Here is a 131,114-nt window from a genome sequence, read left to right as displayed (position 1 = left end):
AAGGTTAGAAAATAAACAAGGGAGTTTGACAGAGCTAAATAATATATCCTTCAATACAAGTTGAGGAAATAAGGCTGATGAGCTGAGAGCACAGATTGACACATGGCAGTATGATATTATAGCTATTACTGAGACATGGCTGAAAGAAGGGCAGGAATGGCAGCTCAACATTCCTAGTTACAGGGTTTTCAGACGAGACAGAGATGGGGATATCTCAGGAGGGGGTGAGTTGCAATATTGATTAAAGAAACAATTATAGCTGTGAGAAGAGAAGATATGGTCGGAGGATAATCAAATGTTGCCATATGGGTTGAACTGAAGAACAAAACAGGGGCAATCACACTACTGGGAGTGTGCTATAGACCCTGAAACTGTGAGGAGAGAGAAGAGCAAATATGTAGACAAATTTCAGAATTGCAAAAACAATTAAACAGTAATAGTAGGGGATTTCAACTGCCCCAATATTAACTGGGGTAGAGTTTATGTGAAAGACTCAGTGGTCACAGAATTCTTCAAATGCATTGAGGAGAACATTGTTATCCAGTATGTATCAAGTCCAACAAGAGGGATTGTGAGACTGGACAAAATTTTAGGGAATGAAGCTGGGCAGGTGGAAGGGGGATCGGACGGGGTGCACTTTGATGGAAGTGATCATAATTCAGTTTGATTTAGAATAGTTATGGAAAAGGACAAAGACAGACCAGGAATAAAAGTTCTCAACTGGGGAAAAGCTAATTTTACTAAGCTGAAATGTGATTTAGCTAAATGGGATTGGAAACAGTTACTTGAAAGTAAATCAGTGCTGGATGAGTGGGAGGCATTCAAGGAAGAGATCGTAAGGATTCAGAGCAAGTATGTTCCCTTAAAGAAAAAGGGTGGGACTAACAAATCCAGAGTCTTGTGGATGTCAAGGGGCTGAAAGGAGAGGATAAAGTAAAACAGGAAGATTAATGACAGATACCAAGGCAGAAAATCGAGAGGAGTATAAAAAGTGTATGGGTGAAATTAAAAAGGAAATTAGGAAAGCAAAGAGAGGGCATGAAAAAAATTGGCAAGTCAAATAAAATCAAGAAAACTGAAGGTTTTTTTAGAAATACAGAAAGGCAAGATTATAATGAAAGAAAGAGTAGAGCCTATTTGGGTCCACCAGGGTAACCTGTGGATGAAGGAGGAGGATTCGCATTTGTTTTCACTAAAGAGAGGGATGATACAGAAATTGCAATCAGGGAGGAGGAGTGTGCAATGTTAGATAAAACTAATATAATGAGATGAGATATTAAGGGATTTAACATGTTTGAAAGTGGTTAAATCACCAGGCCCAGATGAAATGCATCCTAGGCTGTTAAATGAAGCAAGAGAAGAAACAGCAGAGGCTCTGACCATCATTTTCCAATATTCTCTGTCTACAGGTGTGGTGCCAGAGGACTGGAGGACAGTTCACATTGTCCCATTGTTTAAAACGGGAGAAAGGAATAGATCGAGTAATTACAGCCTACCTCCGGTGGTGGGAAAAATATTGGAAAAAGCTCTGAGGGACAGGATAAATCTTCATTTAGACAGACATGGATTAGTCACAGACAGTCAGCATGGATTTGTTGAGGGAAGGTTGTGTCTGACTACAGTGATTGAATTTCTTGAAGAGGAAACAAGGAGAGTCAATGAGGGTAGTGCGTTTGATGTAGTCTATATGGATTATACCTAGGTTTATGATAAAGTCCCACATGGCAGACTGGTCATGAAAGTAAAAGCCCAGGGGACCAAGGCAAAGTGACAAGATAGATTCAAAATTGGCTCAGAGGCAGGAAACAAAGGATAATGGTTGATGGGTGCTTTTGTGACTGGAAGACTGTTTCCAAATGGGTTCTGCAGGATTCAGTACCAGGTCTCTTGCTTTTTGCAGGATATATCAATGATTTGGACTTCAATGTAAAGGCCTGTGACCCGACCGGGACCCGACGGGACCCGACGACATGTGTTGGTTCAGGTCGGGTTGGGCCCCTCTTCCAGGTCCAGTTTTCGGGCTCAGATCGGGCCGGGTTCGGGTCCGTGTCCGGGTCAGGCTGGACACAGACGGTTATTGCTCTTCTGGTCAGTATTAAAATTAAATAAAACTTACCTGAGCTGGGAGTCCGGGACGTCAAGCAAGGAAACTGAGTGTGTGCACTTAGTGAGTGACGTCTCTATGATGCCATCACACACATGCTGCAGCTTCCTGGACGTTCCGAGTCGGAAGGTAAGGAAAGGGATGGTCGAGTCGGGCTCGGGTCGGGTCGGGCTTGGGGCAAAATCGGAGGGACTCGGGCCAGGTCGGGCTCGGGTCCACTGTGGTTCGGTCTGGTTTGGGTTGGGTTCTTTTTCCCCGACCTGAGCAGGCCTTTACTTCAATGTAGTGGGTATAAATAAGAAATTTGCAGGCGATACAAACATTGTCCGTGTGGTTGTTAATAAATAAGAAAGCTGTAGACTGCAGGAAAATATCAATGGACTAGTCAGGTGGGCAGAGCAGTGGCAAATGGAGTTCAATCCGGAGAAGTGTGAGGTAATGCATTTGGGGAAGGCTGACAAGGCAAAGGAATACACAATAAATTGTAGGTTACTGAGAAATGTAGAGGAACAGAGGGACCTTGGAGTGCACGTTCACAGATCCCTGAAAGTGGCTGGACAGGTAGATATGGTGGTCAAGAAGGCACATGGGATACGTGTCTTCATTAACTGAGTCATGAAATATAAGAACTGGGAGGTTATACTGGAACTGTATAAAACACTAGTTAGTCCACAGCTGGAGTACTGTGTGCAGTTCTGGTCACCGCACACCGCAGGAAAGATGGGATTGCACTGGAGAGGATACAAAGGAGATTTACAAGGATGTTGCTGGGACCGGAGAATTTTAGTTATGAGGAAAGATTGGATCGGCTAGGGTTGTTTTCTTTGGAACAGAGAGGGCTGAGGAGAGACCTAAGTGAAGTGTATAAAATTATGAGGGGTCTCGACAGAGTGGATAGGAAGGATCTATTCCCCTTGCTTGAAGGGTCCATAACCAGAGGCATAGATTTAGGGTAAGGTGTAGGAGGTTTAGAGGGAATTCAGGGGGACTTTTTAACCCAGAGGGTGGTGGGGATCTGGAACTCACTGCCTGAAAGGATGGTAGAGGCAGAAACCCTCGTAACATTTAAAAAGTTCTTGGATATGTACTTGAAGTGATAAAGACTATGGACCAAGAGCTGGAAAGTGGGATTAGGCTGGATGGCTCCTTGTTAGATAGTGTGGACACAATGGGCTGAATGGCCTCCTTCTGTGCTGTAACTTGTATGATTTCTGTAACTCTGTGCTCCAGCAGATTACTAGGATTGTGGAGGTGTCACCCGGGGTAGTGGCAGTGGCTCCGTGGAGCACAAACCTGCTGTCCTCTCTCAGGATGAAAGTGTTTATATTCCCATCACTGTCACTCTCCAGTACCCCTGCTGTTGCCTGTTAGTCAGCCAGCTAAATACTGCCACCCATGCTGAAGTGCTGCAGTCTGAAGCCAGGCCTCCTCGGCCTAGAGCAGATTGAGTACTCCCTGCAAGGCTATCTGCAGTCTCCCCCAGTGAAAGTCAGTAACCTTCCACCAGCCATGCTGTATCCACTGGGGTAGCACTGTGTAGGAGCACTAGAACAGGCAAAGGACCCACAAGACAGGTCTAATGCAGGTGGGAGGTATACAGTAAATGGCAGAACCCTTAGGAGTATTGACAGGCAGAGAGATCTGGGCGTACAGGTCTACAGGTCACTGAAAGTGGCAACGCAGTTGGATAAGGTAGTCAAGAAGGCATACGGCATGCTTGCCTTCATCGGTCGGGGCATAGAGTATAAAAATTGGCAAGTCATGCTGCAGCTGTACAGAACCTTAGTTAGGCCACACTTAGAATATTGCGTGCAATTCTGGTCGCCACTCAACAGCGTAGATATCTGACTAGAGACTGCATCAGTGTTGATAAAGTGGCTTATCCAGCTATTTACACAGAATTACAACAGTCTTTAGTGACCTTAATGTGTTGTCATCACCTCACCGAAAGTGAGTAGTACTTTTATACCCCTTAACCTTGCATCGATTCTCACTACTTAGTGAAATCAAGGTAACATTTTAACAAATCTATTCTACATCCTGTCAAAGAGCAAATAATATCTAGCACAGCACAAGGAAGGGAAAACCTGAGTAATTACAGGCCAGTCAGCCTAACTGCAGTGGTGGGAAAATTATTGGAAACATTCTGATAGACCATATAAATCATCATTTAGAGAGGCACAGATTGATCCAGGACAGTGATCTTGGATTTGTTAAGGGAAGGTCATGTCTGATTAAGTTGATTGAATTTTTTGAGGAGGTTACAAGGAGCGTCAATGAGGGCAGCATGTTTGATGCAGTCTACATGGAGTTTAGCAAGGCTTTTGATAACGTTCCACATGGCAGACTGTTCAGAAAATTAAAAGCCCATGGGATCCGAGGGAAAGTGGGAAATTGGATCAGTGACAGGAAGCAAAGGATTCTGGTTGGCAGGTGTTTTAGTGACTGGAAGTTTCTTTCCAGTGGGTTCCACAGGTCTCAGTACTGGGTCCCTCACTATTTGTGTATATATCAATGATTTAAACTTCAATGTAGGGGCATGATTAAAAAGATTGCAGATGATGCAAAGATTGTCCGTGTGGTGGATAGTGAGGAAGAAAGCTGTAGACTGCAGGAAGATATCAATGGACTGGTCAGGTAAGCAGAAAAATGGCAAATGGAACTTAATCCAGAGAAGTGAGAGGGAATGAATTTGGGCAGGACAAACCAGGCAAATGAATATACAATAAATGGTGGATTCTGAGAAGTGTAGAGGAATAGAGGGAACTTGGAGTTTATCTGTACAGCTCCCTGAAAGTAGCAGGACAGGTAGAAAAGGTGGTCAAAAAGGCATATGGAATACTTTCCATTATTAGCTGAGGCCTAGACTATAAGAGCAAAGCGGTTATTCTGGAACTGTATAAAACACTAGTTAGAACCATAGAAAGGTTACGGCACAGAAAGAGACCATTCAGCCCATCGTGGCTGCGCTGGCTGAACAAACAAGCTGCCCATTCTAATCCCACCTTCCAGCACCTGGTCCATAGCCTGGCAGGTTACAGCACTTCAGGTGCAGGTCCAGGTACCTTTGAAATGAGTTGAGGGTTTCTGCCTTCACCACTGATCCAGGCAGTGAATTCCAGATACCCACCACCCTCTGGGTGAAAATGTGTTTCCTCATGTCCTCTCTAATCCTTCCACCAATCACCTTAAATCAGTGGATCGTCAGACCACAGCTAGAGTACTGTGTACAGTTCTGGTCACCACATTACAGGAAGAATGTGATCACACAAGAGAGGGTACAGAGGAGATTTACAAGGATGTTACCAGGAATGGAGAATTTCAGCTATGAGGAAAGATTGGATTGGCTGGGGTTGTAATCTTTGAAACAGAGGAGGCTGAGGGGAGGTTTAATTGAGGTGTATAAAATTATGAGGGGCCAAGATAGAGTGAATAGGAAGGACCTATTTCCCTCAGCAGAGAGGTCAATAACCAGGAGGCATAGACTTAAAGTAATTGGTGGAAGGATTAGAGGTGAGTTGAGGAGTAATTCTTTCACCCAGAGGGTGGTGGGGGTCTGGAACTCACTGCCTGAAAGGGTGGTGGAGGCAGAAACATTTCAGTGCTGAAATGGTTAATAGTAAGAGTAATTAAAGAGACCGTGTCCCTTTAAGACACAGTTAACCTGGCAGAAACTCTAACTATAAATCAGTCTATCTGGATCCCTCCTCTATCTTAGCCTCTAAAATACTGGTGGCTGTAAGTGTAAGATTGAGTGACGGTGTCTCTTTATCTTCCTTGTTTTCTGCCTCTTCCTCCCTGACTGGGAAGCTCCCAGTTTTCGGGTACCTGAAATGAATATGGACAAGGATTGGGTTGTGGTGAGGGGAGAGGAGAAAGTAAGAAGTGCATGTTTACACCGTCTGCAGCTTGAGAGTCTGAAGAGATTGTGTGATGAGAGAAGGAGGATTAGGTATACAGACAACCTTATCATCGATCTCTCCAGCCCCACCAGTGTCCATGGCCTCAGCGATGCCCCTTCCCATATTGACCAGCACTGTCTCCTCCGTGAGGGTTAAAATCTGCAGACCTGCTTGTCCGCCTCCAGTTCCTTCTTGTTGCCTCTATTATGAACCACCTTCTCCTATAAGAAAGAGAGAAGTGTGAGAGTGAGTGTCCTGTAATATGTTTGATGTGGCTGTCATGGTTGAATAGCTGTGTGCTAGCTGTGAGTTGTTGGTACAAGGTTGGCAGTAATGCTAAGTGTGTGAGGGTGAGGTAAATCCTATGAATTGAAGGGTTGAATACTGATTTATAGAGTTTGTTGGTGGCTGGGTGATGTGGGTTTGGTGAATTGAGCAATGGATGAGGTTAGTGATGCAGTTGGTAGGATCTGCCATTTGAAGATGCACTCAGTCACCTTGACAACTCGTGTCAGATCATTAAACTTCTTCCTGCATTCTTGTTCTTGGAGCAACACTCCTGACATTGAGCTCTGCTATTACTTCTTCACACTGTCTCTTGAACATCTATCTGGAGGAGTTCCTACCTCTCTGTGGATACTGGATGTCTCTCCTTCTTTCCACATCTTCCACCAAGACCTGTAACACATCATCAGAAAAGCTTGGTGCACGCTCTCTCACACGTTCAGCCATTCCTCAAAGTATCACAGTGCCATTCCACCTCCACTTTTCCTCCTGTGGTGAGTTCCTCATTTCTACTGGATTGTCTGGTGGCCCAAAGTGCAGGCCAGACCTCAGAAAGAGAAACCTGTTGCTGTCCACAACTCACCAGCCCAATGGAAATGAGATCAGTGACCCAGTGTTGGTGGTGCCGTGGACTTCACCATTCAGGTACTGGGATCATTGTTCACATTCCCAAAAATAGGTGCACCTGAATTCCTAGGCCCAGGTTTATCACTGTAGCTATTCTGACAGAGGGCAGGAAAGCATGTTTCTAGTCTCTGTTTGAAGCCAGTGTTTTGAAACATCACACACATTAAGATCTTCCTCAGAGAACTGGTTCATCACAGCAGTCTTTGTGAAGATAATGAATCACTTTTAAAAGGATTTCCTGATGTTCTGAAATAATGGTTATATTTCACTTTAAATTTCTGTACCCAGTGCCACACTCGGACAGATTTCCTCAGCATATTGAGGTCTCGGTAAATTGCTGAGAAAAATCTCATTGTAGGTGTCACTGATCCTGTCTCTGAAACAAAGAGTGTGAACACTTCAGTTTCAACAAGTCACTAATCCTCAATATCCAGTTCTTTCATTTACGATGACAGACATTGCCCCTTTCCTCTATATATTACAAGATATTAATGGAAGAGGAAGGCCATTCGGCCCACCTTAGCTCCTCCATTGATGATGACTCTAAAGTCTCCCCAATGCAGCATCCAGCTGGTTCTTCCATGACTTTCATTTCCATTACTTTATCTGGGAATCCATTCCATGATTAGTTACTCTGATGTGAAGAAAGACTCCTTGATATTAGTCCTGAAGCTGCCTTTTACTAGTTTGAATGTGTGGCCTCTCGCTCTTGTCATAATTTAATTGGAAGTAATTGTTGGGATTTACTTTTTCCAGAATAAATACCAAGGACTTATTTCTGTTACCTGATGATTCAATATCCAACATCAGACCAAGAATATTCTTTAGACACAGGTGAATGTGAGTGTGACCCAATTTTTATTCTGTAAAATTGCTGTATGTGTCCGCCCAGTGTTTAGTGACCCAGTGTTTCCTGTCAATGGCACCATGGTCTGGGAAAGGGAGCAGATTTGGACAGTCGGGAATAATGTCGTATTCCCACCCTGAGCAAAATTTAGCCCCCCTGCTGCAACCACGGTTAAGCACCTATTCCCCACCCCCCACATGTGGAGGAGAGCGGGGGAGGGTGGGGACTTGTCCGTCTCCCTCTTATCGATACTCCTCAGGAGCAGCTGGTGGAAATTGGAAGTCGCTCCAAGGTTACGACTGTAATGACCCTAATGTGCTGCAGTTTGAACTGGCAGCGAAAATCAACTTTCATCTGTAGCTGAAGATGCTGCTTCTGACTCAATTTGTGAAGTTGTGTTTTGTGTTTAGTATCTCGGGAAGTAAACACAGAAGCAGAAACCCAGCAAAGAACAAAGCCCCAGATATGAGCCTCCAAATGAGCACTTAACTGTTACTCTGCTATGTAGAATATAGGAACAGGGGTAGGCCATTCAGCCCCTTCAAGACTGTTCCATCATTCAGTTCAATCATGGCTGATCTGTACTCCATTTACCTGCCTTTGATCCATATTCCTTGTTATCCTTATCTAATAAATATCAGTCAATCTCTGCCTTTCAAATGTCAATTGACCAACATCTCCAATGTTTTAGAGGAGAGAATTCCAATTTCCACCACCCTTTGTGTGAAGAAGTGCTTCCTGATTTCGAATCTTCTAATTTTAGGATTATGTCACCTTGTTGTGGATTCCTGAACTTGATAAAATAACTTCTCTACATCAAACCTATCAAATCCTTTTATTACTTTAAGCACCTTAATTAAATCATCTGTTCAACTTTCTAAACTCAGAGGAATACAAGACAATATTTGGTAACTTCACAAATGCATTTTAACAGGAGTTTGTGAGTTTTATATAAAAACTTGAATTAAATTAAAGTGTCAGTTTCCAATCACTGTACATGTTACTCACTAGAAAGTCTGTATGTCGGGATGTCAGATTATTACAGAATCAGGTTTCCTGTGATGCCCCCATGATTGAATAGCCTGTTGCCACCCACTGTCAACCTGTTTAACCTTGGAGCAATTGAGGTGATTAATTTGATGCTATTGTTAATTTGATTTGTGAAGAATTATTTCCACAGAACACACACACATTCTCGGAGTGAAAATTAGTTCCAATTAAACCATTGATCCAGGATGGTACATTTTGTACAACCATATCAGTTTGAGATAATGAGGTCTGTTAACATATTCCAAAGAGGAAATTGATCCCTCGAGGAGAGCAATCCAGGGGTGAAAATGGGAAGATGAATTACTATTCTCTAATTTTGTTTGATTATGTTTGGCAATCAAAGTGTATTTACACAGAAACTTCTCTTCTGAGATTCAGTGGGAATATAATCGAGAACAGGGAAGATTTGTACCTTGTTAGTGAAAGGAGCAGGCTTGATGAGCAGAATGGCCTTTTCTTGTTATATGCTTTCCTATATCCTTGTGTGTATCTCCCACATCCAACATTCCAGAGCAACAGACCAAGAGACACCTCGAAGCAAATGTCTGCTCAGGGCCCTGGTGGATTATAAACTCCTGTCGACTATACTTGAGTTTGACTAATGGTTCAGTGTATTCTGTGTATGTGACAGTGATGACAGTCAATAGAGGGCACCCTTTACTAAGTAGTTAAACTATCCTGGGCCTAATGCAGTTCACTGCTTTGCTGCTTTATAAACAGTAACATTCTTTGTACAGCTTGCTGGGCATTCGTACTTGAATTTAAATTGTGTTTCGAGAAAATAATTTCCGAGCTGGTTCCTGTGATGTTGATTATTACTGATTTCACTGAGAAACAAAGTTCGTGCATCATTTAATTGGATAGGGATGTGGTTCGGGTCTGTCTGAATGTGCTGTGTAGTTCACTCACTGTCAGTGTGGGCAGATTCTGTCATTTGTGATCACATTGGAAGCATTGTGAATTGTGAGGAGGATAGTGTAGAACTTCCAAAGCACATAGACAGGTTGGTGGAATGGGCAGACAAGTGGCAGATGAAATTTAATGTAGAAATGTGTGAAGTGATTTATTTTGGTAGAAAGAATGTGGAGAAACAATATAAAATAAAGGGTAAAATTCTAAAGTGGGTGCAGTAACAGAGGGACCTGGGTGTATATGTGTGTAAATGATTGCAGTGGCAGGACAGGTTGTGAGGGTGGTTAATAAAGCATACATCATCCTAAGTTTTATCAGTAAGGGCACAGAGTACAAAAGCAAGGAAGTTATGTTAAACATGTATAAAACACCGGTTCATCGTCAACTGGAGCATTGCATCCAGTTCTGAGCACCACACGAAAGGAAGGATGTGAAGGCATAAGAGAGGGTGCAGAAAAGATTCACAAGAATAGTTCCAGGAACGAGGAACTTCAGTTATGTAGATAGATTGGAGAAGCTGGGGCTGAGAGGGGATTTGATCGAGGTATTCAAAATCATGAGGGGTCTGGACAGAGCAGATAGAGAGAAACTGCTCCCACTGAAGGAAGGATCGAGAACCAGAGGGCACAGATTTAAGATAATCGGCAAAAGAAGCAATGGAGACATGAAGAAAACCTTTTCACACAGCGAGTGGTTAGAATCTGAAATGCACTGTCTGAGAGTGTGGTGGAAGCAGATACAAGCATCCGAACATAGGAATTAGGAGCAGGAGGAGGCCACTCGGCCCCTCGAGCCTGCTGCACTATTCAATAAGATCATGGCTGATCTGATTGTAACCACGACTCCACATTCCCACCTCCCTCTGAGAACCTTTCTCCCTCTTCCTTATCAAGAATCTATCTCCCTCTGCCTTAAAAATATTTAAGGACTCTGCTTCCACTGCCTTTTTATTATTGTCTGAAAAGGAAGAATGTGCAGGGCTACGGGGAGAAGGCGGGAGTGTGGCACACTCTGAATTGCTCATTCTGAGAACCAGCACAAAGAAACATAGAAAATAGGAGCAGGAATAGGCCATTCGGCCCTTCAGGCCTGCTCCGCCATTCAAAAAAGATCATGGCTGATAGTTTAATTCAGTTTCCTGTTCCTGCTTTCTCTCCATATCCCTTGATCCCTTTGGCATTCAGAAATATATTTTTCTCCTTCTTGAATATATTTTAATGACTTGGCCTCCATTGCCTTCTGCGGTAGAGAATTCCACAGGTTCACCACCCTCTGAGTGAAGAAATTTCTCCTCATCTCGGTTCTAAATGGCATACCCCATATCCTGAGACTGTGACCCCTGGTTCTGGACTCCCCAGCCATCAGGAACATCCACCCTGCATCGAGCCTGTCTAGTCCTGTTAGAATTTTATAGGTTTCTATGAGATCCCCTCTCATTCTTCTAAACTCTAGTGAATATAGGCCTAGTCGATCCATTCTCTCATCATACGTCAATCCTGCCATTCCAGGAATCAGCCTAGTAAATCTTCTTTGCACTCCCTCCATGGCAAGAACATCTTCCTCAGATAAGGAGACCAAAACTGCACAATATACTCCAGACGTGGTCTCACCAAGGCCCTGTATAAAGAACAAAGAACAAAGAAAATTACAGCACAGGAACAGGCCCTTCGGCCCTCCAAGCCTACGCCGATCCAAATCCTCTATCTAAAACTGTCGCCTATTTTCTAAGGGTCTGTATCTCTTTACTTCCTGCCCATTCATGTATCTGTCTAGATACATCTTAAAAGACGCTATCGTGCCCGCGTCTACCACCTCCGCTGGTAATGCATTCCATGCACCCACCACCCTCTGCGTAAAGAACTTTCCACGCATATCCCCCCTAAACTTTTCCCCTTTCACTTTGAACTCGTGTCCCCTTGTAATTGAATCCCCCACTCTGGGAAAAAGCTTCTTGCTATCCACCCTGTCTATACCTCTCATGATTTTGTACACCTCAATCAGGTCCCCCCTCAACCTCCGTCTTTCTAATGAAAATAATCCTAATCTACTCAACCTCTCTTCATAGCTAGCGCCCTCCATACCAGGCAACATCCTGGTGAATCTCCTCTGCACCCTCTCCAAAGCATCCACATCCTTTTGGTAATGTGGCGACCAGAACTGCACGCAGTATTCCAAATGTGGCCGAACCAAAGTCCTATACAACTGTAACATGACCTGCCAACTCTTGTACTCAATACCCCGTCCGATGAAGGAAAGCATGCCGTATGCCTTCTTGACCACTCTATTGACCTGCGTTGCCACCTTCAGGGAACAATGGACCTGAACACCCAAATCTCTCTGTACATCAATTTTCCCCAGGACTTTTCCATTTACTGTATAGTTCACTCTTGAATTGGATCTTCCAAAATGCATCACCTCGCATTTGCCCTGATTGAACTCCATCTGCCATTTCTCTGCCCAACTCTCCAGTCTATCTATATTCTGCTGTATTCTCTGACAGTCCCCTTCAGTATCTGCTACTCCACCAATCTTAGTGTCATCTGCAAACTTGCTAATCAGACCACCTATACTTTCCTCCAAATCATTTATGTATATCACAAACAACAGTGGTCCCAGCACGGATCCCTGTGGAACACCACTGGTCACACGTCTCCATTTTGAGAAACTCCCTTCTACTGCTACTCTCTGTCTCCTGTTGCCCAGCCAGTTCTTTATCCATCTAGCTAGTACACCTTGGACCCCATGCGCCTTCACTTTCTCCATCAGCCTACCATGGGGAACCTTATCAAACGCCTTACTGAAGTCCATGTATATGACATCTACAGCCCTTCCCTCATCAATCAACTTTGTCACTTCCTCAAAGAATTCTATTAAGTTGGTAAGACATGACCTTCCCTGCACAAAACCATGTTGCCTATCACTGATAAGCCCATTTTCTTCCAGATGGGAAATCCTATCCCTCAGTATCTTCTCCAGTAGCTTCCCTACCACTGACATCAGGCTCACCGGTCTATAATTACCTGGATTTTCCCTGCTACCCTTCTTAAGCAAGGGGACAACATTAGCAATTCTCCAGTCCTCCGGGACCTCACCCGTGTTTAAGGATGTTGCAAAGATATCTGTTAAGGCCCCAACTATTTCCTCTCTCGCTTCCCACAGTTACCTGGGATAGATCCCATCCGGACCTGGGGACTTGTCCACCTTAATGCCTTTTTGAATACCCAACACTTCCTCCCTCCTTATGCCGACTTGACCTAGAGTAATCAAACATCTGTCCCTAACCTCAACATCCGTCATGTCCCTCTCCTCGGTGAATACCGATGCAAAGTACTCGTTTAGAATCTCACCCATTTTCTCTGACTCCACGCATAACTTTCCTCCTTTGTCCTTGAGTGGGCCAATCCTTTCTCTAGTTACCCTCTTGCTCCTTATATATGAATAAAAGGCTTTGGGATTTTCCTTAACCCTGTTTGCTAAAGATATTTCATGACCCCTTTTAGCCCTATTAATTCCTCGTTTCAGATTGCGCCTACAATCCCGATATTCTTTCAAAGCTTCGTCTTTCTTCAGCCGCCTAGACCTTATGTGTGCTTCCTTTTTCCTCTTAGCTAGTCTCACAATTTCACCTGTCATCCATGGTTCCCTAATCTTGCCATTTCTGCCCCTCATTTTCACAGGAACATGTCTCTCCTGTACGCTAATCAACCTCTCTTTAAAAGCCTCCCACATATCAAAAGTGGATTTACCTTCAAACAGCTGCTCCCAATCTACATTCCCCAGCTCCTGCCGAATTTTGGTATAGTTGGCCTTCCCCCAATTTAGCACCCTTCCTTTAGGACCACTCTCGTCTGCAGTAAGACATCCTTACTCCGGTACTCAAATCCTCTTGCAATGAAGGCCAACATCCCATTTGCCTTCCTAACTGCTTGCAGCACCTGAATGCTTGCTTTCAGTGACTGGTGTACAAGGACACCCAGGTCTCGTTGCACCTTCCCCTTACCCAATCTATCACCATACAGATAATCTGCCTTTCTATTATTACAACCAAAGTGGATTACTTCACATTTATCCACATTATACTGCATCTACCATGCATTTGCCCATTCACCCAACTTGTGCAAATCACATTGAAGCCTCTTTGCATCCTTCTCACAGATCACTCGCACCCCACCACCACCTCCCCCCCCACCCCCCCTCCAGCTTTGTGTCGTCTGCAAACTTGGAAATGTTACATTTAGTTCCCTCACCCAAGTCATTAATATATATTGTGAATAGCTGGGGCCCAAGCACTGATCCCTGCCATACCCCACTCGTCACTGCCTGCCACTCGGAAAAGACCCATTTATTCCTACTCTGTTTCCTGTCTGTAAACCAATTCTCATTCCATGCCAATATATTACCCCCAATCCCATGTGCTTTAATTTTGCCCACGAGCCTCTTACGTGGGACCTTATCAAAAGCCTTCTGAAAATCCAAATACACCACATCCACTGGTTATCTATTATCTATTATCCTTATCATCCTTATCTATTCTACTAGTTACAGCCTCAAAAAACTCCAGTAGATTTGATAAGCATGATCTCCCTTCCGTAAACCCATGCTGACTTTGTCCAATCCCATTTATGCTTTCCAGGTGTTCACAGAAATGACGGGCCAAATGGGTTTTATTCATGTGCTCTACAATTACTGAGGACTGTGGATTATGATTTATGTGCTATTTCCCTTCAATATCCAGCAGTTTCAAAGTCACTGGCATTCCCTTTCCAGTAAAGTGTCTTTCCTGATCTGATCCCATGATCCGTGGTAGTCACCTTCTGGAGAATATCTCCTTCACCAGGATTTTCGAGATAGTTCAGACGGTAGCTGCGTTACATGGAACTGCCTCAACCCATTTGGTGAAGTTATCAACCAGAATAAACAGTATTTATTCCCACTGCTGGAAGTTGGAAGAGATTCTATAAAATCTATATGCACACTGCCAAGGTCCTTCTAATCTTTGGGTGTGCCCCAAAGGTGCCTTTCTCCTCTGTAGGTCTGGATTATTGGCTGCACAAATCAACAATTATAAAAAAATCCTCCACATCCTCTGTCTGATGAGGCCACCATCCCACCACATTCACTCTTTTCCATGTTCCCTCTGCACTAGGATGTCCTGCTCCTGGTCCCTCCATGTACTAATCAGAGAAAATCTTCCCTCTGGGTTGTAGGCACCACCCACTTGTCATTTTTAAATAACATCCCTTCTTTAATTCCCATTTCAGCTCTTCCACAGGGTCTCTCAACAGTCTCCTCCTTTTCTAGTTTGTTTAACACCTCCCTGAGTGCTGGATCCAACTTTTTCACTTCTATAAGATCACTCACTCTCACTGGCTCAACCACTGCCATCATTGCTATTTCTCCCACTTCTTCCATGGGATCCCAAGACTCTCCTCCTATAGCGCCTTTCTTTGCTAGTATGTCTTCTTTCTCGTTTCCTCCCCATCTCACCTCTGTCTTAGCATGAGCCTTCATTTTGTGTATATAATAGTCATATTTCCCCTCATTGTTCCTGATCACCTGCAGCACCGTCTTCAGCGTAGTGTAACAAGAATTTTACTTTTTGTACTCAGAACTTAGAATTCTTTGTGTTTTAAAAACTGAGAAAAGGACTTTCACTCAGTGGACATTGACCTGCAAATAGCTGAATTTTTTGGATGTTGACTCTGTACAAAAGAACTGGGAAGCAGACAGTTTCAAGGAAACAGCAAGGGGTTTTGACCTGCTCAGAGCAACACTTTGAATGACTGGAGAGACTGTCTTGTCATGTGATTGGTTCAGGAAGGTTTGCTTTCACTTTTGACACTTTTTAAAACCAATGAGTTGGACAAAGAGCAAGCATTTTTGGAATTTGGCTGTGACCTGCCTGGAGAGAGAGAAAGACCCGCTGTGTAGAGGAATAGGACACCAATTTAAGGAGGTTGGTAAAGGAACCAATGATGACATGAGGAAAAACTGTTTTACCCAGAGAGTGGTCAGGATCTGGAATGAACTGTCTGAGAGTATGGTGGAGGCTGATTCAAACGGGGCTTTCAGAAGGGGATTGGATAAACACCTGAAGAGAAACGATTTGCAGGGCTATGGGGAAAAGGCAGGGGAGTGGGATGAGTTGAGTTGCTTTTATTTCATTCGTTCATGGGATGTGGGTGCCGCTGGCCAGGCCAGCATTTATTGATCATCTCTAATTGCCCTTGAGAAGGTGGTGGTGAGCTGCCTTCTTGAACCACTGCAGTCCATTTGGGGTAGGTACACCCACAGTGGTGTTAGGAAGGGAGTTCCAGGTTTTTGACCCTCCATCAGTGAAGGAACGGCGATACAGTTCCAAATCAGGATGGTGTGTGACTTGGAGGGGAACTTGCAGGTGGTGGTATTCCCATGGATTTGCTGCCCTTGTCCTTCCAGTTGGTAGAGGTCGCGGATTTGGAAGGTGCTGTCTAAGGAGCCTTGGTGCATTGCTGCAGTGCATCTTGTAGATGGTACACACTGCTGTCACTGTGCTTCAGTGATGGAGGGCATGAATGTTTGTGGATGAGGTGCCAATCAAGAAGCTGCGTTGTCCTGGATGGTGTCGAGCTTCTTGAGTGTTGTTGGAACTGCACCCATTCAGGCAAGTGGAGGGTATTCCATCACACTCCTGCCTTGTGCCTTATGGGCAGGCTTTGGGGAGTCAGGAGGTGCGTTACTCACTGCAGGATTCCTAGCCTCTGACCTGCTCTTGTAGCCACGGTATTTATATGGCTACTTCAGTTAAGTTTCTGGTCAATGGTAACTCCCAGGATGTTGATAGTGAGGGATTCAGCGATTGTAATGCCATTGAATGTTGGTTGGATTCTTCTTGTTGGAGATGGTCATTGCCTGGCACTTGTGTGGCGCGAATGTTACTTGCCACTGATCAGCCCAAGCCTGGATATTGTCCAGGTCTTGCTGCATTTCTACATGGACTGCTTCAGTATCTGAGGAGTTATGAATGAAACTGAACATTGTGCAATTATCAATGAACATCCCCACTTCTGATCTTATGATTGAAGGAAGCTCTTTGATGAAGCAGCTGAAGATGGATGAACCTGGGACACTACCCTGAGGAACTCCTGCAGCGATGTCCTGGAGATGAGATGACTGACCACCAACAACAACAGCCATCTTCTGTTATGCTCGGTATGACTCCAACCAGCGGAGAGATTTCCCCGATTCCCCTTGACTCCAGTTTTACTGGGGCTCCTTGATGCCGTACCCAGTCAAATGCTGTCTTTATGCCTTTTGGAAAAAGCTGGCACAGATATGACAGGCCGAATGGCCTCCTTCTGTGTTGCAACCATTCAATGAGCCTATGATTCTCACAGCCATTGTGGGATTTGAACTCCCACACTTTGGATTATTAGTCCACTGGATTCCTAGTTGAGTATCATATCCACTTCAACACCGTACCCATAACAAAGATCAAATTACAGAATGAGAGACAGGTTTAGTTTTAAATGAACAAAACATGAGACTGCAATGCATTCTGTGTATAACTGGGGACTGAACAAAAAAGTGGTGTATGGGCTGTTCCTGGTTTGAGGAAGAAACTTGTAAATTTTCCAAGTTTCTATCCCAGTTTTCCCTGTCCCCTGTGGACTGTAAGCACTGGGAGGTTGTGTTCTGTCAGTGAGAGTACTGTAGACATGGAACTTGCTTTTTGTCTGCACCTTTCTGTGACTTTTCAGCTCATTGCTAAGTCTGAGACCTGGAATCTTGTCCTGTTACACTATTGTGGAATTTATACAGAGTTCCAGTGGCCGACAATTGTGCCTTAAAACTGGAAAGTAATTCCATCGCTGAACCTCCTAACATTGAATGTGACTGATGCTGGTTCTGATGTACAATCAGACTCACCAATTCCAACTCTCAGAAGACACAACAATAAGAGAAAGGTCTCGGTCACAACTTCCAAACTCACTGCTCTCCAGTAAACAGAGCTCCTTTCCTTAATGGACATTGTGAATGCTCAATGGCCAACAAGGACATGGGAGCAACCAACATACCAGGATGTATTGTTACCCAGTGGTGCAGTGTACTTCACATGGGAGAACAGCACAGAGTCAAAGAGCTGGACATTTCACCATGAATCTTCTAGAGACAGACAACACTGTAATTTGTGTGGAATACTATATGAAGTTTAACTTTGGGAGAAAGTCCAGATGGAGCTGCCCTGGGACAGAACACAATGTCCAGATGGAGCTGCCCTGGGGGAGAACACAATGTCAAGATGAAGCTGCCCTGGGGGAGAACACAATGTCCAGATGGAGCTGCCCTGGGATGGAACACAAAGTCCAGATGGAGCTGCTATGGGACAGAACACAATGTCCAGATGGAGCTGCCCTGGGACAGAACACAATGTCCAGATGGAGCTGCCCTGGGACAGAACACAATGTTAAGATGAAGCTGCCCTGGGGGAGAACACAATGTCCAGATGGAAATGCCCTGGGGGAGAACACAATGTCCAGATGGAGCTGTCCTGGGACAGAACACAATGTCCAGATGGAGCTGCCCTGGGACAGAACACAATGTCCAGATGGAGCTGCCCTGGGGGAGAACAAAATGTCCAGATGGAGCTGCCCTGGGACAGAACACAATGTCCAGATGGAGCTGCCCTGGGGGAGAACACAATGTCCAAATGGAGCTGCACTGGGGGAGAACACAATGTCAAGATGAAGCTGCCCTGGGGGAGAACACAATGTCCAGATGGAGCTGCCCTGGGACGGAACACAATGTCCAGATGGAGCTGCTATGGGACAGAACACAATGTCCAGATGGAGCTGCCCTCGGACAGAACACAATGTCCAGATGGAGCTGCCCTGGGACAGAACACAATGTCCAGATGGAGCTGCCCTGGGGGAGAACACAATGTCCAGATGGAAATGCCCTGGGACAGAACACAATGTCCAGATGGAGCTGCCCTGGGACAGAACACAATGTCCAGATGGAGCTGTCCTGGGGAAGAACACAATGTCCAGATGGAGCTGCCCTGGGACAGAACACAATGTCCAGATGGAGCTGCCCTGGGACAGAACACAATGTCTAGATGGAGCTGCCCTGGGGAAGAACACAATGTCCAGTTGGAGCTGCCCTGGGGGTGAACACAATGTCCAGATGGAGCTGCCCTGGGGGTGAACACAATGTCCAGATGGAGCTGCCCTGGGACAGAACACAATGTCCAGATGGAGCTGCCCTGGGACAGAACACAATGTCCAGATGGAGCTGTCCTGGGGAAGAACACAATGTCCAGATGGAGCTGCCCTGGGACAGAACACAATGTCCAGATGGAGCTGCCCTGGGACAGAACACAATGTCTAGATGGAGCTGCCCTGGGGAAGAACACAATGTCCAGTTGGAGCTGCCCTGGGGGTGAACACAATGTCCAGATGGAGCTGCCCTGGGGGTGAACACAATGTCCAGATGGAGCTGCCCTGGGACAGAACACAATGTCCAGATGGAGCTGCCCTGGGACAGAACACAATGTCCAGATGGAGCTCCCCTGGGACAGAACACAATGTCCAGATGGAGCTGCCCTGGGGGTGAACACAATGTCCAGATGGAGCTGCGCTGGGACAGAACACAATGTCCAGATGGAGCTGCCCTGGGACGGAACACAATGTCCAGATGGAGCTGCCCTGGGGAAGAACACAATGTCCAGATGGAGCTGCGCTGGGACAGAACACAATGTCCAGATGGAGCTGCCCTGGGACGGAACACAATGTCCAGATGGAGCTGCCCTGGGGGTGAACACAATGTCCAGATGGAGCTGCGCTGGGACAGAACACAATGTCCAGATGGAGCTGCCCTGGGACGGAACACAATGTCCAGATGGAGCTGCCCTGGGGGTGAACACAATGTCCAGATGGAGCTGCCCTGGGACGGAACACAATGTCCAGATGGAGCTGCCCTGGGACGGAACACAATGTCCAGATGGAGCTGCCCTGGGACGGAACACAATGTCCAGATGGAGCTGCTCTGGGACAGAACACAATGTCCAGATGGAGCTGCCCTGGGACGGAACACAATGTCCAGATGGAGCTGCGCTGGGACAGAACACAATGTCCAGATGGAGCTGCCCTGGGACGGAACACAATGTCCAGATGGAGCTGCCCTGGGGGAGAACACAATGTCCAGATGGAGCTGCCCTGGGGGAGAACACAATGTCCAGATGGAGCTGCCCTGGGGGAGAACACAATGTCCAGATGGAGCTGCCCTGGGGAAGAACACAATGTCCAGATGGAGCTGTCCTGGGACAGAACACAATGTCCAGATGGAGCTGCCCTGGGGGAGAACACAATGTCCAGATGGAGCTGTCCTGGGGGAGAACACAATGTCCAGATGGAGCTGCCCTGGGGGAGAACACAATGTCTAGATGGAGCTGCCCTGGGGGAGAACACAATGTCCAGATGGAGCTGTCCTGGGGGAGAACACAATGTCCAGATGGAGCTGCCCTGGGACAGAACACAATGTCCAGATTGAGCTGCCCTGGGACAGAACACAATGTCCAGATGGAGCTGCCCTGGGGGAGAACACAATGTCCAGATGGAGCTGCCCTGGGGAAGAACACAATGTCCAGATGGAGCTGCCCTGGGACAGAACACAATGTCCAGATGGAGCTGCCCTGGGGGAGAACACAATGTCCAGATGGAGCTGCCCTGGGACAGAACACAATGTCCAGATGGAGCTGCCCTGGGGGAGAACACAATGTCCAGATGGAGCTGCCCTGGGACAGAACACAATGTCCAGATGGAGCTGCCCTGGGACAGAACACAATGTCCAGATGGAGCTGCCCTGGGACAGAACACAATGTCCAGATGGAGCTGCCCTGGGACAGAACACAATGTCCAGATGGAGCTGCCCTGGGACAGAACACAATGTCCAGATGGAGCTGCCCTGGGACAGAACACAATGTCCAGATGGAGCTGCCCTGGGACAGAACACAATGTCCAGATGGAGCTGCCCTGGGGGAGAACACAATGTCCAGATGGAGCTGCCCTGGGACAGAACACAATGTCCAGATGGAGCTGCCCTGGGACAGAACACAATGTCCAGATGGAGCTGCCCTGGGACAGAACACAATGTCCAGATGGAGCTGCCCTGGGGGAGAACACAATGTCCAGATGGAGCTGTCCTGGGACAGAACACAATGTCCAGATGGAGCTGCCCTGGGACAGAACACAATGTCCAGATGGAGCTGCCCTGGGACAGAACACAATGTCCAGATGGAGCTGCCCTGGGACAGAACACAATGTCCAGATGGAGCTGCCCTGGGACAGAACACAATGTCCAGATGGAGCTGCCCTGGGACAGAACACAATGTCCAGATGGAGCTGCCCTGGGACAGAACACAATGTCCAGATGGAGCTGCCCTGGGACAGAACACAATGTCCAGATGGAGCTGCCCTGGGACAGAACACAATGTCCAGATGGAGCTGCCCTGGGACAGAACACAATGTCCAGATGGAGCTGCCCTGGGGGAGAACACAATGTCCAGATGGAGCTGTCCTGGGGGAGAACACAATGTCCAGATGGACCCGGCCCAGTGGCAGGTGTACAAAGAGAAGAAGGGCGCGCTGAGGGACCTGCAGCTCGTAGAGTCCGAGGCGTGTACATGAGGTCGTGGATCCAGATACTGGAAGATTTGGACCACGCATGACCCTTCTTCTACTCGCTGGAAAAATGGCAGGGCGTCATTAAGCAGCTTGTTGAGCTGCTGTCTGATGACGGATCTTCCATCACGAATCCGGAGGGAATGGGCCTCCTGGTCCGCCCCTATTACAGTGTGTTATTCTCTCCGGATCCATCCAACGACGATGCAAGCAGAGTTTTGTGGGAGGACCTGCCGCAGGTCAGCCCGGACGGTGCCAAAGGATTGGAGACCCCTCTCACGTTGGTGCCCTGCACCAGCTCGCGAAGGGCAACTCCCTGGGGCTGGATGGGCTGACCGTGGAGTTCCTCAGGATGTTCTGGGACATCCTGGGGGACGATTATGCATGGGTTCTGGGGGACGATTACGTGTGGGTGTTGGTGGAAATGCAGGCGACCGGCGAGATGCCCCTCTCGTGGTGCAGGTCGGTCATCGTCCTGCTGCTGAAGAGGCGCAATCTCCACTTGCTTAAAGTCCGGTCTCCGTCCTCAGTACCAGCCTGGGCTCTGTGCTGGCCCATATGATCCACCCCGACCAGTTCTACAATATTCCGGGCCGGTCCATCCAGGACAACATCCTCCTCGTCCGAGACCTGATCCAGCTTTTCCAGAGGATTGCTCTGTTGATCGCCTTTCTCTCCCTTGATCAGGAGAAGGCGTTCGACAGGGTGGATCAAGAATACCTTTTCAGGACTCTGCACGCATTCAGATTTGGGCCGCATTTTGTGGCCCGGGTACGACTTTTATACGTCGCTGCAGAGTGTCTAGTCAAAGTTAACTGGTCCTTGACGGCGCCCCTTCGCTTTGGGAGAGGAGTGCGCCAGGGATGCCTCATTTCCAGCCAATTGTACACCATCTGTGTGGAGCCATTCCTTTGCTTGCTTCACAGGAGGTTGAAGGGCTGGCCATGCGGGTTGTCCTCTTGGCTTACGCCGATGACGTGCTCCTCACGATCATAGGTCCCATTGACTTGCGGAGGATGCGTGACTGCCGGCAGACCTTTCCCACGTCCTCCCCAAGGATCAGTTGGGAGAAATATTCCAGATTCCTGGTGGGTCAGTGGCAGGTCGACTCACTGCCGGAGGAGTTGACACCTTTTGCGTGGAGCACCATGCACCTCCTCTATCTGGGACTCCAACTTAGCCCCGCTGAGGAAGCCTGGCCGGCAAAGTGGCAGGAATTGGAGGCGAAAGTCACCAGTTGGCTGGGGCGCTGGACAGGACTGCTCCGAGTGCTTTCCGACAGGGGCCGTGCGCTGGTCATAAACCAACTGGTGGCCTTGATGCTGTGGTATGGTTGGCCATTTTGGCTCCGCCCCCTGCATTTGCCACCAAGATCCAGAAGAAGCTTGTCGATTTCTTCTGGGGCAAGAGGAAACACTGGGTCTCTGCTGCGGTCCTGAGTCTCCCAATTGAGGAGGGCGGCCAGTCGCTGGCGTGCGTCCGGACCCAGGCTGTGAAGCTCCACCTTCAAACCCTGTACGCGGAGCTGCCTCCCAGATGGGGTGTGCTGCCAAGGGCACTGCCTTCAAGACAACACGCAGCTCCCAGTGGAGAACGTTAGCTGTGCCTCTCTGAGGGAGTTGCCTGTCTTTTACCGGGATCTATTCAGAGTCTGGAACATGGTCGCCTCCAGTCAGCGCGTTCCCTCGTTGGCGGAGGGGAACGCCTCGGCTGTCCTGGTGGCCAGCTCCGGCGACGGACCAATGGGTGAAGGAATAGCTGAAGCCTCTGGGACGCCCCTCATTGCAGGTTGCGAGGGGACACGGGAGAGCGAAGCGTTCCCAGCAGAACTGAGCCCCATTCGGCGGAACTGCTCATCGGACCCAGGCCCCAAAACCATCCTCGGGAGCCGGTCGCGCACAAACCAAGCCGCTTCTTGGAAATGCCCTCTGTGTCATTCCAATCGGCATGGAGGTGTTTCCTGTACAGGCTATTCCTGCACACTCTCTACTTCCTTGCCCTCGTCAGCGGGCCGGACACGGCCTGGCAGTCCGTGTTGACATCTGGCAGCGAGGGGAAACCACAGTGGGGGTCTCTCTAAGCAGGAGTCTTCCCCATTTACATTAGGGACCTGGGGTGGAGGGTGCTGCACAGGGCAGTCCCATGCACTAGTCTTTTAAGTAGGTTCACGGACCCCCAGGCCGCCTGTAATTTCTGCAGCCTGGACAAGTTTGTGTTCCATGTTTATATGGAATGTGCGAGGTTGCTGCCCCTCTTTGAGTATTTGAAGGGGCTGCTCCTCAAGTTTTGGCTGCACTTCAGTCCCACGCTCCTGATCTTTGGCCACCCGGGGCGGAGGGGCGTGGGCCGGGGGAAGGATCTCCTCATCGGTCTGCTCCTGGGCCTGGCCAAGGTGGCAATTCACAGGTCCAGGCTGCGGACCGTCAGGGGGTCCATCCGCCCTGATTGCCTGCTCCTCTTCCCAGGTTATGTTCTCGCTTGGGTGGCCCTGCAGAAGGAGCATGCGGTGTCCGCGGGTTCGATCGAGGCCTTCTGCGACCGGTGGTCATCGCAGGGGCTGGAGTGCATCATCAATGCTGAGAATGGCATTTTAATCAGATTTTTGTTCTATTTATCTGTTTTTAATAAAGTTATTTTATAAAATGCATTTTAAAGGGGACCTGAGGAATAAAGGCCCCCTCAGCAAAATAAAAGGGGCCTGGGGTATAAAGGCTTCCTTCCAAATAAACAAGATGCACTGCAGCAACGCACCAAGTCTCCTTAGACAGAACCTTCCAAACCCACGACCTCTACCACCAAGAAGGACAAGGGCAGCAAATACATGGGAACAGCACCACCTGTAATTTCCCCTCCAATCCACACACCATCCTGACCTGGAAGTATATTGCTGTTCCTTCACTGTCACTGGGTCAAAATCCTGGAACTCCCTTCCTAACAGCTCTGTGGGTTCACCTGCACCACACGGACTGCAGCAGTTCAAGAAGGCAGCTCACCACCACCTTCTCACGGGCAATTAGGGATGGGCAATAAATGCTGGCCTGGCCAGCGGCACCCACATCCCAAGAAAGAATTTAAAAAATGTAGATCAAAGCAGATTCCAACAACAGGCCCGAGGGGCTGAATGGCCTCCTTCAGTGTTGTGTGATTCTCGGATTCGATGGTAAAAGCTGATGACATTAATGGAAAGTAGTGACAGAAAAATTACAACATCGATCAGGTAAATATTCCTGACTCAGAGGGGAATATGTTTGGAATAATAAGGAAAACAAGGAAACAGAGGGAAAACCGTTGGAATTATTCAGATTACAGTTTGGAGCCATGATGAGAGAGATAAAGTAGCCAAGGGAAAGCTTCACTGGGAGAGTTCAGGTATCAGAGGTTCGGGCTTTCCACAGGTAATGACCCCCTCGCTCTCAAAATCATCATCATCACCATCTCCTCAAAAAATCCACACTCAACCAATGTGTCCTTGTAAACTACCCCATCACTAATCTCCCTTTCCTCTCCAAAGTGTGAATGTATTTTTGCCTCATTACTCTGTGCCCATTTTCCCCAGACTTCCCTCTTTGAATCTGTCCAATCAGGTGGATGGGGCTGGATTTTCATATCGGGGGCAGGAAATGGACGTCGGGACTGTTTCCGGGTCCCAAACCCGTCCCTGGGGGGGAAACAGAAATGAGTTCCGGGTTTCACAGTGGTGACCAGTTAATTAATGCAGGAACGGGGGTTTTGGGGGGCAGCTCAAGTGTGAGTCCAATTTAAACTCACCACGGCAGCCATTCCTGTGGCCGCTGTTTGAGTGCTCATACTGCAGAGTGGGAGAACACAGAGCACTTGATTTACATAATGGTCCAGCAAAGCCAGAGGCCTGGCTGCCTTCCCGCTGGTCACATGGCCACCCAATTGTCTGTGGCAGCCTCGCCCCCTGTTCTTCTGCCCTCACGATGCCAAGAGGGTGACGATCCTCTCCACTGCCCAATCACTCACAGCCCACTCCAGCCCAATGGAGAGTGATGTCCTCGGGACTTAGTGAGGTTTAGCCGAGTTTAGGATGAGATATGTGAGACTGAGACTGCAGGCTGTTAAACACAAAGGCTTCTTCTTTATTCTGTTTTAATTCCACTTTCCCTTTGCTAGCCTGTGTGTTCTACAGTGGCTTCAAGTTAACAAAATGTACAATGCAATTTCAAAACACTGCAACACGACATTCCTCCCCTTCTCAGTAAATGAGAGATGTAGTATGTGTCAATGGTTTGTTTCCAAAAATGTAAAGTATAAACTTACACATAAATAGTTCACTTCGTTATTTAGTCACCGATGTATGATGGGCATTTTCTCTCACAAGTAGGATATTGTCTGACATCAGGTGAAGTCTCATTTAACTCATGTTCTTCATCGGAGGTGTTGATGCTGAAATCGGATTCAATGTTTACGAGAGGTGTTTTCAGTGTTTGAAGAATGACACGTTTCTTGTGATAATTTGTGAATCGTGCTCAGCAGTGATCATTGATCCTTTTGTGTTGGTCACAACAAATGGTTGGATGTTATAAGGGGTTGTTTGTTTTCCAACATGACCATCACGTTTCACAAGTACTTTATCTCCTGGCTTTAATGGTGTAGCCTCGAAGTTTCATGTTTCGTTCTGCATTTACCTTCAATCTATCCTTCTGATATCGATCGTGTTGATGTATATGTTGATCATTATCTCCGTAGGGTAATTGAGGAAGACGTGTGCACAGAGGATGTGTAAAGATGAGAGTGACTGGAGGTTTTCCAGTAGTTGAGTTTGGAGTCACTCTGTAATTATGAAGAAAGTGATATAACTCTTGCTCCCATGACTTGTTCACAGCTGTAGCTGTACGTATCACTATTTTCAAGGTTCACATAAATGTCTCGACTTCTCCATTAGCTCTTGGCCAATGGGGTGTGATTTCCCTATGAGTGAACACTAGGTAGTTTGTGAATTTACTGAACTCATTGCTGTTGAATGGGGGTTCATTGTCACTTCTTACTGTTTGAGGGATTCCAAACAAGGTAAAGATCTGGTCAAGCTTTGGAATCACTGCTTTTGTTGGAGTTGACTTAACTAATTCCACGATTGGGAATCTGCTGTAGTCGTCAGTGACAACAAGCAGGTGTTCACCTGTGGGTAAATCTGTGAAATCAACACTGACACAATCCCTGGTCCTGGAGGTAGTTCAGACATCACGAGAGGATCATGAAGATTTGACATTGTGGGTAGTTGACATGGTAAACACTGATTGATTTTATCTCCACCATGCAGTTCATTCCTGGAACCCAAACCATTTGCCTAAGGAGTTGTTTGCTATTGACTATTCCCTGGTGTCCTTTATCAACAACACATTCTCTTAATGAGTGTGGAATGACCATACAGTTGTTGTGTAATATGAGATCAGATGTAGTTGTAACAGTGAGCTCATTTCGAACATTGGTGTGAAGATCTTGTAGTGTGTCAGAATTAATCTGTAGACATTTCTCGATCACGTCTTTTCACTTTCGTGATTTGATAGCAGGGATGTCCAACCTTTTCGTGTCAGGGGCCAGATTACAATTTTTACCCTCCAGTAGGGGGCCAGTGAGAACATTTCGGACGATAAAGGCATTAAAAATGTATCCTTGTATGAAAACTATAACAAATGTGCATTTTTATGAAGAAGCTTTAAATGAGAAGTAATTTATTGACTTACTTTCTCATTACTATGTTGAACATTGATTTAGTGACCTACCTGACATTGTTTTTGCTTGCATTAATACTCAATCTCTGCCCACACACTTGACGTAGCGATGCAGTGTATTCCAGAATGATGTCCATGTGTCAGAGAGATATTGATCTTTCTTCCTCTCTCCTCTTGCTCTCTGTATCTCTCTGTCTCTCTTTCCCCCCTCCATCTCTCTCTCCCCCTCTCAGTCCCACCCTCTCCCCTACCTCTGTCTCCCCACTCTCTCTATCAGTCTCCCTCTGTCTGTCCCACTATCCCCTCTCTCTGTCTCTCTCTCTCCCTCTCTCGCTGCCCCTTCTTTCTCTTACTCCCTGCTCTCTTTCTCTGTTTGTCTCTCACTCCCTCCTCCTCACTGCCTGCTCCCCAGTCCCTGATCCCTGCTCCCCACCCTCCACTTCCCACTCTCCACTGCCCACTCTCCACTGCCCACTCTCCTCTCCCCACTACCCACACTCCACTCCCCACTCCACGCTCTCCACTCCCCACTGTCCGTTCTCCACTCCCCACTCCACGCCTCTACTCCCCACTGTCCGTTCTCCATTCCCACTCCACGCTCTCCACTCCCCACTGTCCTTTCTCCACTCCCCATTCCACGCTCTCCACTCCCCACTGTCCGTTCTCCACTCCACGCTCCCCACTCCCCACTGTCCGTTCTCCACTCCACGCTCTCCACTCCCCACTGTCCGTTCTCCACTCCCCACTCCACGCTCTCCACTCCCCACTGTCCGTTCTCCACTCCCCACTCCACGCTCCACTCCACGCTTTCCACTCCCCGCTCTCCAATCCCGGTTCCCCTGTCTCTGCTGCCCATTCCCCATCTGTTCATTCTCCATCAATGTGGATTCCAGAGACAGGATGTGAATGACACTCTCCCGCTGGGCACAGCCACGTTGTGTGGGTCGGGGATCCTCACAAAAATAGAGCTGCCCACCGAAGTGCTTTGCAGGGCTGAAGTCTGGCCCATGGGCCGTATGCTGGAAAACCATATTCTAATTCTTCACCTCCAAGTGTCAAAGTAAGGCCTTTTTCCTTGTGACGTCTGTGATAGTGAAACGTGCCATTGCATCTTCAAAACGTAGCAGCCACACCTACAGACAGTACTGGGTAACACACTCAAACTCAGAGACACACACCTACAGACAGTACTGGGTAACACACTCACACTCAGAGACACACACCTACAGACAGTACTGGGTAACACACTCACACTCAGAGACACACATCTACAGACAGTACTGGGTAACACACTCAAACTCAGAGACACACACCTACAGACAGTACTGGGTAACACACTCAAACTCAGAGACACACACCTACAGACAGTACTGGGTAACACACTCAAACTCAGAGACACACACCGACAGACAGTACTGGGTAACACACTCAAACTCAGAGACACACACCTACAGACAGTACTGGGTAACACACTCAAACTCAGAGACACACACCTACAGACAGTACTGGGTAACACACTCAAACTCAGAGATACACACCTACAGACAGTACTGGGTAACACACTCAAACTCAGAGACACACACCGACAGACAGTTCTGGGTAACACACTCAAACTCAGAGACACACACCTACAGACAGTACTGGGTAACACACTCAAACTCAGAGACACACACCTACAGACAGTACTGGGTAACACACTCAAACTCAGAGACACACACCTACAGACAGTACTGGGTAACACACTCAAACTCAGAGATACACACCTACAGACAGTACTGGGTAACACACTCAAACTCAGAGACACACACCGACAGACAGTTCTGGGTAACACACTCAAACTCAGAGACACACACCTACAGACAGTACTGGGTAACACACTCAAACTCAGAGACACACACCTACAGACAGTACTGGGTAACACACTCAAACTCAGAGATACACACCTACAGACAGTACTGGGTAACACACTCAAACTCAGAGACACACACCTACAGACAGTACTGGGTAACACACTCAAACTCAGAGACACACATCTACAGACAGTACTGGGTAACACACCCACACTCAGAGATACACACCTACAGACAGTACTGGGTAACACACTCAAACTCAGAGACACACACCTACAGACAGTACTGGGTAACACACTCAAACTCAGAGACACACACCTACAGACAGTACTGGGTAACAGACTCAAACTCAGAGACACACACCTACAGACAGTACTGGGTAACACACTCAAACTCAGAGACACACACCTACAGACAGTGCTGGGTAACACACTCACACTCAGAGACACACACCTACAGACAGTACTGGGTAACACACTCAAACTCAGAGACACACACCTACAGACAGTACTGGGTAACACACTCACACTCAGAGACACACACCTACAGACAGTACTGGGTAACACACTCACACTCAGAGACACACACCTGCAGACAGTACTGGGTAACACACTCACACTCAGAGACACACACCTACAGACAGTACAGGGTAACACACTCACACTCAGAGACACACACCTACAGACAGTACTGGGTAACACACTCAAACTCAGAGACACACACCTACAGACAGTACTGGGTAACACACCCACACTCAGAGATACACACCGACAGACAGTACTGGGTAACACACCCACACTCAGAGATACACACCTACAGACAGAACTGGGTAACACACCCACACTCAGAGATACACACCTAAGGACAGTACTGGGTAACACACCCACACTCAGAGATACACACCTCCAGACAGAACTGGGTAACACACCCACACTCAGAGATACACACCTACCGACAGAACTGGGTAACTCACCCACAATCAGAGATACACACCTATAGACAGTACTGGGTAACACACTCAAACTCAGAGACACACACCTACAGACAGTACTGGGTAACACACCCACACTCAGAAACACACACCTACAGACAGTACAGGCTAACACACCCAAACTCAGAGATACACATCTCCAGACAGAACTGGGTAGCACACCCACACTCAGAGATACACACCTACCGACAGAACTGGGTAACTCACCCACAATCAGAGATACACACCTGCAGACAGTACTGGGTAACACACTCAAACTCAGAGACACACACCTACAGACAGTACTGGGTAACACACTCAAACTCAGAGACACACACCTACAGACAGTACTGGGTAACAGACCCATACTCAGAGACACACACCTGCAGACAGTACTGTTTAACACACCCACACTCAGAGACACACACCTGCAGACAGTACTGTTTAACACACCCACACTCAGAGACACACACCTACAGACAGTACTGGGTAACACACCCACACTCAGAGACACACACCTGCAGACAGTACTGTTTAACACACCCACACTCAGAGACACACACCTGCAGACAGTACTGGGTAAGACACATACTCAGAGACACGCACCTACAGACAGTACTGGGTAACACACCCACACTCAGAGACACACACCTGCAGACAGTACTGTTTAACACACCCACACTCAGAGACACACACCTGCAGACAGTACTGGGTAAGACACATACTCAGAGACACGCACCTACAGACAGTACAGGGTAACACACCCACACTCAGAGACACACACCTGCAGACAGTACTGGGTAAGACACACACTCAGAGACACACACCTACAGACAGTACTGGGTAACAGACCCATTCTCAGAGGAACCCACCAAATGACTGCACTGTGTAATACACACATACTTAGACGTACACACCTACTGAGAGTACTGGATAGCTATGAAGAGAGACTGGATAGGCTAGGGTTCTTTTCCTTAGAGCAGAGAAGGCTGATGGATGACCTGATTGAGGTATATAAAATTATGAGGTGCATTGATAGGATAGATAGGAAGAAACCTTTTGCCTTAGTGGAGGGGTCAATAACCAGTGTGCATAGATTGAAGCTAAGAGGCAGGAGGCTTAGAGGAAAAGAATTTTCACCCAGAGGGTGGTGCGAATCTGGAACGCACTGCCTGAAGACTTGGTAGAGGCAGGAACCCTCACAACATTTAAGATGTATTTAGATGAGCACTTGAAATGCCACAGCATACAAGGCTACGGGCCAAGTGCCAGAAAATGTGATTAGAATAAATCGGTGCTTGATGGTTGGCAAAGACACGATGGGCTGAAGGGCCTGGTTCTGTGCTGTATAACTCTATGATTCTATAACACACCCACACTCAGAATCACACACCTACAGACAGTACTGGGTAACCCACACACACTCAGAGACACACACCTACAGACAGGGCAGGGTAACCCACACACACTCAGACACACACACCTACAGACAGGACAGGGTAACCCACACACACTCAGACACACACACCTACAGACAGTACAGGGTAACCCACACACACACAGACACACACACCTACAGACAGTACTGGGTAACCCACACACACTCAGAGACACACACCTACAGACAGGACAGGGTAACCCACACACACTCAGACACACACACCTACAGACAGTACTGGGTAACCCACACACACTCAGAGACACACACCTACAGACAGGACAGGGTAACCCACACACACTCAGAGACACACACCTACAGACAGTACTGGGTAACCCACACACACTCAGACACACACACCTACAGACAGTACTGGGTAACCCACACACACTCAGAGACACACACCTACAGACAGGACAGGGTAACCCACACACACTTAGACACACACACCTACAGACAGGACAGGGTAACCCACACACACTCAGACACGCACACTTACAGACAGTATAGGGTAACCCACACACACTCAGACACACACACCTACAGACAGTACTGGGTTACCCACACACACTCAGACACACACATCTACAGACAGTACAGGGTAACCCACACACACTCAGATACACACACCTACAGACAGTACAGGGTAACCCACACACACTCAGACACACATACCTACAGACAGTACTGGGTAACCCACACACACTCAGACACACACACTGACATACAGTACTGGGTAACCCACACACACTCAGACACACACACCTCCAGACAATACAGGGTAACCCACACACACTCAGACACACACACCTACAGACAGTACAGGGTAACCCACACACACTCAGACACACACACCTACAGACAGTACAGGGTAACCCACACACACACAGACACACACACCTCCAGACAATACAGGGTAACCCACACACACTCAGACACACACACCTACAGACAGTACTGGGTAACCCACACACACTCAGACACACACACCTACAGACAGTACAGGGTAACCCACACACACACAGACACACACACCTACAGACAGTACTGTGTAACCCACACACACTCAGACACACACACCGACAGACAGTACAGGGTAACCCACACACACACAGACACACACACCTACAGACAGTACTGTGTAACCCACACACACTCAGACACACACACCAACATACAGTACTGGGTAACCCACACATACTCAGACACACACACCTACAGACAGTACAGGGTAACCCACACACACTCAGACACACACACCTACAGACAGTACAGGGTAACCCACACATACGCAGACACACACACCTACAGACAGTATTGGGTAACCCACACACACTCCGAAACACACACCTACAGGATGTAAATGTGTTGGAATCAGTTCAGAGAAGGTTTATTAGACTAATACTTGGAATGTGCAGGTTTTCCTCTGAGGAAAGGTTGGACAGGTTAGGTTTATATCCACTGGAGTTTAGAAGAGTAAGAGGTGACTTGATGGAGACATATAAGATTCCTGAGGGGTTTTGACAGGGTGGATGTGGAAAGGTTGTTTCTTCTTGTTGAAGAAACTAGAACTTGGGGTCACTATTTAAAAATAAGGTGTCACCCATTTAATACAGAGTTGAGAATTCTTTTATTTCCAAGGGTCGTGACTCTTTGGAACTCTCTTTCTCAAAAGGCGATGGAAGCAGAGTCTATAAATATTTTTAAGGCAGAGGTGGATAGATTCTTGATAAGCAAGGGGGTGAAAGGTTATCATGGGTAGGAGGGAATGTGGTGTTGAGATTACAATCAGATCAGCCATGATCTTATTGAATGGTGGAGGAGGTTCGAGGGGCCGAGTGGCCTACTCCTGTTCCTAATTCATATGTTTGTATTTATGTTTGTAATCAAATCTTATGCTAATGTGCTATTGATTGAGAGTTCAACCAGCCAATCATTAGAATCACTTGCTGAAATACAGCCAATCAACTGACAGGAATGTGGGACATTTCCAAAGTACTCCCGAGACATTTACTGAATATTCTTAATGTTTATTACCTTTTACAGATTTACATTTACAGTAAAAAGACTTGAATAAACAGCTCAGTGAGAGGAAGCTGGAGAAATTCACAGGGAGAATGAAGGTTTATTAAAACAGTTGTGGAGATTTTCTCAATAACATGAGAATCCTGTCGCTTTAAACAGAGACTAAACTTTAAATTGTAACTGCAGGGTGAGCAGGAAGGAGGTCTGGTTTACTGAAGCAGCGACTTCTGAGGTTCACATTATTTTAGCTCAGCTGACAGTCTTCAGCATCTTAGAGAGGTTTTACTTGGCATCACGAGTCTACATTGTCCAATCAAACACTCCCAGGGCAGGTACAGTACGGGTTAGATACAGAGTAAAGCTCCCTCTACACTGTCCAATCAAACACTCCCAGGGCAGGTACAGTACGGGTTAGATACAGAGAAAAGCCCCCTCTACACTGTCCCAATTTAGTGCCTTAACCCCTGATCCTCAGAGGTGTCTCAGACCCAGTCACGAGAAGGAAGAGAGTTGAAATTCCGTGCTGACAATGACCTTTATCCTCCCAGCTCACCCCTGTTATATTTAAAGTTGTGTCTCCTCTGCGGACTGTCTCTAACATTCTACACACATTCTGATCTGCTCACACTCTTACTGAGGGGAGAGGACAGGGTCTCGTGGGTGAGGGCACAGGAGAAGCGGGCGTTGGACTCCCAGTCAGAGCCAGAGAGGGTCAGCAGGCTGCTGACACTGTAGGTGCTGTCCGAAGCTCGCAGGTAATTGCTGGTCTGAACTCCGGCCGAAATGGCTGCACCGTCCTTCTTCCACTCCACCCCCACTTCATCGGGATAGAAGTGATCGGCAAGGCACACCAGGGTGGCAGTGCCCTTGGCCTTGACCTCCTCCGGCGAGGGGGGCATCAGGGTCAGTGTGGGTTGAGACTTCTCTCGGCCTGAAAGAGAAGAGAAAAACTGTTAATCACTGCATGTTTGTGTATTTCTGTGTTCTATTTGTATATTTTTTGCTCTCTGTATATATTTGTGTGTTTTATGTATATATTTGTGTCTTTTGTCGGTATATTTGTGTGTCCTCTGTATATATTTGTGTGTTTTATGTATTTATTTGTGTGTTCTGTCTGTACATTTGTGTATTCTCTGTGTATATTTGTGTGTTCTATGTGTATATTTATGTGTATGTTTCTGTGGGTGTTTCTGTGTTTGGAATTGTCACATCAGATAACAGACAGCTGAGTTAATGAACTACGGCTGGTGTTGAATCGTTAGAAATGAGCACCATCACTTCTTAATTTGCCTCGCTTGCTAGGTTTAGTCTAAAATACAAAGACAGTGGATGGTTTGATGTTCAACTGGTTAAATTGTGTTCGACTGCTCTTGGAAGTATGATATGGTAGTTTTTTTTATTCATTCATGGGATGTGGGCGTCGCTGGCCAGGCCAGCATTTATTGCCCATCACTAATAGCCCTTGAGAAGGTGGTGGTGAGCTGCCTTCTTGAACTGCTGCAGTCCATGTGGGGTAGGTACACCCACAGTGCTGTTAGGCAGGGAGTTCCAGGATTTTGACCCAGTGACAGTGAAGGAACGGCGATATAGTTCCAAGTCAGGATGGTGTGTGGCTTGGAGGAGAACTTGCAGGTGGTGGTGTTCCCATGCAACTGCTGGCCTTTCCTCCTAGGTGGCCAGCCTTTGACCTGCTCTTGTAGCCACAGTATTTACAGGGCTACTGCAGTTCAGGTTCTGGTCAATGGTAACCCTCAGGATGTTGATAGTGGGGGATTCAGCGATCGTAATGCCATTGAATGTCAAGGGGAGATGGTTAGATTCTTTCTTATTTGAGATAGTCATTGCCTTTCACTTGTGTGACGCGAATGTTACTTGTTACTTATCAGCCCAAGCGTGGACAGTGTCCAGGTTTTGCTGCATTTCTAGATAGTCTGTTTCCGTTTCTGTGGATTCGCGAATGGTGCTGAAGGTTGTGCAATCATCAGCGAACATCCGCTCTTCTGACCTTATGGTGGAGGGAAGGTCATTGATGAAGCAACTGAAGATGGTTGGGCCTAGGACACTATGCTGAGGAACTCCTGCAGTGACGTCCTGGAGCTGAGATGATTGACCTCCAACAACCACAGCTATCTTCCTTTGTGCTAGGTATGACTCCAAACAGTCGAGAGATTTCCCCCTGATTCACACTGACTCTAGTTTTGCTCGGGCTTCTTGATTCCAGACTCAAATGCTGCCTTGATGACAGTTATTACTGAAATGAGTCTGAAAGAAGGGCAGGAATGGCAGCTCAATATTCCTGATACTGAGTTTCCCAACGGGATAGAGAGGGAGAGAAAAAAGGAGAAGGGTTTCACAATATTAGTCAAAAGAAAAAATCGCAGCTGTGAGGAGGGATGATATTCAAGCAGGATCATCGAATGAGGACATTTGAATGAACGTAGGAACAAAAAAGGGGCAATCACATTGCTGCACTATATATAGACCAGGGGTCGGTAACCTTTATTACCTGAAGAGACTGTTTTCAAAAATATTACCTAAAATAAAAACTACTGGCAGCGTCAAGACCAAAATTCAGCATTTCTAAACCAAATACCTTCTAAATTGCCAAGTGTCTCTGGTAGAATGCACACTTTGTATATATAATAAATAAAATACATGTATTGAATTTATGTATCAATAGAAAAAAAGTCAAAATCAGAATAGGTTTCACTCTGAATTATTGCATTTTTTTGACTTGTTTTTGTATAATTTTGTCAGTAAAGTCAAAATTTAAAAAAAAAATTTAAATTCAGACGTGCAGAATTAAGACAATTTTTTCAGCTATTGATTCTCGTAATAAAAAAGAAGTTTCTAATAGCAGAATAATTTATCATCTCAGTGATATTAGAAACAATAATGGTCACAAACATAAAAGCTGTTCCTCCAATGGAAGCTGTACCACTCAAACAAGTTCATTTAGACAATGATGATGCTTTTCATTTAAATAATCATTTGAAACTATAAAGTACAACATAATGATTAGTCTTTTATCCCCACAATAAAAACACAGTTTACTTTCCTTGACTGAATTTTTTCGGCCTTTTTCATGTTAATGTGATCCAACTGGAAAAGGTTGGCAGCTGTAAATGAGCTGTTAAAGAGTCACATGTGGCTCCGGAGCCGCAGGTTCCAGACTCCTGCTATAGACCCTCAAACAGTCAGAGGGAGAGAGAAGAGAAAATGTGTCGGCAAATTACTGAAAAGTGCAGAAACAACAGGCCAGTAATAGGAGGGGATTTCAACTTTCCAAATATTAACTGGGATAAATTCAGTATAAAAGGTACAGAGGGCGCAGAATTCCTAAAATACATTCGGGAGAACTTTTCTCATCAGTAGAAAGACCAACAAGAGAAGATACAGTTCTGGACTTAGTTTTCAGGAATGAATCTGGGCAGGTGGAAGGGGATCAATGTGAGAGTGTTTTAGTGGCAGTGATTATAATTCAGTTAGATTTAGAGCAGTTATAGAAAAGGATAAAGATGGACCAAGAGTAAATGTTTTAAACTGGGAAAAGGCCAATTTTACTAAGCTGAGATGTGATTTGTCAGAATTAGACTGGAAACAGCTACTTGAAGGTAAATCAGTGTCAGAGCAGTGGGAGGCATTCAAGGAGGAGATAGTGAGGGCTCAGAACAAACATGTTCCCACAAAAGAAAAAGGGTGAGACTCCCAAATCTCCATTTACCACAGATGGCAAAGAGCATACACAGTAGGATAAGGTACAAAAGGGAAACTTATATTGGATACTGAGATCTTGATACTGCAGAAAACCTGGAGAAGTGTAGAGAGTTCAGGGGTGAAATTGAAAAGGAAATTAGGGAAACAAAGAGAGGACATGAAAAAATATTAGCTAGTAAAATCAAGGAAAACCCAAAGATGTTTAATAAATACATATAGAGCCGGAGAATCACTAAGAAAAGAGCGGGGTAAATTGGAGTCCAAAAACCTAACCTGTGTGTGGAGGCGGAGGATGTGGACATGTTTCTGAATGAATACTTTGTGCCTTTTTTCACAGAGAGTGACAAAGCAGACATTGTAGTTAAGGAGGAGGAGTGTGAAATCTTGGATGGGATAAACTTAGTGAGGGAGGAAATATTAAGGTGTTTCACATCCTTGAAAATGGATAAATCACCAGGCCCAGGTGAAATGTATCCCAGGCTGCAAAGGAAGCAATGGGAGAAATAGCGGAGGCTCTGATCCTCATTTTCCAATTCTCTCTGGTTAAAGGCATGGTCCCTGAGGACTGGAGGACTGCTAATGTTGTACTGTTGTTTAAAAAGGAAAGAATGGATGGACCAAGTAATTACAGATCAGTCAGCATAACCTCGGCAGTGGGAGAATTATTGGAAAAAGTTCTGAGAGACAGTAAAAACCATCATTTAGAGAAACACGGGATTAATTCAGGACAGTCAGCATGGATTTGTTAAGGGAAGTTTGTGTCTGACTAACGATTACATTTCATGAGGAGGTTACAAGGAGTGTCAAAGTGGGCGTCATGTTTGATATAGTCTACATGGATTTTAGCAAGGCCTTTGATAAGATCCCACATGGCAGACTGGTCAGAAAATTAAAAGCCCATGGGATCCAAGGAAAAGTGGGAAATTGGATCAAAAATTGAGTCAGTGACAGGAAGCAAAGTTTTATTGTCAACGGGTGTTTTTGTGAGTGGAAAGCTGTTTTCAGTGGGGTTCTGCAGGGCTCAGTACTGGGTCCACTGCTGATTATAGTATCTTTCAATGATTTAGATTTAAATGGAAGGGGTATTAAGAAGTTTGTAGATGATACAAAAATAGGCCTTGCGGTTGATAATGAGGAAAAAAGCTGTAGACTGCAGGAAGATATCAATGGACTGGTCAGGTGGGCAGAAAAATAGCAAATGGAATTCAGTCCAGAGAAATGTGAGGTAATGCATTTGGGGAGGACAAACGAGGCAAAGGAATATCCAATAAATGGGATGATACTGAGAAGTGTAGAGGAACTGAGGGACCTTGGAGTTCATGTCCACAGATCCCTGAAGGTCGCAGGACAGCTAGATAAGGTGGTTAAGAAGGCTTACGGGATGCTTGCCCTTATTCGCTGAGGCCTGGAGTATAAGGGTAAGGAGGTTATGCCAGAACTGTAGAAAACACTAGTTAGACCACAGCTAGAAAACTGTGTACAGTTCTGGTCACCACATTACAGGAAGGATGTGATCAAACAAGAGGGGGTACAGAGGAGATTTACGAGGATGTTACCAGGAATGGAGAATTTTACCTATGAGGAAAGATAGGATCGGCTGGGATTGTTATCTCTGGAACAGAGGAGACTGAGGGGAGATTTAATTGAGGTGTATAAAATTATGAGGGGCCTAGATAGAGTGGATAGGAAGGACCTACTTCCCGCAGCAGAGAGGTCAATAACCCAGCGGCATAGATTTAAATTAATTGGTGGAAGGGTGAGAGGTGAATTGAGGAGTAATATTTTCACCCAGAGGGTGTTGGGGGTCTGGAACTCACTGCCTGAAAGGGTGGTAGAGGCAGAAACTCTCATCACATTGAAAAAACACTTGGATATGCACTTGAGGTGCCGAAACCTACAGGGATATGGGAATAAGAGCTGGAAAGTGGGATTAGGTTTGTTAACTCATTTTCAGCTGGCATGGAAACCATGGGCCGAATGGCCTCATCTGCATTGTAAATCTTTCTATGTTTCTCTGTATAAATGTCTCTAATGAAGGTTTATCACCAATTCAGCACTGAAATGGTTAATAGTAAGAGTGTTTAAAGACTCAGTGTCCCTTTAAGACACTGTTAACCTGACAGGAAGCTCGAACTGTAGATCAGTCTATCTGGAGGAAACAGGCTCAGTGTTAACAAATCTCAGATCACACACACATCCTGAGAACTTTCTCCGAGAACACTGGAGCAGACTTGTATCAACACATGTCAGAAAGGATTCATGTTGGGTGTCGGTGCAGAAGGTTTTCGATTTCATTTAAAACCTTCTTGTCCAACACTGGGGTGAGGTCAAGGGTGAGGTTATAATCAGTCTCAGTGTACTGGGGTCAGGCAGGGTCACTGCTCCAAATGATCCCATGACCCCTGGAAGGTGAGAGTGTGCGCGAGGGTCAGGATCAGGAGCCTCCAAACTCAAAGAAAGACTTGCATTTCTATAGTGCCTGTCACTACCTCAGGATGTCCCAAAGTGTTTTACGGCCAATTGTGCACAGCAAGATCCCAGACAGCTGAGTGATAATGAGCAGATAATCTGATTTTCAGTGCTGTTGGTTGAGTGATAAACATTGTCCAGAACACCGAGGAGAACTCCCCTGCTCTTCTAATAGTGCAGTGGGATCCTTTACATTCACCTGAGAGGGCAGACGTCAGTTTGTCTCATCTGAAAGACAGCACCTCTGACAATGCAGCACTCCCTCAATACTGCACTGTAGTGTCAGCCTGGATTATGTGCTCCAGTCTCTGGAGTGGGACTTGAAGCCACGACATTCTGACTCAGAAGTGAGAGTGCGACCCACTGAGGCAACACTAAAACCTCACAGTCGAATAGCCTGCCATTCTCAACCTCCCGGCTCACACTTGGAGGAATGAGGCCACTTGGGGAGGGTGGAGCTGTGCCCCAGCCAGAGATAGTGCCTTCAGGAGAGAGATGGAGAGCAGATTACGGGAGACCTGTAGTCTAGAGGGGTGACATTTAACCAGTCGATGGCAGGTGCTGAGCCCTTTCCCCGTAAGTATTATGTAAGTCGATGGGGAAAGTGGGAGGGGCACTAGAGTAACACCTTTGTTGCTGCTGAAACTCTTGCTATCTGCTCAGTCATGTCTAATAAACACACAGACAAATCAGACAAACATTAGTCGGTTTTCTGTGGATTTTCTGCTGGGTTCAGCTTTAATCAACAGGGTATTGTGGGAGCTCCCGGTTAATAAAAAGAAAAGAAAGACTTGTATTTATATCGAGTATTTCACACCTCAGGACCTCCCAAAGTCATTTACAGACAATGAAGGACTTGTTTAAAGAGCAGTCACTGTTTGAATGCAGGAAATGTGGCAGACAATTTGTGCACAGCAAGATCCCACAAACAGCAATGAGGTAAATGAACATTTTCAGTGACATCGGTTCAGAGATAAATATCAGTGTCATGCAGGCCCCCACCTGCCAAGAATGAGGCACATTAATTTCACCATATGAACACTGCTTTTTAATCTGTTGCTGGAGTAAAGAAAGAACTTGTTTTTAAAAAACAACACCAGGCCCTTGACTGGAAAGACATTGGCATAATAACAGACAGAACTTGGAAGGGACAAAAGACCATTTCCTGACAAATTCAATCCACAATGGACTTTTGAATACCAGACATTGAGGATGGAGGAGCTCCCATTCCAGCTTGACTGCTAAGATGGCCGACTACACCATCGGACATGGCCAGACCAGTTTAGTCACATGACTAACTGGCTGTTGTAGTTTTTTGAATTTGAACTTGCCACAGAGAATTTGAACTCAGAAAGCTGTTTGCTCCTGGACTGAAAAGACTTTTCATGGCTGGCTTGCCACTGTCTCTCTCCCATTGGCTTTCATCTCTCTGACCAGCTTCAGGAATCATTGAAGACATATGAACCGCAAGAGGGAAAAGTCTCCCACAGTGAACAAGGTTTAAGAAGAATACTGGGCCCCAATGAAAAGCAACACCTACCGACAAGCAAGGACTACAGTGAGCTCGAAGCACAGTAACAAAAACTCTCTTCAGAGATTGCCTCAAACCTCTGCACTTTATTTTTCTTCTGCTCTTTTCTGTCTCTATTTGCATGTGTGTATCGCATATGCATGCTAGCATGGGGCATGGCGTGTATCCGTACGCGTTAACTGAATTAGAGTTTTAGTTTAAGTTTTAATAAATTTCACCTTTCTTCTTTAAACCTAAGAAAACCTGTTTGTGCTCATTTCTTTGCCTCACACAGTGTGTTTCAAATTAAATCTTGTTACAGTAAGACCAGGTGAAGGCTGTGAAAGACCCCTAGAGACTTTCATCACCTGGTCAGAACAATCGACCTGAACTTGACCCAAAGACAAAGCAACTGAGAGTCTCCCCAAAACCCTGGAACACTGAAGCCACTGGATTGGGAGCCCTGCTGTCGCTGTTTGTCATCAGAACTTTGACAAGAGATAAGCAGGGAGTGGACAGAGCAGAGTTAAAGCTGGGGGAGGTGGGACCTTGGTGTCTCACTGTGCTGGTGCTGAGATCAGTTCTATCAGAGACTGTGACAGAGACCCAGAGCTCACACTGAGACTGGCAGGAGTCTAGTGAGGGATTTCACTCCATGGAGCAGGAATGTGACCACAGTCTGCAAACGTCCAGATCTCCTCTACACACTCGGTAAAAGTTGGTTACTTATATCTTGCTGGTTAAAGGGGGAATGTAACTAAAGAAATACAGCTGGGCACCCTGTTATACACAGTGCTCTTCAATGAACCATTTCATTGACTGCAGCTCCTTACTAACACCTTCCACTATTCAGCATTTGTGTTTTCAAAAGTTTCAGTATTTAAAGGATTAATAACGGAGGATTGAGGTTTACTTACTCAGTCTGAGCTTGGTTCCTTTACCGAACGTAAACCACACTGACAGCTTCCAGTGCAGGGGCTGTACAATATCCTCTGCTCTCTGTTTCACTCACTCACTCTCACCCTCTCTCTGTCTTTCACTGTCACTGTGTCTCTCTCTCTGTCACTCTTTGCCTGTGTGTATGTGTGTCTCTGTCTCTCACACTCTCTCTATATATATCTATTTGTCTCTGTCTCTATGTGTGCTTCTGTCTGTCTCTGTCTGTGTGTGTCGTTCACAGTGTGTCACACTCTGTCTCTGCTACTTTGGGTTTCTCTCACATTCTGTCTCTCTCTCATTGTTTTCTCTCACTCTGTCTCTTTCACTCTCTCATTATGTCCCTCTCTCTCACTCCCTGTTACTCTGTCTCTGTCACACGCTCTCTCTCTCTCACACTCTCTCTCAATCTGTCTCTCTCTTTCTCTCACTCACTCTGTCTCTCTTTCTCACTCTCTCTCACTCCCTCACTCTGTCTCTCTTTTTCTCCCTCTCACTGTCTCTCTCTTTCTTTCTCTCTCACTCTCTCTCTCTTTCTCACTCTCACTCTCTCATTCTGCCTCACTCTGTCTCTCTTTTTCTCCCTCTCACTATCTCTCTCTTTCTCTCTCTCTCACTCTCTCACTCTGTCTCTCTCTCACTCTGTCTCTATTTCTCACTCTCTCTCACTCTCTCACTCTGTCTCTCTTTTTCTCCCTCTCACTGTCTCTCTCTTTCTCTCTCTCTCACTCACTCTCTTTCTCACTCTCACTCTCTCTCATTCAGTCTCACTCTGTCTCTCTTTTTCTCCCTCTCACTATCTCTCTCTTTCTCTCTCTCTCACTCTCTCACTTTGTCTCTCTTTCTCACTCTGTCTCTCTTTTTCTCCCTCTCACTCTCTCTCTCTTTCTCTCTCTCTCACTTTCTCTCTCTCTGTCTCTAACAGACTGGGATGAATTCTCCCGGTGCCATGGAGACGGGGTTCTCATTTGGAGGTTGGGCAGGACTGGGAAAAATACGACGAGCCGTGTCAACATGGCTCCCTGACACATTCCCGCCTCCGGGTTACTTTCCCATGGGTGTACTGGGAACCGGTCATCTGCTGCCTCCATGGAGATGGGCAGACAATTAGAGCAATGAAGTTCACATTTAGGGGCCATTTTTGAGCCGGTGCTGGTATTTTACCAACGTCGGAGCGGCCTCCCCACCCCCGAGTGCGGAGGCCACCAGCTCAATGGAGGAGGCCTCCCGGCAGCAGGCCAGGGGACCATCGGAGACGGAGACTCTATGTCCCAATGACAGAGCTACAGGGATGAAAAGCTGCAGTCCCGCCTGTTAATAATCCTGTGGAGGAGTTTCCTAACCCTAACCCTCTTCAACCTGATGGCCCAACTGGCTTCAGCCCTTTTTATTTTACTATTCCTCTGCAGGCAGCCAAGGGCGTCTCCATGTTGAGGGGCCCTCACTCTCGCCTGCCTGTTTCAGCAGGGCCCACCTCTCCCGGTGGAGCTGCCAGCCTGACATCACTGTGGGCCCTCTGATTGGGCCTGCAGGCTCGGGAGCCTGACTGCCATCATTAATAGGACAGTGAGTGTGGAGGTGACCAATTAAGAGGCTGCCTCCCAGAAAGTTGCTCCGGCGAGTGCTGATGACATGGGCAGGCTCGGGACCCTCATATAGGCCAGAAGTCAGAGTCCCAATGTCCACTGGGCCAACCAGCCATCTCTCTCTCTCACGCTGTCCCTCTTGTGCTCTTTCCCTCTGTCTATCTCACTATCTCCCTCTCTCTCTTTCTCTCATTCTCTTTCTCTCACTCTTTCTCTCTCTCTATCTGTCTCTCTCTAGCACTTTCTCTCTCTCTCCTACTGTCTCTCTTTATCTCTCTCTCTCTCTCTCACTGTCTCTCTTTCTGTCATTCTCTCTCTCCCACTGTCTCTGTTTCTCTCTCTCTCCTGCTGTCTCAGCTTCACTCTCTCTCTCTGTTTGAATTCCATGCTGCCATGCTTGGGAAAGTTGGGAATTCTACTTGTCGATGATAAATCTTCCAGCTGCTCTTCCCACCACATCAGATGGAAAAACCTGGAGCCACTCAATTCCTGGAAAATGAAAATCTCCCAGCTAACCGAGCTCACCTGCCTGTGCCCTGGAGAAAAGGGGAGGAGTGTTTCTGTAAATGTGATGTTTCTGTTGCTGACTCTGGTCTTCCTCATGGACCATTTGAAAACAGTGAGTTTCAGAGTCGGTGGATCATGTCTACATGGAGTGGGAGAGGTTGTGGCCCCTGTTCCATTATTTGAAGGGGCTGCTCCTCATCCTCTGGTTCTAATTCAGGCCCACACTCCTGATCTTTGGCCACCCAGTGCAGAGGGGACTGGGCAGGTTGGAGGCCCCTCCTCGTGGGTCTGCTCCTGGGCCTGGCCAAGGTGTCCATCCACAGGCCCGAGTTGGATGGGACCCATGGGGGTGGTGGCACTGGCTGCCAGTCTCTCTACCATGGCATTGTCCCCACCCGGGTGGCCCTGGAGAAGGAGCAGGGGGTGTCTGCTGGGTCACTTGAGGCCTTCAGGCTGCAGTGGGCACCACAGGGACAGGAGTGTGTAGTGGATCGTGGAAATAACATCAGGCTTTAATTTGTTCAGTTTGCTTTCTATTTATGATTTCAGTTTTATTCATTTCGACACTTTTCTAAATTGGATTTTGATTGGTGAAAATTGTGTCATCCAGATTGTCCAATCAGATGATAAGAAACCTGTTTCCATAGTAACTGACCTGGGGTGTCTGACCTGGGATGGGGGGTCAATAATAATGATCAATAATTAGTCTGTGCTCATGAAGCGACTCCACGAGAACCCAGAGAGAATCGAATGAAGCAAAATGTCAAATCTCCAGAGCTGTGAGATTCTCACTGATGAAGACAGCAGCTCCTCGTCCTCTCTAAACTCCTCCATCCTTTCTCAATTCCTCACACCGTTCAGGGGAATGTTTCTGTCAACACTCTCATCGACACATGTGGCAGCAATGCACAAAACAGCAAATATTTCCCAGATAGATAAGACAGGAGATTGAAGCAACTGTTTTAATAGAACGTCTGTTTATTATATAATAAATATAACTGTGGGATGTGTCGGTACAGGAGGTGGGACTGTGTGTCCATTATTAAATATTATATATAACTGTGGGATGTGTCAGTACAGGAGGTGGGACTGTGTGTCCATTATTATATATTATATATAACTGTGGGATGTGTCAGTGCAGGAGGTGTGACTGTGTGTCCATTATTATATATTATATATAACTGTGGGATGTGTCAGTACAGGAGGTGGGACTGTGTGTCCATTATTATATATTATATATAACGGTGGATGTGTCAGTACAGGAGGTGGGACTGTGTGTCCATTATTATATATTATATATAACTGTGGACGTGTCAGTAGTGAAATTGGGACTGTGTGTCCATTATTATATATTATATATAACGGTGGATGTGTCAGTAGAGAAATTGGGACTGTGCGTCCCTTATTATATATTATCTATAACTGTGGAACGTGTTAGTCGAGGAGGTGGGACTGTGTGTCCATTATTATATATTATCTATAACTGTGGGATGTGTCAGTCGAGGAGGTGGGACTGTGCGTCCCTTATTATATATTATCTATAACTGTGGAACGTGTTAGTCGAGGAGGTGGGACTGTGTGTCCATTATTATATATTATATATAACTGTGGGATGTGTCAGTGCAGGAGGTGTGACTGTGTGTCCATTATTATATATTATATATAACAGTGGGTTGTGTCAGTACAGGAGGTGGGACTGTGTGTCCATTATTATATATTATATCTAACTGTGGGATGTGTCAGTACAGGAGGTGGGACTGTGTGTCCATTATTATATATTATATATAACTGTGGGATGTGTCAGTACAGGAGGTGGGACTGTGTGTCCATTATTATATATTATATATAACTGTGGGATGTGTCAGTGCAGGAGGTGGGACTGTGTGTCCATTATTATATATTATATATAACTGTGGGATGTGTCAGTGCGGGAGGTGGGACTGTGCGTCCCATATTATATATTATATATAACAGTGGAACGTGTCAGTCGAGGAGGTGGGACTGTGCGTCCCTTATTATATATTATCTATAACTGTGGAACGTGTTAGTCGAGGAGGTGGGACTGTGTGTCCATTATTATATATTATATATAACTGTGGGATGTGTCAGTGCAGAAGGTGGGACTGTGTGTCCATTATTATATATTATATATAACTGTGGGATGTGTCAGTGCAGGAGGTCGGACTGTGTGTCCATTATTATACATTATCTATAACTGTGGGATGTGTCAGTGCAGGAGGTGGGACTGTGTGTCCATTATTATATATTATATATAACTGTGGGATGTGTCAGTGCGGGAGGTGGGACTGTGCGTCCCATATTATATATTATATATAACAGTGGAACGTGTCAGTCGAGGAGGTGGGACTGTGCGTCCCTTATTATATATTATCTATAACTGTGGAACGTGTTAGTCGAGGAGGTGGGACTGTGTGTCCATTATTATATATTATATATAACTGTGGAACGTGTCAGTCGAGGAGGTGGGACTGTGCGTCCCTTATTATATATTATATATAACTGTGGAACGTGTTAGTCGAGGAGGTGGGACTGTGCGTCCCTTATTATATATTATATATAACTGTGGAACGTGTCAGTCGAGGAGGTGGGACTGTGCGTCCCTTATTATATATTATATATAACTGTGGAACGTGTCAGTCGAGGAGGTGGGACTGTGCATCCATTATTATATATTATATATAACTGTGGGATGTGTCAGTGCGGGAGGTGGGCTGTGAGTCCATTATTATATATTATATATAAATGTGGAACATGTCAGTCGGGTAGGTGGGACTGTGCGTCCATTATTATATATTATATATAACTGTGGAACGTGTCAGTCGAGGAGGTGGGACTGTGTGTTCATTATTATATATTATATATAACTGTGGAATGTGTCAGTGCGGGAGGTGGGCTGTGAGTCCATTATTATATATTATATATAAATGTGGAACATGTCAGTCGGGTAGGTGGGACTGTGCGTCCATTATTATATATTATATATAACTGTGGGATGTGTCAGTGCGGGAGGTGGGACTGTGTGTCCATTATTATATATTATCTATAACTGTGGGATGTCAGTGCGGGAGGTGGGACTGTGTATCCATTATTATATATTATATATAACTGTGGGATGTGTCAGTGCGGGAGGTGGGACTGTGTGTCCATTATTATATATTATCTATAACTGTGGGATGTGTCAGTGCGGGAGGTGGGCTGTGAGTCCATTATTATATATTATATATAAATGTGGAACATGTCAGTCGGGTAGGTGGGACTGTGCGTCCATTATTATATATTATATATAACTGTGGGATGTCAGTGCGGGAGGTGGGACTGTGTGTCCATTATTATATATTATATATAACTGTGGGATGTGTCAGTGCGGGAGGTGGGACTGTGTGTCCATTATTATATATTATATATAACTGTGGGATGTGTCAGTGCGGGAGGTGGGACTGTGTGTCCATTATTATATATTATATATAACTGTGGGATGTTTCAGTGCGGGAGGTGGGACTGTGTTTCCATTATTATATATTATATATAACTGTGGGATGTGTCAGTGCGGGAGGTGGGACAGTGTATCCATTATTATATACTATATATAACTGTGGGATGTTACAGTGCGGGAGGTGGGACTGTGTTTCCATTATTATATATTATATATAACTGTGGGATGTGTCAGTGCGGGAGGCGGGACTGTGTTTCCATTATTATATATTATATATAACTGTGGGATGTGTCAGTGCAGGAGGTGGGACTGTGTGTCGATTATTATATATTATATATAACTGTGGGATGTGTCAGTGCAGGAGGTGGGACTGTGTGTCGATTATTATATATTATATATAACTGTGGAATGTGTCAGTGCGGGAGGTGGGACTGTGTGTCCATTATTATATATTATATATAACTGTGGGATGTGTCAGTGCAGGTGGTGGGACTGTGTGTCCATTATTATATATTATATATAACTGTGGGATGTGTCAGTACAGGAGGTGGGACCGTGTGTCCATTATTATATATTATATATAACAGTGGGATGTTTCAGTGCAGGAGGTGGGACTGTGTGTCCATTATTATATATTATATCTAACTGTGGGATGTGTCAGTACAGGAGGTGGGACTGTGTGTCCATTATTATATATTATATATAACTGTGGGATGTGTCAGTACAGGAGGTGGGACTGTGTGTCCATTATTATATATTATATATAACTGTGGGATGTGTCAGTACAGGAGGTGGGACTGTGTGTCCATTATTATATATTATATCTAACTGTGGGATGTGTCAGTACAGGAGGTGGGACTGTGTGTCCATTATTATATATTATATATAACTGTGGGATGTGTCAGTACAGGAGGTGGGACTGTGTGTCCATTATTATATATTATATATAACTGTGGGATGTGTCAGTGCAGGAGGTGGGACTGTGTGTCCATTATTATATATTATATATAACTGTGGGATGTGTCAGTGCGGGAGGTGGGACTGTGCGTCCCATATTATATATTATATATAACAGTGGAACGTGTCAGTCGAGGAGGTGGGACTGTGCGTCCCTTATTATATATTATCTATAACTGTGGAACGTGTTAGTCGAGGAGGTGGGACTGTGTGTCCATTATTATATATTATATATAACTGTGGGATGTGTCAGTGCAGAAGGTGGGACTGTGTGTCCATTATTATATATTATATATAACTGTGGGATGTGTCAGTGCAGGAGGTCGGACTGTGTGTCCATTATTATACATTATCTATAACTGTGGGATGTGTCAGTGCAGGAGGTGGGACTGTGTGTCCATTATTATATATTATATATAACTGTGGGATGTGTCAGTGCGGGAGGTGGGACTGTGCGTCCCATATTATATATTATATATAACAGTGGAACGTGTCAGTCGAGGAGGTGGGACTGTGCGTCCCTTATTATATATTATCTATAACTGTGGAACGTGTTAGTCGAGGAGGTGGGACTGTGTGTCCATTATTATATATTATATATAACTGTGGAACGTGTCAGTCGAGGAGGTGGGACTGTGCGTCCCTTATTATATATTATATATAACTGTGGAACGTGTTAGTCGAGGAGGTGGGACTGTGCGTCCCTTATTATATATTATATATAACTGTGGAACGTGTCAGTCGAGGAGGTGGGACTGTGCGTCCCTTATTATATATTATATATAACTGTGGAACGTGTCAGTCGAGGAGGTGGGACTGTGCATCCATTATTATATATTATATATAACTGTGGGATGTGTCAGTGCGGGAGGTGGGCTGTGAGTCCATTATTATATATTATATATAAATGTGGAACATGTCAGTCGGGTAGGTGGGACTGTGCGTCCATTATTATATATTATATATAACTGTGGAACGTGTCAGTCGAGGAGGTGGGACTGTGTGTTCATTATTATATATTATATATAACTGTGGAATGTGTCAGTGCGGGAGGTGGGCTGTGAGTCCATTATTATATATTATATATAAATGTGGAACATGTCAGTCGGGTAGGTGGGACTGTGCGTCCATTATTATATATTATATATAACTGTGGGATGTGTCAGTGCGGGAGGTGGGACTGTGTGTCCATTATTATATATTATCTATAACTGTGGGATGTCAGTGCGGGAGGTGGGACTGTGTATCCATTATTATATATTATATATAACTGTGGGATGTGTCAGTGCGGGAGGTGGGACTGTGTGTCCATTATTATATATTATCTATAACTGTGGGATGTGTCAGTGCGGGAGGTGGGCTGTGAGTCCATTATTATATATTATATATAAATGTGGAACATGTCAGTCGGGTAGGTGGGACTGTGCGTCCATTATTATATATTATATATAACTGTGGGATGTCAGTGCGGGAGGTGGGACTGTGTGTCCATTATTATATATTATATATAACTGTGGGATGTGTCAGTGCGGGAGGTGGGACTGTGTGTCCATTATTATATATTATATATAACTGTGGGATGTGTCAGTGCGGGAGGTGGGACTGTGTGTCCATTATTATATATTATATATAACTGTGGGATGTTTCAGTGCGGGAGGTGGGACTGTGTTTCCATTATTATATATTATATATAACTGTGGGATGTGTCAGTGCGGGAGGTGGGACAGTGTATCCATTATTATATACTATATATAACTGTGGGATGTTTCAGTGTGGGAGGTGGGACTGTGTTTCCATTATTATATATTATATATAACTGTGGGATGTGTCAGTGCGGGAGGCGGGACTGTGTTTCCATTATTATATATTATATATAACTGTGGGATGTGTCAGTGCAGGAGGTGGGACTGTGTGTCGATTATTATATATTATATATAACTGTGGGATGTGTCAGTGCAGGAGGTGGGACTGTGTGTCGATTATTATATATTATATATAACTGTGGGATGTGTCAGTACAGGAGGTGGGACCGTGTGTCCATTATTATATATTATATATAACAGTGGGATGTTTCAGTGCGGGAGGTGGGACTGTGTTTCCATTATTATATATTATATATAACTGTGGGATGTGTCAGTGCAGGTGGTGGGACTGTGTGTCCATTATTATATATTATATATAACTGTGGGATGTGTCAGTACAGGAGGTGGGACTGTGTGTCCATTATTATATACTATATATAACTGTGGGATGTTTCAGTGCGGGAGGTGGGACTGTGTTTCCATTATTATATATTATATATAACTGTGGGATTTGTCATAATGGGAGGTGGGACTGTGTTTCCAATATTATATCTTATATATAACTGTGGAACGTGTCAGTCGAGCAGGTGGGACTGTGCGTCCATTATTATATATGAGATATAACTGTGGGATGTGTCAGTGCGGGAGGTGGGACTGTGTGTCCATTATTATATATTATATATAACTGTGGAACGTGTCAGTCGAGGAGGTGGTACTGTGCGTCCATTATTATATATTATATATAACTGTGGGATGTGTCAGTGCGGGAGGTGGGACTGTGTGTCCATTACTATATATTATATATAACTGTGGAACGTGTAAATCAAGGAGGTGGGACTGTGTCTCCATTATTATATATTATATATCACTGTGGAACGTGTCAGTCGAGGAGGTGGGACTGTGCGTCCATTATTATATATTATATGTAACTGTGGAAAGTGTCAGTCGAGGAGGTGGGACTGTGTGTCCATTATTATATATTATATATAACTGTGGGATGTGTCAGTGCGGGAGGTGGGACTGTGTGTCCATTATTATATATTATATATAACTGTGGGATGTGTCAGTACAGGAGGTGGGACTGTGTGTCCATTATTATATATTATATATAACTGTGGAACGTGTCAGTCGAGGAGGTGGGACTGTGCGTCCAATATTATATATTATATATAACTGTGGGATGTGTCAGTGCGGGAAGTGGGACTGTGTGTCCATTATTATATATTATATACAACTGTCGGATGTGTCAGTGCGGGAGGTGGGACTGTGTGTCCATTATTATATATTCTAGATAACTGTCGGATGTGTCAGTACAGGAGGTGGGACTGTGTGTCCAATATTATGTCTTATATATAACTGTGGGATGTGTCAGTGCGGGAGGTGGGACTGTGTGTCCATGAACATATATTATATATAACTGTGGGATGTGTCAGTACAGGAGGTGGGGCTGTGTGTCCAATATTATATATTATATATAACTGTCGGATGTGTCAGTACAGGAGGTGGGACTGTGTGTCCAATATTATATATTATATATAACTGTCGGATGTGTCAGTACAGGAGGTGGGACTGTGTGTCCAATATTATGTCTTATATATAACTGTGGGACGTGTCAGTCCAGGAGGTGGGACTGTGTGTCCATTATTATATATTAGATATAACAGTGGGATGTGTCAGTACAGGAGGTGGGACTGTGCGTCCATTATTATATATTATATATAACTGTGGGATGTGTCAGTTCAGGAGGTGGGACTGTGTGTCCATTATTATATATTATATATAACTGTGGGATGTGTCAGTGCAGGAGGTGCGACTGTGTGTCCATTATTATATATTATATATAACAGTGGGATGTGTCAGTGCGGAAGGTGGGACTGTGCATCCATTATTATATATTATATATAACAGTGGAACGTGTCAGTCGAGGAGGTGGGACTGTGCGTCCCATATTATATATTATATATAACAGTGGAACGTGTCAGTCGAGGAGGTGGGACTGTGCGTCCCTTATTATATATTATATATAACTGTGGAACGTGTTAGTCGAGGAGGTGGGACTGTGCGTCCCTAATTATATATTATATATAACTGTGGAACGTGTCAGTCGAGGAGGTGGGACTGTGCGTCCCTTATTATATATTATATATAACTGTGGAACGTGTCAGTCGAGGAGGTGGGACTGTGCATCCATTATTATATATATATATAACTGTGGGATGTGTCAGTGCGGGAGGTGGGACTGTGTGTCCATTATTATATATTATATATAACTGTGGGATGTGTCAGTGCGGGAGGTGGGACTGTGCGTCCATTATTATATATTATCTATAACTGTGGGATGTGTCAGTGCGGGAGGAGGGCTGTGAGTCCATTATTATATATTATATATAAATGTGGAACATGTCAGTCGGGTAGGTGGGACTGTGCGTCCATTATTATATATTATATATAACTGTGGGATGTCAGTGCGGGAGGTGGGACTGTGTGTCCATTATTATATACTATATATAACTGTGAGATGTGTCAGTGCGGGAGGTGGGACTGTGTGTCCATTATTATATACTATATATAACTGTGAAATGTGTCAGTGCGGGAGGTGGGACTGTGTGTCCATTATTATATACTATATATAACTGTGGGATGTGTCAGTGCGGGAGGTGGGACTGTGTGTCCATTATTATATACTATATATAACTGTGGGATGTGTCAGTGCGGGAGGTGGGACTGTGTGTCCATTATTATATATTATATATAACTGTCGGATGTGTCAGTACAGGTGGTGGGACTGTGTGTCCATTATTATATATTATATATAACTGTGGGATGTGTCAGTGCGGGAGGTGGGACTGTGTGTCCATTATTATATACTATATATAACTGTGGGATGTGTCAGTGCGGGAGGTGGGACTGTGTGTCCATTATTATCATTATATATAACTGTGGGATGTGTCAGTGCAGGAGGTGGGACTGTGTGTCGATTATTATATATTTTCTATAACTGTGGGATGTGTCAGTGCGGGAGGTGGGACTGTGTGTCCATTATTATATATTATATATAACTGTGGGATGTGTCAGTGCAGGTGGTGGGACAGTGTGTCCATTATTATATATTATATATAACTGTGGGATGTTTCAGTGCGGGAGGTGGGACTGTGTTTCCATTATTATATATTATATATAACTGTGGGATGTGTCATAATGGGAGGTGGGACTGTGTTTCCAATATTATATATTATATATAACTGTGGAACGTGTCAGTCGAGGAGGTGGGACTGTGCGTCCATTATTATATATTATATATAACTGTGGGATGTGTCAGTGCGGGAGGTGGGACTGTGTGTCCATTATTATATATTATATATAACTGTGGAACGTGTCAGTCGAGGAGGTGGTACTGTGCGTCCATTATTATATATTATATATAACTGTGGGATGTGTCAGTGCGGGAGGTGGGACTGTCTGTCCATTATTATATATTATATATAACTGTGGAACGTGTCAGTCGAGGAGGTGGCACGGTGCGTCCATTATTATATATTATATATAACTGTGGGATGTGTCAGTGCAGGAGGTGGGACTGTGTGTCCATTATTATATATTATATATAACTGTGGGATGTGTCAGTGCGGGAGGTGGGACTGTGTGTCCATTACTATATATTATATATAACTGTGGAACGTGTAAATCAAGGAGGTGGGACTGTGTCTCCATTATTATATATTATATATAACTGTGGAACGTGTCAGTCGAGGAGGTGGGACTGTGCGTCCCTTATTATATATTATATATAACTGTGGGATGTGTCAGTGCGGGAGGTGGGACTGTGTGTCCATTACTAAATATTATATATAACTGTGGAACGTGTAAATCAAGGAGGTGGGACTGTGTCTCCATTATTATATATTATATATAACTGTGGAACGTGTCAGTCGAGGAGGTGGGACTGTGCGTCCCTTATTATATATTATATATAACTGTGGAAAGTGTCAGTCGAGGAGGTGGGACTGTGTGTCCATTGTTATATATTATATATAACAGTGGGATGTGTCAGTGCGGGAGGTGGGACTGTGTGTCCATTATTATATATTATATATAACTGTGGGATGTGTCAGTACAGGAGGTGGGACTGTGTGTCCATTATCATATATTATATATAACTGTGGAACGTGTCAGTCGAGGAGGTGGGACTGTGCGTCCATTATTATATATTATATATAACTGTGGGATGTGTCAGTGCGGGAGGTGGGACTGTGTGTCCATTATTATATACTATATATAATTGTGGGATGTGTCAGTGCGGGAGGTGGGACTGTGTGTCCATTATTATATATTATATATAACTGTGGGATGTGTCAGTGCGGGAGGTGGGACTGTCTGTCCATTATTATATATTATATATAACTGTGGGATGTGTCAGTGCGGGAGGTGGGACTGTGTGTCCATTACTATTTATTATATATAACTGTGGAACGTGTAAATCAAGGAGGTGGGACTGTGTCTCCATTATTATATATTATATATAACTGTGGAACGTGTCAGTCGAGGAGGTGGGACTGTGCGTCCCTTATTATATATTATATATAACTGTGGAAAGTGTCAGTCGAGGAGGTGGGACTGTGTGTCCATTATTATATATTATATATAACTGTGGGATGTGTCAGTGCGGGAGGTGGGACTGTGTGTCCATTATTATATATTATATATAACTGTGGGATGTGTCAGTACAGGAGGTGGGACTGTGTATCCATTATTATATATTATATATAACTGTGGAACGTGTCAGTACAGGAGGTGGGACTGTGTATCCATTATTATATATTATATATAACTGTGGGATGTGTCAGTACAGGAGGTGGGACTGTGTGTCCATTATTATATATTAAGTATAACTGTGGGATGTGTCAGTACAGGAGGTGGGACTGTGTGTCCATGAACATATATTATATATAACTGTGGGATGTGTCAGTACAGGACGTGGGACTGTGAGCCCATTATTATATATTCTAGATAACAGTGGGATCTGTCAGGACAGGAGGTGGGGCTGTGTGTCCATTATTATATATTATATATAAATGTGGGATGTGTCAGTGCAGGAGGTGGGACTGTGTGTCCATTATTATATATTATATATAACTGTGTGATGTGTCAGTGCGGGAGGTGGGACTGTGTGTCCAATATTATGTCTTATATATAACTGTGGGACGTGTCAGTCCAGGAGGTGGGACTGTGTGTCCATTATTATATATTAGATATAACTGTGGGATGTGTCAGTACAGGAGGTGGGACTGTGTGTCCATTATTATATATTAAGTATAACTGTGGGATGTGTCAGTACAGGAGGTGGGACTGTGTGTCCATTATTATATATTATATATAACTGTGGGATGTGTCAGTGCGGGAGGTGGGACTGTGTGTCCATTATTATATATTATATATAACTGTGGGATGTGTCAGTGCGGGAGGTGGGACTGTGTGTCCATGAACATATATTATATATAACTGTGGGATGTGTCAGTACAGGACGTGGGACTGTGAGCCCATTATTATATTTTCTAGATAACAGTGGGATGTGTCAGTACAGGGGGTGGGACTGTGTGTCCATTATTATATATTATATATAACTGTGGGATGTGTCAGTGCAGGAGGTGGGACTGTGTGTCCATTATTATATATTATATATAACTGAGGGATGTGTCAGGACAGGAGGTGGGACTGTGTGTCGATTATTATATATTATATATAACTGTGGGATGTGTCAGAGCGGGAGGTGGGATTTTGTGTCCATTATTATATATAATATATAAATGTGGGATGTGTCAGTGCAGGAGGTGGGACTGTGTGTCCATTATTATCTATTATATATAACTGTGGGATGTGTCAGTGCGGGAGGTGGGACTGTGTGTCCATTATTATATATTATATATAACTGTGGGATGTGTCAGTGCGGGAGGTGGGACTGTGTGTCCATTATTATATATTATATATAACTGAGGGATGTGTCAGGACAGGAGGTGGGACTGTGTGTCGATTATTATATATTATATATAACTGTGGGATGTGTCAGAGCGGGAGGTGGGATTTTGTGTCCATTATTATATATAATATATAAATGTGGGATGTGTCAGTGCAGGAGGTGGGACTGTGTGTCCATTATTATATATAATATATAATTGTGGGATGTGTCAGTGCAGGAGGTGGGACTGTGTGTCCAATATTATATATTATATATAACTGTGGGATGTGTCAGTGCGGGAGGTGGGACTGTGTGTCCATTATTATATATTATATATAACTGTGGAACGTGTCAGTGTGGGAGGTGGGACTATGCGTCCATTATTATATATTATATATAACTGTGGAAAGTGTCAGTCGAGGAGGTGGGACTGTGTGTCCATTATTATATATTATATATAACTGTGGGATGTGTCAGTGCGGGAGGTGGGACTGTGTGTCCATTATTATATATTATATATAACTGTGGGATGTGTCAGTACAGGAGGTGGGACTGTGTGTCCAATATTATGTCTTATATATAACTGTGGGACGTGTCAGTCCAGGAGGTGGGACTGTGTGTCCATTATTATATATTAGATATAACTGTGGGATGTGTCAGTACAGGAGGTGGGACTGTGTGTCCATTATTATATATTAAATATAACTGTGGGATGTGTCAGTACAGGAGGTGGCCTGTGTGTCCATTATTATATATTATATATAACTGAGGGATGTGTCAGGACAGGAGGTGGGACTGTGTGTCCATTATTATATATTATATATAACTGTGGGATGGGTCAGTGCGGGAGGTGGGACTGTGTGTCGATTATAATATATTATATACAACTGTGGGATGTGTCAGTACAGGAGGTGGGACTGTATGTCGATTATTATATATTATATATAACTGTGGGATGTGTCAGAGCGGGAGGTGGGATTTTGTGTCCATTATTATATATAATATATAAATGTGGGATGTTTCAGTGCAGGAGGTGGGACTGTGTGTCCATTATTATCTATTATATATAACTGTGGGATGTGTCAGTGCGGGAGGTGGGACTGTGTGTCCATTATTATATATTATATATAACTGTGGGTTGTGTCAGTAGAGGAGGTGGGACTGTGAGTCCATTATTATATATAATATATAATTGTGGGATGTGTCAGTGCAGGAGGTGGGACTGTGTGTCCAATATTATATATTATATATAACTGTGGGATGTGTCAGTGCAGGAGGTGGGACTGTGTGTCCAATATTATATATTATGTATAACTGTGGGTTGTGTCAGTAGAGGAGGTGGGACTGTGAGTCCATTATTATATATAATATATAATTGTGGGATGTGTCAGTGCAGGAGGTGGGACTGTGTGTCCAATATTATATATTATATATAACTGTGGGATGTGTCAGTGCGGGAGGTGGGACTGTGTGTCCATTATTATATATTATATATAACTGCGGAACGTGTCAGTGTGGGAGGTGGGACTATGCGTCCATTACTATATATTATATATAACTGTGGAAAGTGTCAGTCGAGGAGGTGGGACTGTGTGTCCATTATGATATATTATATATAACTGTGGGATGTGTCAGTGCGGGAGGTGGGACTGTGTGTCCATTATTATATATTATATATAACTGTGGGATGTGTCAGTACAGGAGGTGGGACTGTGTGTCCATTATTATATATTATATATAACTGTCGGATGTGTCAGTGCGGGAGGTGGGACTGTGTGTCCATTATTATATATTCTAGATAACTGTCGGATGTGTCAGTACAGGAGGTGGGACTGTGTGTCCATTATTATATATCATATATAAATGTGGGATGTGTCAGTACAGGAGGTGGGACTGTGTGTCCATTATTATATATTATATATAACTGTGGGATGTGTCAGTGCAGGAGGTGGGACTGTGTGTCCATTATTATATATTATATATAACTGTCGGATGTGTCAGTGCGGGAGGTGGGACTGTGTGTCCATTATTATATATTCTGGATAACTGTCGGATGTGTCAGTACAGGAGGTGGGACTGTGTGTCCAATATTATGTCTTATATATAACTGTGGGATGTGTCAGTGCGGGAGGTGGGACTGTGTGTCCATGAACATATATTATATATAACTGTGGGATGTGTCAGTACAGGACTTGGGACTGTGAGCCCATTATTATATATTCTAGATAACAGTGGGATCTGTCAGGACAGGAGGTGGGGCTGTGTGTCCAATATTATATATTATATATAACTGTCGGATGTGTCATAATGGGAGGTGGGACTGTGTTTCCAATATTATATATTATATATATCTGTGGAACGTGTCAGTCGAGGAGGTGGGACTGTGCGTCCATTATTAGATATTATATATAACTGTGGGATGTATCAGTGCGGGAGGTGGGACTGTGTGTCCATTACTATATATTATATATAACTGTGGAACGTGTAAATCAAGGAGGTGGGACTGTCTCCATTATTATATATTATATATAACTGTGGAACGTGTCAGTCGAGGAGGTGGGACTGTGCGTCCCTTATTATATATTATATATAACTGTGGAAAGTGTCAGTCGAGGAGGTGGGACTGTGTGTCCATTATTATATATTATATATAACTGTGGGATGTGTCAGTGCGGGAGGTGGGACTGTGTGTCCATTATTATATATTCTAGTATTCTAGATAACTGTCGGATGTGTCAGTACAGGAGGTGGGACTGTGTGTCCATTATTATATATCATATATAAATGTGGGATGTGTCAGTACAGGAGGTGGGACTGTGTGTCCATTATTATATATTATATATAACTGTGGGATGTGTCAGTGCAGGAGGTGGGACTGTGTGTCCATTATTATATATTATATATAACTGTCGGATGTGTCAGTGCGGGAGGTGGGACTGTGTGTCCATTATTATATATTCTGGATAACTGTCGGATGTGTCAGTACAGGAGGTGGGACTGTGTGTCCAATATTATGTCTTATATATAACTGTGGGATGTGTCAGTGCGGGAGGTGGGACTGTGTGTCCATGAACATATATTATATATAACTGTGGGATGTGTCAGTACAGGACTTGGGACTGTGAGCCCATTATTATATATTCTAGATAACAGTGGGATCTGTCAGGACAGGAGGTGGGGCTGTGTGTCCAATATTATATATTATATATAACTGTCGGATGTGTCATAATGGGAGGTGGGACTGTGTTTCCAATATTATATATTATATATAACTGTGGAACGTGTCAGTCGAGGAGGTGGGACTGTGCGTCCATTATTATATATTATATATAACTGTGGAACGTGTCAGTCGAGGAGGTGGTACTGTGCGTCCATTATTATATATTATATGTAACTGTGGGATGTGTCAGTGCGGGAGGTGGGACTGTCTGTCCATTATTATATATTATATATAACTGTGGAACGTGTCAGTCGAGGAGGTGGGACTGTGTGTCCATTATTATATATTATATATAACTGTGGGATGTGTCAGTGCGGGAGGTGGGACTGTGTGTCCATTACTATATATTATATATAACTGTGGAAGGTGTAAATCAAGGAGGTGGGACTGTCTCCATTATTATATATTATATATAACTGTGGAACGTGTCAGTCGAGGAGGTGGGACTGTGCGTCCCTTATTATATATTATATATAACTGTGGAAAGTGTCAGTCGAGGAGGTGGGACTGTGTGTCCATTATTATATATTATATATAACTGTGGGATGTGTCAGTGCGGGAGGTGGGACTGTGTGTCCATTATTATATGTTATATATAACTGTGGAATGTGTCAGTACAGGAGGTGGGACTGTGTGTCCATTATTATATATTATATATAACTGTGGAACGTGTCAGTCGAGGAGGTGGGACTGTGCGTCCATTATTATATATTAAGTATAACTGTGGGATGTGTCAGTACAGGAGGTGGGACTGTGTGTCCATTATTATATATTATATATAAATGTGGGATGTGTCAGTGCAGGAGGTGGGACTGTGTGTCCATTATTATATATTATATATAACTGTGGGATGTGTCAGTGCGGGAGGTGGGACTGTGTGTCCATGAACATATATTATATATAACTGTGGGATGTGTCAGTACAGGACGTGGGACTGTGAGCCCATTATTATATTTTCTAGATAACAGTGGGATGTGTCAGTACAGGGGGTGGGACTGTGTGTCCATTATTATATATTATATATAACTGTGGGATGTGTCAGTGCAGGAGGTGGGACTGTGTGTCCATTATTATATATTATATATAACTGAGGGATGTGTCAGGACAGGAGGTGGGACTGTGTGTCGATTATTATATATTATATATAACTGTGGGATGTGTCAGAGCGGGAGGTGGGATTTTGTGTCCATTATTATATATAATATATAAATGTGGGATGTGTCAGTGCAGGAGGTGGGACTGTGTGTCCATTATTATCTATTATATATAACTGTGGGATGTGTCAGTGCGGGAGGTGGGACTGTGTGTCCATTATTATATATTATATATAACTGTGGGATGTGTCAGTGCGGGAGGTGGGACTGTGTGTCCATTATTATATATTATATATAACTGTGGGTTGTGTCAGTAGAGGAGGTGGGACTGTGAGTCCATTATTATATATAATATATAATTGTGGGATGTGTCAGTGCAGGAGGTGGGACTGTGTGTCCAATATTATATATTATATATAACTGTGGGATGTGTCAGTGCGGGAGGTGGGACTGTGTGTCCATTATTATATATTATATATAACTGTGGAACGTGTCAGTGTGGGAGGTGGGACTATGCGTCCATTATTATATATTATATATAACTGTGGAAAGTGTCAGTCGAGGAGGTGGGACTGTGTGTCCATTATTATATATTATATATAACTGTGGGATGTGTCTGTGCGGGAGGTGGGACTGTGTGTCCATTATTATATATTATATATAACTGTGGGATGTGTCAGTACAGGAGGTGGGACTGTGTGTCCAATATTATGTCTTATATATAACTGTGGGACGTGTCAGTCCAGGAGGTGGGACTGTGTGTCCATTATTATATATTAGATATAACTGTGGGATGTGTCAGTACAGGAGGTGGGACTGTGTGTCCATTATTATATATTAAATATAACTGTGGGATGTGTCAGTACAGGAGGTGGGACTGTGTGTCCATTATTATATATTATATATAACTGAGGGATGTGTCAGGACAGGAGGTGGGACTGTGTGTCCATTATTATATATTATATATAACTGTGGGATGGGTCAGTGCGGGAGGTGGGACTGTGTGTCGATTATAATATATTATATACAACTGTGGGATGTGTCAGTACAGGAGGTGGGACTGTATGTCGATTATTATATATTATATATAACTGTGGGATGTGTCAGAGCGGGAGGTGGGATTTTGTGTCCATTATTATATATAATATATAAATGTGGGATGTTTCAGTGCAGGAGGTGGGACTGTGTGTCCATTATTATCTATTATATATAACTGTGGGATGTGTCAGTGCGGGAGGTGGGACTGTGTGTCCATTATTATATATTATATATAACTGTGGGTTGTGTCAGTAGAGGAGGTGGGACTGTGAGTCCATTATTATATATAATATATAATTGTGGGATGTGTCAGTGCAGGAGGTGGGACTGTGTGTCCAATATTATATATTATATATAACTGTGGGATGTGTCAGTGCAGGAGGTGGGACTGTGTGTCCAATATTATATATTATGTATAACTGTGGGTTGTGTCAGTAGAGGAGGTGGGACTGTGAGTCCATTATTATATATAATATATAATTGTGGGATGTGTCAGTGCAGGAGGTGGGACTGTGTGTCCAATATTATATATTATATATAACTGTGGGATGTGTCAGTGCGGGAGGTGGGACTGTGTGTCCATTATTATATATTATATATAACTGCGGAACGTGTCAGTGTGGGAGGTGGGACTATGCGTCCATTACTATATATTATATATAACTGTGGAAAGTGTCAGTCGAGGAGGTGGGACTGTGTGTCCATTATGATATATTATATATAACTGTGGGATGTGTCAGTGCGGGAGGTGGGACTGTGTGTCCATTATTATATATTATATATAACTGTGGGATGTGTCAGTACAGGAGGTGGGACTGTGTGTCCATTATTATATATTATATATAACTGTCGGATGTGTCAGTGCGGGAGGTGGGACTGTGTGTCCATTATTATATATTCTAGATAACTGTCGGATGTGTCAGTACAGGAGGTGGGACTGTGTGTCCATTATTATATATCATATATAAATGTGGGATGTGTCAGTACAGGAGGTGGGACTGTGTGTCCATTATTATATATTATATATAACTGTGGGATGTGTCAGTGCAGGAGGTGGGACTGTGTGTCCATTATTATATATTATATATAACTGTCGGATGTGTCAGTGCGGGAGGTGGGACTGTGTGTCCATTATTATATATTCTGGATAACTGTCGGATGTGTCAGTACAGGAGGTGGGACTGTGTGTCCAATATTATGTCTTATATATAACTGTGGGATGTGTCAGTGCGGGAGGTGGGACTGTGTGTCCATGAACATATATTATATATAACTGTGGGATGTGTCAGTACAGGACTTGGGACTGTGAGCCCATTATTATATATTCTAGATAACAGTGGGATCTGTCAGGACAGGAGGTGGGGCTGTGTGTCCAATATTATATATTATATATAACTGTCGGATGTGTCATAATGGGAGGTGGGACTGTGTTTCCAATATTATATATTATATATATCTGTGGAACGTGTCAGTCGAGGAGGTGGGACTGTGCGTCCATTATTAGATATTATATATAACTGTGGGATGTATCAGTGCGGGAGGTGGGACTGTGTGTCCATTACTATATATTATATATAACTGTGGAACGTGTAAATCAAGGAGGTGGGACTGTCTCCATTATTATATATTATATATAACTGTGGAACGTGTCAGTCGAGGAGGTGGGACTGTGCGTCCATTATTATATATTATATATAACTGTGGAACGTGTCAGTCGAGGAGGTGGTACTGTGCGTCCATTATTATATATTATATGTAACTGTGGGATGTGTCAGTGCGGGAGGTGGGACTGTCTGTCCATTATTATATATTATATATAACTGTGGAACGTGTCAGTCGAGGAGGTGGGACTGTGTGTCCATTATTATATATTATATATAACTGTGGGATGTGTCAGTGCGGGAGGTGGGACTGTGTGTCCATTACTATATATTATATATAACTGTGGAAGGTGTAAATCAAGGAGGTGGGACTGTCTCCATTATTATATATTATATATAACTGTGGAACGTGTCAGTCGAGGAGGTGGGACTGTGCGTCCCTTATTATATATTATATATAACTGTGGAAAGTGTCAGTCGAGGAGGTGGGACTGTGTGTCCATTATTATATATTATATATAACTGTGGGATGTGTCAGTGCGGGAGGTGGGACTGTGTGTCCATTATTATATGTTATATATAACTGTGGAATGTGTCAGTACAGGAGGTGGGACTGTGTGTCCATTATTATATATTATATATAACTGTGGAACGTGTCAGTCGAGGAGGTGGGACTGTGCGTCCATTATTATATATTAAGTATAACTGTGGGATGTGTCAGTACAGGAGGTGGGACTGTGTGTCCATTATTATATATTATATATAAATGTGGGATGTGTCAGTGCAGGAGGTGGGACTGTGTGTCCATTATTATATATTATATATAACTGTGGGATGTGTCAGTGCGGGAGGTGGGACTGTGTGTCCATGAACATATATTATATATAACTGTGGGATGTGTCAGTACAGGACGTGGGACTGTGAGCCCATTATTATATTTTCTAGATAACAGTGGGATGTGTCAGTACAGGGGGTGGGACTGTGTGTCCATTATTATATATTATATATAACTGTGGGATGTGTCAGTGCAGGAGGTGGGACTGTGTGTCCATTATTATATATTATATATAACTGAGGGATGTGTCAGGACAGGAGGTGGGACTGTGTGTCGATTATTATATATTATATATAACTGTGGGATGTGTCAGAGCGGGAGGTGGGATTTTGTGTCCATTATTATATATAATATATAAATGTGGGATGTGTCAGTGCAGGAGGTGGGACTGTGTGTCCATTATTATCTATTATATATAACTGTGGGATGTGTCAGTGCGGGAGGTGGGACTGTGTGTCCATTATTATATATTATATATAACTGTGGGATGTGTCAGTGCGGGAGGTGGGACTGTGTGTCCATTATTATATATTATATATAACTGTGGGTTGTGTCAGTAGAGGAGGTGGGACTGTGAGTCCATTATTATATATAATATATAATTGTGGGATGTGTCAGTGCAGGAGGTGGGACTGTGTGTCCAATATTATATATTATATATAACTGTGGGATGTGTCAGTGCGGGAGGTGGGACTGTGTGTCCATTATTATATATTATATATAACTGTGGAACGTGTCAGTGTGGGAGGTGGGACTATGCGTCCATTATTATATATTATATATAACTGTGGAAAGTGTCAGTCGAGGAGGTGGGACTGTGTGTCCATTATTATATATTATATATAACTGTGGGATGTGTCAGTGCGGGAGGTGGGACTGTGTGTCCATTATTATATATTATATATAACTGTGGGATGTGTCAGTACAGGAGGTGGGACTGTGTGTCCAATATTATGTCTTATATATAACTGTGGGACGTGTCAGTCCAGGAGGTGGGACTGTGTGTCCATTATTATATATTAGATATAACTGTGGGATGTGTCAGTACAGGAGGTGGGACTGTGTGTCCATTATTATATATTAAATATAACTGTGGGATGTGTCAGTACAGGAGGTGGGACTGTGTGTCCATTATTATATATTATATATAACTGAGGGATGTGTCAGGACAGGAGGTGGGACTGTGTGTCCATTATTATATATTATATATAACTGTGGGATGGGTCAGTGCGGGAGGTGGGACTGTGTGTCGATTATAATATATTATATACAACTGTGGGATGTGTCAGTACAGGAGGTGGGACTGTATGTCGATTATTATATATTATATATAACTGTGGGATGTGTCAGAGCGGGAGGTGGGATTTTGTGTCCATTATTATATATAATATATAAATGTGGGATGTTTCAGTGCAGGAGGTGGGACTGTGTGTCCATTATTATCTATTATATATAACTGTGGGATGTGTCAGTGCGGGAGGTGGGACTGTGTGTCCATTATTATATATTATATATAACTGTGGGTTGTGTCAGTAGAGGAGGTGGGACTGTGAGTCCATTATTATATATAATATATAATTGTGGGATGTGTCAGTGCAGGAGGTGGGACTGTGTGTCCAATATTATATATTATATATAACTGTGGGATGTGTCAGTGCAGGAGGTGGGACTGTGTGTCCAATATTATATATTATGTATAACTGTGGGTTGTGTCAGTAGAGGAGGTGGGACTGTGAGTCCATTATTATATATAATATATAATTGTGGGATGTGTCAGTGCAGGAGGTGGGACTGTGTGTCCAATATTATATATTATATATAACTGTGGGATGTGTCAGTGCGGGAGGTGGGACTGTGTGTCCATTATTATATATTATATATAACTGCGGAACGTGTCAGTGTGGGAGGTGGGACTATGCGTCCATTACTATATATTATATATAACTGTGGAAAGTGTCAGTCGAGGAGGTGGGACTGTGTGTCCATTATGATATATTATATATAACTGTGGGATGTGTCAGTGCGGGAGGTGGGACTGTGTGTCCATTATTATATATTATATATAACTGTGGGATGTGTCAGTACAGGAGGTGGGACTGTGTGTCCATTATTATATATTATATATAACTGTCGGATGTGTCAGTGCGGGAGGTGGGACTGTGTGTCCATTATTATATATTCTAGATAACTGTCGGATGTGTCAGTACAGGAGGTGGGACTGTGTGTCCATTATTATATATCATATATAAATGTGGGATGTGTCAGTACAGGAGGTGGGACTGTGTGTCCATTATTATATATTATATATAACTGTGGGATGTGTCAGTGCAGGAGGTGGGACTGTGTGTCCATTATTATATATTATATATAACTGTCGGATGTGTCAGTGCGGGAGGTGGGACTGTGTGTCCATTATTATATATTCTGGATAACTGTCGGATGTGTCAGTACAGGAGGTGGGACTGTGTGTCCAATATTATGTCTTATATATAACTGTGGGATGTGTCAGTGCGGGAGGTGGGACTGTGTGTCCATGAACATATATTATATATAACTGTGGGATGTGTCAGTACAGGACTTGGGACTGTGAGCCCATTATTATATATTCTAGATAACAGTGGGATCTGTCAGGACAGGAGGTGGGGCTGTGTGTCCAATATTATATATTATATATAACTGTCGGATGTGTCATAATGGGAGGTGGGACTGTGTTTCCAATATTATATATTATATATATCTGTGGAACGTGTCAGTCGAGGAGGTGGGACTGTGCGTCCATTATTAGATATTATATATAACTGTGGGATGTATCAGTGCGGGAGGTGGGACTGTGTGTCCATTACTATATATTATATATAACTGTGGAACGTGTAAATCAAGGAGGTGGGACTGTCTCCATTATTATATATTATATATAACTGTGGAACGTGTCAGTCGAGGAGGTGGGACTGTGCGTCCCTTATTATATATTATATATAACTGTGGAAAGTGTCAGTCGAGGAGGTGGGACTGTGTGTCCATTATTATATATTATATATAACTGTGGGATGTGTCAGTGCGGGAGGTGGGACTGTGTGTCCATTATTATATATTCTAGATAACTGTCGGATGTGTCAGTACAGGAGGTGGGACTGTGTGTCCATTATTATATATCATATATAAATGTGGGATGTGTCAGTACAGGAGGTGGGACTGTGTGTCCATTATTATATATTATATATAACTGTGGGATGTGTCAGTGCAGGAGGTGGGACTGTGTGTCCATTATTATATATTATATATAACTGTCGGATGTGTCAGTGCGGGAGGTGGGACTGTGTGTCCATTATTATATATTCTGGATAACTGTCGGATGTGTCAGTACAGGAGGTGGGACTGTGTGTCCAATATTATGTCTTATATATAACTGTGGGATGTGTCAGTGCGGGAGGTGGGACTGTGTGTCCATGAACATATATTATATATAACTGTGGGATGTGTCAGTACAGGACTTGGGACTGTGAGCCCATTATTATATATTCTAGATAACAGTGGGATCTGTCAGGACAGGAGGTGGGGCTGTGTGTCCAATATTATATATTATATATAACTGTCGGATGTGTCATAATGGGAGGTGGGACTGTGTTTCCAATATTATATATTATATATATCTGTGGAACGTGTCAGTCGAGGAGGTGGGACTGTGCGTCCATTATTAGATATTATATATAACTGTGGGATGTGTCAGTGCGGGAGGTGGGACTGTGTGTCCATTATTATATATTATATATAACTGTGGGATGTGTCAGTACAGGAGGTGGGACTGTGTGTCCAATATTATGTCTTATATATAACTGTGGGACGTGTCAGTCCAGGAGGTGGGACTGTGTGTCCATTATTATATATTAGATATAACTGTGGGATGTGTCAGTACAGGAGGTGGGACTGTGTGTCCATTATTATATATTAAATATAACTGTGGGATGTGTCAGTACAGGAGGTGGGACTGTGTGTCCATTATTATATATTATATATAACTGAGGGATGTGTCAGGACAGGAGGTGGGACTGTGTGTCCATTATTATATATTATATATAACTGTGGGATGGGTCAGTGCGGGAGGTGGGACTGTGTGTCGATTATAATATATTATATACAACTGTGGGATGTGTCAGTACAGGAGGTGGGACTGTATGTCGATTATTATATATTATATATAACTGTGGGATGTGTCAGAGCGGGAGGTGGGATTTTGTGTCCATTATTATATATAATATATAAATGTGGGATGTTTCAGTGCAGGAGGTGGGACTGTGTGTCCATTATTATCTATTATATATAACTGTGGGATGTGTCAGTGCGGGAGGTGGGACTGTGTGTCCATTATTATATATTATATATAACTGTGGGTTGTGTCAGTAGAGGAGGTGGGACTGTGAGTCCATTATTATATATAATATATAATTGTGGGATGTGTCAGTGCAGGAGGTGGGACTGTGTGTCCAATATTATATATTATATATAACTGTGGGATGTGTCAGTGCAGGAGGTGGGACTGTGTGTCCAATATTATATATTATGTATAACTGTGGGATGTGTCAGTGCGGGAGGTGGGACTGTGTGTCCATTATTATATATTATATATAACTGTGGGATGTGTCAGTGCGGGAGGTGGGACTGTGTGTCCATTATTATATATTATATATAACTGTGGGATGTGTCAGTACAGGAGGTGGGACTGTGTATCCATTATTATATATTATATATAACTGTGGAACGTGTCAGTACAGGAGGTGGGACTGTGTATCCATTATTATATATTATATATAACTGTGGGATGTGTCAGTACAGGAGGTGGGACTGTGTGTCCATTATTATATATTAAGTATAACTGTGGGATGTGTCAGTACAGGAGGTGGGACTGTGTGTCCATGAACATATATTATATATAACTGTGGGATGTGTCAGTACAGGACGTGGGACTGTGAGCCCATTATTATATATTCTAGATAACAGTGGGATCTGTCAGGACAGGAGGTGGGGCTGTGTGTCCATTATTATATATTATATATAAATGTGGGATGTGTCAGTGCAGGAGGTGGGACTGTGTGTCCATTATTATATATTATATATAACTGTGTGATGTGTCAGTGCGGGAGGTGGGACTGTGTGTCCAATATTATGTCTTATATATAACTGTGGGACGTGTCAGTCCAGGAGGTGGGACTGTGTGTCCATTATTATATATTAGATATAACTGTGGGATGTGTCAGTACAGGAGGTGGGACTGTGTGTCCATTATTATATATTAAGTATAACTGTGGGATGTGTCAGTACAGGAGGTGGGACTGTGTGTCCATTATTATATATTATATATAACTGTGGGATGTGTCAGTGCGGGAGGTGGGACTGTGTGTCCATTATTATATATTATATATAACTGTGGGATGTGTCAGTGCGGGAGGTGGGACTGTGTGTCCATGAACATATATTATATATAACTGTGGGATGTGTCAGTACAGGACGTGGGACTGTGAGCCCATTATTATATTTTCTAGATAACAGTGGGATGTGTCAGTACAGGGGGTGGGACTGTGTGTCCATTATTATATATTATATATAACTGTGGGATGTGTCAGTGCAGGAGGTGGGACTGTGTGTCCATTATTATATATTATATATAACTGAGGGATGTGTCAGGACAGGAGGTGGGACTGTGTGTCGATTATTATATATTATATATAACTGTGGGATGTGTCAGAGCGGGAGGTGGGATTTTGTGTCCATTATTATATATAATATATAAATGTGGGATGTGTCAGTGCAGGAGGTGGGACTGTGTGTCCATTATTATCTATTATATATAACTGTGGGATGTGTCAGTGCGGGAGGTGGGACTGTGTGTCCATTATTATATATTATATATAACTGTGGGATGTGTCAGTGCGGGAGGTGGGACTGTGTGTCCATTATTATATATTATATATAACTGAGGGATGTGTCAGGACAGGAGGTGGGACTGTGTGTCGATTATTATATATTATATATAACTGTGGGATGTGTCAGAGCGGGAGGTGGGATTTTGTGTCCATTATTATATATAATATATAAATGTGGGATGTGTCAGTGCAGGAGGTGGGACTGTGTGTCCATTATTATATATAATATATAATTGTGGGATGTGTCAGTGCAGGAGGTGGGACTGTGTGTCCAATATTATATATTATATATAACTGTGGGATGTGTCAGTGCGGGAGGTGGGACTGTGTGTCCATTATTATATATTATATATAACTGTGGAACGTGTCAGTGTGGGAGGTGGGACTATGCGTCCATTATTATATATTATATATAACTGTGGAAAGTGTCAGTCGAGGAGGTGGGACTGTGTGTCCATTATTATATATTATATATAACTGTGGGATGTGTCAGTGCGGGAGGTGGGACTGTGTGTCCATTATTATATATTATATATAACTGTGGGATGTGTCAGTACAGGAGGTGGGACTGTGTGTCCAATATTATGTCTTATATATAACTGTGGGACGTGTCAGTCCAGGAGGTGGGACTGTGTGTCCATTATTATATATTAGATATAACTGTGGGATGTGTCAGTACAGGAGGTGGGACTGTGTGTCCATTATTATATATTAAATATAACTGTGGGATGTGTCAGTACAGGAGGTGGCCTGTGTGTCCATTATTATATATTATATATAACTGAGGGATGTGTCAGGACAGGAGGTGGGACTGTGTGTCCATTATTATATATTATATATAACTGTGGGATGGGTCAGTGCGGGAGGTGGGACTGTGTGTCGATTATAATATATTATATACAACTGTGGGATGTGTCAGTACAGGAGGTGGGACTGTATGTCGATTATTATATATTATATATAACTGTGGGATGTGTCAGAGCGGGAGGTGGGATTTTGTGTCCATTATTATATATAATATATAAATGTGGGATGTTTCAGTGCAGGAGGTGGGACTGTGTGTCCATTATTATCTATTATATATAACTGTGGGATGTGTCAGTGCGGGAGGTGGGACTGTGTGTCCATTATTATATATTATATATAACTGTGGGTTGTGTCAGTAGAGGAGGTGGGACTGTGAGTCCATTATTATATATAATATATAATTGTGGGATGTGTCAGTGCAGGAGGTGGGACTGTGTGTCCAATATTATATATTATATATAACTGTGGGATGTGTCAGTGCAGGAGGTGGGACTGTGTGTCCAATATTATATATTATGTATAACTGTGGGTTGTGTCAGTAGAGGAGGTGGGACTGTGAGTCCATTATTATATATAATATATAATTGTGGGATGTGTCAGTGCAGGAGGTGGGACTGTGTGTCCAATATTATATATTATATATAACTGTGGGATGTGTCAGTGCGGGAGGTGGGACTGTGTGTCCATTATTATATATTATATATAACTGCGGAACGTGTCAGTGTGGGAGGTGGGACTATGCGTCCATTACTATATATTATATATAACTGTGGAAAGTGTCAGTCGAGGAGGTGGGACTGTGTGTCCATTATGATATATTATATATAACTGTGGGATGTGTCAGTGCGGGAGGTGGGACTGTGTGTCCATTATTATATATTATATATAACTGTGGGATGTGTCAGTACAGGAGGTGGGACTGTGTGTCCATTATTATATATTATATATAACTGTCGGATGTGTCAGTGCGGGAGGTGGGACTGTGTGTCCATTATTATATATTCTAGATAACTGTCGGATGTGTCAGTACAGGAGGTGGGACTGTGTGTCCATTATTATATATCATATATAAATGTGGGATGTGTCAGTACAGGAGGTGGGACTGTGTGTCCATTATTATATATTATATATAACTGTGGGATGTGTCAGTGCAGGAGGTGGGACTGTGTGTCCATTATTATATATTATATATAACTGTCGGATGTGTCAGTGCGGGAGGTGGGACTGTGTGTCCATTATTATATATTCTGGATAACTGTCGGATGTGTCAGTACAGGAGGTGGGACTGTGTGTCCAATATTATGTCTTATATATAACTGTGGGATGTGTCAGTGCGGGAGGTGGGACTGTGTGTCCATGAACATATATTATATATAACTGTGGGATGTGTCAGTACAGGACTTGGGACTGTGAGCCCATTATTATATATTCTAGATAACAGTGGGATCTGTCAGGACAGGAGGTGGGGCTGTGTGTCCAATATTATATATTATATATAACTGTCGGATGTGTCATAATGGGAGGTGGGACTGTGTTTCCAATATTATATATTATATATATCTGTGGAACGTGTCAGTCGAGGAGGTGGGACTGTGCGTCCATTATTAGATATTATATATAACTGTGGGATGTATCAGTGCGGGAGGTGGGACTGTGTGTCCATTACTATATATTATATATAACTGTGGAACGTGTAAATCAAGGAGGTGGGACTGTCTCCATTATTATATATTATATATAACTGTGGAACGTGTCAGTCGAGGAGGTGGGACTGTGCGTCCCTTATTATATATTATATATAACTGTGGAAAGTGTCAGTCGAGGAGGTGGGACTGTGTGTCCATTATTATATATTATATATAACTGTGGGATGTGTCAGTGCGGGAGGTGGGACTGTGTGTCCATTATTATATATTCTAGATAACTGTCGGATGTGTCAGTACAGGAGGTGGGACTGTGTGTCCATTATTATATATCATATATAAATGTGGGATGTGTCAGTACAGGAGGTGGGACTGTGTGTCCATTATTATATATTATATATAACTGTGGGATGTGTCAGTGCAGGAGGTGGGACTGTGTGTCCATTATTATATATTATATATAACTGTCGGATGTGTCAGTGCGGGAGGTGGGACTGTGTGTCCATTATTATATATTCTGGATAACTGTCGGATGTGTCAGTACAGGAGGTGGGACTGTGTGTCCAATATTATGTCTTATATATAACTGTGGGATGTGTCAGTGCGGGAGGTGGGACTGTGTGTCCATGAACATATATTATATATAACTGTGGGATGTGTCAGTACAGGACTTGGGACTGTGAGCCCATTATTATATATTCTAGATAACAGTGGGATCTGTCAGGACAGGAGGTGGGGCTGTGTGTCCAATATTATATATTATATATAACTGTCGGATGTGTCATAATGGGAGGTGGGACTGTGTTTCCAATATTATATATTATATATAACTGTGGAACGTGTCAGTCGAGGAGGTGGGACTGTGCGTCCATTATTATATATTATATATAACTGTGGAACGTGTCAGTCGAGGAGGTGGTACTGTGCGTCCATTATTATATATTATATGTAACTGTGGGATGTGTCAGTGCGGGAGGTGGGACTGTCTGTCCATTATTATATATTATATATAACTGTGGAACGTGTCAGTCGAGGAGGTGGGACTGTGTGTCCATTATTATATATTATATATAACTGTGGGATGTGTCAGTGCGGGAGGTGGGACTGTGTGTCCATTACTATATATTATATATAACTGTGGAAGGTGTAAATCAAGGAGGTGGGACTGTCTCCATTATTATATATTATATATAACTGTGGAACGTGTCAGTCGAGGAGGTGGGACTGTGCGTCCCTTATTATATATTATATATAACTGTGGAAAGTGTCAGTCGAGGAGGTGGGACTGTGTGTCCATTATTATATATTATATATAACTGTGGGATGTGTCAGTGCGGGAGGTGGGACTGTGTGTCCATTATTATATGTTATATATAACTGTGGAATGTGTCAGTACAGGAGGTGGGACTGTGTGTCCATTATTATATATTATATATAACTGTGGAACGTGTCAGTCGAGGAGGTGGGACTGTGCGTCCATTATTATATATTATATATAACTGTGGGATGTGTCAGTGCGGGAGGTGGGACTGTGTGTCCATTATTATATATCATATATAAATGTGGGATGTGTCAGTGCAGGAGGTGGGACTGTGTGTCCATTATTATATATTATATATAACTGTCGGATGTGTCAGTGCGGGAGGTGGGACTGTGTGTCCATTATTATATATTCTAGATAACTGTCGGATGTGTCAGTACAGGAGGTGGGACTGTGTGTCCAATATTATGTCTTATATATAACTGTGGGATGTGTCAGTACAGGACGTGGGACTGTGAGCCCATTATTATATATTCTAGATAACAGTGGGATCTGTCAGGACAGGAGGTGGGGCTCTGTGTCCATTATTATATATTATATATAACTGTGGGATGCGTCAGTACAGGAGGTGGGACTGTGTCTCCATTATTATATATTATATATAACTGTGGGATGCGTCAGTACAGGAGGTGGGACTGTGTGTCCATTATTATATATTATATATAACTTTGGGATGTGTCAGTGCGGGAGGTGGGACTGTGTGTCCATTATTATATATTATATATAACTGTGGGATGTGTCAGTACAGGAGGTGGGACTGTGTATTCATTATGATATATTATATATAACTGTGGGACGTGTCAGTGCAGGGCTTGGGACTGTGTATCCATTATTATATATTATATATAACTGTGGGATGTGTCAGTACAGGAGGTGGGACTGTGTGTCCATTATTATATATTATATATAACTGTGGGACGTGTCAGTGCAGGGGTTGGGACTGTGTATCCATTATTATATATCATATATAACTGTGGGATGTGTCAGTACAGGAGGTGGGACTGTGTGTCCATTATTATATATTATATATAACTGTGGGATGTGTCAGTACAGGAGGTGGGACTGTGTGTCCATTATTATATATTATATATAACTGTGGGATGTGTCAGTACAGGAGGTGGGACTGTGTATCCATTATTATATATTATATATAACTGTGGGATGTGTCAGTACAGGAGGTGGGACTGTGTCTCCATTATTATATATTATATATAACTGTGGGATGTGTCAGTGCGGGAGGTGGGACTGTGTGTCCATTATTATATATTATATATAACTGTGGGATGTGTCAGTACAGGAGGTGGGACTGTGTGTTCATTATGATATATTATATATAACTGTGGGACGTGTCAGTGCAGGGCTTGGGACTGTGTATCCATTATTATACATTATATATAACTGTGGGATGTGTCAGTACAGGAGGTGGGACTGTGTGTCCATTATTATATATTATATATAACTGTGGGACGTGTCAGTACAGGAGGTGGGACTGTGTGTCCATTATTATATATTATATATAACTGTGGGATGTGTCAGTACAGGAGGTGGGACTGTGTGTCCATTATTATACATTATATATAACTGTGGGATGTGTCAGTACAGGAGGTGGGACTGTGTGTCCATTATTATACATTATCTATAACTGTGGGATGTGTCAGTGCGGGAGGTGGGACTGTGCATCCATTATTATATATTATATATAACAGTGGAACGTGTCAGTCGAGGAGGTGGGACTGTGCGTCCCTTATTATATATTATCTATAACTGTGGGATGTGTCAGTGCGGGAGGTGGGACTGTGCGTCCCATATTATATATTATATATAACAGTGGAACGTGTCAGTCGAGGAGGTGGGACTGTGCGTCCCTTATTATATATTATATATAACTGTGGAACGTGTTAGTCGAGGAGGTGGGACTGTGCGTCCCTAATTATATATTATATATAACTGTGGAACGTGTCAGTCGAGGAGGTGGGACTGTGCGTCCCTAATTATATATTATATATAACTGTGGAACGTGTCAGTCGAGGAGGTGGGACTGTGCATCCATTATTATATATTATATATAACTGTGGGATGTGTCAGTGCGGGAGGTGGGACTGTGTGTCCATTATTATATATTATATATAACTGTGGAACGTGTCAGTCGAGGAGGTGGGACTGTGTGTCCATTATTATATATTATATTTAACTGTGGGATGTGTCAGTACAGGAGGTGGGACTGTGTGTCCATTATTATATATTATATATAACTGTGGGATGTGTCAGTGCGGGAGGTGGGACTGTGTGTCCATTATTATATATTATATATAACTGTGGGATGTGTCAGTGCGGGAGGTGGGACTGTGTGTCCATTATTATATATTATATATAACTGTGGAACGTGTCAGTCGAGGAGGTGGGACTGTGCATCCATTATTATATATTATATATAACTGTGGGATGTGTCAGTGCGGGAGGTGGGACTGTGTGTCCATTATTATATATTATATATAACTGTGGAACGTGTCAGTCGAGGAGGTGGGACTGTGTGTCCATTATTATATATTATATTTAACTGTGGGATGTGTCAGTACAGGAGGTGGGACTGTGTGTCCATTATTATATATTATATATAACTGTGGGGTGTGTCAGTACAGGAGGTGGGACTGTGTGTCCATTATTATATATTATATATAACTGTGGAACGTGTCAGTCGAGGAGGTGGGACTGTGTGTCCATTATTATATATTATATTTAACTGTGGGATGTGTCAGTACAGGAGGTGGGACTGTGTGTCCATTATTATATATTATATATAACTGTGGGATGTGTCAGTACAGGAGGTGGGACTGTGTGTCCATTATTATAAATTATATATAACTGTGGGATGTGTCAGTGCAGGAGGTGGGACTGTGTGTCCATTATTATATATTATATATAACTGTGGGATGTGTCAGTACAGGATGTGGGACTGTGTGTCCATTATCATAAATTATATACAACTGTGGGATGTGTCAGTAAAGGAGGTGGGACTGTGTGTCCATTATTATATATTATATATAACTGTGGGATGTGTCAGTGCGGGAGGTGGGACTGTGTGTCCATTATTATATATTATCTATAACTGTGGGATGTGTCAGTGCGGGAGGTGGGACTGTGTATCCATTATTATATATTATATATAACTGTGGGATTTGTCAGGACTGGAGGTGGGACTGTGAGTCCATTATTATATATTATATATAAATGTGGAACATGTCAGTCGGGTAGGTGGGACTGTGCGTCCATTATTATATATTATATATAACTGTGGGATGTCAGTGCGGGAGGTGGGACTGTGTATCCATTATTATATATTATATATAACTGTGGGATTTGTCAGGACTGGAGGTGGGTCTGTGTGTCCATTATTATATATTATATATAACTGTGGGATGTGTCAGTGCGGGAGGTGGGACTGTGTGTCCATTATTATATACTATATATAACTGTGAGATGTGTCAGTGCGGGAGGTGGGACTGTGTGTCCATTATTATATACTATATATAACTGTGGGATGTGTCAGTGCGGGAGGTGGGACTGTGTGTCCATTATTATATACTATATATAACTGTGAGATGTGTCAGTGCGGGAGGTGGGACTGTGTGTCTTTTATTATATACTATATATAACTGTGGGATGTGTCAGTGCGGGAGGTGGGACTGTGTGTCCATTATTATATATTATATATAACTGTGGGATGTGTCAGTGCAGGTGGTGGGACAGTGTGTCCATTATTATATATTATATATAACTGTGGGATGTTTCAGTGCGGGAGGTGGGACTGTGTTTCCATTATTATATATTATATATAACTGTGGGATGTGTCATAATGGGAGGTGGGACTGTGTTTCCATTATTATATATTATATATAACTGTGGGATGTGTCAGTGCAGGTGGTGGGACAGTGTGTCCATTATTATATATTATATATAACTGTGGGATGTTTCAGTGCGGGAGGTGGGACTGTGTTTCCATTATTATATATTATATATAACTGTGGGATGTGTCAGTGCGGGAGGTGGGACTGTGTGTCCATTATTATATATTATATATAACTGTGGAACGTGTCAGTCGAGGAGGTGGTACTGTGCGTCCATTATTATATATTATATATAACTGTGGGATGTGTCAGTGCGGTAGGTGGGACTGTCTGTCCATTATTATATATTATATATAACTGTGGAACGTGTCAGTCGAGGAGGTGGCACGGTGCGTCCATTATTATATATTATATATAACTGTGGGATGTGTCAGTGCAGGAGGTGGGACTGTGTGTCCATTATTATATATTATATATAACTGTGGAACGTGTCAGTCGAGGAGGTGGGACTGTGCGTCCATTACTATATATTATATATAACTGTGGAACGTGTAAATCAAGGAGGTGGGACTGTGTCTCCATTATTATATATTATATATAACTGTGGAACGTGTCAGTCGAGGAGGTGGGACTGTGCGTCCCTGATTATATATTATATATAACTGTGGAAAGTGTCAGTCGAGGAGGTGGGACTGTGTGTCCATTATTATATATTATATATAATTGTCGGATGTGTCAGTGCGGGAGGTGGGACTGTGTGTCCATTATTATATACTATATATAACTGTGGGATGTGTCAGTGCGGGAGGTGGGACTGTGTGTCCATTATTATATACTATATATAGCTGTGGGATGTGTCAGTGCGGGAGGTGGGACTGTGTGTCCATTATTATATATTATATATAACTGTCGGATGTGTCAGTACAGGTGGTGGGACTGTGTGTCCATTATTATATATTATATATAACTGTGGGATGTGTCAGTGCGGGAGGTGGGACTGTGTGTCCATTATTATATACTATATATAACTGTGGGATGTGTCAGTGCGGGAGGTGGGACTGTGTGTCCATTATTATTATTATATATAACTGTGGGATGTGTCAGTGCAGGAGGTGGGACTGTGTGTCGATTATTATATATTATATATAACTGTGGGATGTGTCAGTGCAGGTGGTGGGACAGTGTGTCCATTATTATATATTATATATAACTGTGGGATGTTTCAGTGCGGGAGGTGGGACTGTGTTTCCATTATTATATATTATATATAACTGTGGAACATGTCAGTCGAGGAGGTGGGACTGTGCGTCCATTATTATATATTATATATAACTGTGGGATGTGTCAGTGCGGGAGGTGGGACTGTGTGTCCATTATTATATATTATATATAACTGTGGGATGTGTCAGTGCGGGAGGTGGGACTGTGTGTCCATTATTATATATTATATCTAACTGTGGGATGTGTCAGTGCGGGAGGTGGGACTGTCTGTCCATTATTATATATTATATATAACTGTGGGATGTGTCAGTGCGGGAGGTGGGACTGTCTGTCCATTATTATATATTATATATAACTGTGGAACGTGTCAGTCGAGGAGGTGGCACGGTGCGTCCATTAATATATATTATATATAACTGTGGGATGTGTCAGTGCAGGAGGTGGGACTGTGTGACCATTATTATATATTATATATAACTGTGGGATGTGTCAGTGCGGGAGGTGGGACTGTCTGTCCATTATTATATATTATATATAACTGTGGAACGTGTCAGTCGAGGAGGTGGCACGGTGCGTCCATTAATATATATTATATATAACTGTGGGATGTGTCAGTGCAGGAGGTGGGACTGTGTGTCCATTATTATATATTATATATAACTGTGGAACGTGTCAGTCGAGGAGGTGGCACGGTGCGTCCATTAATATATATTATATATAACTGTGGAACGTGTCAATACAGGAGGTGGGACTGTGCGTCCATTATTAGATATTATATATAACTGTGGGATGTGTCAGTGCGGGAGGTGGGACTGTCTGTCCATTATTATATATTATATATAACTGTGGAACGTGTCAGTCGAGGAGGTGGCACGGTGCGTCCATTAATATATATTATATATAACTGTGGGATGTGTCAGTGCAGGAGGTGGGACTGTGTGTCCATTATTATATATTATGTATAACTGTGGAACGTGTCAGTCGAGGAGGTGGGACTGTGCGTCCATTATTAGATATTATATATAACTGTGGGATGTGTCAGTGCGGGAGGTGGGACTGTGTGTCCATTATTATATACTATATATAACTGTGGGATGTGTCAGTGCGGGAGGTGGGACTGTGTGTCCATTATTATATATTATATATAACTGTGGGATGTGTCAGTGCAGGTGGTGGGACAGTGTGTCCATTATTATATATTATATATAACTGTGGGATGTTTCAGTGCGGGAGGTGGGACTGTGTTTCCATTATTATATATTATATATAACTGTGGGATGTGTCATAATGGGAGGTGGGACTGTGTTTCCATTATTATATATTATATATAACTGTGGGATGTGTCAGTGCAGGTGGTGGGACAGTGTGTCCATTATTATATATTATATATAACTGTGGGATGTTTCAGTGCGGGAGGTGGGACTGTGTTTCCATTATTATATATTATATATAACTGTGGGATGTGTCAGTGCGGGAGGTGGGACTGTGTGTCCATTATTATATATTATATATAACTGTGGAACGTGTCAGTCGAGGAGGTGGTACTGTGCGTCCATTATTATATATTATATATAACTGTGGGATGTGTCAGTGCGGTAGGTGGGACTGTCTGTCCATTATTATATATTATATATAACTGTGGAACGTGTCAGTCGAGGAGGTGGCACGGTGCGTCCATTATTATATATTATATATAACTGTGGGATGTGTCAGTGCAGGAGGTGGGACTGTGTGTCCATTATTATATATTATATATAACTGTGGAACGTGTCAGTCGAGGAGGTGGGACTGTGCGTCCATTACTATATATTATATATAACTGTGGAACGTGTAAATCAAGGAGGTGGGACTGTGTCTCCATTATTATATATTATATATAACTGTGGAACGTGTCAGTCGAGGAGGTGGGACTGTGCGTCCCTGATTATATATTATATATAACTGTGGAAAGTGTCAGTCGAGGAGGTGGGACTGTGTGTCCATTATTATATATTATATATAATTGTCGGATGTGTCAGTGCGGGAGGTGGGACTGTGTGTCCATTATTATATACTATATATAACTGTGGGATGTGTCAGTGCGGGAGGTGGGACTGTGTGTCCATTATTATATACTATATATAACTGTGGGATGTGTCAGTGCGGGAGGTGGGACTGTGTGTCCATTATTATATATTATATATAACTGTCGGATGTGTCAGTACAGGTGGTGGGACTGTGTGTCCATTATTATATATTATATATAACTGTGGGATGTGTCAGTGCGGGAGGTGGGACTGTGTGTCCATTATTATATACTATATATAACTGTGGGATGTGTCAGTGCGGGAGGTGGGACTGTGTGTCCATTATTATTATTATATATAACTGTGGGATGTGTCAGTGCAGGAGGTGGGACTGTGTGTCGATTATTATATATTATATATAACTGTGGGATGTGTCAGTGCAGGTGGTGGGACAGTGTGTCCATTATTATATATTATATATAACTGTGGGATGTTTCAGTGCGGGAGGTGGGACTGTGTTTCCATTATTATATATTATATATAACTGTGGAACATGTCAGTCGAGGAGGTGGGACTGTGCGTCCATTATTATATATTATATATAACTGTGGGATGTGTCAGTGCGGGAGGTGGGACTGTGTGTCCATTATTATATATTATATATAACTGTGGGATGTGTCAGTGCGGGAGGTGGGACTGTGTGTCCATTATTATATATTATATCTAACTGTGGGATGTGTCAGTGCGGGAGGTGGGACTGTCTGTCCATTATTATATATTATATATAACTGTGGAACGTGTCAGTCGAGGAGGTGGCACGGTGCGTCCATTAATATATATTATATATAACTGTGGGATGTGTCAGTGCAGGAGGTGGGACTGTGTGTCCATTATTATATATTATATATAACTGTGGGATGTGTCAGTGCGGGAGGTGGGACTGTCTGTCCATTATTATATATTATATATAACTGTGGAACGTGTCAGTCGAGGAGGTGGCACGGTGCGTCCATTAATATATATTATATATAACTGTGGGATGTGTCAGTGCAGGAGGTGGGACTGTGTGTCCATTATTATATATTATATATAACTGTGGAACGTGTCAGTCGAGGAGGTGGCACGGTGCGTCCATTAATATATATTATATATAACTGTGGAACGTGTCAATACAGGAGGTGGGACTGTGCGTCCATTATTAGATATTATATATAACTGTGGGATGTGTCAGTGCGGGAGGTGGGACTGTCTGTCCATTATTATATATTATATATAACTGTGGAACGTGTCAGTCGAGGAGGTGGCACGGTGCGTCCATTAATATATATTATATATAACTGTGGGATGTGTCAGTGCAGGAGGTGGGACTGTGTGTCCATTATTATATATTATGTATAACTGTGGAACGTGTCAGTCGAGGAGGTGGGACTGTGCGTCCATTATTAGATATTATATATAACTGTGGGATGTGTCAGTGCGGGAGGTGGGACTGTGTGTCCATTACTATATATTATATATAACTGTGGAAAGTGTAAATCAAGGAGGTGGGACTGTGTCTCCATTATTATATATTATATCGAACTGTGGAACGTGTCAGTCGAGGAGGTGGGACTGTGCGTCCATTATTATATATTATATATAACTGTGGAAAGTGTCAGTCGAGGAGGTGGGACTGTGTGTCCATTCTTATATATTATATATAACTGTGGGATGTGTCAGTGCGGGAGGTGGGACTGTGTGTCCATTATTATATATTATATATAACTGTGGGATGTGTCAGTACAGGAGGTGGGACTGTGTGTCCATTATTATATATTATATATAACTGTGGAACGTGTCAGTCGAGGAGGTGGGACTGTGCGTCCATTATTATATATTATATATAACTGTGGGATGTGTCAGTTCGGGAGGTGGGACTGTGTGTCCATTATTATATATCATATATAAATGTGGGATGTGTCAGTGCAGGAGGTGGGACTGTGTGTCCATTATTATATATTATATATAACTGTCGGATGTGTCAGTGCGGGAGGTGGGACTGTGTGTCCATTATTATATATTCTAGATAACTGTCGGATGTGTCAGTACAGGAGGTGGGACTGTGTGTCCAATATTATGTCTTATATATAACTGTGGGATGTGTCAGTGCGGGAGGTGGGACTGTGTGTCCATGAACATTTATTATATATAACTGTGGGATGTGTCAGTACAGGACGTGGGACTGTGAGCCCATTATTATATATTCTAGATAACAGTGGGATCTGTCAGGACAGGAGGTGGGGCTGTGTGTCCAATATTATATATTATATATAACTGTCGGATGTGTCAGTACAGGAGGTGGGACTGTGTGTCCAATATTATGTCTTATATATAACTGTGGGACGTGTCAGTCCAGGAGGTGGGACTGTGTGTCCATTATTATATATTAGATATAACTGTGGGATGTGTCAGTACAGGAGGTGGGACTGTGTGTCCATTATTATATATTATATATAAATGTGGGATGTGTCAGTGCAGGAGGTGGGACTGTGTGTCCATTATTATATATTATATATAACTGTGGGATGTGTCAGTGCGGGAGGTGGGACTGTGTGTCCATGAACATATATTATATATAACTGTGGGATGTGTCAGTACAGGACGTGGGACTGTGAGCCCATTATTATATATTCTAGATAACAGTGGGATGTGTCAGTACAGGGGGTGGGACTGTGTGTCCATTATTATATATTATATATAACTGTGGGATGTGTCAGTGCAGGAGGTGGGACTGTGTGTCCATTATTATATATTATATATAACTGAGGGATGTGTCAGGACAGGAGGTGGGACTGTGTGTCGATTATTATATATTATATATAACTGTGGGATGTGTCAGTACAGGAGGTGGGACTGTGTGTCCATTATTATATATTATATATAAATGTGGGATGTGTCAGTGCAGGAGGTGGGACTGTGTGTCCATTATTATATATTATATATAACTGTGGGATGTGTCAGAGCGGGAGGTGGGATTTTGTGTCCATTATTATATATAATATATAAATGTGGGATGTGTCAGTGCAGGAGGTGGGACTGTGTGTCCATTATTATCTATTATATATAACTGTGGGATGTGTCAGTGCGGGAGGTGGGACTGTGTGTCCATTATTATATATGATATATAACTGTGGGATGTGTCAGTGCGGGAGGTGGGACTGTGTGTCCATTATTATATATTATATATAACTGTGGGTTGTGTCAGTAGAGGAGGTGGGACTGTGAGTCCATTATTATATATAATATATAATTGTGGGATGTGTCAGTGCAGGAGGTGGGACTGTGTGTCCAATATTATATATTATATATAACTGTGGGATGTGTCAGTGCGGGAGGTGGGACTGTGTGTCCATTATTATATATTATATATAACTGTGGAACGTGTCAGTGTGGGAGGTGGGACTATGCGTCCATTATTATATATTATATATAACTGTGGAAAGTGTCAGTCGAGGAGGTGGGACTGTGTGTCCATTATTATATATTATATATAACTGTGGGATGTGTCAGTGCGGGAGGTGGGACTGTGTGTCCATTATTATATATTATATATAACTGTGGGATGTGTCAGTACAGGAGGTGGGACTGTGTGTCCAATATTATGTCTTATATATAACTGTGGGACGTGTCAGTCCAGGAGGTGGGACTGTGTGTCCATTATTATATATTAGATATAACTGTGGGATGTGTCAGTACAGGAGGTGGGACTGTGTGTCCATTATTATATATTAAATATAACTGTGGGATGTGTCAGTACAGGAGGTGGGACTGTGTGTCCATTATTATATATTATATATAAATGTGGGATGTGTCAGTGCAGGAGGTGGGACTGTGTGTCCATTATTATATATTATATATAACTGTGGGATGTGTCAGTGCGGGAGGTGGGACTGTGTGTCCATGAACATATATTATATATAACTGTGGGATGTGTCAGTACAGGACGTGGGACTGTGAGCCCATTATTATATATTCTAGATAACAGTGGGATGTGTCAGTACAGGGGGTGGGACTGTGTGTCCATTATTATATATTATATATAACTGTGGGATGTGTCAGTGCAGGAGGTGGGACTGTGTGTCCATTATTATATATTATATATAACTGAGGGATGTGTCAGGACAGGAGGTGGGACTGTGTGTCGATTATTATATATTATATATAACTGTGGGATGTGTCAGTACAGGAGGTGGGACTGTGTGTCCATTATTATATATTATATATAAATGTGGGATGTGTCAGTGCAGGAGGTGGGACTGTGTGTCCATTATTATATATTATATATAACTGTGGGATGTGTCAGAGCGGGAGGTGGGATTTTGTGTCCATTATTATATATAATATATAAATGTGGGATGTGTCAGTGCAGGAGGTGGGACTGTGTGTCCATTATTATCTATTATATATAACTGTGGGATGTGTCAGTGCGGGAGGTGGGACTGTGTGTCCATTATTATATATGATATATAACTGTGGGATGTGTCAGTGCGGGAGGTGGGACTGTGTGTCCATTATTATATATTATATATAACTGTGGGTTGTGTCAGTAGAGGAGGTGGGACTGTGAGTCCATTATTATATATAATATATAATTGTGGGATGTGTCAGTGCAGGAGGTGGGACTGTGTGTCCAATATTATATATTATATATAACTGTGGGATGTGTCAGTGCGGGAGGTGGGACTGTGTGTCCATTATTATATATTATATATAACTGTGGAACGTGTCAGTGTGGGAGGTGGGACTATGCGTCCATTATTATATATTATATATAACTGTGGAAAGTGTCAGTCGAGGAGGTGGGACTGTGTGTCCATTATTATATATTATATATAACTGTGGGATGTGTCAGTGCGGGAGGTGGGACTGTGTGTCCATTATTATATATTATATATAACTGTGGGATGTGTCAGTACAGGAGGTGGGACTGTGTGTCCAATATTATGTCTTATATATAACTGTGGGACGTGTCAGTCCAGGAGGTGGGACTGTGTGTCCATTATTATATATTAGATATAACTGTGGGATGTGTCAGTACAGGAGGTGGGACTGTGTGTCCATTATTATATATTAAATATAACTGTGGGATGTGTCAGTACAGGAGGTGGGACTGTGTGTCCATTATTATATATTATATATAAATGTGGGATGTGTCAGTGCAGGAGGTGGGACTGTGTGTCCATTATTATATATTATATATAACTGTGGGATGTGTCAGTGCGGGAGGTGGGACTGTGTGTCCATGAACATATATTATATATAACTGTGGGATGTGTCAGTACAGGACGTGGGACTGTGAGCCCATTATTATATATTCTAGATAACAGTGGGATGTGTCAGTACAGGGGGTGGGACTGTGTGTCCATTATTATTTATTATATATAACTGAGGGATGTGTCAGGACAGGAGGTGGGACTGTGTGTCCATTATTATATATTATATATAACTGTGGGATGGGTCAGTGCGGGAGGTGGGACTGTGTGTCGATTATTATATATTATATATAACTGTGGGATGTGTCAGAGCGGGAGGTGGGATTTTGTGTCCATTATTATATATAATATATAAATGTGGGATGTGTCAGTGCAGGAGGTGGGACTGTGTGTCCATTATTATCTATTATATATAACTGTGGGTTGTGTCAGTAGAGGAGGTGGGACTGTGTGTCCATTATTATCTATTATATATAACTGTGGGATGTGTCAGTGCGGGAGGTGGGACTGTGTATCCATTATTATATATTATATATAACTGTGGGTTGTGTCAGTAGAGGAGGTGGGACTGTGAGTCCATTATTATATATTATATATAATTGTGGGATGTGTCAGTGCAGGAGGTGGGACTGTGTGTCCAATATTATATATTATATATAACTGTGGGATGTGTCAGTGCGGGAGGTAGGACTGTGTGTCCAATATTATATATTATATATAACTGTGGGTTGTGTCAGTAGAGGAGGTGGGACTGTGAGTCCATTATTATATATAATATATAATTGTGGGATGTGTCAGTGCGGGAGGTGGGACTGTGTGTCCATTATTATATATTATCTATAACTGTGGGTTGTGTCAGTAGAGGAGGTGGGACTGTGAGTCCATTATTATATATAATATATAATTGTGGGATGTGTCAGTGCGGGAGGTGGGACTGTGTATCCAATATTATATATTATGTATAACTGTGGGATGTGTCAGTGCAGGAGTTGGGACTGTGTGTCCAATATTATATATTATGTATAACTGTGGGTTGTGTCAGTAGAGGAGGTGGGACTGTGAGTCCATTATTATATATAATATATAATTGTGGGATGTGTCAGTGCAGGAGGTGGGACTGTGTGTCCAATATTATATATTATATATAACTGTGGGATGTGTCAGTGCGGGAGGTGGGACTGTGTGTCCATTATTATATATTATATATAACTGTGGAACGTGTCAGTGTGGGAGGTGGGACTATGCGTCCATTATTATATATTATATATAACTGTGGAAAGTGTCAGTCGAGGAGGTGGGACTGTGTGTCCATTATTATATATTATATATAACTGTGGGATGTGTCAGTGCGGGAGGTGGGACTGTGTGTCCATTATTATATATTATATATAACTGTGGGATGTGTCAGTACAGGAGGTGGGACTGTGTGTCCATTATTATATATTATATATAACTGTCGAACGTGTCAGTCGAGGAGGTGGGACTGTGCGTCCAATATTATATATTATATATAACTGTGGAAAGTGTCAGTCGAGGAGGTGGGACTGTGTGTCCATTATTATATATTATATATAACTGTGGGATGTGTCAGTGCGGGAGGTGGGACTGTGTGTCCATTATTATATATTATATATAACTGTGGGATGTGTCAGTACAGGAGGTGGGACTGTGTGTCCATTATTATATATTATATATAACTGTCGAACGTGTCAGTCGAGGAGGTGGGACTGTGCGTCCAATATTATATATTATATATAACTGTGGGATGTGTCAGTGCGGGAGGTGGGACTGTGTGTCCATTATTATATATCATATATAAATGTGGGATGTGTCAGTACAGGAGGTGGGACTGTGTGTCCACTATTATATATTATATATAACTGTGGGATGTGTCAGTGCAGGAGGTGGGACTGTGTGTCCATTATTATATATTATATATAACTGTGGGATGTGTCAGTCCAGGAGGTGGGACTGTGTGTCCACTATTATATATTATATATAACTGTGGGATGTGTCAGTGCAGGAGGTGGGACTGTGTGTCCATTATTATATATTATATATAACTGTCGGATGTTTCAGTGAGGGAGGTGGGACTGTGTGTCCATTATTATATATTCTAGATAACTGTCGGATGTGTCAGTACAGGAGGTGGGACTGTGTGTCCATTATTATATATCATATATAAATGTGGGATGTGTCAGTACAGGAGGTGGGACTGTGTGTCCATTATTATATATTATATATAACTGTGGGATGTGTCAGTGCAGGAGGTGGGACTGTGTGTCCATTATTATATATTATATATAACTGTCGGATGTGTCAGTGCGGGAGGTGGGACTGTGTGTCCATTATTATATATTCTAGATAACTGTCGGATGTGTCAGTACAGGAGGTGGGACTGTGTGTCCAATATTATGTCTTATATATAACTGTGGGATGTGTCAGTGCGGGAGGTGGGACTGTGTGTCCATGAACATATATTATATATAACTGTGGGATGTGTCAGTACAGGACTTGGGCCTGTGAGCCCATTATTATATATTCTAGATAACAGTGGGATCTGTCAGGACAGGAGGTGGGGCTATGTGTCCAATATTATATATTATATATAACTGTCGGATGTGTCATAATGGGAGGTGGGACTGTGTTTCCAATATTATATATTATATATAACTGTGGAACGTGTCAGTCGAGGAGGTGGGACTGTGCGTCCATTATTATATATTATATGTAACTGTGGGATGTGTCAGTGCGGGAGGTGGGACTGTCTGTCCATTATTATATATTATATATAACTGTGGAACGTGTCAGTCGAGGAGGTGGCACGGTGCGTCCATTATTATATATTATATATAACTGTGGGATGTGTCAGTGCAGGAGGTGGGACTGTGTGTCCATTATTATATATTATATATAACTGTGGAACGTGTCAGTCGAGGAGGTGGGACTGTGCGTCCATTATTAGATATTATATATAACTGTGGGATGTGTCAGTGCGGGAGGTGGGACTGTGTGTCCATTACTATATATTATATATAACTGTGGAACGTGTAAATCAAGGAGGTGGGACTGTGTCTCCATTATTATATATTATATATAACTGTGGAACGTGTCAGTCGAGGAGGTGGGACTGTGCGTCCCTTATTATATATTATATATAACTGTGGAAAGTGTCAGTCGAGGAGGTGGGACTGTGTGTCCATTATTATATATTATATATAACTGTGGGATGTGTCAGTGCGGGAGGTGGGACTGTGTGTCCATTATTATATGTTATATATAACTGTGGGATGTGTCAGTACAGGAGGTGGGACTGTGTGTCCATTATTATATATTATATATAACTGTGGAACGTGTCAGTCGAGGAGGTGGGACTGTGCGTCCATTATTATATATTATATATAACTGTGGGATGTGTCAGTGCGGGAGGTGGGACTGTGTGTCCATTATTATGTATCATATATAAATGTGGGATGTGTCAGTGCAGGAGGTGGGACTGTGTGTCCATTATTATATATTATATATAACTGTCGGATGTGTCAGTGCGGGAGGTGGGACTGTGTGTCCATTATTATATATTCTAGATAACTGTCGGATGTGTCAGTACAGGAGGTGGGACTGTGTGTCCAATATTATGTCTTATATATAACTGTGGGATGTGTCAGTACAGGACGTGGGACTGTGAGCCCATTATTATATATTCTAGATAACAGTGGGATCTGTCAGGACAGGAGGTGGGGCTGTGTGTCCATTATTATATATTATATATAACTGTGGGATGCGTCAGTACAGGAGGTGGGACTGTGTGTCCATTATTATATATTATATATAACTGTGGGATGCGTCAGTACAGGAGGTGGGACTGTGTGTCCATTATTATATATTATATATAACTTTGGGATGTGTCAGTGCGGGAGGTGGGACTGTGTGTCCATTATTATATATTATATATAACTGTGGGATGTGTCAGTACAGGAGGTGGGACTGTGTGTTCATTATGATATATTATATATAACTGTGGGACGTGTCAGTGCAGGGCTTGGGACTGTGTATCCATTATTATATATTATATATAACTGTGGGATGTGTCAGTACAGGAGGTGGGACAGTGTGTCCATTATTATATATTATATATAACTGTGGGACGTGTCAGTGCAGGGGTTGGGACTGTGTATCCATTATTATGTATTATATATAACTGTGGGATGTGTCAGTACAGGAGGTGGGACTGTGTGTCCATTATTATATATTATATATAACTGTGGGACGTGTCAGTGCAGGGGTTGGGACTGTGTATCCATTATTATATATTATATATAACTGTGGGATGTGTCAGTACAGGAGGTGGGACTGTGTATCCATTATTATATATTAGATATAACTGTGGGACGTGTCAGTGCAGGGGTTGGGACTGTGTATCCATTATTATATATTATATATAACTGTGGGATGTGTCAGTACAGGAGGTGGGACTGTGTGTTCATTATTATATATTATATATAACTGTGGGCCGTGTCAGTACAGGAGCTGGGACTGTGTGTCCATTATTATATATTATATATAACTGTGGGACGTGTCAGTGCAGGGGTTGGGACTGTGTATCCATTATTATATATTATATATAACTGTGGGATGTGTCAGTACAGGAGGTGGGACTGTGTGTCCATTATTATATATTATATATAACTGTGGGACGTGTCAGTGCAGGGGTTGGGACTGTGTATCCATTATTATATATTATATATAACTGTGGGATGTGTCAGTACAGGAGGTGGGACTGTGTGTCCATTATTATATATTATATATAACTGTGGGACGTGTCAGTGCAGGGGTTGGGACTGTGTATCCATTATTATATATTATATATAACTGTGGGATGTGTCAGTGCGGGAGGTGGGACTGTGTGTCCATTATTATATATTATATATAACTGTGGGATGTGTCAGTACAGGAGGTGGGACTGTGTGTTCATTATGATATATTATATATAACTGTGGGACGTGTCAGTGCAGGGCTTGGGACTGTGTATCCATTATTATATATTATATATAACTGTGGGATGTGTCAGTACAGGAGGTGGGACTGTGTGTCCATTATTATATATTATATATAACTGTGGGATGTGTCAGTGCAGGGGTTGGGACTGTGTGTTCATTATTATATATTATATATAACTGTGGGACGTGTCAGTGCAGGGGTTGGGACTGTGTATCCATTATTATATATTATATATAACTGTGGGACGTGTCAGTGCAGGGGTTGGGACTGTGTGTTCATTATTATATATTATATATAACTGTGGGCCGTGTCAGTACAGGAGGTGGGAATGTGTGTCCATTATTATATATTATATATCACTGTGGGATGCGTCAGTCTCGGAGGTGGGACTGTGCGTCCATTATTATATATTATATATAACTGTGGGCCGTGTCAGTACAGGAGGTGGGAATGTGTGTCCATTATTATATATTATATATAACTGTGGGCCGTGTCAGTACAGGAGGTGGGACTGTCTGTCCATTATTATATATTATATATAACTGTGGGATGCGTCAGTATAGGAGGTGGGACTGTGCGTCCATTATTATATATTATATATAACTGTGGGATGTGTCAGTACAGGAGCTGGGACTGTGTGTCCATTATTATATATTATATATAACTGTGGGATGCGTCAGTATAGGAGGTGGGACTGTGCGTCCATTATTATATATTATATATAACTGTGGGCCGTGTCAGTACAGGAGCTGGGACTGTGTGTCCATTATTATATATTATATATAACTGTGGGATGCGTCAGTACAGGAGGTGGGACTGTGTGTTCATTATTATATATTATATATAACTGTGGGCCGTGTCAGTACAGGAGGTGGGACTGTGTGTCCATTATTATATATTATATATAACTGTGGGCCGTGTCAGTACAGGAGCTGGGACTGTGTGTCCATTATTATATATTATATATAACTGTGGGATGCGTCAGTACAGGAGGTGGGACTGTGTGTTCATTATTATATATTATATATAACTGTGGGCCGTGTCAGTACAGGAGCTGGGACTGTGTGTCCATTATTATATATTATATATAACTGTGGGCCGTGTCAGTACAGGAGCTGGGACTGTGTGTCCATTATTATATATTATATATAACTGTGGGATGCGTCAGTACAGGAGGTGGGACTGTGTGTTCATTATTATATATTATATATAACTGTGGGCCGTGTCAGTACAGGAGGTGGGACTGTGTATCCATTATTATATATTATATATAACTGTGGGCCGTGTCAGTGCTGGAGGTGGGACTGTGTGTCCATTATTATATATTATATATAACTGTGGGCCGTGTCAGTACAGGAGGTGGGACTGTGTGTCCATTATTATATATTGTATATAACTGTGGGCCGTGTCAGTACAGGAGGTGGGACTGTGTGTCCATTATTATATATTATATATAACTGTGGGCCGTGTCAGTACAGGAGGTGGGACTGTGTGTCCATTATTATATATTGTATATAACTGTGGGCCGTGTCAGTACAGGAGGTGGGACTGTGTATCCATTATTATATATTATATATAACTGTGGGATGTGTCAGTACAGGAGGTGGGACTGTGTGTCCATTATTATATATTATATATAACTGTGGGCCGTGTCAGTACAGGAGGTGGGACTGTGTGTCCATTATTATATATTATATATAACTGTGGGCCGTGTCAGTACAGGAGGTGGGACTGTGTGTCCATTATTATATATTATATATAACTGTGGGCCGTGTCAGTACAGGAGGTGGGACTGTGTGTCCATTATTATATATTATATATAACTGTGGGCCGTGTCAGTACAGGAGGTGGGACTGTGTGTCCATTATTATATATTATATATAACTGTGGGATGCGTCAGTACAGGAGGTGGGACTGTGTGTCCATTATTATATATTATATATAACTGTGGGATGTGTCAGTACAGGAGGTGGGACTGTGTGTCCATTATTATATATTATATATAACTGTGGGCCGTGTCAGTGCTGGAGGTGGGACTGTGTGTCTATTATTATATATTATATATAACTGTGGGATGTGTCAGTACAGGAGGTGGGACTGTGAGTCCATTATTATATATTATATATAACTGTGGGACGTGTCAGTACAGGAGGTGGGACTGTGTGTCCATTATTATATATTATATATAACTGTGGGATGTGTCAGTGCAGGAGGTGGGACTGTGTGTCCATTATTATATATTATATATAACTGTGGGATGTGTCAGGACAGGAGGTGGGACTGTGTGTATTGAGGTTTTTGTAAGGCTCTGTCTCACTGTGGATAGACCAGCTTTTAGCTTGCTGACAGTAATAATCTGCGACATCCTCATTCTGTACATTACTGATTGTCAGAGTGAATTTGAGGTTCTGTTGACTGCCGGTGAATCGTTCGGATGTTCCTGTGTATCGAGTTGTTGCATAATAGATCAGGAGAGTGGGTTTCTGACCGTCTCGCTGCTGATACCAAGCTACATACTTGCTCACGGACTGGCTGGCCGTACAGGTGATCGTTGCGGTCTGTCCCAGTGTCACTGACAGTGCCGGTGGAGACTGGGTCATGATGATGGTGTCTCCACTGATACCTGAGGGGTAATAGAGAAACAGAGTGAAGTAAGAACTGTCACAGAAAGACCCTGTAAAATGAGATATTATTAGAGACAGTGACCGCTCCTCATGTTTCAGCATTTTCTCTCCAATCACAAGTCAGTAGAATTGGACTGAAACAAACAGCAGGAAAATATTAACCGTGGAAGGAGAGAGATTTGTACCTGCGACGCAGAATGCCAGAGGCCAGATCAGCTGGATGGGTGAAATCATGGTGCCTGCTCCTGTCTCTGTGCCTGGTTACTGATAAACTCTCCCTTCACTGGGCTCTGCTTTATAAAGCTGCAGCCTGTGAGAGTCTGACTGCCTGTTTCTCAGTATGTAAATGGTATCACCCAGAGAAAGGCACGTCAGCAACTCTCACTTCCTCTTCTCTCTTTCTGTTTCCCTCACTACCTCCCTCCTTCTATTTCTCACCCCCTCTCTCTCTGCCTCTTTATCTCCTATCTCAATCCCTTTCCCTCTTTTGCCCTCTCCCTCTCACTCACTGTCTCTCTCTCCCCCACCCTCCTGAAATCTTTCTCACTCCCCTTCCCTCATTCTCCTTGTCTCTCTCTCCATATCTCTTTCTCTCTTTTTCTGCTTCTCCCCATCCCTACCTCTCACTCTTTGTCTCTCTGCCTGCTCTCTGTCCGCTCTCTCTCCCTCATTCTCTGTCTGTATCTCTCTCTGTCTGTGTCTTTGTCTTTCTGCCTACTCATCTCTCTCTCCCTCACTCTTTGCCTGTCTCCCCATCTTGTTCTTCCAATCTCACTCTCCCTATTTTGCTCTCTCCTCCTCTCCCTGTCTCCCTGTCTCTGTCTCTCTCCCTCCCCATCTCTCTATCTCTCTGTCTTTGTTCCTCTGCCTACTCATCTCTCTCCCACCCTCCATTGTTCTGTAATTCTGTAACTGATCTCTAAAACAGGAGTTATTACTGGAGACTGGAACACTTTGAGGCCTGGTGCAGCAGTTAAATGTCTCCCCCTCTATCTCTCTCTGTCTCACAGCCTCCACCTCACTCTCTCTTTCCCACAGTCTCCCAGGTGGAGCACAGTTAAATGAAGGGTAAAACTCCCTCTGCTCTGCCCCACCAATGGATGTTAACCCTTGACACCAGAAACATGCCTTCTCCTGGAGTAAGGCCCCATTACCCACAGTGACCATGCTTTGGCCTCTCTCAGTAAGACTGGCAGATTATTGTCAAATTTAGGGCAGTTCTGTGCTGTTGGCCTATTCTCAATGGGACTGGTTTGGACAGAAAGCTCATTTCATGAAGGCCCAGCAGAGAGAGGAGATCCTCACCCCATCAGTGTGAGCTGGAGGGACAGGACAGAGTCTGACCCACTGCCCCATCCTGTCAGCTCATAACATGTTCAAATCCCTTCCCGTCTCCATCCCCTTCCATGGTCAGGCTCCAGGTCATTGGAGTTTTACTGGGATGAGGGGCGGACAATCAAACATTTACAACATGAAGGAGCTGTCCTCCACATCAACCATAGTGTCCATGTTCCATTGGTCCTCCAATAGGGACCAGTAAACATGGGCCTCCTTCCCACTGGACCTCCAATAGGGACCAGTAAACATGGGCCTCCATCCCACTGGGCATCCAATAGGGACCAGTAAACATGGGCCTCCTTCCCACTGGGCATCCAATAGGGACCAGTAAACATGGGCCTCCTTCCCACTGGGCATCCAATAGGGACCAGTAAACATGGGCCTCCTTCCCACTGGGCATCCAATAGGGACCAGTAAACATGGGCCTCCTTCCTACTGGGCATCCAATAGGGACCAGCAAACATGGGCCTCCTTCCTACTGGGCATCCAATAGGGACCAGTAAACATGGGCCTCCATCCCACTGGGCATCCAATAGGGACCAGCAAACATGGGCCTCCTTCCTACTGGGCATCCAATAGGGACCAGCAAACATGGGCCTCCTTCCTACTGGGCATCCAATAGGGACCAGCAAACATGGGCCTCTGTTTTCCTCCATGGCCTCACTCCTCCCTACCTTTGCCTCCTGCTGCAGACTCACATTCCCTCTCTCACTCTTCCATATTCTGACACTGCTTTCCTGCCCATCGCTGCTTCCTTCATCCCACCATTGACAGCAGGGTCTTCAGATGCCTCGGCCCTGCTCTCTGAACTCCCGCCATTAATCCCTCTCCCTCTCCAGGTCTCTCTCTGCTCCATCAAACTCTATCCTTTCACCCAAGCCTTTGATCACTCTTCCTAAAGACCCCTCACCACCTCCTCCGTTCCTCATACTGCAGCTCTGTGAAGCATCTTGTGACGTTTTGTATATTATAGGCGCTATATAAATTCAAGTTGGGTGTGGATTTCGGGTGGGGACAGAATTGGATACAGTGGTGATGGTCCCTGTAGTCAAATATCCTGTTGACAGGGTCCAGGCTTATAGACACAGAATGGGGAAGTGGGTGAGGTAGGAATGTGCTGTCGGGGCCCATGGAACTGTCACCCCAGCATGAAGTGTCGCTCAGGAGGGGAGAGGGAATGTTCGGAGTCCTGAGCTCCATTTCCCACACCAGGCATTTTGTCTTCCAATGAATGAATGAGATGCCAATTTCGAGCCCAGGTTAGGGACAGTCTCGTACTGTGGGCCCAGGTCTCGATAAGGGAATTGGAGATATACCTGAAAAGGAAAGATTTTCTGGGTTATAGGGCTAGAGAGGGGCAGTGGGACTAATTGGGTAGCTCACAGGCACGATGGGCTGAATGGCCTCCTTCTGTGCTGTAAAATTCTAGATAGTGTGTGCGGTTCACAGTTTTCTCCCGTGTCATTAACAAACGTCCAGCTGCTCCAAGCTCCTTCTTTCACTTCCTCTGTTGGTTAAGTTTCAATCTTCCGAACTGACAGTCTTTGCAGTTATTTTTTACATTGGGGATTTCTGCTGTGGTCTGAGTCTCTAATAATAACCGTCCAATCAGTGAAAATAACAGCAGCTGAGAGCAGTCAGCACTGAGGACCCAGTCTCACTGGGAAACACATTGGGAAGATCAAAGCTGATTGTTTAGTGAATTCTCTGAATACTCTTGACTCCCCCACCAGAGGAAACAGTTTCTCTTGATCTCTCTGAATCATTTTAATCCTTTATTCATCTTAAATACCTCAATGAGATCACCCCTAAATTCTCTGAACTCAAGGGAATACAAGCCTAGTCTATACAATCTGTCCTGATAATTTAACCCTTTCAGTCCCGGTATCATTCTGGTGAATCTGTGCTGCACCCCCTCCAAGGCCAATCTCTCCTTCCTGAGGTGCGGGGCCCAGAACTGAACACAGTTACTCCAGATGCAGTTAAACCAGAGCTTTATTCAACTGGAGTAAAACCCCTTTGTATTCCAGTCCCCTTGATAGAAAGACCAACATTCCATTAGCCTTATTCAATATGTTTTGTACCTGTCACTAGATTTTAGTACTTTCTGTACTTGGACCCTTAAATCTCTCTGTTCCTCCACAGTTCTCAGCTTCTCACCATTTAGAAATTACTCTGATTTATCTTTCTCAGGTCCAAACTGGATGACCTCACACTGTCCACATTGAACTCCATCTGCCATTGTCTTCGGTCCCCATCACAAACTCCATTCCCGAGCCACTGATTCCATCCCTCTCCCAGGGACTGTCTGAGACTGAACCAGGCAGTTCACAGCCATGGCATTGTAGTTGATGCTGAGATGTGTTACTGACCACATAAACCACATCATCACTAAAACCACCTATTTCCACATTGCTAACATTACCAGTTTCTACCACACCTCAGCTCATCCACTGCTGAAACCCTCATCCATGCATTTATTACCTCTAGACTTGAGTATTCCAATGCTCTCCTGACAGGTCTCACACATTCTACCCACTGTAAACTTGATCTCATCTAAAACTCTGCTGCCTGCGTTCGAACTCGCAGAAAGTCCTGTCCTGTTCCCCCATCACCTCGATGCTCATTGGACAACATTGTCTCCTGGTTCGGCAATGGCTCAGTTTTAAAATTCTCATCCTTGTTATCAAATCCCTCCCTATCTCTGGAACCTCCTCCAAGCTGCTGAACTTAGTGTCATCAGCAATCTTGGATAGATGTCTCTATTCCTTCATCCAAGTCATTGATCAATATCGTGAAAAGTTGAGGCTCCAGCACAGATCCCTGGGGACACCACTATTCACAGCTTGCTAACTGGAGTAAATACACATTATCCCTACTCTCTGTCTCCTACCTCCTAACCAATTCCTTACCCATGTCAAAACATTTCCTCACATTCCATATGCTTCCATTTTGCGAACAGTCTCTTGTGTGGAACCTTCTCAAATGCCTTCTGGAAATCCATATAAATAACATCCATAGACATTCCCTTATCGACCACATTAGTGACCGCTTCAAAAAATACAACTCGGTTAGTTAAACATGTTTCACCCTTTTTAAATCCGTGCTGACTCTCTCTGATCAGTTTATATTTGTCAGTCATTCTGTCCCTAATAACAGATTCAAATAACTTCCCCAAAACAGATGTTAAACTGAGATGTTAGTCGTGAATTACTCAAGCAAACAGCCGTCAGAGAGACGAGGGCTGAACGGCCTCCTCCTGTGCTGCAGAATTATACTGCTTTTTGGCTGAAACATGTGGATTGGAACAGGAGGTGTGCTGGAGTTTAAACAATGAGTTAAATATGGAGGTAGTGTCATTAGTGGGTAATGCACAGTCTACATTGTGTCCAGGACCCTCTCTAAAAGATGTCTTTCTCTTTTTCCTTTTTCAGGTCCAGGGCTGTAATTAAGGAGCTGAAAGAATATTTAGTGAAGAAGTTTCCGGACTGTGCGGTGTGTGTGAAGGTGTTCGGCAGTGACTGATGATTACAGCTCCTTGTTCAGTCTGCTCCGCCCTCACCACTGATCAAGCCATGTAACCTCCTGTCACACTGAGTGAAATTACAATCGATATCATAGTGTCAGTCACAGAAAACAACAGCATCACAGTCTGAGTCACTGGGACAGACATCACTGCCTCACATCAAAGAACAGACCCCTTATCCCCTCTCACCATGTTCATAAACCATACAGTAGAGAAAATATACTGACAAACACCACCTTATATTAAACACTCACATCCATAGAACACCTTCAGAGGTAGAGGATGGGACAGAGATTGAGAGAGATAGATAGAAAGAGAGAGTGAGATGGAGAGAGAGAGAGATAGACTCTGTGTCAGCTCCTGTACATGTTTTTTCTTATTCATTCATGGGATGTGGGCATCACTGGCTAGGCCAGCATTTATTGTCCATCCCTAATTGCCCTTGAGAAGGTGATGGTGAGCTGCCTTCTTGAACCGCTGCAGTCCATTTGGGGTAGGTATACCCACAGTGCTGTTAAGAAGGGAGTTCCAGGATTTTGACCCAACGACAGTGAAGAAATGGGAATATAGTTCCAAGTCAGGATGGTGTGTGACTTGGAGGGGAACTTGCAGGTGGTCGTGTTCCCATGCATCTGCTGCCCTTGTCCATCTAGGTGGTAGATGTCACAGGTTTGGAAGGTGTTGCCTAAGGAGGCTTGGTGTCTTACTGCAGTGCATCTTGTAGATGGTACACACTGCTGCCATTGTAGGTCTCTTGTGGAGGGAGTGAATGTTTGTGGATGGGGTGCCAATCAAGCAGGCTGCTTTGTCCTGGATGGTATCGAGCTTCTTGAGTGTTGTTGGAGCTGTACCCATCCAGGCAAGTGGAGAGTATTCCATCACACTCCTGACTTGTGCCTTGTAGATGGTGGACAGGCTTTGGGGAGTCAGGAGGTGAGTTACCCGCCACAGGATTCCTAGCCTCTGACCTGCTCTTGTAGCCACGGTATTTATATGGCTACTTCAGTTCAGTTTCTGGTCAATGGTAACCCCCAGGATATTGATTGTGGAGCATTCCGCGATTGTAATGCCATTGAATGTCAAGGGAAAATATTTAGATTCTTACTTGTTGGAGATGGTCAGTGCCTGGCACTTGTGTGGCGCGAATGTTACTTGCCACTTATTAGCCCAAGCCTGGATATTGTCCAGGTCTTGCTGCATTTCTACACGGACTGCTTCAGTATCTGAGGAGTCACAAATGGTGCTGAACATTGTGCAATCATCAGCGAACATCCCCACTTCTGACCTTATAATTGAAGGAAGCTCATTGATGAAGCAGCTGAAGATGGTTGGGCCCAGGACACTACCCTACAGAACTCCTGCAGTGTTGTCCTGGAGCTCAGATGATTGATCTCCAACAACCACAACCATCTTCCTTTGTGCTAGGTATGACTCCAGCCAGTGGAGGGTTTCCCCCTGATTCCCATTGACCTCAGTTTTGCTCGGGCTCTTTGATGCCATACTCTGTCAAATGCTGCCTTGATGTCAAGGGCGGTCACTCTCACCTCACCTCTTGAGTTCAGCTCTTTTGTCCATGTTTGAACCAAGGCTGTAATGAGGTCAGGAGCTGAGTGGCCCTAGCGGAACCCAAACTGAGCGTCACTGAGCCGGTTATTGCTAAGCAGGTGCCGCTTGATGGCACTGTTGATGACACCTTCCATCACTTTACCGATGATTGCGAGTCGGCTGATGGGGCGGTAATTGGCCGGGTTGGATTTGTCCAGCTTTTTGTGTATAGGATATACCTGGGCAATTTTCCACATTGCAGGGTAGATGCCAGTGTTGTACCTGAACTGGAACAGCTTGGCTATGGGCGCAACAAGTTCTGGAGCACAGGCCTTCAGTATTGTTGTTGGAATGTTATCAGGGCCCATAGCTTTTGCAGTATCCAGTGCCTTCAGTTGTATCTTGATATCACGCGGAGTGAATCGCATTGGCTGCAGTCTGGCATCTGTGATGTTGGGGACTTCAGGAGGAGGCTGAGATGGATCATCTACTCAGGACTTTTGGCTGAAGATTGTTGCAAATGGTTCAGCCTTATCTTTTGCACTGATGTGCTGGGCTCCCCCATCATTGAGGTTGGGGATATTTGTGGAGCCTCCTCTTCCAGTTAGTTGTTTAATTGTCCACCACCATTCACGACTGGATGTGGCAGGACTGCAGAGCTTAGATCTGATCCGTTGGTTATGGGATTGCTTAGCTCTGTCTATCGCATGCTGCTTACGCAGTTTGGCAGGCAAGTAGTCCTGTGTTGTAGCTCCACCGGGTTGGCACCTCATTTTGAGGTATGCCTGGTGCTTCTCCTGGCATGCCCTCCTGCACTCTTCATTGAACCAGGGTTGATCCCCCGGCTTGATGGTAATGATAGAGTGGGGGATATGCCAGGCCATGAGGTTACAGATTGTGATTGAGTACAATTCTGCTGCTGCTGATGGCCCATAGTGCCTCATGGATGCCCAGTTTTGAGTTGCTAGATCTGTTCAAAATTTATCCCATTTAGCACGGTGCTAGTGCTACACAACATTATGGAGGGTATCTTCAATACGAAGACGGGACTTCGTCTCCACATTGATTGTGCGGTGGTCACTCCGACCAATACTGTCATGGACAGAAGCATCTGTGGCAGGCAGCTTGGTGAGGATGAGGTCAAGTATGTTTTACCCTATTATTGGTTCACTCACCACCTACTGCAGACAGTCTTGCAGCTATGTCATTTAGGACTTGGCCAGCTCAGTCAGTAGTGGTGCTACCGAGCTACTCTTGGTGATGGACATTGAAGACTCCCACCCAGAGTATATTCTGTGCCCTTGCCAGCTTCAGTGTTTCCTCCAAGTGCTGTTCAACATGGAGGAGTACTGCTTCATCAGCTGAGGGGGGCAGTAGGTGTTAATCAGCAGGAGGTTTCTTTGCCCATGTTTAACCTGATGCCATGAGACTTCATGGGGTCTGGAGTCACAGTTGAGGACACCCTCCCAACTGTATACCACTGTGCTGTCCCCTCTGCTGGTTCTGTCCTGCCGGTGGGACAGGACATAGGCGGGGATGGGGATGGTGATGGCAGTATCTGGGGCATTGTCTGCAAGGTATGATTACGTGAGTATATCTATGTCAGGCTGTTGCTTGACTAGTCTGTGGGACAGCTCTCCCAATTTTGGCACAATCCCTAGGTGTTAGGAAGGAGGGCTTTGCAGGGTTGACAGGACTGGATTTTTCGTTGTCATTTCTGGTGCCCAGGTCAATGATGTGTGGTCCGTCCAGTTTCATTCCTTATTGACTTTGTAGCAACTAGATACAACTGAGTGGCTTGCTAGGCCATCTCAGAAGGCATTAAGTATAAAACGCATTGGGACTGGAATCACATATAGGCCAGACCAAGTATGGATGGCAGATTTCCTTCCCTAAAGGGAATTAGAGAACCAGATGGGCTTTGACAACAATCGGCAATGGTTTCATAGCCATCATTAATTCCAGATTTATTAACTGAATGCAAGTTTCACCTTCTGCACTGATGGGATTTGAACCCATCTCCCCAGAGTAATACCCTGGGTCGCTCGTCCAGTGACAGTACCACTACACCACCACCTCCCCACATGTAAGAGTGAAGAAGTCTTATTGCAGTTCGATCGGACCTTGCTGAGACCACACCTGGTGAACTGTGGACAGTTTTGGTCTCTTTACCTAAGGCAGGATATACTGGCCTTGGAAGGAGTGCAGCAAAGATTCACCAGACTGATTCCTGGGATGAGGGGATTGTCCTATGAGGAGAGATTGAGTAGACTGGGACATTATTCCCTGAAATGTAGAAGAATGAGAGGTGATCTGATTGAAAGATATACAATTTGTAATGTGATTGACAGGGTAGATACTGGGAGGATGTTTTCGCCTGGCTGGGGAATCTAGAACTAGGGGTCCCAGTCTCAGAATAAGGGGTCGGCCATTTCGGACTGAGATAAGGAGAAATTTCTTCACTCAAGATGTTGTGAATCTTTGGAATCTTTGGAATTCTGTATCCCAGAGAGCTGTGGATGCTCAGTCCTTGAGTATATTGAAGACAGGGGTCCATACATTTTTGGTTACAACAGAAATTAAGGAATAGGGGATAGTACGGGAAGGTGGAATTGAGTGAGAAGACCAGCCATGATCATATTGAATGGTGGAGTAGATTCAAAGGGCCGAATGGCCTCCCCTGCTCCTATTTCTGGTGTGATTATAATTGTGTCAGTGTGTGTTAATAATAAATGGGTTTCCTCTGTTTTAACTGGTCATTATTTAATGATTGAGCTGTTACCCAGGATAAGCTGCAGAAGGTCCAGTTTCTAACCAGAAACTCACCACTCGGGCTCTTGGTCAACATGAACTGGTTACTGTCCCGCCCTCCCTGACTAGTCTCTGAGTTACTGTATTTAAAATGTACATTTTCCTTTAATCCATCCACTGCAGTCTCCAGCCAGGGCTCCATTCATCCAGTGCAGTCTCCAGCCAGGGCTCCGTTCATCCAGTGCAGTCTCCAGGCCAGGGCTCCATTCATCCAGTGCAGTCTCCAGCCAAGGCTCCATTCATCCAGTGCAGTCTCCAGCCAGGGTTCCATTCATCCAGTGCAGTCTCCAGCCAAGGCTCCATTCATCCACTGCAGTCTGCAGCCAGGGCTCCATTCAACCACTGCAGTCTCCAGCCAGGGCTCCATTCATCCAGTGCCGTCTCCAGCCAGGGCTCCATTCATCCAGTGCAGTCTCTAGCCAGGGCTCCATTCATCCAGTGCAGTCTCCAGCCAGGGTTCCATTCATCCAGTGCAGTCTCCAGCCAAGGCTCCATTCATCCACTGCAGTCTGCAGCCAGGGCTCCATTCATCCACTGCAGTCTCCAGCCAGGGCTCCATTCATCCAGTGCCGTCTCCAGCCAGGGCTCCATTCATCCAGTGCAGTCTCTAGCCAGGGCTCCATTCATCCAGTGCAGTCTCCAGCCAGGGCTCCATTCATCCAGTGCAGTCTCCAGCCAGGGCTCCATTCATCCAGTGCAGGCTCCAGCCAGGGCTCCGTCCATCCAGTGCCGTCTCCAGCCAAGGCTCCATTCATCCATCACATCAGTAAAACGTACAAGGTGAAAACCATCGAACTGTAATAGTGGAGACTGTCGTCAGGATGGGGGAGCAGGGAGCTGCATGGATTGGTGGAGGGACATCCTCTTTCCTCTCAGATACACACCTCCCTGAGCTCCATCCCTCCCTCCATCCAAGCTCCATCCCTCCCTCTATCTGATCTCCATCCCTCCATCTATCTGAGCTCCATCCCTCCCTCTATCTGAGCTCCATCCCTCCCTCTGTCTGAGCTCCATCCCTCACTCTATCTGAGCTTCATCCCTCCCTGTGTCCGAGCTCCATCCCTCCCTCTGTCTGAGCTCCATCCCTCCCTCTATCTGAGCTCCATCCCTCCCTCCATCCGAGCTCCATCCCTCCCTCTATCTGATCTCCATCCCTCCATCTATCTGAGCTCCATCCCTCCCTCTATCTGAGCTCCATCCCTCCCTCTGTCTGAGCTCCATCCCTCCCTCTGTCTGAGCTCCATCCCTCCCTCTATCTGAGCTTCATCCCTCCCTGTGTCTGAGCTCCATCCCTCCCTCTGTCTGAGCTCCACCCCTCCCTCTATCTGATCTCCATCTCTCCATCTATCTGAGCTCCATCCCTCCCTCTATCTGAGCTCCATCCCTCCCTCTGTCTGAGCTCCATCCCTCCCTCTGTCTGAGCTCCATCCCTCCCTCTATCTGAGCTTCATCCCTCCCTGTGTCTGAGCTCCATCCCTCCCTCTGTCTGAGCTCCATCCCTCCCTCTATTTGAGCTGCTGGGAGTCAGACCTGAGTTTGTTACATTTAATACCATTCAGAATAATGTCTGCATATTTTAAGTGTAAGTTTGATGAAATAAATTTGAACAGCACCAAAAACATTACAAATGGCTACTACATTTGGCAAAGTAGAAACCACAGCATTGTGTCAATGAGCATAGAACTAATGAAAGGGAGAATAAAAACTTTATGAATATGATTATCAGAAATGTGTCATTATTATATTTAAAAAGGTCTCCTTGTCAGTAAAGATATATCCTGTTGAGTAATATATGCAGACAGGCTGTGCTAAAGTTGGACAATGTTGAGATGTTGATTTCATGTTTTAACAATAAGCAGAATTAAGTTAACAAGATGTGAACAAGATGAGCAGAAATTGTTTACAGATGCTGATGACAGCCTCTGTGTTCCTCAGAGGGTCCCAGTTGTGTTGTTCACAAACCATGTTTTGCAGCCAGGCTGCTCTTCTTAAAGGCAGGCTGTCCCTTTTAAAGGAAATCTGAACTGAATAATATTGCTGCAGTTTAAATGATGCCAAACAGAATGCCAGGGGAGGGAGGGGCTTCAAGGATGACAGAGGCATGAACAGTGGAGGTGGGTAGGAGCAGAGATACCATGGTTCTTCAGGGGGTGGGGGTTGCGGTTAGGATGCATTGGTGGGTGTGTGAGGGTGAGGTGGAGTATTTGACTGTCAGGAGTGAATCCTGAGTGCTCGGGATTGTTACTGGGTGAGTGATGGGGGTGTGGTACAATGAGCAGGAGGAGAGGTTGGTGCTGTGCTTGGTGGGAGATGTCCTGTGAAGATACATTCACTGACCTTGACCACCCTGTGAGGTCACTGAACTTCTCGCGACACTGCTGTCAGGTCCTCAGGTCCAGACTCCAGGAATTGACCTCCCTGGTCATCGCTCCCATTCTCTTCTGAGAGTTTTGCTTTGAGGGCCTCCTGGCTTCTTGTGCAAACATTGATTCTCTCCTCCTTTGTACCTCCTCTATTAATGTCTCCAGTGTCACATCGGGAAACTTGGGAGCCCTCTCTCTGCTCTCCAGCCTGTGTTTTCAGGTACATCACACTTCACAGTCCAGTCTGTGTACTCAAGTAGATCACACTTCACAGTCCAGTCTGTGTACTCAGATACATCACACTTCACAATCCAGTCTGTTTACTCAAGTAGATCACACTTCACAGTCCAGTCTGTGTACTCAGATACATCACACTTCACAATCCAGTCTGTGTACTCAGGAACATCACACTTCACAATCCAGTCTGTGTACTCAGATACATCACACTTCACAATCCAGTCTGTGTACTCAGATACATCACACTTCACAATCCAGTCTGTGTACTCAGGAACATCACACTTCACAATCCAGTCTGTGTACTCAGATACATCACACTTCACAATCCAGTCTGTGTACTCAAGTAGATCACACTTCACAATCCAGTCTGTGTACTCAAGTAGATCACACTTCACAGTCCAGTCTGTGTACTCAAGTAGATCACACTTCACAGTCCAGTCTGTGTACTCAGATACATCACACTTCACAATCCAGTCTGTTTACTCAAGTAGATCACACTTCACAGTCCAGTCTGTGTACTCAGATACATCACACTTCACAATCCAGTCTGTGTACTCAGGAACATCACACTTCACAATCCAGTCTGTGTACTCAGATACATCACACTTCACAATCCAGTCTGTGTACTCAGATACATCACACTTCACAATCCAGTCTGTGTACTCAGGAACATCACACTTCACAATCCAGTCTGTGTACTCAGATACATCACACTTCACAATCCAGTCTGTGTACTCAAGTAGATCACACTTCACAATCCAGTCTGTGTACTCAGGTACATCACACTTCACAATCCAGTCTGTGTACTCAGATACATCACACTTCACAATCCAGTCTGTGTACTCAGATACATCACACTTCACAATCCAGTCTGTGTACTCAGGAACATCACACTTCACAATCCAGTCTGTGTACTCAGATACATCACACTTCACAATCCAGTCTGTGTACTCAAGTAGATCACACTTCACAGTCCAGTCTGTGTACTCAGGTACATCACACTTCACAATCCAGTCTGTGTACTCAAGTAGATCACACTTCACAATCCAGTCTGTGTACTCAGGTACATCACACTTCACAATCCAGTCTGTGTACTCAGATACATCACACTTCACAATCCAGTCTGTGTACTCAGATACATCACACTTCACAATCCAGTCTGTGTACTCAACTAGATCACACTTCACAATCCAGTCTGTGTACTCAGGTACATCACACTTCACAATCCAGTCTGTGTACTCAGATACATCACACTTCACAATCCAGTCTGTGTACTCAGGAACATCACACTTCACAATCCAATCTGTGTACTCAGGTACATCACACTTCACAATCCAGTCTGTGTACTCAGGTACATCACACTTCACAATCCAAACTGTGTCCTCAAGTAGATCACACTTCACAATCCAGTCTGTGTACTCAGGTACATCACACTTCACAGTCCAGTCTGTGTACTCAGGTACATCACACTTCACAATCCAGTCTGTGTACTCAGGTACATCACACTTCACAATCCAATCTATGTACTCAGGAACATCACAATTCACAATCCGGTCTGCATACTCAGGAACATCACACTTCACCATCCAGTCTGTGTACTCAGGTACATCACACTTCACAATCCAGTCTGTGTTCTCAGGAACATCACACTTCACAATCCAGTCTGTGTACTCAGGTACATCACACTTCACAGTCCAGTCTGTGTACTCAGGTACATCACACTTCACAGTCCAGTCTGTGTACTCAGGTACATCACACTTCACAATCCAGTCTGTGTACTCAGGTACATCACACTTCACAGTCCAGTCTGTGTACTCAGGTACATCACACTTCACAGTCCAGTCTGTGTACTCAGGTACATCACACTTCACAGTCCAGTCTGTGTACTCAGGTCCATCACACTTCACAGTCCAGTCTGTGTACTCAGGTACATCACACTTCACAGTTGAGTCTGTGTACTCAGGTACATCACACTTCACAATCCAGTCTGTGTACTCAGGTACATCACACTTCACAGTCCAGTCTGTGTACTCAGGTACATCACACTTCACAATCCAGTCTGTGTACTCAGGTACTTTTTTTTTTTATTTCCAAAATATACTTTATTCATAAAAATCTGTAAAAATTACATTGCCAAACAGTTTCCAAACTGCACCAAAAAATACAAACATTGCAAGGGAGATCAGTTTCCTTTAATACTGTCATGAGTTTCTTCCCAACCCCTCCGTTTCACAATTGTCATGTCAATTACAGTTTTACATTTACAACAATTGAGAATATTAACGATACAGTTCGAGGGGTTTCCCATGGATCCAGCCCCTCAGTCCAGCTTGGTGGGGGAACCTTACACTGTGGTCTTTCCCCATTGAGCCTTTGCTGCGGCTGCCCCAAGCTTTAGTGCGTCCCTCAGCACGTAGTCCTGGACCTTGGAATGTGCCAGTCTGCAACATTCGGTGGTGGACAACTCTTTGCGCTGGAAGACCAGCAAGTTTCGGGCAGACCAAAGGGCGTCTTTCACCGAATTGATAGTCCTCCAGCAGCAGTTGATGTTTGTCTCGGTGTGCGTCCCTGGGAACAGCCCGTAGAGCACAGACTCCTGTGTTACAGAGCTGCTTGGGATGAACCTTGACAAAAACCACTGCATCTCTTTCCACACCTGCTTTGCAAAGGCACATTCCAGGAGGAGGTGGGCGACCGTCTCTTCCCCACCACAGCCAACGCGGGGGCACTGTGCGGAGGGGGCGAGACTTCGGGTGTGCATGAAGGATCTGACGGGGAGGGCCCTTCTCACCACCAGCCAAGCTACGTCTTGGTGCTTGTTTGAAAGTTCTGGTGATGAGGCATTCCGCCAAATGACTTTGACGGTCTGCTCGGGGAACCATCCGACAGGATCCACCGTTTCCTTTTCCCGTAGGGCCTTGAGGACATTCCGTGAAGACCACTGCCTGATGGACCGGTGGTCAAAGGTGTTTTTCCGCAGAAACTGCTCCACGAAGGATAGGTGGTATGGCGCCGCCCAACTGCATGGTGCGTTCCGCGGCAATGTGACCAGGCCCATCCTTCGCAACACCGGGGACAGATAGAACCTCAGCACGTAGTGACACTTGGAGTTTGCGTACTGGGGATCTACACATAGCTTGATGCAGCCGCACACGAAGGTGGTCATCAGGATGAGGGCCACGTTGGGTACATTTTTCCCGCCCATGTCCAGAGATTTGAACATCGTGTCCCTCCGGACCCGGTCCATTTTAGATCCCCAGACGAAGCGGAAAATGGCTCGGGTGACTGCCACGGCGCAGGAGTGGGATATGGGCCAGACCTGCGCCACGTAGAGCAACAACGTGAGCGCCTCGCACCTGATGACCAGGTTCTTACCCACAATGGAGAGAGATCGCTGCCCCCACATGCCCAACTTTTGTCGTACCTTGGCTACTCGCTCCTCCCATGTTTTGGTACTTCACAGTTGAGTCTGTGTACTCAGGTACATCACACTTCACAGTCCAGTCTGTGTACTCAGGTACATCACACTTCACAGTCCAGTCTGTGTACTCAGGTACATCACACTTCACAATCCAGTCTGTGTACTCAGATACATCACACTTCACAATCCAGTCTGTGTACTCAGATACATCACACTTCACAATCCAGTCTGTGTACTCAACTAGATCACACTTCACAATCCAGTCTGTGTACTCAGGTACATCACACTTCACAATCCAGTCTGTGTACTCAGATACATCACACTTCACAATCCAGTCTGTGTACTCAGGAACATCACACTTCACAATCCAATCTGTGTACTCAGGTACATCACACTTCACAATCCAGTCTGTGTACTCAGGTACATCACACGTCACAGTCCAGTCTGTGTACTCAGGTACATCACACTTCACAATCCAAACTGTGTCCTCAAGTAGATCACACTTCACAATCCAGTCTGTGTACTCAGGTACATCACACTTCACAGTCCAGTCTGTGTACTCAGGTACATCACACTTCACAATCCAGTCTGTGTACTCAGGTACATCACACTTCACAATCCAATCTATGTACTCAGGAACATCACAATTCACAATCCGGTCTGCATACTCAGGAACATCACACTTCACAATCCAGTCTGTGTACTCAGGTACATCACACTTCACAATCCAGTCTGTGTACTCAGGTACATCACACTTCACAGTCCAGTCTGTGTACTCAGGTACATCACACTTCACAGTCCAGTCTGTGTACTCAGGTCCATCACACTTCACAGTCCAGTCTGTGTACTCAGGTACATCACACTTCACAGTTGAGTCTGTGTACTCAGGTACATCACACTTCACAATCCAGTCTGTGTACTCAGGTACATCACACTTCACAGTCCAGTCTGTGTACTCAGGTACATCACACTTCACAATCCAGTCTGTGTACTCAGGTACTTTTTTTTTTTATTTCCAAAATATACTTTATTCATAAAAATCTGTAAAAATTACATTGCCAAACAGTTTCCAAACTGCACCAAAAAATACAAACATTGCAAGGGAGATCAGTTTCCTTCAATACTGTCATGAGTTTCTTCCCAACCCCTCCGTTTCACAATTGTCATGTCAATTACAGTTTTACATTTACAACAATTCAGAATATTAACGATACAGTTCGAGGGGTTTCCCATGGATCCAGCCCCTCAGTCCAGCTTGGTGGGGGAACCTTACACTGTGGTCTTTCCCCATTGAGCCTTTGCTGCGGCTGCCCCAAGCTTTAGTGCGTCCCTCAGCACGTAGTCCTGGACCTTGGAATGTGCCAGTCTGCAACATTCGGTGGTGGTGGACATCACACTTCACAATCCAGTATGAATACAACATGCAGTGTTTCACTCACAAGTCTTATCCTAATTCTACTTTATCTACAGCTACATTCCATTCATACTGCCACTGAGTCAGAGGACATCAAAGATACATAAAAGTGATTTCAGAATAACCACATGGAGCCAGCAAAGGCTCTTTATTCCTCTCTATCCCTTCAAATCATCCTGTTCCAATGGTTACATTGCCCTCTGAAGCTCCATGATTATATTGCTGTTACAAATTCCTCTGATGATTTGAATAATATAAACACAAGTGAGCAGATTAACATTTCCAGAGTATCAGAGACATGGATGAGTGAATTGCAGTACAAGTAGAGGCCACCCCAATGTCTGAGTGCTCCAGTCGAAGCTCAGACTGTGGTATTGTAATCTGAGCTTGCTGCCACACAGGCTCAGACTGCTGCCATCATGGCTGTGGATGCCAGTGCTCAAAGGGGCTTGCAGGCTCACCCAGCAGCCCAGCACCAAGTCCAGCTTGATGGAGTACTGCTTCAAAAGATACCTAACTCGGAGAATTGGGGATTGAGGGAATTCAGTGCAATGACTGAAGAGATTCTATTCTGATCTTTGACAAAACACGGAGCAGTAGAGTGATGGAGCGGGAGACAGCGAGACCTGGTGATCAGCTCTAAGTGTTTCTAGATAATAGTCTAGAAAGTAAAACATGGCAGGGAACCTCAGCCCTGTGGAATACACATCCTGTGTCATGTGGGAAATCCTGGACACTTCTCATGACCTGGATGACCACATGTACAGGAAGTGTCACCGGTTACAGCAGCTCGAGCTCTGGGTTTCGGAGTTTGAGCACTGACTGGAGTCACTATGCAGCATCCACGAGGCTGAGAGCTTTCTGGAGGTGGTCACCCTACAGTTTAAAAATGTGCTGGCAGAGGGGGAATGGGTGAGGGCCAGAAGAACAAGGAGGACCAGGCATGCAGGACAGTGATCCCATGAGTGCATCTCACTCTCCAACTGGTATTCAGTTCTGAATACTGGTCAGAGTGATGGTTCCACTGGGGAGTGCAGGCAGAGCCAAGTCCACAGCACCATGGGTGACTCAGCTGTACAGGGAGGGAGGAAGAAGAGTGGAAGAGCAATAGTGGGAGGGGATTCGATAGTGAGGAGAATAGACAGGCACTTCTGTGACTGCAGAGGTGTCTCCATGATGGTATGTTGCCTCCCTGGTGCCAGGGACAAGGATATCACTGAGCGGCTGCAGGACATTCTGACGGGGGAGAGTGAACAGCCAGAGGTCGTGGTCCATATTGGCACCAATGACAGAGGCAGAAGGAGGGATGAGGTTCTGAAGCAGAATTTAGGCAGCTTGGAGGGAGATTGAAAAGCAGAACCTCAAAAGTATTAATCTCCAGATTACTCCCAGTGCCACGTATTAGTGATTACAGAAATAGGAAGATAGAACTGATGAATACATAGAGCTGGAGAGATTATGCAGGAGGGAGGGCTTTAGATTCCTGAGGCTTTGGGACTGCTTCTGGAGGAGCTGGACCCTGTACAAGACGGACTGTTTGCAAATCAACAGGGCCGGGACCAATATCATCGCAGTGAGTTTTACTCGTGCTGTTGGGGAGAGTTTAAACTAGCTGAGCACAGGGATGGGAACCTGAGAGTAGATTCAGAAGAGAGAGAAGAAAAGTTCGAAATGGAAGGCAGTAAATTAGTCAGCGTCTTTGGAAGGCAGAGAAAACGAAGGTTAGAAAATAAACAAGGGAGTTTGACAGAGCTAAATAATATATCCTTCAATACAAGTTGAGGAAATAAGGCATATGAGCTGACAGCACAGATTGACACATGGCAGTATGATATTTTAGCTATTACTGAGACATGGCTGAAAGAAGGGCAGGAATGGCAGCTCAACATTCCTAATTACAGGGTTTTCAGACGAGACAGAGATGGGGATATCTCAGGAGGGGGTGAGTTGCAATATTGATTAAAGAAACAATTATAGCTGTGAGGAGAGAAGATATGGTAGAAGGATAAACAAATGTTGCCATATGGGTTGAACTGAAGAACAAAACAGGGGCAATCACACTACTGGGAGTGTGCTATAGACCCTGAAACTGTTAGAAGGAGAGAGAAGAGCAAATATGTGGACAAATTTCAGAACTGCAAAAACAATTAAACAGTGGGGGATTTCAACTGCCCCAATATTAACTGGGGTAGAGTTTATGTGAAAGACTCAGTGGTCACAGAATTCTTCAAATGCATTGAGGAGAACATTGTTATCCAGTATGTATCAAGTCCAAAAAGAGGGATTGTGAGACTGGACAAAATTTTAGGGAATGAAGCTGGGCAGGTGGAAGGGGGATCGGACGGGGCGCACTTTGATGGAAGTGATCATAATTCAGTTTGATTTAGAATAGTTATGGAAAAGGACAAAGACAGACCAGGAATAAAAGTTCTCAACTGGGGAAAGCTAATTTTACTAAGCTGAAATGTGATTTAGCTATATGGGATTGGAAACAGTTACTTGAAAGTAAATCAGTGCTGGATCAGTGGGAGGCATTCAAGGAAGAGATAGTGAGGGTTCAGAGCAAGTTTAGTTTAGAGAGAGATACAGCACTGAAACAGGCCCTTCGGCCCACCAAGTCTGTGCCGACCATCAACCACCCATTTATACTAATCCTACACTAATCCCATATTCCTACCACATCCCCACCTGTCCCTATATATTTCCCTACCACCTACCTATACTAGGGGCAATTTATAATGGCCAATTAACCTATCAACCTGCAAGTCTTTGGCATGTGGGAGGAAACCGGAGCACCCGGAGGAAACCCACGCTGACACAGGGAGAACTTGCAAACTCCGCACAGGCAGTACCCAGAATCGAACCCAGGTCCCTGGAGCTGTGAGGCTGCGGTGCTAACCACTGCGCCACTGTGCCGCCCTTAAAGAAATATGTTCCCTTAAAGAAAAAGGGTGGGACTAACAAATCCAGAGTCTTGTGGATGTCAAGGGGCTGAAAGGAGAGGATAAAGTAAAACAGGAAGATTAATGACAGATACCAAGGCAGAAAATCGAGAGGAGTATAAAAAGTGTAGGGGTGAAATTAAAAAGGAAATTAGGAAAGCAAAGAGAGGGCATGAAAAAAATTGGCAAGTCAAATAAAATCAAGAAAACTAAAGGTTGTTTTATAAATACAGAAAGGCAGGATTATAATGAAAGAAAGAGTAGAGCCTATTTGGGTCCACCAGGGTAACCTGTGGATGAAGGAGGAGGATTCGCATTTATTTTCACTAAAGAGAGGGATGATACAGAAATTGCAATCAGGGAGGAGGAGTGTGCAATGTTAGATAAAACTAATATAATGAGATGAGATATTAAGGGATTTAACATGTTTGAAAGTGGTTAAATCACCAAGCCCAGATGAAATGCATCCTAGGCTGTTAAATGAAGCAAGAGAAGAAACAGCAGAGGCTCTGACCATCATTTTCCAATATTCTCTGTCTACAGGTGTGGTGCCAGAGGACTGGAGGACAGTTCACATTGTACCATTGTTTAAAACGGGAGAAAGGAATAGACCGAGTAATTATAGGCCAGTCAGCCTACCTCCGGTGGTGGGAAAAATATTGGAAAAAGCTCTGAGGGACAGGATAAATCTTCATTTAGTCATACATGGATTAGTCAAAGATATTCAGCATGGATTTGTTAAGGGAAGGTTGTGTCTGACTAACGTGATTGAATTTTTTGAAGAGGAAACAAGGAGGGTCGATGAGGGTAGTGCATTTGATGTAGTCTATATGGATTATACCTAGGTTTATGATAAAGTCCCAGATGACAGACTGGTCATGAAAGAAAAAGCCCAGGGGACCAAGGCAAAGTGACAAGATGGATTCAAAATTGGCTCAGAGGCAGGAAACAAAGGATAATGGTTGATGGGTGTTTTTGTGACTGGAAGACTGTTTCCAAATGGGTTCTGCAGGGTTCAGTACCAGGTCCCTTGCTTTTTGCAGGATATATCAATGATTTGGACTTCAATGTAAAGGCCTGTGACCCGACCGGGACCCGACGACATGTGTTGGGTTCAGGTCGGGTTGGGCCCCTCTTCCAGGTCCGGCTTTCGGGCTCAGGTCGGGCCGGGTTCGGGTCCGTGTCCGGGTCAGGCCGGACACAGATGGTTATTGCTCTGCTGGTCAGTATTAAAATTAAATAAAACGTACCTGAGCTGGGAGTGCGGGACGTCAAGCAGGGAAACTGAGTGTGTGCAGTTAGTGAGTGACGTCTCCATGATGCCATCACACACATGCTGCAGCTTCCTGGACGTTCCGAGTCGGAAGGTAAGTAAAGGGATAGTCGAGTCGGGCTCGGGTCGGGCTTGGGGCAAAATCGGAGGGACTGGGGCCGGGTCGGGCTCGGGTCCACTGTGGTTCCGTCTGGTTTGGGTTGGGTTCTTTTTCCCTAACCTGAGCAGGTCTTTACTTCAATCAGGCACAGAAATCAAATACCTGTACATTGAAACTTTACTGCCTTAATGCAGACAGTTCTATACAAAAGCATTGCCAGATTCCAAAATGCTGTTAACATAAAAATATACCTTATCTTCATGTGACCGGCTGACAAAATTTATGGCCTGACACTCCTGTGATGCATCTTGGACAATTTTATGATGTTGATAAAAGCGAGATAAATAAAGTTATTATTACTGTTACTACCTCTGACAGAACCTTTTTCAAATGTAATTCTTTGTGATCAAAATATAAATGGGATCTAATGAAAGATCACAGACATGAAACACTAACTCAGTTTCTCTCTCCAGAGATGCTGCCAGACTTCCTGAGTATTTTCAGCATTTTCTGTTTTTATTTCAATAAGTTGCATTACAGGCCCAGGATGGAATCGAGCAGGTGATTCTAATAAATTGCAAAAACTATTCATTATATCGGGCCATTGTTGAGTGACCAACTACCAAGTGCTACCTGAATCAGCAGTAAACTCTTTCTGTACAGCGTAGCAACTTTAGTATTCTTTCAGTGTTTTTGCTGATGAATCCCTTTCCCTCATGTCGGCTATTTCACGGGACAGATGTCACAGACAGCACTCCAAGCAAGAGCAGTGACCAGCCGAAATCCCCTCAGAGCGGGAGCTCGGGGGAGAACATGGACTTGGTCAGTGATTTGATTTATGTGAAATACAAGCTTGGCTTGTTTTGTGTAATATTTTATATCCTTTAAATATGTTCGAAGGAAGCTTTGCGTGTTAAAACATATTGTCACACTAATAACCAAAATCTTTAATTTTAATTCTTTAAAGATCATTAATGACTTCATGGTTGACCATAAAGTTAGCACCTGGGCTGTGACTGTAGCAGCTTAAAGTGCATAGTCCATCAAAAACGGTATTTTGGGATCAAATCTAGTAAACTGCTGCCCAAATCGCAACAACGTAATACACCTCCCTGCATGCACACCAGATTCCCTCTTGAATGCAGGCTTTGTTTTTTCTATAGTTGACCTTTAGTTGCTATTTAGCATCTTCTCTACAGAAGGGTGGTGTTTCCTGGAAGTTTATCAGTAAGCTGGTATCATTGGTTTTAGTAGAAAGTGTCTCTCACCTGTTCCCTGGAAATTTCAGCAATTCAGTCTTTTAGCAGTTCAGTTAACCATTATTATATCTGTTCTGCATCTTTAGGGTCCTATTTCTGCTTTAAAATACCCTCCCTATTTATGGATTCTCCTCTTTTGGTCCTTATACACCCCCTCTTCAGTGCCTTTATTGCTTCTTCATTACCAATATTCTGCACTCACCTGGTAAGAGCTGCATTAGAATGAACTGAGTGATTTGACTCCTAATTTCCTTACTTCTAACTCTCTCTATTTCTAGTTCTTGCTGTCTCTTTCTGTCTCTCGAGCTCTTGCCTGCATGTGCGCTGGCTGGCTTTCTCATTCAGGCAAGCTCACCAATACTTTTTTGCACTCATGCTCTTTCTTGACTTGTTCAAGCCCAGCAGCACCACAGGATATGTTTTAACTTCATCCTATATAGGTGGATGCTGCAAAGTTACAATGAGTAACTGGGTGAGGCAGGCAAGTAAATATCTGCATAGATATAGGAGTGTTCAAATACTGAGTGTTCAACTGAAAAGCAAAGGGATTATTTGATAACTTAGAGTTAAAACAGTAGCATAAGTATTCAAATGTAATGGCCGTGATGAATTTGTGCATGCCATGTGCTAACAATCTAACTGGGTAATTTACAAACGTGCTAAATGATGAACTGTCAATGTTGGCTTATCAACCAGTGGATGTGAGATGGCGGCATCATTCTTCGGAGCAGACTTTGGCTGAGCGAGGGAGGAAAACCAATGGAAAGATTTCACAGTTTAACTATCATGGAATCATGCATTACTTCCCCTTCTCAAGACCAAGCTGTTGTATCCACAATGCCTCCATTTTTTTTGCGGGGTGGGGTGTGGTAAGTGCCAGGGAGTTTCATGGCACAATAGATGTAACTGGGAAGAGGGAACTTTCTGAGATATAATCATTGACACACTTTATCAAAAATAAATTTCTGCAGTCATCTGAAGTATCGTCTCATTCACCCATTCGCCCTGTGGACACTGTCTCCTCGGGAGTATCATCCTCGCTGAGTAGTGTGTCGTCATCATCATCATCATCGTCCCACACTCCCAAGGTTCCCAGGCGTTCCATCTTCGCAGCCGTCTGCAGTTGGATTCAGAAGTGTTCTGTCAGAACAACTTCCGGCAATTGGGCTCTCAAGTGTTCGGCCTCAGTGACTGCCTGCATTTCAAAAGTGGCATTTCCTGGGTGCAGGCAGAAGAATGGCCACGATAACATCGGAATCAGGCAAGAGGATGACGATCTGTACCAAAGCACTTTGGTAAGTACATGGATTGTTTCTATTAGTCATGTTCATGCTGCTCAATGGCTGTTGCTTCGGTCAATATATTCACAGACATTTAAAAAAAGTTCCTCTTGTATTTAAGAAAAAAATTACCTCAGACCATTTGTTGCCATCTAGTCATATTGAAGATGGCGGTGTGGCTGCTATTAGTGCTAATTCGCAATGTCTAATTTCCACATTGTTGATATCTTTTCTGTCTCTTGAGTATTTTGGCCATCATTTCAACTTTCTTTTGGAATGTTGCAATACTGTTTGAGTTTTGCTGACATTACTCATTAAATGTACAGGCCACACCAAGGTGTGGCACACTCATACCCTTATTCAGGGAATGAGCTGAAATCTATTAATTTCTGATTTCTCCCCATCCTTGTACCTGATTGCAACAATGTCCCAAGCAGGTACAGATTGAACGCTGGGTTCTACAATTAGTGTGTAGCTAACCACAGGCACCTCCTGTTAGTTAATTGAGTAATAATAGCAGAGTCCTTGAACAGTTTTTCTTCCTTGGCCTTGGCTCACGTGAAGTTTCAAAGATGGGAAGAGAGCAAATGAAAAATAGGAGTGGAGAAAGGTACAGTCCAAAATAGAATTGTCACCATGTGACTGATTCAAAAATGACTATTCAAATCTAAACAATATTGGTCACATGGGTAACACGCAGGCCATATAACTTAATGACCCACTCGTATATTTTATGTTGGGAAAAATTATTTCAAGCCTCTTTGATTGAAAACATGGAATCAGTCCATTGCAAGATATGAAATGGGAATTTTTAATACAGCAGAGTGGGTGTATAAAGGCAACGAATGGTCAGAATTTTCATCTTATTACTGATCTAATCAGCCTTTACAGCCTGTATCAAATCTTCACATCACCTTCTCTGCTGAAAGGAGAACAACCACAGCTTTGAATTAGAATTTCAGGTGAGAAAGGAGGAATGAGAGGAGAGGGAGAGAGAGAGTGCTTTCCAGAGGGAAAAGTTTGAGAAGGAATTACAAGCACAAAAAGACAGTGAAATCAGACAGATAGAATTGGTGAGGGAAAAATTGTCTTTACGTAGTGGAGAAGCCGCTGGTAATTCAAATGATCCTAGTCCAGAGACAAGCTGTGATTTCTTACGCTATTCCTGGTTAGTATCCAAATTTGAAGATGATGATATTGAAGCCTTGTCTCACATACTTTGAGAAGAGGTTGCTGAGACAGAACACTTGCGAACCTTGCCTTTTAGAAAGGTTTTGCACTTTTTATAAAATATATTCATGAAATGTAATTAATTTTCTATTTCTTCATGTTACTGACCAAGATAGGACACCTGTTATTTTGCAGAGAGCCTCATCCAATCAGACCCTGGAAACAGAACCTCCAGAGAATTCTCAGTTCACACAGACCATTTCACAAGATCGAGGTGAGGGGTGAAAATTGTCTCAATTTGATAAATCTATCCCAAAAGATACATAAACCTCTGCCAGCAGATTTATATTTTCTTCTGATTTCACAAAAAGCTGGGAAAATCCAGATTCTTATAATTGAACTAACCCAACTGCACTCAGCAGGATCCAACTTGGAGTCATTTAGCTTCACATTACTCAGTAACAAGCTATTTGTCAGCACCTAATGAAAGCATAAAGCCTCCTCCAGTTTAGTGGCTCATGTCAGCTAATCCCTCGAAAAGCTATATTGTGTCATAGGTAAAAATCTGGAGTTGATTGTGGATTTAACTAAAAATAATTCAGAATTTATCAGCATTATTCTGGTTTCTTCATTGTAATTCAAATTGATTATTCAACAATGCATTAAACATTTTATTTTACTGAAATCAAGAACCATCTTTTTTCAGTTGGCTGCAGAGCACCTTGACGATGAAGCAGGAAAATTCAATGGGGTCCTCAGCACCTAATGTGCTAATCAGTGACACCCTCCCCACCACCTTTTCTGGTGAAAACCAGAAAAAAGTTGAAGACAGGATCAGCCTTCATGGCTGTGATTCTCTCATGATTAAAAATCCTGTCAACTCCCACTGTCCAGATTCCACCAAGCAGAAGGCCTCATTAGGTGAGGATTCCCAGTGCCTGTGGAATGATATTCCAGTCAGAGTTTTAAAAAATTCTCTGAATACAAGCATCACTGGTAAAGCTGTCATTTATTGTTCATCCCTCATTGCCCTGAGAAGGTGGTGGGACAGGCCCTATCATTGAGCCGCTGCTGTTTTTTTGATGATGGTGTTTCCCCATTTGTATTAGGTAGGGAATTCCAAGATTCAGACCCAACAATGAAGGAAGAATGACGTTTGTCAATGTTTTGCAGTGGTAACTCAATAGCTGTTTAACTGTTGGACCAGAGTAAAAACCCAATTGTTCATTCATGTTCTTTAAGAAAGGAAACCTGATATCCTTACCTGGCCTGGCCCATGCATGGTTGACCCTTAACTGCCCTCTAAAGAGGCTTAGCAAGCCACCTAATTCTATCAAACTGTGACGAAAAAGGCAGCCAGTACTGATCTTCTCGGGGGGGGGGGGGTAACTAAGGACAGGGAATAAATTCTGGTTGTGCCAGCAATACTCATATCCTGAGAATGGATTTTAAAATGTTTTTCTTTTCAGTTATTGGGCCTATGCAATAATGGTGTAAACCTTCAAACTTTTCACTTGTGGGTTTGTGATACATTCTGAATCCTTGCAACAAATTCTAATCCTATTACTCTCAGCCATTCATAATTCTACATCTAGATTATAGTTGGATGCTTTATCCAATCAACACGATAAAAATGTATGTGTAAATACCAATGTACATTTCTCCTGCTTTTCAGAGTTGGTCCGTGCTTGGTACCCTGCGAACCTTGACCTTCTCCTGAGAATTCCAAACACAGACGAACTGGCTTGGCTGCAAACGCAATCGTGCTCGACACTACCCAGAGCACCCAAAGAGGGAACCTTGATGCATACACTAAGCAGGATTACACTGTGAGGAGACAAACGTTTTATGCAGGTGTGATCTACCACTCAGTAGTGGGATAGCCCTTGAGATCTTTAGCAGACCTTTCCTGCCTTCTCTTATTTTTCCAGTTCTTCAATCTCTTCTGCAGGCACAGAATCAGACTTATCTTCAACAAAGGACAACTGCAAGAAATTAGAAAAAAGTTTATGATTGCCATTATGTTCCAATTGTTTTGAATTCATGTTCAGCTTTATATTTTACTGTTATTTTGTATACATTGTTATGACTAAGTGAGAAAGGTGTCGAGGGCTCCTTTTCAACCTTCACCTGGACTACTGCAGCAGGATTTAATTTGAAACACACTGTGTTTTGAGCTCCCTCTTGGTGAATCCTTGTTCACCGCTTTCCAATTATAAGACAAAGAAATGAACACAAACAGGCATTCTTAGGTTTAAAGAGAAGTGAAATTTATTAAAACTTAAATTTGAACTCTAATCCGGTTAACGCCTACGGATACACGCTGCGCCCCTCGCTAGCATGCATACGCGATATGCACATGCAAATAGAGACAGAAAAGAGCAGAAGAAAGATAAAGTGAAGAGGTCTGAGGCAATCTCTGAACAGTTTCTTGTTACTGTGCTTCAAACTCACTGTAGAGTCCTTTTGTAGGCAGTTCTTGCTGGAGGTAATTCTTGCTTTTCGTTGGGGCCCAGTATTCTTCTTAAACCTTGTTCCCTGTAGGAGACATTTCTCTCTTTTAGGGTTCCATTGTCTACAATGGATTCCAAAGCTGGGGAGAATGAGATGAGAGGAGACAAGATAGAGATGTTCCCAATCCAGGAGCCAGCAGCTTTCTGTCTTCAGATTCTCTGTGGCGAGTTCAAAACCTGCAACAGCCAGTTCGTCATATGACTAAACTGGTCTGATCATGTCTTCTGTGTACTGGGAGGAGGGACAGGTTCCTTTATTCCAACATTGTCTGCTAGTCTTTCCGGCTAGGGGCCTGGCAATTCCTTGTAATAGACCCTCTTTTCTTCCCAGCAACAATTTGAAGTTTAATGTCCATGTGGCAAAATTTATGTGCCTCATTCTTGGCTGGTGGGGGCCTGCACAACACCTTCAGACCCTGGGGAATGAAATGCGATTTGAAAAAAAGATATTTCATTAAAAGGTGCGAGAGAAAGAAAACCATGTATTTCGCTCATTCATTTCCATGCATTCATAAATCTTAAAGCTTAATAAAATTGTCTTTTCTGGGTGCTGCTTTAATTTCCCCTTTTTGGCATCCCAGCAACCAGGTGGTTCTTTGGGGAAGCTTTTCTTCAGTTTGCCCAATGCCCAATGACTTCAGGGGATGTTTGGTTCCCTTTTTCTCTGACTGTAAGGGAAAATTCTTTGTTAATCTGCCCTTTGTTCTCTGAGACACTCATACCTGTAGGTAGTTGTGCAGACTTGACCGTATTCTCCTGTGGCACTTTGGCTAGGTGAGGCATCACCCTCATGGTTTCTGTGCCTCCCCTAGAGGTCTCTCTTTATCGCTGCAGGTTCCTGTAAATGATGTTAGCAATTCTGGTGGGGTGCTTCTAGAGTCTGCATTTACGTAGGAGGATGTGGGGTCCAACTTTTCACACTTTTCGGGGTTGGCTGACCAGACAGTAGGGATTTTCTTCAGGACTTTCTCTCGGGCTTCCTTTAACCTGCCCTCTTGGTCACTTTTTCCCCTACTTTTTCTGAACTTTTGCCAGCCTTGCACCTGCCTGTCCCTTTTTGTTCTTGGTCGAGGTCTCTTACAGTGCACCAGCCTTCAGATGGAGGGTCTGCCTAACACCAGTACAGGACATAGGGATGCATGTTTCATCGTAGGTCGGGGTTTCCCCTCAATCTGCCATATGTAGCAACTCCTCCAGTACTCCGCCATATCTTTGTGCAGTTTTGGCCAGTCAAACTGCTGTCTTATGCGGGCTTTGGTCTTTCGTATACTGACATGTACAGCCACTGTGGCCTCGTAGGCCCTTCTTAATATTTCCAACCGGTACCTCTGCGGAACCACTAATTGGTGAACTAATGCCCTCTCCTTGCTCTCAGGTCTGTGAGGAGAACTCCATTTCCTCATCAGTACCTCATTCTTTAAATAGTAGCAATTAGGGACTCCCTCTGCTTCTCTTTCAGACCAGACAACCCATGCTAACTCTCGCAATACTGGGTCAGCTTGCTGAGCCACAGCTAGGGATAATCCATTTAATTCATTCCCTGGGTCTTCTAACTTTCCAAAGAATGTCTCGGACAGGCAGACCTCATGGTCATCTGCCTGCAGTGCAAATGCAGTAATTTCTGGGGGAGCTGGTTTGATCATGGCCCGATCCACTACACATTCAGGGAAACTGCAGGAGACCATCTCCTGCCACTGCCCTGTCTTTCTGACCTCCTGTGGTCTTTCTTTCACTACTTGGTGGGGGGATTGGGGCTACCACCTTCACCCTCGCCAGATCATTACCACGGAACAGGTCAATCTTGTCCACAGAGAAACTAGGGACAATCCCTACGGTCACTGATCTCGAAACAACGTTGCACTCCAGGTGCACCCGGTAATCAGGTACAGTTATACACTGCCCTCCAACACCATTCACAACCATTTTGGTATTCACTGCACTCCCTGGGGGAAAGGTCAGGCCTTTTCCCAGTAAAAGGGATCGAGTGGGTCCTGTGTCCCTGAGAATTACTCTGGGCTTGCTGGCCTCACTCGAGGGGTATGGGGTTAATTTCCCTTCAAACACAAAACCCTGATAGCCTTCAGGAATCCTATCAGCTTTTCCAGCACTGGCTGTAGTAAGCTTCCTGGGTTGCATTCTTGCTGCAGTTAAAGCCACAGCTTGTTCTGTGTTTTGCACCAGGTCCCCGTCTTCACTGAGCAGGTGTGCCCTGATTAATCCTATCGATTTTCCCTTTAGTTTCCAGCAGTCAGCTTTTAAATACCCTGCTTTATTACAATGGAAGCACACAGGTCTCCGAGTCTCACTCTTGCTCACTGCACCTTCCTTTTTGTCTGGAGGAGGGCCCCCTGTGTCTCCTGCTTTCCTTTCTCTCCCAGGATTGCCTGGGTGGAGATCACCTTCCCACCCTTTGTCCTTTTCGGATTTGTGGGAGTGATTAGGAAAGGTTTTCCCCTGGGAAACCGACCGATAAATTAAAGCAAACACATCAGCCAGAATGGCCTCTTGCCAGCCATTCTGGACGCACTGCTCCACTATATGGGTCTTTATTGAGAGTGGGAGAGAGATTTTTAATTCCTCCAACAGAACTACTTCCCTGAGATTCACATAGCTTTGCGGTATTTTAAGAGCCCTCAGCCACTGGTCAAAAGCCAGCTGCTTACTTCTTTTAAACTCCAGGTAGGTTTGATTAGCTTGCTTCCTGAGGGTTCATATGCCCCAAGGATAGCCTTTTTGGTCAGTTCATAATTTGCTGAACTCTTATCTAGCAACAAGGAATGAACCTCATGGGCTTTTCCAGTTTGCTTGCTTTGAAGTAAAAGAGACCAGGTCTCAGCTGGCCATTTCAGCTGCCTTGCCAGTTTCTCAAAAGACACAAAAAAGGCCTCCACATCTTCATCATTGAATTTTGGCATTAGTAAGTTTTAGCAATTTTTTGCCCAGTCTGAATTATGCTCCTCCATATTGGCCATGCTTGCACTGAGGTTACTCTGTCACCCCTGAGTTAACTCAAGCCGCTTCAGCTCTCTTTCTTCGGATTCTTTCTGGAATATTCTTTCTCTCTCTCGCTCCTCTCTCTCTTGTTCCTTCTCCTGTCTTTCTCTCTCTTTTGCCTTTCATTCTCTTCTCATTCCTTTCTGGAAGGCTCTCTCTTTCTTTTCCCATTCTTTTTTGGAAGGCTCTCTCTTTCTCTTCACATTCCTTTGGAAGGCTCTCTCCTTCTCCCACTCTCTTTCCTCAAAGCCAAGTTTCCTCTGTTCCAATTGTACCTTTGCGAACAATACCCTGTCGAATTCTGCTTCGGACCCTGTTTCTGCTTCTTCAGATTCAAGGAGACAATAGTTGGCCACTAGCCTTCGGAGTTCAGACTTCCTAGTACTGTGATCCCACACTGCTCAGCCGTGTTCCTCAACACCTCCATAGACAGTGCTTTTAAGTTATCCCAAGTTACTTCACCCTGGCTTGGAGAGCTGCTAGCTTCAGTTGCAGACATGTTAGTATTCAATCACACACGACCAGGAGAAAACCTGTATTGAAAACTTGCTCTTTTTGATTGTGAACAATTAGGTTTCCCATTTCCAATTTCTCTTGTTTGTCTATGGGTAAAGTTACGGACACAGGCACCCAAATTTCTATTATGACCAGGTGAGAAAGGTGTCTGGGGATCCGCTTCAGCCTTCACCTGGTCTTCCTGTAACAGGCTTTACTTTTAAACATGCCGTGTTTTGAGCTCCCCCTTTGGTGAATCCTTGTTCACCACTTTCCAAATATAAGGCAAAGAAATGAGCACAAACAGGCTTTTTTAGGTTTAAAGAAGAAAAGTCAAATTTATTAAAATTTAAATGGTAATTCGGTTAACGCCTACGGATACACATCATGCCCCATGCTCTGCAGAGTGTTTCCGATTGTGTGAGGTTCATTTAGCCTTGCTGGTCACAACCGAACCCACTTATTTACGGTCGAAGGTCTGGGCTTACCTTCATGAATCAAACTGAAGGATGATGAATAATGCAATCGATGCAGGTTTCAGATTTCGAATAATGAAAGTATGTTCAATATGTACTGCGGATCTCAGTGTGGCAAAACCCATGCTAATGTTCCTATATGACTAACAACAAATCGATTACTTCCCCTTGGACTTCTTAAACTAAGCCCCTCTGTGTTCCCTAACTCACAGTCGGTTAATTCCCAACACTACACTAACCCCCTTTTCTAAAGTTTGGTCGGGACATGCAGAGGTAACTCTCCACATGACTGTGAGTTGAGTATTCTGCAGGCTGCTCACCCTGCTGACTTTGAATGCCGGGTCGTGTCTTCTACGATCAAAGTCCTTGGGGCTGTAACCATTCCTTAGGGCATGCAACTTCCTTTGGTCCTGGTTGTAGAGGGAGCAGCGTGCTCTGATCTTCTGTCCTGTAGAGCTGTGTGGCTGCTGTCCATTTGACATCAACTGTTCAATCCTCTCCTTCCTCAGGCTGCTTCACTTCTACTGTTTCAGCGGTCTTGCTTTTTCCACCAAAATCGGAATGTTCCCTTTTTTCTGACTGATCTTGTCATGTCCCTGGTGAGAAAGCTTTGTTTGAATCTGTGGTATTTTCATCTGGCTGGTTTCGGTGGGGGAGTGGGGAGGACGGACAATGGGAACTGTTGGTCTTGCATCATCTAGTTGAGTACTATACGAAGTGTGAACTGCTTCCGATGGGTTCTGTTGTCCGATTGACTTGATTATATATAAAACCAGTGGATTTCATTGTCTCCTTAGGCACCTTGGAGCCAGTGATGATGTGGGTGGCTGGTTGAGAGCAGAAGGCAATGTCTCTGTTGGGTGGAGTGGGTTTTGGTTTAGCATTTGAAAAGCTTGTCCTTTCTGATGTGAGACCAACAGCCTGTCCTCTGGTAATTGTGTTTTAAACACTGTTCTTTTCACAGCCATTTCCCCCCAACTGGGGTTTTAATCGTGGCAAATAAAGTCTTGGATTAAAAACGATAATCCTTTAGCTCGCATGCATACGCGATGGGCACATGCAAATAGAGACAGAAAGAGCAGAAGAAAAATCAAGTGGAGAACTTTGAGGCAATCTCTGAACAGTTTCTTGTTACTGTGCTTCGAGCTCACTATAGAGTCCTTTTGTAGGTAGTTCTTTCTTGTAGGTAATTCTTGCTTTTCATTGGGGCCCAGTATTCTTCTTAAACTTTGCTCACTGTTGGAGACATTTCTCTCTCTTGGGGTTCTTGTGTCTTCAATGGATTCCAAAGCTGGGAAGAATGAAATGAGAGCAGACAGGAGAGAGATGTTCTCAATCCAGGAGCCAGTAGCTTTCTGTCTTCAAATTCACTGTGGCGAGTTCAAAACCTGCAACAGCCAGTTAGTCAGGTGACTAAAATAAAAGCACAATACTGCAGATGCTATATTATAATTATTTATGTGACTAAAGTAGTCTGACCATGTCTTCTGTGTGTCGGGAGCAGGGACTGGTTCCTTTGTGCCAACACTGTCTGCTAGTTCGCAAAAATGTATTTTCCAGGCTAGGGGCCTGGAATTTCTTGTAATAGGCCCTCTTTTCCCAGCAACAATTTGAAGTTTAACGTGCATGTGGTGAAATTAATGTGCCTCATTCTTGGCTGGTGGGGGCCTGCATGACAATGTATATATATATTTGTAAATGTTAGCCTTGTTTGGGAAAGAAATCTTCAAAGGATGCAGAGGGGGGACCAGATCCCTGAGATATGAATACTTTTACACTTATTTTTGTCCCCCATTTATCCTTATTTGTGTTCAATTACTTGAAACTGCCATTATCTAGTGTGGGCTAGCCTACAGTGATCTGTTAAAAGAATAAGCAATACCCTTTGTGAGTGAAAGTGCAGGGGCCTTGATGTTCAAGATCCGAATAAGACACTAATTCCTTGACCTCTTCATTTTCGTGCAATCACTTCACAGGTGTAGGACAGCATTGATTCTGTATGTTCACTCAATAGATTTATCCAAAACAAAATCCCTTCAAAGTAGCAAAAATTCCAAGAATGTCTTAACAGTATATGAGACCCTATCAAATTCAGTTTTGCACTATGTGTAAATTAACCAGCAGAGAAAGCAAGTGTTGAAGCACTTTAACATTTCTAGTGTCTTCCACACACACTGTTCCAGTGTCCTTTCCCAATCTGAATCTATGTGCTGTGATGAGGAGGGTCTTTATGGAGCTCATTACCCTGGTTTCGGGAGGCCAATGTATTTTCTTTCCTCCTCCTATCCATCACTTGGTGCCCTGTAAAGGATTTACTAATCAGACACAATTACAGAAAGCCACTCACTATAAAAAGGTTCAGAATCTGGGCTTTGCCAACAACAGTCGACACAGATATTAAAGGAAATCATCTGAGTTATTTGTGAAATTTTCTAAGTGTACATTTTTGTAAATATTTTCCATATTCCTTTTATATTATGTAATTTGTTTTAAAAAGTTACTAAAATAAATTTCAGTGCATAAATGCTCCGTGATTTTATTTTGAAATGGAAGCAAAGTTCTGGTATGATGTGAGTACTTCATATATAAATAATGTTACTTCACTGCCCATAATTACTGCCATCTGCATGTTTCATGCATTGAGAGCTCACCTACTTGAATGTGACTATTTGACCTTTATTGATAGCCGTATCCTCGAAACCAAGGCCAGTGACTGGGTAACAGCAGTGTTACCATGTTTTTACAACAGCTGATCAAAACAGAGTAACAAAACCACATACACTTCAATAGTCTAGTCGCTGGTTTGCATTCCTCATATGCAAGGTCTTTGTTTTTCCTCCTGATTTGTCCCAGTTTTCCCCAGTACGAATTTTTTTATTATTTTATTATTGATCATCAGCTGTAAAATGACACTGGGCATACCCACAGACTATTTGGTCTGGTCAGTATGACTTCCAACATCAGCCCACACCTCCAACCCCCCACCGCCCTCCCTGCCCCCACCATCCTCCATTTCAGTGTAAGAGGCAAAAAGATATTCACCTAAGTGGTGGTCTGAACAATTTGATTTACAACTTCTTGTGTGGCCACTTCCACATTCCCTATTTTATATTGTCTGCCCCCATCCCATGCTGAAATGTCTGGATTTTTTTGCTGTTGCCTATGGTATTTCCTCAGTTTTCCTTGTATCCCAGTCTTCTCTCCTTCCCAAATTCTATGTGTAATAAAAACAAGAAATGCTGGAACCACTCAGCAGGTCTGGCAGCATCTGTGGAAAGAGGAGAGTTAACGTTTCGGGTCAGTGACCCTTCTATGTGTATCTATTTATCTCTATCACCACTAGCTTGATCAGTTTCAAAGTTGGTGTTCCGAGGTTGCTATGAGTTGAATGATTTGAATAAGCTTTAACCAAACTGGAGAGTGTTATAAACATGTGCTACGCCGAATGATTTTTTTAATCCATTGGTTGGAAACCTGAATTAAACTTGAAAAAGAAAGCAGCTAAAATGGCCACCACAATTTGCATTGAAATATCTCACATACCAGTGTATCAAGGCAGAGACGAATATCTGATTAATTTCCCACCAGAACAATGGCTTGCGAATTTTGAATGAGCTCTGCCTTACCTCCATTAACAAGACATTCAAAGCCATCTTGGAACATTAACACTGTTGGAGACTAACTTCAAAGGGTAAACACTGAAACAGTGGGGCCTTGAGAGATTGGAATCCAGACATGATCTAACTAAATTACAAAAGAGAGAAAACATTGGACAGCCATGACATGACAGTCTTTCCATCTGTGTGAAAATTGGCAGTTTCTTTTCACTACGGGAGACAAGCACCTGCTTTTGACCAGTGCAGATGCAAGTAGTGGGTCTGTCTGTCTCTCTCTCTCCAGGCAGCGCTGTAAATTCAAACCCTGCCTGGGGCTGCAAAACACCCAAGTTTATCATTGCTGCAGACAGAGACTTTGAACTCTGCGGGGTGCCCGCATTCAGCTGCGACTGCCAAAGCCCCGTGATATTTCGCACAGGGGCTCATTAGCATCACTGCGATTAGCCGTCCCCTGCCCCCCATATTACGTGGGGAGAGACGGGAATCTGGCAAAGTGAGGAACCTGTTGATAGCTGTGCAGCAGGTGCTGGGGCCCTATTTAAAGCGCCCCTGCACCTGCTTCCTGACAGTTGTCCAACAAATACTTAGCTCTCTGTTGAAGACTGGGGCTGCTGTCAATCTGGCAGCAAAGCAGAAAGTGCTGGAGAAACCCAGCACGTCAGGCAGCATCTGTGGAGAGAGAAGCAGAGTTAACGTTTCAGGTCAGTGACCCTTCTTCAGAACTGGCAAATATTAGAAATGTGAAAGGTTATAAGCAAGTAAAGCAGGGGTGGGGCAAGAGATAACAAAGGAGAAGGTGTAGATAGGACAATGTCACAGAATAGCTGACCAGAAGGTCGTGGAGCAAAGGCAAACTATATGTTAATGGTGTGTTGAAAGACAAAGCATTGGTACAGATAGGATGTTAACGGACTGAAAATTGAACAGCCACAGGTACCAACAAGAAAAAAAACGGTGGGTAAGCAAACTGAACTGAGATGAAATAAAACAAAATGAACACAAAAAAAAATTTAAAAAAGAAAAAGAAAAAATAACTAAAAATAAAAGTAAAATGGGGGGCCTGTCACGCACCGAAATTATTGAACTCAATTTTCAGGCCGGCATGCTGTTGTGTGCCTAATCATTAAATGAGATGCTGTTCCTCGAGCTTGCGTTGATGTTCACTGGAACACTGCAGCATCCCAGGACAGAGATGTGAGCATGAGAGCAGGGGGGAGTGTTGAAATGGCAAGCAACAAGAAGCTCGGGGTCCTGCTTGCGGACGGAGCGGAGGTGTTCCGCAAAACGGTCACCCAGTCTGCTTTCGGTCTCTCTGATGTGGAGAAGACCACACTGTGAGCAGCGAATACTACATTGAAAGAAGTACAAGTAAATCGCTGCTTCACGTGAAAGGAGGGTTTGGGGCCTTGGATAGTGAGGAGAGAGGAGATGGGCAGGTATTGCACCTCCTGCGATTGCAGGGGAGGTGCCGTGGGAAGGGGATGAGGTGGTGGGGGTAATGGAGGAGTGGACCAGGGTGTCACGGAGGAAACAATACCTTTGGAATGCTGACAGGGGAAGATGCCTTTGGTAGTGGCATCATGCTGGAGGTGGCAGAAATGGCAGAGGATGATCCTTCGGATATGGAGGGTGATGGGGTGGAAAGTGAGAACAAGGGGAACCCTGTCGCGGTTCTGGGAGGGAGGGGAAGGTGTGAGGGTAGAGGTGCGGGAAATGGGGCGGACACGGTTGAGGGCCCTGTCAACCGCAGTGGGGGGGGAATCCTCGGTTGAAGAAAAAGGAAGACATATCAGAAGCGCTGTCATGGAAGGCAGCATCATCAGAGCATATGCGTCGGAGACAGAGAAACTGGGAGAATGGAATGGAGTCCTGACAGGAGGCGGGGAGTGAAGAAGTGTAGTCAAGGTAGCTGTGGATATTAGTGAACAGCCTATCCCCAGAAATAGAGATAGAGAAGTCAAGGAAGGGAAGGGAAGCGTCGGAGATGGACCATGTAAAGGTGAGAGAAGGGTGGAAATTAGAAGCAAAGTTGATAAAGTTTTCCAGTTTGGGGCGGGGGCAGGAAACAGCACCGATACAGTCATCAATATACCGGAAAAAGAGGTGGGGGAGGGGACCTGAGTAGGACTGGAACAAGGAATGTTCGACATATCCCACAAAAAGACAGGCATAACTAGGACCCATGCGGTACCCATAGCAACACCTTTTATTTGAAGGAAGTGAGTGGAGTTGAAGGAGAAGTTGTTCAATGTGAGAACAAGTTCAGCCAGGCGGAGGAGGATGGGGACTGGTTGGGCCTGTGTTCAGGAAGAAGCGGAGACCCCTCAAACCGTCCTGGTGGGGGATGGAGGTGTAGAGAGATTGGACGTCCATAGTGAAGAGGAGCCGGTTGGGGCCAGGAAACTGGAAATTGTCAAAATGAGGTGGGGCATCAGAAGAGTCACGGATGTAGGTGGGAAGAGACTGGACCAGCGGAGAAAAGATAGTCAAGATAGGAAGAAATAAGTTCAGTGGGGCAGGAGCAGGCTGACACAATGGGTCTGCCGGTACAGTCCTGTTTGTGGATTTTGGGAAGGAGGTAGAAGCAGCCTGTCCGGGGTTGTGGTGCTTTGAGGTTGGATGCTGTAGAGGGAAGATCTCCAGAGGAGATGAGGTCAGTG

At 43.9% G+C, this 131,114-nt stretch overlaps 1 long non-coding RNA gene and 1 gene segment (V, D, J or C); one reads left to right on the top strand and one right to left on the bottom strand.

The window, feature by feature from the left end:
* Positions 1-33,350: 33,350 nt before the first annotated feature.
* On the bottom strand, positions 33,351-93,976 carry LOC137373129 (Ig kappa chain V region Mem5-like). The segment is given in 4 exon segments: positions 33,351-34,297; positions 41,980-42,018; positions 93,374-93,679; positions 93,866-93,976. Coding segments are annotated over 4 exon segments (723 nt in total).
* LOC137373130 (uncharacterized) lies at positions 41,330-98,513 on the top strand. Its single transcript, XR_010975598.1, has 2 exons — positions 41,330-41,773; positions 98,453-98,513. It is a non-coding gene; the product is annotated as an uncharacterized lncRNA (long non-coding RNA).
* Positions 98,514-131,114: the final 32,601 nt, after the last annotated feature.

Source organism: Heterodontus francisci, chromosome 8 (genome assembly GCF_036365525.1).
Source record: "Heterodontus francisci isolate sHetFra1 chromosome 8, sHetFra1.hap1, whole genome shotgun sequence".
In the NCBI taxonomy this organism is placed as follows: Eukaryota; Metazoa; Chordata; class Chondrichthyes; order Heterodontiformes; family Heterodontidae; genus Heterodontus; species Heterodontus francisci.
This window is presented reverse-complemented; position numbering and strand designations above follow the sequence as displayed.